Source organism: Euprymna scolopes, chromosome 22 (assembly GCF_053919585.1).
Source record: "Euprymna scolopes isolate OS-2025 chromosome 22, ASM5391958v1, whole genome shotgun sequence".
Classification (NCBI taxonomy): Eukaryota; Metazoa; Mollusca; class Cephalopoda; order Sepiida; family Sepiolidae; genus Euprymna; species Euprymna scolopes.
This window is the reverse complement of record NC_136503.1, coordinates 2,111,461-2,255,639: the sequence shown is the minus strand read 5'-3', so window position 1 is coordinate 2,255,639 and position 144,179 is coordinate 2,111,461. Positions and strand designations below refer to the sequence as shown.

At 34.1% G+C, this 144,179-nt stretch overlaps 2 protein-coding genes across 3 annotated transcripts; one reads left to right on the top strand and one right to left on the bottom strand.

Moving 5' to 3' along the window:
- Positions 1-64,907: 64,907 nt before the first annotated feature.
- LOC145243847 (DDB1- and CUL4-associated factor 13-like) lies at positions 64,908-117,209 on the bottom strand. The gene is made up of 12 exons (XM_080106876.1): positions 116,974-117,209; positions 105,158-105,357; positions 102,522-102,629; positions 98,901-98,987; positions 96,054-96,209; positions 89,241-89,318; positions 81,181-81,263; positions 77,857-77,924; positions 74,621-74,717; positions 69,979-70,114; positions 69,230-69,393; positions 64,908-65,081 (listed from the first exon to the last, which is right to left on the bottom strand). Exons 1-12 carry the CDS (start codon positions 117,119-117,121, stop codon positions 65,000-65,002), a joined length of 1,407 nt encoding a protein of 468 aa, XP_079963002.1. The 5' UTR covers positions 117,122-117,209; the 3' UTR covers positions 64,908-64,999.
- Positions 117,131-126,751, top strand: LOC145243848 (GPI alpha-1,4-mannosyltransferase I, catalytic subunit-like). 2 transcript variants are annotated; one of them, XM_080106877.1, is made up of 2 exons: positions 117,131-117,424; positions 125,128-126,751. In XM_080106877.1, exon 2 carries the CDS (start codon positions 125,408-125,410, stop codon positions 126,677-126,679), a length of 1,272 nt encoding a protein of 423 aa, XP_079963003.1. In that variant the 5' UTR covers positions 117,131-117,424; positions 125,128-125,407; the 3' UTR covers positions 126,680-126,751. The 2 variants fall into 2 exon arrangements, with proteins under 2 accessions (XP_079963003.1, XP_079963004.1); XM_080106878.1 differs by having other exon boundaries at positions 117,151-118,463.
- Positions 126,752-144,179: the final 17,428 nt, after the last annotated feature.

Below are 144,179 nucleotides of genomic sequence, written 5' to 3'. Positions count from 1 at the left end.
TAACAAATTCCTAATGAACCGCTCCCTTAAGTAAACACTTCATCAAATCTCCACACTAACATAATGTACTTGCAATAACCCTTATCCCTGAGTGGCTTCTGGGCCTTGATAAGTGGTGATCATTGTGTAAAAAAAAAAGTCTCAGCCTCCCTATAGTGGGGAGCCCAATTGCTCCCTTGGACGGTAACGTCACAAAGTAAATCCAAATAATACGAATAATTAATCCCAATCTCAAAAAATTCAGAAATGTTTTTTTTTTGCCTCTTCTTTTCTTCTCACAATCCTTTGCTGCATTTGCAAGTTTCTCAGAATTCGAAATGTTTCTTGTTATGGTTTTTCATTAAAATAACACTCAATGGACCTGAGGTCATCTCATCAGAATCAGATAAGGCCAAACTATTTGCCAAGAACTTTGCAGCTAATTCTACCCTATGCGACGAAGGCCATCAACTCCCCGTATTTCCTCCTATAACGAACAACAAGCTCTGCAACATACAAATATCTGTGCGTGATGTCGCCAAGCTTGATTCCAGTAAAGCAACTGGCCCTGACAGTATTCCAATCATTGTGCTGAAAAAGCTTCAACTAGAACTTGCCCCCATACTTACAAAACTCTTTAAGCGTTGCCTTAAAGGAAAGTGCTTCCCCAAACCCTGGAAAACCTCATCAGTATGCCCTGTATTTAAGAATTCAGGTGATAAGTCCTCTCCCTCTCAGGACAGATAAATAAGTCTCCTTTGGGCCATGAGTAAGCTGCTGGAATTCATATTAAATAAAGAAGTAGTCAACCACCTCAGCAGAAATAACCTTCTTAGTGACATGCAATATGATTTCCAGTCTGCCAGATCTACCACAGATGTGCTAACTGTTATATCTCATAGGATTAGTGAATCTCTTGAGAAAGGCTTCCTCTCCAGGGAAATTGCTCTTGACATATCAAAGGCCTTCGATAAGGTATGGCATAAGGGCCTACTTCACAAGATCTCCAGCTGTGGTGTCACTGGAAATATTTTCTCGATCATAAAATCATTTCTCACTGATAGGCTCATAAGAGTAGTGGTTGATGGCAGAAATCAGAGGCCTGCAGTATTAATGCTGGAGTCCCTCAGGGGTCCATTCTAGACCCAACTCTCTTCCTGATCAACATCAATGATCTCCCAAAACACATACTTAAATCATTCGTTGACATCTATGCTGATGACACGACAATCTATGGCAACACATTTAAGGCCGTAAATGACAAAGTTCTCTCTGATTCTCTCTCCTCTGATCTTGAGCGCGTGTTACAGTGGGGGGGGGGGCTGATTACTTTTAATGCATGTAAAACCAAGCTTCTATCTTTGCATCATCAACGCTCTGATTCCCATCTGTCATCAATTGAAATGAATGGCTCTCGTCTAGGGGACGCTCCATGTTTTGATAAGCTTCTGGGCTTGACCTTTACCCCTGATCTGAAATGGAATACGTACATCAAGTCAGTTGCCAAGGTCGCTGGAAAAATGGTAGGATCCTTCTACCGCTCCAGAAGATATCTCACCCCTGATGCAATTTTCTATCTGTATAAAAGCCAAGTACGTCCAAAGATGGAATACTGCTGCCACATCTGGGCAGGAGCTGCTAAAAACAGCCTATCCTGCCTTGACAGAGTACAAAATAGGCTTCGTGGCCTAGTGGGTGATGCCCTTTTCTCTTCCCTGCAACCTCTCTCCCAAATGAGGGACATTGCGAGCCTGTCTTTGTTTTATCGCTACTACCATGGCAGGTGCTCATCTTAACTCCAATCTCTGGTCTCCCCCGCCAATCTTTCACTATAAACACTCCCCTAGCTGAAACCACTGTCAAAAATTGTCCCCACTCCTTATCTGTGCCTAAATCAAAACGTAGATTCCATGAACAAAGCTTCTTTCTTAGAAGTGCACGCCTGTGGAACTCTGTTCCGGTTGCCTGTTTCCCACTTGACTACAACCTGGATGTCTTCAAGCCAAATGTAAATAAATTCCTGATAAACCGCCTCTTAAGTAAGACACTTTATCAAATCTCCAACACTAACGTACTGTACATACAATAACCTTTATCCCCGAGTGGCTTCCAAGCCTTGATAAGTGGTGACCACCTTGTAAAAAAAAAAGTGTCAAGTGTTGTTTATCATTTTTGTAAAAAAACTTGTTTTTTTTTTCTTCTTTTTCTCTACAATGACGAGCTTTTCCCGTTCCACAGCAGACATCCTAACTGTAATCTCTGAACATATATACCATTCACTGGACAAAGCAAAGGAGGGCAGAGCGGTAGCTCTAGATATATCTAAGGCTTTTGACAGGGTATGGCATGAAGGTCTTCTCGGGAAAATCAAATCATACGGTATCACTGAAAGAATACTTAACATAATTAAATCCTTCTTAGATAAGAGAAAAATCCAGGTTGTCCTCGACGGTCGTACATCTAAACAATATGACTATTGTTCCTAATATTCATACATGACCTCTCTGACAAAATTGTCTGTGAGATGGGTATATATGCTGATGACTCCACTCTCTATAACAGACACGACAGGAAAAAGTAACACATATCTAAAGAAATGGCAAAAACATTACAGGATGTCCTCCAATCTGTAGTGGAATTGGGACAAAAATGGATGGTCACATTCAATGCTGCCAAGAATAAACTTGTTTCCTTCAATATTTATAAGAAGCCTTCTCTGCCACCAATAGCAATGACCAAAGAGTCTTTATCTGAAAGTACTTCTTTTAAATCCCCTGGCCTAATGTTTACAGGAAATATGAGTTGGAACAAATACATTGAGAGCATTGCCAGGATCGCTGTGAAGAAGGCAGTGCCTCTCTACCGTGCTAGAAAGCTACTAACGCCCGAAAGTATCCTGTACCTCTATAAGGCCACCATTTGCCCATGTACGGAGTGTTGTTGTCATATTTGGGCTGGTGCATCTACTACTAGTCTTTCGCTCCTAGACAAGGTTCAAAGGAGAGTCGCCAATCTGATAGGTCCTGAACTGTCATCTAAGCTTCAGCCTCTGCCCCATCGACGAAATGTAGCATCCCTCTGCCTGTTCTACAAGTACTTTAACGGTGCATGCTACGACGAGCTGCAAGCACTTGTACCCCCTCGACGTAAGTATCCCCGACAAACCCGACAAACAGCAAAATCCCACCCTTTCACAGTAGAATCCCTAGATGTAAGAGAGCATTCTACTCCAGTAGTTTCTTCCCCAGAACCGCTAGACTTTAGAATCCCTTTCCGGGTTCATGCTTTCCCAACTGTACTGACATGCAGAAGTTCAAGTGTAACGTGAACCGACATCTTACTGCCCAACTCCCCACATAGTACTCCTGTAGGTTATGTCCCTGATAGTAGCCCCTACATCAAAGTGGCAAAGTACCTTGTTTGGGATGAAAAATTAATTTTTAAAAAGTGGAGATGCTGGGATAAATACATGAAAGATAAAGCGGCATTTTGTTTTCGTAGACAAGAGTAAAGCATATTTTTGGGTTTTGATGGAGAAAGTATTGAAGGGGGGAAATCGGAGGAAAGCGATTTTTGCTTTCGGAGGAGATTTAAGGGATTTAAGAGATTTTACATAAAAGATACTGTTTTATTTGGAAACAATGTTCTTTGCGGTGCTGCTAAGTACGTAAGGGCTCACAGCTGGCAGTTACCATGGCCGAATAAAAAATTCACTTCAAAATAAATAAAAAAGTAATTTTATACTTAAATTTGTATTGAATTAAATTTATTTTAATTATTATTAATTGGCGTCAGTTTCGTTGAAAAACATTTAAGCTTTATTTATTAAGGCTTTTTTTTTTTTTACTTTATTTATTAAGGCTTGGTTTTTACTTTAAGAGTTATTTCCCTTAAGCTTTGAGTCTAATGATTTCATAAATCTAACATGTCGTCTACTTTCAGAGAAATCGAATCAGGATTAAAAGTTCGAATATTCGGTGTATCGTGAATAGTATGTGACTAAATCCTCCGCCTGGAAAGATGTTTTTTAACCTGGCGACACCGGGTTTTACAGTTAATCAATTAATAGTATTAATATTATGCTGTTGACTAATGTATTAACATCCAGGAAGAAATGGATTTTTATGTGCTTAGGAATTAATTGAACGGCCGTTCTTACAGGCGTTGCTTAAAAGCGGTGGGAAAAATTTTAAATGGAGTAAAACAGGAAACCAGGAAGAAAAGGAGCTGCAACAGGTTGGAAAATAATGAAAGCATTAATCGAATAGAATAGACGTGCATGCATATATATATATATATATATATATATATATATATATATATATATATATATATATATATATATATATGAGAGAGAGAGAGGGAGAAAGAGAGAGAGGGGGGGAGAGATGATGATCATATCAGTTCGGTCAATTAAACAAATTAATTGACTAACGAAAAGGTTCAAAGTTAATGCCGTCGTCTCTTTTAAGTAAGCTTTATAGACATCCCAGTCGATGCAGTTCGCCCTTTTAATTAAAGAACGCGTTCCGCCTGGGTAGACGCCATATTTGTCGCTAGTCAAATAAGCGGGAAAACTGAAAGCAAATCGCAAATCAGCCTTTTGTTGCCGCATTGGAAAACATGACAACACACACACACACACACACACACACACACACACACACACACACACACACACACACACACACACACACACACACACACACATATGTATATATATGTATATTTATATATATATATGTGTGTGTGTGTGTATATTTATAAATAAATATAAAAAGCATTGTTAATATAAAATCGAATCTCTCGAAATCGATAACTGTTCTTCTTGATAATGAGATCGATATAATAACTAATAAAACACACAAAAACAATAAAATAATTCAAAAACAAAAACAAGTGCAAACAAACAAACACTAAAGATAGTTATGAGTACGTTTGTCCGCGGTAGCGAAAGCTCATCAACACATCAATAAATCATTCATTGTTCCTTTCTTTTTGCATCCGTGCATAAAAGACGCAGGTAAAAAATGTTATCGAAGGCGTCCTCGCATCTCGAGAAAATGCTTTGTCCGTCAGGCATTATGTTAAGTGTCAGTTTCAACCAGCATCTTCAACACAAACAAACAAGCAAACATACAAACAAACAAACACAGCATCTTAATTCATTTTATACAAATTTCTGTCTTTTTTGCTTTTATTGAAGGATAGAATATTATACCAGATGCAAAATATTCACCCGTTTTTTATTTCAAAGACTTTAGCCGAGAAAAATTTTTGGTATTCCGGTGTTTGGTCTTGTGCAATGACTCCAAAGCAGTCTCTGCAAAAATAAACTTGTATTTTTTTGTGTGTGCTGAGAACCTGTTTTAGTTTTGTTTTCCGGCCTCCGTCATACTTTCTGCTAACCAATTCGATAGAAAAAGAAAAATCATGTACGGTTTTTCTACCCCATTTTTCAACCATAAACGCTAATGATGATTTTGTTTTCGTTCTATTGTATCTTCTTATGAAGGTTGGTTTCCTCATTCGATGTTTTTTCTTAAGATTTCAGCTCTTTCCATTATTGCATGGAAAATACAAATTACGGCACTAACCCTAGGCGGGTTAAACCAACTTCCTCCAAAGGATGAAGTTCCATAAAAGTATGAAATTTACAAGTGGTTCTCCTATAACAGATCGCGTGTGGGCATGTGTGAAAATATCAGCAGGAGTTGTAATAAAGCTGTCTTGCAAGGATATTAGCAGCAGCAGTAGCCGAAAAAAGCACATATGCAAATTAGGAGGTGGGCACGCGCTTGCGTCACAAAAGGCAGCATGTACTCGGAGAAAAGCAAAGTGCATGTTGGGAAAAAGGGACGTGTAAAGTCGAAGGCGAGTAATGGCTGGCTATGGCCAGCGTGAGGTCGGGAGAAGTAAAACGCACCGGGTTAGATAGATGTGTGGGCCCCCATGTTTTCGACGATAAACTTTTAAGCTGGTGTCGAGACGACGGGGGTTTGTTGATCTCATAGCAGACGGCATGCATAGCAGATAAAATCAAGAAGCAGGTTATGTTTGGAAAATAACGGCAATAAATAACTTGTGTTAAAAGAGAAAAAAGATCCGAGTCGGATTTATTTATTTCGTTTGTTTCTTCCTTTGCGATGGTAACACACGGCGTGGGGGTCCGAGAGATGTTTGAACTAACGAACAGTTCGAACATAACAGCAACGTTACACTAGATCTTATGTATATCCTCGTTAGGGGAGATGACGACGTTGAGGTTTTGCAATTATTTCAGTGAGGTGTCGACGTCCTCCTACATACAGCACCTGGAATTCCCAAATTGGTCACCCATCTATTACTGACCAGGTTCAACGTTGCTTAACTTCAGTGATCTCGCGAGAACCGGTGTGTCAACGTGATTATGCCGTTTGATTCTAATTTTTCTTGGTCTATTTTCCAGTTTTTCAAGACTGTTCCTAGTTCTATGGGAAGTTCCATGTACTTGTTTCGGTTTTCTATTTTATATTCACCTTGTGGTTTCTTGGGACGCTAACATTTTTTTTAAAAATCCTATTTGTTTACGATTATCTCATCCGGTTTCCTTGATTGAATATTTGTGCATCTATGTCCAGAGGATTTTGTGACTTTCTCTTCCAGTACTACCTCCAGTTTGTGTCTTTATTATTGATCTGCATGTTTAATATTCAGTCATTTGCATAGTTCTCAGTTTATTCTTTTGGAGATAGTTTGCTGCATTCACTTATTCTTTGATTTACCGTTTCGTCTCTTTGTCCATATAGTCTGCATGTGCTGGTTTCTTGTGTTTTTTTTTTGTCTTATCTGTTTTAACTTTTATATAATTAGTTCTAATTGTATTGTTCTGTTCATATGTCAAGGGCGATTTCGTTTCTCTGTTAAGATTTTGTATGTTTCTATTATCACTTTTTTGTTTCTCGTTTTGCTGCTCTATTTTTTTTATTATTGTTGATGTTCTATGTGTTATGTTTGTTTATTGTTGATGTTCTATGTGTTATGTATGTTTCCTTTTCTTCACTTAATGTTAGAATTCCCACATGGTTAGTAAACAGGTGATTGGTCTGTAGTTACTGAATATTGTTCATTTCCTTGTCTTTTTGTATTAATATATTTTCTTTCATTGTCCATTCTGATATATTGTTTTGTCTTGTCTTCTTAGGTTCATGTAATCTCGAACGTTTTATTTATTTTTAACAAAAAAGCACGTTTTCTGTAACGTAACGGTTACTCTTAAACCGTGTTCCTTAGCGTCCAAACCTCTTTCGAGCCCCCACGCCGTCCGGAACCGTCGGAAAGGAACAAACAAAAAATAAATAAATAAATAAATCTAACTCGGTTTTCTTTCTTTTTTTTTTACGCACGTTGTTCGTATCCAGTCGAGTGTATGTCCCAGCCAAATGGTCACTGGATACTTCCGATACCACAAAATATTCCGATATTTTCGATTCCTGGTTCCGATTTTTTTTTTTTTTTTACACAGTGATCACCACTTATCAAGGCCCGGAAGCCACTCAGGGATAAGGGTTATTGCAAGTACATTACGTTAGTGTGGAGATTTGATGAAGTGTTTACTTAAGGGGGCGGTTCATTAGGAATTTGTTAACGTTGAACTTGAAGACATCGAAGTTGTAGTCCGGTGGGAAGCAGGCAGACGGAACAGAGTTCCACAGGCGTGCAGTTCTAAGAAAGAAGCTTTGTTCATGGAATCCGCGTTTTGATTTAAGCACATATATAGAGTGGGGGAAATTTTTCACAGTGGATTCAGCTAGACGGGTGTTTTTCGTGAAAGATTGGTGAGGGGGGACCAGAGATTGGAGTTCAGACGAGCACCTGCCATGGAAATAACGATAAAACAAGGATAGGCTCGCAACGTCTCTTCTGTGGGAGAGAGGTTGCAGGGTAGAGAAAAGGGCATCCCCCACTAAGCCACGAAGTCTATTTTGTACTCTGTCAAGGCAGGATAGGCTGTTTTTAGCAGCTCCTTTCCAGATATGGCAACAGTATTCCATCCTTGGACATACTTGGCTTTTATATAGATAGAGAATTGCACCAGTAGTGAGATATCTTCTAGAGCGGTAGAAGGATCCCACCATCTTTCCAGCGACCTTGGTAACAGACTTACCAAAACTAACACCCCCTACACACACACAAACACACATATGCACACACACAAAAAACATACACAAATACATACACACACGCATATATACATATTCTGCATTGTCCTACAGAAAAAAAGAGATAGGGAGAGAAAGACAATCAGGGGGAAAAGAAGATAAAAAAACAAATATCATTCAATGAATTATACATTTAATAAAATAACAAATACTGACCAAACGGGTCAGATGTGATCTAGTATCGTTATATGATATTACCGTTATATCATTGTTGTGGTGTGTCCAACCTATGAATAATAATAAACTTTCCATGTATTATAAACACCAGAAGAATATGTCACTTGGCATTAACACACATATTATGCATGAGCAGTCGGACTGACGTATACTCAACACACTTCATTGGTTTTATTTGTTTTTCTGTTCAAAATATTTTGTTTCCACTACAGAGTTGTGTTATTCTTACGAGGTCACAGAAATAAATAGCGCAATTTTCCAATTTTTTTAAAATTTATTTTACTGTGTTTTTATTTCACCCCCAAAAGCACAGTGCCACTATGACATGGGGGGCTACTAATTGGGACCAAATTTACAGGGATACTATATAGAGAGTTGGCCAATGATATGTTTGTTCACATTACATTTGAACTTCTACATGTCAGTACAGTTAGGAAAGCAGGGACCCGGGAAGGAATTCCAAGTCTAGCAGTTCTAGAGAAGAAACTATTCGAGTAGAAGGCTTTACATCATCCAGGGATCTCTACAGTTTATGGGTGGGATTTTGCAGCTTGTCGGGTTTGTCGGGGGTAACTACGTCGTGGTGGTGCAAAGAGCTTTGAGTTAAGTGGAGCACATTCCATTAAAATACTTGTAAAACTGACACAGTGATACTACATTTCGGCGATGAGACAGAGGTTGGAGTTTGATTGCTAGTGTGATTCGTTCTTGAACCCTGTATAGGGATGGGACACTAGTGGCTGATGCACCGGCTCAGATGTGACGACAATATTCCATGCAAACTTTTAGACTATTAGATAGAATTTCACCGTATTACGTCCAAAAAGTCCCTGGAATGTGGAATTTGATAAATGAATAATACCAATCATAGTGCTTAAATAAATTTGTCGATGAAACGAATTGCTTAATTCATTGGATGCGTACATTGATTTTTAATATGTTTCACAGCGCCGATAACTGAACTATATCACGGCATATATTGATATTGGTTCTCGCTAGATCTTCGAAGTTAAGCAACGTTGCGCCTGGTCTATACAAGATGAGTGCCCATTTGACCGGGATATAAATGAGACTGGATACCGTTTGCTAATCAAATCTTCCCTAGACACTTCTTCCTTTAGAGAAATTTGGTTAAATCCAACCCAGATCTGCACCCGGTCGGTACAAAGCATATCTATCTATCTTTCTTTTTTTTTTAATTGCAATTTCTCTCCAAACAAGGCACATTGCCACTTTGCTGTAGGGGGCTACTATCAGGGACATAACCTACAAGGCTACTATGTGGGGAGTTGGGCAGCAAGATGTCAGTTCACGTTACACTTGAACTTCTGCATGTCAGTACAGTTGGGGCAGCAGGAACTCGGATTGGAATTCCAAAGTCCAGACGTTCTGGGGAAGAAACTACTGGAGTAGAAGGCTCTCTTACATTTAAGGATCTCTACTGTGAAGGGGTGGGATTTTGCTGCTTGTCGAGTTTGTCGGGTGTACTTGCGTCGAGGGGGCACATGTGCTTGCAGTTCGTCAGAGCATTCACCATTGAAATACTTGTAGAACAGGCAGAGGGATGCTACATTTCGTTGATGGGACAGAGGCTGAAGCTAAGATGACAGTTCAGGACCTATCAAGTTTGCGACTCTCTTTTGAACCCTGTCCATGAGTCAGAGACTAGTAGCAGATACACCAGCCCAAATATGATAACAATACTCCATATATGGGCGAATGGTGACCTTATAGAGGTATAGGATGCTTTCGGGCGTTAGTAGCTTTCTAGCACGGTAGAGAGAACCTACCTTTTTCACAGCGTTTCTGGCAATGCTAATATTTCCAACTCATGTTTCCTGTGAACGTTAGGCCGAGAAGTTACAGATGTACTTTCAGATAAAGATTCTTTGGTCATTGCTATTGGTGGTAGAGAAGGTTTCTTGTAGTTATTGAAGGAAACAAGTTTAGTCTTAGCAGCATTGAATGTGACCATCCATTTTTTCCCCCATTCCACATTCGGAGGTCATCCTCTAGTGTTTTTGCAATTTCTTTAGATATGTGTTCATTTATTTTCCTGTCGTGTCAGTTATAGAGAGTGGAGTCATCAGCATATATACCCATCTAACAGACAATTTTGTCAGGGAGGTCATTTATGAATATTAGGACTAATAGAGGTCCAAGGATAGACCCTCGAAGCACTCCCGCATTTATATCATATTGTTTAGATGTACAGCCATCGAGGACAACCTGGATTTTTCTCTTATCTAAGAAGGATTTAATTATGTTAAATATTCTTCCAGTGATACCGTATGATCTGATTTTCCCGAGAAGACCTTCATGCCATACCCTGTCAAAAGCCTTAGATATATCTAGAGCTACCGCTCTACCCTCCTCTGCTTTGTCAAGTAAATGGTAATATACGTTCAGAGATTACAGTTAGGATGTCTGCCGTGAACGGGCTTGTCTAAATCTATATTGTTGATCGGTCAGAAGTTTAGCATCTGTAAGGTGATGGACTAGAGCTTGGTTAATCAAATATTTTGGCAAAAAGTGGGGAGAGGCTAATGGGGCGGTAATTTACTGGGTCAGTTCTTTCACCAGAATTCTTGAAAACTGGTACCACAGAAGCAGTTTTCTAGCAGGCAGGAAAGCAAGATTCATTAAGGCAATCTATCTATCTATCTATCTAGTCGGTCTCTTTCTCTCTCTCTCTCTCTCTCTCTCTCTCTCTCTCTCAATTTCCCTGTCTTCCATCAGCTGCCTCAGATCTTCAGGATCACAATTGGTGTCATGTACAATTTGCAATAACCCTTATCCCTGAGTGGCTTCCAGGCCTTGATAAGTCGTGACCACCGTGTAAAAAAAAATATGTACGTAGATCCAGGTCGTCCTATACTCGTGCGCCCGGTGCTGTGGAGTCCACAGTAATACATTTCTCACCACCTCTTGCTTGCTCCTCTGGCAGTGACCGTCAAATCGTAGACGTCGCTTCCTGATGGTAGTGGATATGGCAGGTAGGTTGCCATAAAGTTACTGCTTCGTGAGATGATCTTGCCAAGGTATATTTAACACTGCTCATAGCATACGGGCGTATGTGTCGTCTAGCTTTCTTTCCAATCTTTTGGTGACAATTTTACGACCATAGCCAAATGTTGAACTAGTATAAACTAATTTTCTTTAAGTGATATCTTAGCACTAAGTGAGACTTACCTACACTCCTCCATTCCCTCTAACCACTTTAACATGCCTGGATATCTCCCACTCTGCCGTAAGGACTCTGACAGACATATGCACGGACTTGGAGTTTACATTCGTAATACCCTTCCCTTGACTAGAGAAACAAACCTAGAAACAGATGATCAAGCCTTTATGTGCTTTAGACTAAACATGCAACACAATATTAGCTACTATTATTTTCTCTACCGCTCTCCCTCGACTCAGGACTGCTCCATAATAAACAAAGTATCTGACAGCATAGACACGGCACTGACCCTCGACACTAGCGCACAAATACATGTGTTTGGTGACTTTAATGTCCACCACAAAAACTGGCTTGGATTCTCTACTCACACAGATGCAGCGGGCAGCACAACTTCGCTATATCTCACTCCCTATCACAAATTGTTACGTTTCCAACCCGTTTCCCTGACCAGGAAGAACAACACGCATCACTTCTAGATCTGTTTTTGACCACAGTTCCCGATGACTGCATAACGAAGGCCCACAGCCCACTCGGGAACGCTGATCATGCAGTGATAATGGTTGAAATCGCCCTAAACTCTAGACCCAAAACTGAAGAGCCAGTGCTCAAAACAACGAGATATTATAATAAGGCTGACTGGGAAGCCATCAGGGAACTAATTAGAGATGCTCCATGGAAAAATATTTTCTCTCTTCCTGCTGAACAATGTGCAAACGAGACCACTGACTGGTTCAAAACTGCAATCGAAGCGCATGTTCCCATGCGGAAATTTTATAGTAAGCCCTACTCTCCCCAATGGTTTACGTCGACTTGTGCAACTGCCATTGCTCAAAAGCAGCATGCATACCGTAGGTTTAACCGACATAAGTCCAGTTCAAACAGACTGAAGTATATAGAAGCTAGAAATAACGTTAAGAAAGAAATAGCGACAGCTAAGAGAGAATTTACGGAAACCACTAAAAAGCGCATCGAAGCACAAAAACTAGGAACTCGAGACTTCTGGAAAATCTACAACAGTGTAGTAAATAATGGGCAATCAACAATTCCTCCACTAACCAACAATCACGAGGTTGTCTCCTCGGCAACCGACAAGGCTAACATGCTTGCCAGTCGGTTTGCCTCAAACTCCACACTGGACCCTTCCAACCACCCCCTACCTGACTTTCCTATGCGGACAGACGCCACACTAGACGATCTGAAAACCACCCCTGCTCAGGTGAATGCTATCATAAAAAACCTTGATACCTCAAAAGCATGTGGCCCCGATCTTATCCCAGCTGTGCTATTAAAAAAGTGCTCAGCCGAAGTAGCTTCAGTTCTCTCCAAACTCTACAACAAATGCCTTAATGAAGCTTGCTTTCCGGTCTGTTGGAAAACTGCTTCTGTTGTACCAGTATTCAAGAATTCTGGCGAAAGGACAGACCCATCAAATTATCGCCCCATTAGCCTCCTCCCACTTTTTGCCAAAATATTTGAGACCATAATTAACCATGCTCTAGTCCAGTCTTACAGATGCTAAACTACTGACTGACAAACAATATGGATTTAGACAAGCCCGTTCCACAGCAGACATCCTAACTGTGATCTCTGAACGTATATACCATTCACTGGACAACGCGGGGGAGGGCAGAGCGGTAGCTCTAGATATATCTAAGGCTTTTGCCAGGGTATGGCATGAGGGTCTCCTCAGTAAAATCAGATCATACGGTATCACTGGTAGAATACTTAACATAATTAAATCCTTCTTAGATAAGAGAAAAATCCAGGTTGTCCTCGACGGTCGTACATCTAAACAATATGATATAAATGCGGGGGTGCCCCAGGGTTCTATCCTTGGACCTCTATTGTTCCTGATATTCATAAATGACCTCCCCGACAACATTGCCTCTGAGATGGGTATATATGCTGAAGACACTACACTCTATGGCAGGCACGACAGGAAGACGAATGAACACATTTCTAAAGAAATTGCAGAAACACTAGAGGAAGACCTCCAATCTGTAGTGGAATGGGGACAAAAGTGGTTGGTCACGTTCAATGCTGCCAAGACTAAACTAGTTTCATTCAATAATTACAAGAAACCCTCTCTACCACCCATAGCAATGGCCAACGACTCTTTATCTGAGAGTCCATCTTTCAAACTCCTTGGCCTAACGTTCACAGGAAACATGAGTTGGAACAATTACATTGAAGGCATTGCCAGGGCCGCTGCAAGAAAGGTGGGCTCTCTTTACCTTGCTAGAAAACTACTAACACCCGAAAGTATCCTGTACCTCTATAAGGCCACCATTCGCCCATGTATGGAGTATTGCTGCCACATCTGGGCTGGTGCATCTGCTACTAGTCTCTCGCTCCTTGACAAGGTTCAAAAGAGAGTCGCAAACCTGATAGGCCCTGAACTGTCATCTAAGCTTCAGCCTCTGTCCCATCGACGAAATGTTGCATCCCTCTGCCTTTTCTACAAGTATTTTAGTGGTGAATGCTCTGACGAACTGCAATCACTTGTGCCCCCACGACGTGTGCACCCTCGACAAACCCGACAGGCTGCTAAATCCCACCCCCACACTGTAGAGATCCCTAGATATAAAAGATCTTTTTACTCCAATAGCTTCTTCCCCAGAACCGCTAGACTCTGGAATTCCATTCCAGGTCCCTGCTTCCCCAACAGTACTGACGTGCAGAAGTTCAAGTGTAACGTGAACCGACACCTTGCTGCCCAAATCCCTACATAGTACCCCAGTAGTTGTTGCCCCTGATAGTAGCCCCCTACACCAAAGTGGCAATTTGCCTTGTTTGGGGTGAAAATGTAATAAAAAAAAAAAAAATTTAGTAACTGTTTTGGTTTATTGTAATTTATGGCGTGAATACATTTTGGGTACGTCCTGTAGTTGTTTTTATATCCGACAATCATCTGTTATGTTAGAAAATATGCTTAGTCCATTTTCTTTGGTGAGTGTTTTTCGATGCGGTTTATGACGTTGAGATCAATTTTAATGGGTGTTTTTTAAGCTAACCTTTGTGTTATTATGACTAAACGATCTTTTGTGATCGCGTGCTATTAAAGTAATCGCGTGAAGAGAAAAGGGTCTTAAAACATGAAACGATTCGAACGAAGATAAAAGAACGGATTATCAAAAAGAAACGCCAAGAAAAATTGACGAAACACTAAAATATCTTTTAAAGCCATTACTTTTACTGGTTTTAAATTATCTAACCTGATATCTCATTCATATCACATCTATATTTTTCATAAACAATATGCATGTATATGTTTATGTATGACAATTATATACTGTATACTATGTATATTGTTCAGTTTATTATACATCTACCTTTAATATCTCTCTCTCTCTCTCTCTCTCTATATATATATATATATATATATATATATATATATATATATATATATAACGGTTGTATGGATTGGTTTCCTAGTCCAATAAAACTTGTGTGATTATTAAATAGTGCTCAATGCATGACAGAGCTGGAATAGTCTGTTTATTATACAAACATTATTGGCTACATATGTGCATACATGTTTCAGTGGAGTCCCGATTCAGGGACAACACTTCATCAGGCCAAAAAAGAATTGATGTTCTGTATGATTATCTTGTATATATATATATATATATATATATATATATATATATATATATATATATATATATATATATTTGTGTATATATATATATATACATATATATATTAGTATGTATATATATATATATATATATATATATAAATTCAGGCTTGAGATATTTGTATATATATATATATATATATATATATATAAATTTTCAAGTTTACAAATTGAATAATAAACTTAAAATAAGTAAATAAAATAAGTATAAGTATTAATATTAATATTTATGTGAAAATCCTAACAAAAAGCTCAATATTCAATATAGAGCATTAATATAAGGAAATCAATTGAAAATGTGCAAGTTAGAATTTACAACAATTTATTATTCAACAAGAAACATAAAATTTTGAATGTTTGAAATTTTCAAATTTTCATATTTTTTCAAAATTCAAAAATCATTTTTTAGTTGTTGTATTCATTGCCGAATAACAAGTTGTTGTAATTTCTAATTTACAGAGTTCATACTGGTTTCCTTATACATATAATCGAGATAAGACACTGGTTAGAAGTCAGATGAAATATCCTGATAGATATTACTTGAAGTAATACTTTCAGTGAGTCAGAGAGAGTCCGAGTGAGCAGTTAGTCGAAACTCCTAATAAGCGAAGTGGTCAGGAAAAGACGAGAATGTAGCTGCTTAATGGGCATCGAATTCCAAACGCCACTCTCCCAAATGGTTTACTTTTACTTGTGCAGCTGTCATTGCTCAAAAGTAGCATGCATACTGCAGATTTAACCGACATAAGTCCAGTACAAACAAAGAAAAGTTTATAGAAGCAAGAAGTAACTGTAAGAAAGAAATAGCGACAGCAAAGAGAGAATTTACTAAAACCACCCAAAAACGCATCGAAGCTCAGAAATTAGGAACATGTGATTTCATGAAAATCTATCACAGGGTAGTAAATAATGGGAATCAACAACTCCCTCCCCCAGATCAAATAATCATGAGGGTGTTTGCACGGTATCCAAGAATGCTAACATACTTGCCAATCGATTTGCCTCAAACTCCACATTGGACTCAGCAAAGCACTCCCTCCCTGACTTTCCTTTGCGGACAGAAACAACATTGGATGATCTGAAAATCTCCTCTTCTCGGGTGCAGGATATCATAAAAAGAACTTAGACACCTCAAAAGCATGTGGACATGATCTTATCCCGGCTATGTTATTAAAAAAATGCTCCGCTGAAGTTGTTCCAGTCCTCTCCAAACTATACAACAAATGTTTTAACGAATCTTGCTTTTCTGACTGCTAGAAAACTGCTTCTGAGGTTTACAAGAATTCTGACGAAAGAAGTTTACAAGAATTCTGACGAAAGAAGTTTACAAGAATTCTGACGAAAGAAGTTTACAAGAATTCTGGCGAAAGAACTAATCCATTATGGCTCCATTAGTCTTCTCCCGCTTTTCAACAAAATATTTGAGCCCATAATTAACCAAGCTCTAGTCCATCACCTTAAAGCTGCTAAACTTCTGACTGACCAACAATATGGATTTAGACAAGCCTGTTCAACAAAATGATATAAATGCGGGTGTATCTCAGGGGTCTATCCTTGGACCATTATTTTTCCTGATATTCATAAATGACCTCTCTGATAATTTTTTTTCTGAAATGGGTGTATTTGCTGATGACACTACGCTCTATAACAGCCACAAGAGCAAACAAATGAACACATATCAAAAGAAATGGCAGAAACAAAAGAGAAAGACTTCCAATCTGTGGTGGAATGTGGCAAAAATGGTCACCTTCAATGCTGCCAATAGCAAGTTTGTTTCCTTCAATAATTTCAAGAAACCTCGACCACCAATATAGCTATGACTAAAGATACATTACCTGAAAGTATTTCTTTCAAAACTCCTCGGCTTAACGTTCAAAGGGAACATGAGCTGAAACAGATACATTGAGAGCATTGCCAAGGCTGCTGCAAAGAAGGTAGGCTCTCTTTACCGTGATAGAAAACTACTTACGCCTGAAAGCATCCTGTATCTACGAGGCCACTATTCGCACATGCATGGAGTATTGTTGTCACATTAGGCTGGTGCATATGCTACTAGTCTCTTGTTCCTAGACAGGGTTCAGAAGAGAGTCGCCAACCTGATAGGTCCTACACTGTCATCAAAGCTTCAACCTCTGTCCCATAGACGAAATGTTGTATCCCTCTGCTTTTGTACAAGTATTTTAATGGTGAATGCTCCGACGAACTGCAAGCCTTTGTACCTCTTTGATGTAAATACCCCCGACAAACCCTACAAGCCACAAAATCCCACCCCTACAAAGTAGAGATCCCTAGATGTAATAAAGCCTTCTACTCTAATAGTTTCTTCCCCAGAACTACTAGACTTTGGAACTCCTGAGTTCATGCTTTTCCGACTGTACTGACATTCAGAAATTTAAATGTAATGTGAATATATATCTCGCTGTTCAACTCCCTACATAGCACCCCGACAAATTATGTCCCAGATAGTAGCCCCCTACATCAAAATGGCACTTTGCCTTGTTTGAGAAGAAAAATGGAAAAAAATCACGAGCTGGATGAATAAACGTATTTGTTATGTAAATCTTTTGCCTTTGTCTTTCAACCACAAGGTAATGTGTTTTCTCTTTACTGTCTTGTATAAAGAACTTCGCATTGAAAGCCTCCTTCCAAACGGTCGACTGTATTTCCATCTTTTATAATGCATATCCCTTCTGTTTAAAGAACTTTCATTAACACTTCCATTCACATCCATTTCTCAACTCCACTGTCATAAGAATTGCTCTCCTATTGTATTCTGATTATCGCCCGCACTGAGGATTAAACATTCAACCTACAGAAGAGTGTGACTAACAACTGAATTTACTAAGTACTTTATCCGTTGAGCCACAGGTTCTTGCCGACTTGTTAGGTTCAACAAAATATACCTGAAGAATGTTAGAATTGGCTAAAACGTTGCGAAAATAACATTTAAAATGAGAACAATAGTCTGAATAATCGAAATTATCGAAATTATCGAAATAATCGAAATAATCAAAATTATCGAAATAATCGAAATAATCGAAATTATCGAAATTATCGAAATAATCGAAATAATCGAAATAATCGAAATTATCGAAATTATCGAAATTATCGAAATAATCGAAATAATCGAAATAATCGAAATAATCGAAATTATCGAAATAATCGAAATTATCGAAATAATCGAAATAATCGAAATAATCGAAATTATCGAAATAATCGAAATAATCGAAATAATCGAAATAATCGAAATTATCGAAATTATCGAAATTATCGAAATAATCGAAATAATCGAAATAATCGAAATTATCGAAATAATCGAAATAATCGAAATAATCGAAATTATCGAAATAATCGAAATAATCGAAATAATCGAAATAATCGAAATTATCGAAATAATCGAAATAATCGAAATAATGAAATAATCGAAATAATCGAAATAATCAAAATTATCGAAATAATCGAAATAATCGAAATAATCGAAATTATCGAAATAATCGAAATAATCGAAATTATCGAAATTATCGAAATAATCGAAATAATCGAAATAATCAATCTTCAGCTCAAAAATTCAGAAATTAAAGTTAGTGTTTTTGATGAGCTCGTCTTCTTTTTTTCTTTTCTTCTTTTTTCTTTTCTTCTTTTATTTCTTTTTTCTTTTCTTCTCTTTTCTTTTCTTCTTTTTTTCTTTTTCTTTTCTTCTTTTCTTCTTTTTTCTTTTTTCCTTTTACTTTTCTTCTTTTTTGTTTTTTGTTTTTTTTCTTTTTTTCTTTTCTTCTTTTTCGTTTCTTCTTTTTTCTTTTTATTTATCTTTTCTTCTTTTTTCCTTTTTCTTTTTTCTTTTCTTCTTTTTTCCTTTTTTCCTTTTTTCTTTTTTTCTTTTTCTTTTCTTCTTTTTTCTTTTTTTCTTTTTTTCCACCTGGTCATTTGTTTGTTGTCCCTCCATCTTAGGTTTAGCTTTTTTTTTTATCGGATCTATCATCCATGCCTTTTTTTGTCGATTTTTTTTTCCTTATTATAAATGGTCCAACCATTAGAAGTTGAACAAAAGAAATCGAAAGGAGATAAAACTCTCCCAAAAGCATTACACCCACGGGTGTTTTTATATTCTTTTCTTTAAATTAAAATAAAAAAAAGAGTTTTCTGTTCAATAAAAACAAAAAGGTGAGCAAATTGATGTTTATTTCAAAACTGAAATTGTTGGAAATAAAGGAAGAGAGAAAAGAAGAAAGAAAGAAATTAAGGAAGAAAGAAATGACTAAAAGAAGAAAGGAAGAGCCACAATAAGACAGAAGGAAAAGAAAAAAAGGAAGAAAGAAAAAAGAAAGAAAGAAAAACAAGAAAGAAAGAAAAAGAAAAAAGAAACGAATGAAGGAAGAATGAAACCAACTCCTTTCATCATAATCGCTCTGATTCTCATCACGCCCAAATTGAAATAAATAGCTCTCGTCTGGGGAACCGACATGTTTTAGGACGGACCGTCACTCCTGATCTGAAATGGAACATATACATCAAAGCTGTTGCCAAAATTGCTGGAAAAATGGTTGTATTATTCTACTGCTCTAGTAAGTATATCACTGCCGATGCAAGTCTCATTTGTATAAGAGCCAGGTATGCCCTAAAATTGAGTATTGTTGCTGCATTAGGGCAGGAGCTGCTCAGCGCGCCCTATGCAGCCTTGATAGAGTTCAGAACCGGCTTCGAAACCTAGTAGGTGATCCATTAATCTCTTCATTGCAACCTCTTTTCCACATAAGAGACGTCGTCAGCCTGTCTCTGCTCTATCGACTAAACTCCAATCTATGGTCCCCCCTTTGCCGACTTCCACAAAAATACTCGACTTCTACAACTACTATATATGGTTTTCCCTACTCTCTGTCTGTGCCTAACTTTAAACACAGATTCTATAGACGAAGCTTCTTTCCAAGAACTGTCGGCTCGTGGAACACTGTTCCGCTGGCATACTTCCGGGTTGAATACAACATGGTAGTCTTCAAATCCGATGTGAACACGTTTCTGTAAAGCCGTCCCCATAAATAATCTACTCAATTTCCACCATTAGTGATTACTACACCACCACCTTATATTCGTTAACACTTATCCTCGAGTGGTGTTCGGGCCTTGATAAGTGGTGGCTTCTAAGTAAAATAAAGGAAACGAAAGACAGAAAAATACGAAGGAAGACTTTTCTTTGCGTTATTTTCTAAGAGAAAAAAAAAGGAAACCATAAGTCTTAACTGAAGTAAATTAAAGAAAATCGCAAGAAAGAAAGAAAAAAAAAAGCGGAGTTTTGGAGATAAAGATCGATAATTTATATTATTGTTCTCATCTTAGTTTCATAACATGTCAGCCGATGTAACTTCCGACCTTCTTCGGGAACATTTTTTCAAACTTGAGAATTTTTTTTATCGAACTCGAGAACCTGTACGACATTTTAAACTGGGCCCTTTATTTAATCTACATTAATCTAGATTTTTCTCGTTCGTCAGCAATTGTGAGACAACTATGGTATCTGATTTGCATTTCTATTTCATCTTATGTTTATTTTTTTATACGTTTTTTTTTGTTTCTATAATAGAAAAAAAGAAAACAGAAATAAAAAAGATTCATGCTTGATGACTTATTTATGTTTGATGACTTATTTATATTTGATGACTTATTCTTGTTTGATGACATATTTATGTTTGATGACTTATTCATGTTGGTAACTTATTTATGTTAGTGACTTATTAATGTTTGATGACTTATTTATGTTTGATGACTTATTCATGTTTGATGACTTATTTATGTTTGATGACTTATTCATGTTTGATGACTTATTCATGTTTGATGACTTATTCATGTTTGATGACTTATTCATGTTAGTGACTTATTTATGTTTGATGACTTATTTATGTTTGATGACTTATTCATGTTTGATGACTTATTCATGTTTGATGACTTATTCATGTTTGATGACTTATTCATGTTAGTGACTTATTCATGTTTGATGACTTATTTATGTTTGATGACTTATTTATGTTTGATGACTTATTCATGTTTGATGACTTATTCATGTTAGTGACTTATTTATGTTTGATAAATTATTTTTGTTTGGTGACATACTTTTATGTTTGATGACTTATTCATGTTGGTGACTTATTTATGTCTTATTTATGTTTGATGACTTATTTATGTTGATGAATTATTTATGTTTGATAAATTATTTATGACTGATGACTTATTTATGTTTGATGACTTATTCATGTTTGATGACTTATTTATGCTTGATGACGTATTCATGTTGATGACCTATTTATGTTTGATGACTTATTTATGTCGGATGACTTATTTATGTCGATGACTTATTTATGTTTAATGACTTATTTATGGCTGATGACTTATTTATGTTTGATGAATTATTCATGTTGGTGACTTATTTATGTTTGATAACTTATTTATGTTTGATAACTTATTTATGTTTGATGACTTATTTATGTGTGATGACTTATTTATGACTGCTTACTTATCTATGTTTGATGACTTATTCATGTTTGATGACTTCTTTATGTTTGATGACTTATTCATGTTTATGACCTATTTATGTTTGATGACTTATTCATGTTTGATGACTTATTCATGTTTAATGACTTATTCATGTTTGATGACTTATTTATGTTTGATGACTTATTCATGTTGATGACCTATTTATGTTTGATGACTTATTCATGTTGATGACCTATTTATGTTTGGTGACTTATTTATGTTTGATGACCTATTTATGTTTGATGACTTATTTATGTTTGATGACTTATTTATGTTTGATGACTTATTCATGTTTGATGACTTATTTATGTTTGATGACTTATTTATGTTTGGTGCAACAACTAATTTTGTTCGACATGAGAATTCAGTATCAGTAGTGTCTGTGTGGCGGCGCTTAGGTTTAAATATATTTTTCGTTGGTCTGCCACACTTATGTTTAAAATGGACTCTTTGTTGATCTGTCACGCTTAAGTTTGAAGATAGCATTTTCGTTGGTCTGTAACGCTTAAATTTAGAAATATCATTTTCCTTGGTCTGTCACACTTAAGTTCAGAAATTACATTTAAAATAATATAATCCTTGTTGTGATACGCTTAAGTTTGAACTAGAATTTTTGTTGGTCTGTGAAGCTTCAGTTTAAAATGGCGTATTCGTTAGTCTGCAACGTTTAAAATTGAATTTTTTCCTGTCGATTACCCTTCATTTTGAAATCTCAATTTCAACTTAAAACGAGCAGTTAGAATCATCTTCCTTTTTTTCGTTTTTCTTCACTTCCGGTTTCTTCGTTTAAGGAGGATTTAATCATTATTTAAGTCATTTGAATCCGATTTTTATTTGCTCACGTTAAGGGCATTTTTTTTTCATTGACATCGAATCTCAACAAGATAATATTATCACCTATAAAAGAAACAAAAAGAAAAAAATGTCGAGCGTTCTTCTCAACATTCGAATCTCCATCAGTAGTCGCCAAGAGCAACACGCGCCGTTGAAGTAGTTCGACTTTTGAAGTATTTGTGGCATTCACGAATCCACTTGAGTCGACGGACGGCAAGCTTTTCATTTGTCCCACTCAACATGAAGAAGGGGTACTCAAATTAAACTTTACTTAGATATCGTTTTGCTTCCTGCTACTAAAACTACAACTCTGTAAAAAGTTCGCCTGGAAAGGCCACAACATAATTATTTAAAAACACAACTCGGTAATTAGTAGAAACAAAATATATTGAACAAAAAACAAATAAAACAAATAAAGAGTGTTGAGTATACGTCAGTCCGGCCGCCATGAATGCAAGAGTTCATTATGATCAATAGGGTGGACACAGCACGGTAATTGTTAATCGCAGTATTTGTTATTTAATTTGGTATAAAATAATGTCTGTTTTTAACATGGGACTGTCCTATCCGTTCATACTTTGAACTGAAGTCTGTGTTAGATTTTTCCCATCCAAATTAGTTTCTTTGCGAGAGTTGTACTCTGACCAATCTAGGTTATAATGGAGTCTATGGTTTTAATATTTCGAGACGCCCTCCACTTTTTATAAGAAATATATAATTTGATTTAAAAACAAAATGTATAAATACGAAATTTTAATATTTCAAACGTCCTTCACTCTTTATCCAAAATATATAATTTAATTAAAATCCAAATGTATAAATATTAAATGTTAATATTCTAAGGCGTCCTTCACTTTTTATCAAAATATATAATCTAATTTAAAACAAAATGTAAAAATATTAAATGTTAATATTTGAAGATGTTATTCACTTTTTATCATAAATATATAATGTAATTTAGATCAAAATGTATCTATCAGACATTTTAATATTTCAAGACGTCTTCCACTCTTTATCAGTATATATAATTTGATTTTAAGCAAAATGTATTAATATTAAAATGTTGATATTTAAAATGTCTTTCAATCTTTATCAAAAATATATAATTTGATTAAAAACAAAATGTATAGATATGAAATATGCAGTTAAAATATAAGACATTTTCCATTTTGCGCAGCTTTCATTTATTGTTTTAACGTGAAAATCAGTTCTCGCGATTTTTACTGCTGAATGCCAAAGAAAACTTTTGACTTCATTTAGGTTCAGCTCGTCATGAATTATATTTACTAGCAAATATATACTCTCTCCGATCACCTATTTTGCTATTCTGTGAAAATGATATCTAACGAACATATACTACATAGAATGCACCGAGAGGACAAAAAAGAGGAGATAATGTCTGGGAGCAGACAATGCTGTTTCATCGATTTAATTATGAATCCACTTTTTATAAGAAATATATAATTTGATTTAAAAACAAAATGTATAAATACGAAATTTTAATATTTCAAACGTCCTTCACTCTTTATCCAAAATATATAATTTAATTAAAATCCAAATGTATAAATATTAAATGTTAATATTCTAAGGCGTCTTTTACTTTTTATCAAAATAAAAAAAATAGAAAATCAGTTCTCGCGATTTTTACTGCTGAATACCAAAGAAAACTTTTGACTTAATTTAGGTTCAGCTCGTCATGAATTATATTTACTAGCAAATATATACTCTCTCCTATATATATATATTATTCCTTATTGGAATTTTTTATTTTTTTTTTATTTATTTATTTTTTTTTAAATTAATATACTCTCTCCGTTCACCGATTTTGCTATTCTGTGAAAATGATATCTAACGAACATATACTACATAGAATGCACCGAGAGGACATTCGTCAGACAATATAACAAATAAAGAGAAAAAATACCTCGGACGATAATAACAAAATAGATGCTACTTTACCACCACCCTAAAAAAAGGAGGAGGTAATCCATGCGAAGATGATCACAGAACAGATATTACACTAGTTCTAAAAGAGGTGGTAATGCTTAGGATATTGTCTTATGACAACAGAACATATACTACACTTCATATATATACTTCAACAAAAAAGAGGAGATAATGTCTTGGAGCAGACAATGCTGTTTCATCGATTTAATTATGAATTTATTGTCTATCAAAATCACCTGATACACATATTTGAAAATGGTTTTATTGTTGCAGTATTTTTTTTTTTTCATTTTTCAAAGATTAGTTTTTTTAATAACGACTTTTAGATTTTTTTTTTCTTGAAATTGATAAAGTGACAAGGATCATTGTTAAATAATGGTCGGGCAAAGCCAGGAAAGGAACATGTCTGGGAATTGAAATAACAAAAGAAAAATCCCCGAGCACTTTCAGGATTAAAAGAACGGTTTCCAATAGAATTGCATCCCAGATTCTGATCGGTGACGTAGAAAGCTGTCAAATGCGGAACAAATAGACAATAGAACGAATTCATAATAAGTAAACGATTGCTTTAGAGTTAAATAAGGAGAGTCCGCCAGCCGAGACGCGTATGTACGCATTTTGTCTTCACTATCAAGCCGCCCCCCTCTCTCTCTCTCTCTTCCACACGCAATCCACTGATTGTCAAAATGAAGTACATTTTGTTTTCATACCATCATGTGATAAAATAAAAAAAAGTAACAAAAAAGGTCATTTAAAAAATATTAAGTTGTCACTTAAGTTAGTGTTTATATTTTTTATAAATATTGAATTGTATAAAAATATACTCAGAAAATATCTTTTTCAAAATATTTTTTGACTAGAAACAAAGTGAGGTATCTGTTGTGATACTACACTTTATATTTCCTCTCTTTATTCAATGATAGAGAAATCCTTCTAGACTGAGGTAAGTTTAATTTTCGCACCAATTCAGAATGCCTCTGTATTAGAAAGCCGGGTATTCTCTACTTAAAAAAAAAAAACAATACATTTGTCCAATCTGCGCCAATGGGAAGGCCAAACGTTTTTGTATTATTTTTTGTAATTAAATTCATTTTATAAATTTCTGAGATCGGCTTTAATTTTAGGGACCATGTTACTCCAAAATTGGACATTTACGAATAGAACGAATAAAAACTCAGTTTGGAAGGACTTTTCCGAAGACAGAAAAGATATTAACAAAACTAGACAAAAACTATTGTGAATACAACTATGCATTCAAAATGTGATTTAATTATATATAAATATTTGCCTCGGTCAAGAAAGATTTCTCCTTCACTGAATGAGGGCAGAGTAGATCAGCGTCGTTAATACTCAATTCTGTCATTTTGTTTTAATGAAAGGGAAAATACTACACCTCATGTGTTGTATCCGCTTATAAAACATATTAATTTTCCCACTACTATCTTCTTAAAATAAAACGTTCTTTATATTAACTATTAATTTATATTAACTATTAATTTATATTAACTATTAATTTATATGAACTATTAATTTATATTAACTATTGATTTATATTAACTATTGCTTTATATTAACTATTGATTTATATTAGCTATTGATTTATATTAACTATTGATTTATATTAAATATTGATTTATATTAAGTATTGATTTATATTAACTATTGCTTTATATTAACTATTAATTTATATTAACTATTGATTTATATTAACTATTGATTTATATTAACTATTAATTTATATTAACTATTGATTTATATTAACTATTGATTTATATTAACCATTGATTTAGTGACGACACCAGGTTTTCTTCTTAATTAAATATCTAAAAATTATCCTAAAAATCATACAAATCTCTTGTACGTACAAAAATAATATAATTTTTTTAAATGTAAAAATATTACAAAGGTTTTATTTGAATAGATTTATAAAAAAAGTCTTTTTTAAATAGCTTTATTCAAAAAATGTTTATTTATATAGTTTTATTAAAAAGTTTTATTTAAATAGTTTTATTAAAAGTTTTATTTAAATAGTTTTATTCCAAAAGTTTTATTTAAATAGTTTTATTAAAAAGTTTTATTTAAATAGTTTTATTAAAAGTTTTATTTAAATAGTTTTATTAAAAAGTTTTATTTAAATAGTTTTATCAAAAGTTTTATTTAAATAGTTTTATTCCAAAAGTTTTATTTAAATAGTTTTATCAAAAAGTTTTATTTAAATAGTTTTATTAAAAGTTTTATATTTATAAGTTTTATTTAAATAGTTTTGTTCCAAAAGTTTTATTTAAATAGTTTTATTAAAAAGTTTTATTTAAATAGTTTTATTCCAAAAGTTTAATTTAAATAGTTTTATCAAAAGTTTTATTTAAATAGTTTTATCAAAAGTTTTATTTAAATAGTTTTATTCCAAAAGTTTTATTTAAATAGTTTTATTAAAAAGTTTTATTTAAATAGTTTTATTAAAAGTTTTATATTTATAAGTTTTATTTAAATAGTTTTGTTCCAAAAGTTTTATTTAAATAGTTTTATTAAAAAGTTTTATTTAAATAGTTTTATTAAAAGTTTTATATTTATAAGTTTTATTTAAATAGTTTTGTTCCAAAAGTTTTATTTAAATAGTTTTATTAAAAAGTTTTATTTAAATAGTTTTATTCCAAAAGTTTTATTTAAATAGTTTTGTTCCAAAAGTTTTATTTAAATAGTTTTATTAAAAAGTTTTATTTAAATAGTTTTATTAAAAGTTTTATATTTATAAGTTTTATTTAAATAGTTTTATTCCAAAAGTTTTATTTAAATAGTTTTTTTCCAAAAGTTTTATTTAAATAGTTTTATTCCAAAAGTTTTTCTTTAAATCGTTTGATTTTTAAAAAATTGTAAATAAAAAAGAAAAATAACGCACTCAACATTAATCACGAAATAATTGGTTCTCTTTACCTCCAAGACGACTGCATATGTCTAACCTGCATAGAAAATAGGGGAAAAGAAAGGAAGATTTTATTCTTTTCTCCCAAGCTAAAACAATACTGTAAACTCTAAATCCAAATGAAACTTTACTGTATTTGAAAATAGTAAATAACCCTGACCCTTGAAAGCTAACAATCTCCCCCCCCCCTTTAGCTGCGACTAAAACCCTACATTATACATACGCCTTAGTAGTGGAATCCCTAACCTCCAGCTCCTAACTTTCACATACTAACCGCCAAACAGTCTTCACTAAACACCTATACATTTCTACCCCTGACATACATTAGAGTTCATTCCTATCCAGTTAGGTACTTACCAGCCAAAGTATGCGCTCGGATGCAAAGCGATCTTCATTACATAACAATTGCCTCTTCCTAGATGGTTTTGCAACAAACAATACTAAACCAAATCCGATACTCCCTGTCATGCAAAACACTCTATGACTCTTAAATGAAAACTGAAATTATCTCCCCCTCAATAGTAGAAATACTGACACAACTTCTATTTGCACCTACTGAAAACTTGCCCAAATATCTATTTACTTAATTATACATACAAAATACACCATAACTTAAAATGTACCTCCAGTTACACACTGAGTGTACTGCACCTACACCTTAACCTTTGTAAACCTAAATATACAGTGAATGGGCTAAATTTCTTAGCTCAATTCCTAATACATACTCAAGCTATAACGTTATCCTGAACCTAAATTAACATAAAGTTTAAAAAAAAAATGGAAATACCTCAGGTAAGAGTCCTAATCCGCACTAACGCTTTTCTAACAAGCCTCCCCACAAAACCGCTTCCACTGCATGCCCCTAAATCACTTTGAGGAGTGTAACTATTCATTAGATATATAACCTCTACAAACTAACCCTGTAACATTAACTAACCACGCGGGGACGCAGAAATACCTGGAGTAGGACCCAGGCGCGAAGCAAACCCTCTCAGGGCTGATGGACCCAGTAGATCTTCCCAGATCACCTGTCTAGGAGAAGGAAAACTCTGAAGCTAAACCAAAGGGGGGAGAGGCCTCTCCAGTCTTGGACGACAACCTTCCTAGAGCTGGTGACTCAAACAAATTACCGGTCTGCAAACCTAAATTGCTTAAGGAGTAGATAGGCTCTGTCTATCGCCAGCTTCCATACTCCTTCTTTGCCTATTATTCAGGCGCAGAGACACTATCACAAGTGAATCGACAGAAACACTTAGTGGTAGAACTTGTTTCTTGTCTAGGGCATTGAATGCCGTTCCCCTACTCCCGACACATCCCTCCCCTCATAACTGGACATTTGGGAGTGCTTGAGTATCACGCATGCCTGTGCAATTAGATTGGGGTGATCTTCTTCTGATGGGCTGAGGGTACCGGATTGACAGTTCCTGGCTGCTGTTTCCGACTGGTAGTACAGGTGCCCTAACTCTTTGGTAGCGCTTAGAGCGGCTGCTCCATCAACAGTTGTATAATATCGGGATGTTTGTAGTGCCATGTCGCGTATGGAAAGGGACCCTGCACTCATCCACGATGGGCTTTCCCGAAGCCACAATCCTAGTTGAAGAAAGGTCAGCAAAGGGTCTACTTGTGTTGCATGTCTGACCCCCTGCATAACCTCTTGTTCAGCTCCCCATCACCTAACTGAAACTCTTTAAAAGCATGACACTACAATAAAAAAAATAAGCTTAAACCAGGCCTAGGGACAAACAAATCCAACTTGCCTCCTCCCTTGAGGCTTTCATTCACTAACATCCGTGGGCTTAGAACTAATTTAGCTGATGTTGAAGCATTTCTCCTAACAAATATTCCGGATATCTTAGCACTAAGCGAGACTAACCTACACTCCTTCATCCCCTCTAACTACTTTAACATGCCTGGCTATCTCCCATTCTGCCGTAAGGACTCTGACAGACATATGCACGGACTTGGAGTCTACATTCATAACACCCTCCTCCTGACTAGAGAAACAAACCTAGAAACGGACGATCAAGCCTTTATGTGCTTTAGACTAAACATACAACACAACATTAGCTACTTTTATTTTCTCTACCGCTCTCCCTCGACTCAGGACTGCACCATAATAAACAAAGTCTCTGACAGCATAGACACAGCACTCTCCCTTGACACTAGCGCACAGGTGCATGTATTTGGTGACTTTCATGCTCACCACAAAAACTGGCTTGGATTCTCTACTCACACAGATGCAGCGGGCAGCACAACACATAGTTTTGCTATATCTCACTCCCTATCACAAATTGTTACGTTTCCAACCCGTTTCCCTGACCAGCAAGAACAACAAGCATCACTTCTAGATCTGTTTCTGACTACAGTTCCCGAGGATTGTACAACAAATGCTGACAGCCCACTCGGGAACGCTGACCATGCAGTGATAATGGTTGAAATCGCCCTAAATTCTAGACCCAAAACTGAAGAGCCAGTGCTCAAAACAACGAGATATTATAAAAAGGCTGACTGGGAAGCCATCAGAGATCTTATCAGAGATGCCCCATGGGGAAATATTTTTTCTCTTCCTGCTGAACACTGCGCAAATGAGACAACTGAATGGTTCAAAACAGCAATGGAAGCACATGTTCCCATGCGGAAATTTTATAGCAATCTCCACTCTCCCCATTGGTTTACTTCGACTTGCGCAACTGCCATTGCTCAAAGGCAGCATACATACCGCATATTTAACCGACATAAATCCAGTTAAAATAAACAGAAATATATAGAAGCTAGAAGTAACGTTAAGAAAGAAATAGCGACAGCTAAGAGAAAATTTACTGAAACCATTAAAAAACGCATCGAAGCACAAAAATTAGGAAATCGTGACTTCTGGAAAATCTACAACAGTAAATAATGGGCAATCAACATCCCCTCGCTAACCAACAATCACGAGGTTGTTTGCTCAGCAACCGACAAGGCTAATATGCTTGCCAGCCGGTTTGCCTCGAACTCTACACTGGACCCTACCAACCACCCCCAGCCTGACTTTCCACGCTAGACGATCTAAAAATCACCCCTGCTCAGGTACACGCTATCATAAAAAACCTTGACACTTCAAATGGATGTGGACCTGATCTCATCCCAGCTGTGCTATAAAAAAAAGTGCTCAGCTGAAGTAGCTTCAATTCTCTCCAAAATCTACAACAAATACTTTAATGAATCATGCTTTCCGGGCTGTTGGAAAACTGCTTCTGTGGTACCAGTATTCAAGAATTCTAGCGAAAGAACTGATCCATCAAATTATCGCCCCATTAGCCTGCTCCCACTTTTCGCCAAAATATTTGAGACCATAATTAAACATGCTGTAGTCCGGCACCTTACAGATGCTAAACTTCTGACTGACAAACAATATGGATTTAGACATGCCCGTTCCACAGCTGACATCCTCACTGTAATCTCTGAACGCATATACTATTCACTGGACAAAGCGGGGGAGGGCAGAGCGGTAGCTCTAGATATATCTAAGGCTTTTGACAGGGTATGGCACAAGGGTCTCCCCAGGAAAATTAAATCATACGGTATCATTGGTAGAATACTTAACATAATTAATTAGATATAATTCTTAGATAAGAGAAAAATCCAGGTTGTCCTCGACGGTCGTACATCTAAACAGTGTGATATAAATGCGGGAGTGCCTCAGGGGTCTATCCTTGGACCTCTGTTGTTCCTAATATTTATTAATGATCTCCCCGACAAAACTGCCTCTGAGATGGGTATATATGCTGATGACACTACACTCTAAACAGGCATGACAGGAAAACAAATGAACACATATCTAAAGAAATAGAAAAAACACTAGAGGATGACCTCCAATCTGTAGTGGAATGGGGACATAAATGGATGGTCACATTCAATGCTGCCAAGAATAAACTGGTTTCCTTCAATAATTACAAGAAACCTTCTCTGCCACCAATAGCAATGGCCAGTGATTCCCTGTCTGAGAGTACATCTTTGAAACTGCTTGGCCTAACGTTAACAGGAAACATGAGTTGGAACAATTATATTGAAAACATTGCCAGGGCCTCTGCGAAAAAGGTAGGCTCTCTCTACCGTGCTAGAAAACTACTGACACCTGAAAGTATCCTGTAACTCTATAAGGCCACCATTCGCCCATGTATAGAGTATTGTTGTCACATTTGGGCTGGTGCATCTGCTGCTAGTCTCTCGCTCCTAGACAAGGTTCAAAAGAGAGTCGCCAATCTGATAGGCCCTGAACTGTCATCTAAGCTTCAGCCTCTATCCCATCGACGAAACGTTGCATCCCTCTGCCTGTTCTACAAGTATTTTAATGGTGAATGCTCTGACGAACTGCAGACACTTGTGCCCCCACGACGTAGACACCCTCGACAAACCCGACAGGCAACTAAATCCCACCCCCACACAGTAGAGATCCCTAGATGTAAAAGATCTTTCTACTCCAGTAATTTCTTCCCCAGAACCGCTAGACTCTGGAATTCCATTCCAAGTTCCTGCTTCCCTAACTGTACTGACATGCATAAGTTCAAGTGCAACGTGAACCGACATCTTGCTGCCCAAATCCCAACATAGTGCCCCAGTATTGCTGCCCCTGATAGTAGCCCCTTACATCAAAGTGGCAATGCGTCTTGTTTGGGGTGAAAATGTAATAAAAAAAAACCCCAAAAAACAAATTTATCTTCCTGGCGAAAAAATGGACAACTGTTTTTTTTCTTTTGTGTGTGTGTGTGTGTGTGTGTGTGTGTGTGTGTGTGTGTGTGTGTGTGTGTGTGTTTAAAGAATGCTGTGTGCCCGTGCGAAGGTGAAGGTCAAACCTTTCTTTTCCCGCCTGCTGGATTCCTTAAACCCTAATTGATTTGTTCATCTGTCTATGCCTTTTGCAGCAGTCAGTAGCCTTTTGTACTTTGTATGATGTATTCTATAATTATTGTATTATTTACGCGTGCGTCATTATGCAACTGTCTTTTACCTCTTCTGTCTTTTACATCGAGACTGTCAGTAGTGTAAGTTAAAGTGCTTTGTGCATGGTCATTAGATTCCTAGTTTTCTTTTAGTTCATGTGCATAGGTTTTTCTCTTGCTAACTTATGAGGATTCAAAATATTCTACGAAAAAATATTTTTCCATTCATGTTTCCATTGTATTTATTTTTATTTCTATTTTTTTTAAGCTTCTCGTTTTTCTCGAATATATTTTTCCAATTTTCAATTTCATTTCTTTATATTTAATAGTGTCCACTTCAAAAGCTTCACATCTTCATAGGTTTCATAGTGGCCACGCGCCAGCATCACCTCTCGGTTGGGCAATTCTATACCTTCCGCTGCTTCAAGTTTTCGCTTATTAATCTCTAGCAACGCATGCTTTTCCATTAAAGATTGAATATTGTTTTAGGTTGTGCAAAAATTATGTCGTTTTTTGACATTCAACTTCAAAAGATCATAACTCCTTTCATATAAACCTTATTAATCGAAATAAAAACCATTAAAAAAGAAAAACAAAAACCATTAGAATCAACACATTTTTGCCAACGAGAAACAAGTTTATTTATTCCATTAGCATAGAAATCCAGAGTTCTGGAAGCAATGAAGGCCGATTTGGCATCATCTCGGCTTTTGAAGCATTATTAGCGCAGAAAGTTGTCGAGATGCTTGAAAAAGTGATAATCGGTGGGCGAGAGGTCCGGTGAATATGGCGGTTGAGGCAGTCTCGTAGCCCAATTTGTTCAGCTTCTACAGAGTCAGCTGAGCAAAATGCAAGCAAGCGTTGTCATTGAGGAGAATTGGTCCCTTCATATTGACTTATCTCTGGCACGTACGTTGGAGCTTCTGGTGCATTTCGTCAATTTGTTGCCAGTACTTTACCGCCGTAATCGTTTCGTGGCAAGAGTTGCGCAATCTCCAACCACACCTTTCCTGAGTCGGCGTTGTTAAAGACCAGTGGCAAGTAGAGGTTCAGGACGACTGGATACAATGCTGAAATAAGTGGAGAGCACATACAGCGCCTAGAATTTCCACATGGTCACCCATCTGGTACTAGCCAGGCTCAGCGTTGCTTAACTTCGATAATCTGATGAGAACTGGTGTGTCAGCATTATTATGCCTTGTATGTATGTAGATATCTCTCTCTCTCTCTCTCTATATATATATATATATATATGTGTGTGTGTGTGTGTGTGTGTGTGTGTGTGTGTGTGTGTGTGTGTATAGACTTGTATGTAATATACTGTGTTCGTGTAATTCAGTAAATTTTCATATACCAATAGGTTTTAAGCCAAAAAGAGATGTCTTAAAAAGTAAACTACAAAATTATCATATTTCATAATTGAGCATTAATATACTGTGTAAGCAAAATCAAGACTTCAAAAAAGGTGTTGATGGCAACAAAAAGTGTATTTCATTTTACGTTACAATTGTTTCTTTGCCTGGTCAACAATTTCAAACATTATATCGTTTGAAAATTTAAAAAAAACAGCATTTCTTCAGACTTTATGAATAAAAACACTCTTGACAATAGAACATTGTTTGAAGAGAAAGAAAAAGAAAGAAAAATTCCCTTTACGGAAAAAGCATTTGAGAAACATTTACCCTTGAGGTAACCTCCACGGAAAGCCCATTTAAATATTAATATCTCACCTAATTTTCGTATTCTTATTTAAGAACAAAGTCATAAGAAGTTTCCACAAAAAACCCTTAGCCAGTTAAAGAATATTTATATATCCTATTTGTTAAGTTGCTAACTTATATTTCACTATTTCTTTATTTCACATAATTAATTTTTTAAAAAAGAATTTTAAAATTTTTATTTCTATATTTATAATATGGCCATAGCAACCTTGCATTAACGTTACGGTTAATTTTAGTTTCGTATTAGTGGCAAGTAATATTTACAAATTATCGTTATTTTAGTACTTAGGTTTAAGACCATTTTAGGTTTAATGTTTAATTGAATATGAGAATAAAGAAAAAGACTGCATTATATATATAAATCCTTATACATCATTTCGAGTAAAGGATTCTAATCTATTTATCATTATTTAATGTTTTAAAATTCATTATCGTTCTAATTAAATATGTGTTCATATTGTTACTAAAAAACAATTACGAAGGCAGATAATCCAATTATGTTGTTAATTGCTAATAGTTAATTATGTTGGAAAAGAGGTCAATTTAATTTCCCATAACAGCTAAAGGGAGATAATTCAGGCCGTATGATGTTTTCGGTCTAGTGATTACTAGAAAGCGTCTATGATTTAATAATTAATTTAATCAAACAGATCCAGAACGTGCTACGATAGCTTATTTAAAAAATGAAAGATATAGATTATGTTTTTAATTTTAAAAACTGTTTTTTTTTACCGATGGGTTTAACCCACATCTGTTATTAGTCCAATAACAATCCAATATATATATATATATATATATATATATATATATATATATATATATATATATATATATATATATATATATACGAGCAAACAGTTAATAAAACATGTTAAAAAACACTTTGAAATGAATTAAAAACATATTTAATCTGAAAAGGAAACACTAGATAAGTGGATAGTCCTTAATCCGCGGAGTTTCGAAGAAATATTTTCCTTCTCATCAGAGGGTAGAAATTAGCAAAATGCGGGATCGGATTTTGCATGCAAAAGTATTTGATGAAACAACAAGTAAGTCAAAGATCTTACTTGATAACAAAATGTGAAGCAGAGGGAATATGGTGACGAAAAAGGTGATTACCCGTGAATGGATAGTCTGATGGAAGATAAATAATCCAGTGACGGTAAAATCCATATATATATATATATATATATATATATATATATATATATATATATATATATATATATATATATACTGATTCCAAGTTAAGAATATTCAAAGATAAAAAAATATGAATTTAATAGCTTTATAATCTCAATAATACACAGAACAAGCTTTTTTTATTTCTATTTAAATAAACATTTTTATATCGATACACACTCATGATAATGTTTCAGTCAATTAGTTATGGATAACTGAACAGGCGATACCAGTCCTTTCTTTTAAAAGATTAAATCCGTAATACATTTATTAGGTTCCTTAGTGATACATAACCAATTATATAGATACGTAGTAAATTTTGAAAATGCAATTAAGCTACACAGAAAATTTCGCGTTTTATCCTCGTGAGGATTCGTATGTGTCCGGTGCGGCATTTATCCGGTGCGGCATTTGTCCAGTGCGGCATTTATCAATATAAAATGATTGTGTAAAGAAGGGTTGTCTTTTATGGAATAGGCAAGGGGGAGTGCGGATCTGAAAATGTGCTGTGAAGAAGATATGGTTAAAGTTCAGTCTTTGTCAGGCCAAGAGGCAAAGGTGAGGAGGCATCGCCCCAGGAGGGCTGAACGAAGCAGTCGCTGTTGAATAGAAGAGGACGGCACACGTGCAAAGAGTCCTTCAATTTAATAAAAGGGAAACAGATCATTTTTTGAATGGGGTCGTCCGCGTAAAGAGCGAGAGGTGGTAGTTAATATTTGACATTTTATGACATCTCAATTCGCAAAAGACGAACAAAACAGGTGGGAAAGCCGAAGAATAGGGTTAGTGTTAGGGACGCAATATCAGCCCTGCACACATCCCGTCTGTTCACGAACCCTTTTGTTTAAATGTATCTATCAGTTACACTGATGATAACAATAGACGTGGAACGTCTTCGTTTTATGGTATATATATATATATATATATATATATATATATATATATATATATATATATATATATTGGTATATTTAGGCAGCATTTTTTCATTCAAGCAAATATTATTAAATACAACGGAGACTTTTTTTTCTTATAATTCTTTTTTTTAATTTTTCAATTTTTCGTATTGTCTTTTTTGTTTCAAAATCAAAAATATTAATAAAGGATCCATACATGTTGCTGTTACGAGCGCTTTCGATTCGTCCATGAATCATCATCAGGTGTTAAAAATACAGGATTGCGAAAATGAGGATTGAAAATGAAAACTAAAATATATATAGTCAGTGATGAGTTAAAATAAAAGTCGATTAAGAATAAAAGTCGATTAAAAATTCGAGTGTTAAAACCAGCAAGTTCGTAGACACCATGTACAAAGTCCGTCCAACACGGACTACGCAAGACATTTCAGAACGTTACTGCTTTTTTGAAATGCAATGTCATTTATATTAGGTTGAAGAGTTCTAATGTACGACGCTTCAAGAATCTTTAATTTTTTTTGTTTACATTATTTTCCCGTTGTATAATTTTTGTGTTGTCAACGAGGACCTTTCTAACATTGGAGGGGGGACAGCTATGTTCTTTTTTTAAATGTTTGTAAATCGCGCTTGTGTCGTTAAGGTGCATAGTTATTCGCCGGGACAACGTTGTTGTTGTATGCCCAATGTATGTATTATTTTTGGAGTTACATTCTCCAATAGAGCATTTAAATTTATACACTACATTGGTTTGTTCCAACGCTTTTATCGCCGGTGAAGAGTTGTTTTTAACCACAAGGTTTTGTGTTCGAAATTTCCTATAATAGATAATAAATTTAATTTTAAAATTACTATCAACAGGCGTCAAGTATCTTCGTATAATATTTTTTATTGCATTTTCTTCGATTCTGAAATTAGGCGTCATTTGATTTTGGTAAAATATATTAATGGGGTTTGCATTGCGGTGTTGGCTAACGTTATTATTCTGGTTATCGGAAGATTGTAGCATTTTTTTTATTTGTTCATCAACAATGTAATTGGGGAAATGATTATTGATGAGTACTTGTTTAATGTTTTTTATTTCAATTAGCAGTGCTTTTTTTGTGGAGGATATCATTTTAGCACGATTTAGTAAATTGTTTATTATGGCTAAAATGATATCCTCCACAAAAAAAGCACTGCTAATTGAAATAAAAAACATTAAACAAGTACTCATCAATAATCATTTCCCCAATTACATTGTTGATGAACAAATAAAAAAAATGCTACAATCTTCCGATAACCAGAATAATAATGTTAGCCAACACCGCAATGCAAACCCCATTAATATATTTTACCAAAATCAAATGACGCCTAATTTCAGAATCGAAGAAAATGCAATAAAAAATATTATACGAAGATACTTGACGCCTGTTGATAGTAATTTTAAAATTAAATTTATTATCTATTATAGGAAATTTCGAACACAAAACCTTGTGGTTAAAAACAACTCTTCACCGGCGATAAAAGCGTTGGAACAAACCAATGTAGTGTATAAATTTAAATGCTCTATTGGAGAATGTAACTCCAAAAATAATACATACATTGGGCATACAACAACAACGTTGTCCCGGCGAATAACTATGCACCTTAACGACACAAGCGCGATTTACAAACATTTAAAAAAAGAACATAGCTGTCCCCCCTCCAATGTTAGAAAGGTCCTCGTTGACAACACAAAAATTATACAACGGGAAAATAATGTAAACAAAAAAAATTAAAGATTCTTGAAGCGTCGTACATTAGAACTCTTCAACCTAATATAAATGACATTGCATTTCAAAAAAGTAGTAACGTTCTGAAATGTCTTGCGTAGTCCGTGTTGGACGGACTTCGTACATGGTGTCTACGAACTTGCTGGTTTTAACACTCGAATTTTTAATCGACTTTTATTCTTAATCGACTTTTATTTTAACTCATCACTGACTATATATATTTTAGTTTTCATTTTCAATCCTCATTTTCGCAATCCTGTATTTTTAACACCTGATGATGATTCATGGACGAATCGAAAGCGCTCGTAACAGCAACATGTATGGATCCTTTATTAATATTTTTGATTTTGAAACAAAAAAGACAATACGAAAAATTGAAAAATTAAAAAAAAGAATTATAAGAAAAAAAGTCTCCGTTGTATTTAATAATATTTGCTTGAATATATATATATATATATATATATATATATATATATATATATATATATATATATATATATATATATAAAGCTGAACGTCTGTGTGTGTGCCTGGTCACGAATAGGCTCCTATATGGTTGACTATTATAGAAAACTGATCACATATAATGATAGAAGATGTATCGAGACACAGGAATGGGTATGTTTGATCTGGCATAATGATGATTCATTAAAATTGTAGGGTCTGTGTACGCGCCTGGTCCACAAAGTATGGAAATAAAAAATTTAAAAATGAAAAAAAAAAAAAAGGTTTACAAGTGTTTTTGATATAGATGTACATAAGAATACTTTGATTAGTATGTTTTAACTTAAATAGGGATGGTATAATAAAATTGTGGCACCTGGCCTCCATAGAATAAAAATAGGCACAAACTTTAATAAAGACTTTTCATATCTATCTGCGTAAGTATATTTTTGTAATGATGTTTCAGTTTGAAGAAATATGGTATAATAAAATTATGGTGTGTTCGTTCTCGCCTGACCTCCATAGAATGGAAATATGTGACAAAGTTTAACAAGGTTTTTAATATAGATCCACATAATATTGTGATAAGTGTTTCAGTGTGAACAGGTATGGTATAATAAATTATGGGGTTTATTTATTTTATTTTTACTTTCATTATATTTTGCTTTGGTTTTGATACTCCCGAATTCGAAACTATCTCTTTACAACCCTTCCTTTTCATAACCTATCATACTTTCATAAATCCATTTTCTGTAGGCTGTTTTTGAACCCAGTTAACGATGGGTACTTTTGCTAGTATATATATATATATATATATATATATATATATATATATATATATATATATATATATATATACGGATTATTTGGATTCGTCGGACTCTTGTTCTCATCTTCAGTGTGAGTTTCCCAACGTTCCGGTCGATGTAACCTCCGTATCTTGTCGAACTCGGGAATGTTTCTGTCGAACTCAGAAATTTTGACGGAATTTTGAGCGGAACCCTGTATTTACTTCACGGAGGTAGCGTGCTCTTGTTCCGTCAGCCATGACTGGATAGGGTCCTAAGAAATTCGCAATTGTATTTTTGGTCCACCGTGGCATAGTGGTTAGAGTACTTGGAAAAATCAATTCTAAAAAAAAAAAGTGATATTCTCCTGAAGGGTGAAGGTTCAATCCTCGGTGTGGGTGACCGAAAAATACAATTGCGAATTACTCTGATGAATACAAATAACTAATATTCATCTTAGAAATTCAGAAACGTTATATATATATATATATATATATATATATATATATATATATATATATATATATATATATATATATATTGCTCGAACCCTCATCGCAATAAATAAAAAAATACAATAACTGGTGTCGCATGTTATTTGACCTATAAAAGTCACCGCTAGAAGTAGACGAAATTTTATACATTTGTTTACATATTATACTATACTGAAAGCTAAGAGGATTCACTTCTGTTTTACGCAAAAGTTTTGCATTACGCTAAGTAAAAGTGGGCAAATATCTATAATAATAAAATCGTATTTCTGTTTGTTTGTTTGTTTTTTGTTTGTTTGTTTGTTTGTTCACAATTTGATTAATATATACAAAAGATTTCAGAAATTAATTTTCATAGTCGAAACGGACTTTCATGAACTTTTATTCCATTCAAACACTACAGTGTTTGAATGGAATAAAAGTAGTGTTTGAATGATATGGTTAAGTGTTTGTTTAATTCATTTCGAACTGCTTTAAAGCCTCACTCATTTTGTAACCGAATTTCAGCCAATTTTTAAAGTTCATAGTTCACCTTCTCAGCAATATTTTGAAAAGATTTTTTTCAATTTTCGTTCAGTGAAACAAGTTATAATAAAATTACTGTGTTAAAATATTCTCTGAATTTGTAAGGAATGGAAAGACGTTTTTTTTTTTCTTTTTCTTGGTCACCATAGCAACCAAATCTGTTACGCTACCTCAAATCAGCTTGGAACGGCGAAGATTATGACGTTACAGTAAAAAATAGTAATAATAATAATAATAATAATAATAATAATAATAATAATAATAATAATAATAAAAGGATATTTTTAAAAAACTGTCGATAATAATTCACCGCTGCCCCGATCGGTCTTTCAGCTTTATTGTCGCTCATAATTCACAAATAACAAGTCAAACAGAGAGAAAAATTTTATTTAAAAACAAAGCCTGGAAAAATCATGGATTACGTAGAAAAATGCGAGCATGAAAAGTAATATGGTTAAGATTTAAACATGGAAAAGTAAAAGGGCTAGTTGTTAAAACTGGAAAAGAAAAAGACAAGATATTCTAGTAAAAAATATGATAATTTTATAATTTAGAATATTGCAGTATTAATTAAGAATTGATTACATAATGTTAAATTGAATTTTAAAAAAATCTTAATGTTGCAATATTTTAGGTTATGAATTTATTATATTTTTATTACCTTTCGAAGTTTAAATCTTAAGTATATTACTTTTCAGGCTCGCTCTTTTCTGTTATATATATATGTTTAAAGAAAAAATAGAAAAAAACGAATAAAATTATTAAAAAATCAACGTTTCGTCCTTGTCTCAGAGGACATCTTCAGGATAATTGAAATAAAAATGTGATAAAAGAAAAAGTCATAGATCGTGCGAAAAAAGACAGTTTTTTAAAATCCAACCCATGTCGGGAAAGGACGAATATGTGTGCCTTTCCCGACATGGGTTGGATTTAAAAAAACTGTCTTTTTTCGCACGATCTATGACTTTTTCTTTTATCACATTTTTATTTCAATTATCCTGAAGATGTCCTCTGAGACAAGGACGAAACGTTGATTTTTTAATAATTTTATTCGGTTTTTTCTATTTTTTCTTTAAACATAACGTCAACCACCGCTGGTACATTTTTTCATTCCTTATACATATATATATATATATATATATATATATATATATATATATATATATATATATATATATATATATATATATATATATACACTATTTTTTCAAAAAAATCTACATTGAAGAAGTAAGCTCATTTGCACATTACATTAGAGAACATCTAATTTAATATTTAGGTGTATGCTATTTACCATTTATAGCAATAAAATTATTTAAGAATATTATTTAAAATTGATTTAATTTATTTTTTAATTTATTTTGAATTATTATTAGTCAACATCAATAAATAGAAGTAGAGTTATTTCCCTTTTAAAGTATGAGAGCTAACTAGCCCAATTTAAATAATAATAAATAGATAGTTTCATCGGTTAATTATATTTTTATAGAACAGCTTTAACCTGCAATATAATTCTTAGACATCAGTAAAAAAAAAAAAAATTAATTAAAAAAAAACTATCGGGCGGACCTTTTATTATCAATAACAGACTTAACTTTGATATTAGCAGGAAAAATACGTTATTAAATGACACTTTACGTGGAGATCGCTTTTAAATTTATAACATTCTATCAACTTTTTCTTTTACGCCACAAAAAGAACATAATAGAGGCGGGTGCTGATTGGCCAAAAAATGGTGTATCAATTTAACGTTATTATTTAAAAGTAATCCGTCACGTTAAAAGTCATTAAATAAACTTTTTAATTTTTTTCCTGCTCGTATGAAAGTTAAGTCTGGCGTCGACGATAATCTGCAGAAAAAAAAGGAAACGTGAAAAGGAATTAATTTTTACGCGGGGTTGGGGGGGGGGGAGGGCTCGTTCATGTCCGCTAACTATTGAAACCAAATACGAAAATATCAATAAACAAATGTGAACGGTTAATTACGTACAACATTTACAATTGACGACCAAAGAGTTTGTTTATAATTTCAATTCTTTTCAGATATGATTGCAATGGTTATACACACACACACACACACACGCACACACACATACATTCACACACACGCATGCACACACACACATACACACACGCATGCACACACACACACACGCACACTTACTTGCACACAAGCACACACATTCACATGCTACTGTGAAACCTGACATAGTTATATGAAATAAGTCAGAGAGAGTTGCAACCTTGTTTGAAGTGTCCCTAATGACGGAGGTCTGAACAGAGCTGAAAGGGAGAAACAGACCAAATATCAAGGTCTCATGTATGATATGAAAAGAAACTGGAATCTTAAGGAGATATCAATCATAGCAGTTATTATAGGTGCTACAGGGCTTATGAAGAAGAACCTGAAGTCCTACCTAACTAATATTCCTGGTGAACCAAGTGCAAAAGAGGTCCAGACAATTGCACTTAAGGGAACAACGAGGATACTAAAAAGAGCTCTCGGTTGGTATTAATAAAAAGCAGGGCAATGTTGGCAGCTGGTTTGGCTGCCCTATGCCCTCCGTTACAATCTTCAAAGGAGGGGAAAAAAGGTGAAAAAGGATGCACACGTCAACCCTGCAACTTTATAACTAGAAAAAAAAAAATGCCAACATGCAGAGAAACTCATCCAGCATTGGACAGTCAATAAAATACTAAAAATTGTTACAATAAAATTTTAATTTGAAGCGAGTTGTGTGTGAAGAGGAAATAGGTTTATCGGGAGAACAAATGTATTAAAAAAATGTGTTTATTAGAAAGACAATAAAGCATATATATATATTTTTTTACAAGGTAGTCACCACTTATCAAGGCCCGGAAGCCATTCAGGGATAAGGGTTATTGTAAGTACAGTGCGTTAGTGTGGATATTTAAAGTGTCTACTTAAGGAGGCGGTTCATCAGGAATTTGTTTACGTTGGACTAGAAGACATGCAAGTTGTAGTCAGGAGGGAAGCAGGCAAACGGAACAGAGTTCCACATGCGTGCAGTTCTGAGAAATAAGCTTTGTTCATGGAATCTACGTTTTGATTTAGGCATAGATAAAGAGTGGGGAAAGTTTTTGACAGTGGATTCAGCTAGACGGGTGTTTTTTGTAAAAGATTGGCGAGGAGGGGCAGAGATTGGAGTTCAGACGAGCACCTGCCATGGAAATAACGATAAAACAAAGATAGGCTTGCAACGTCTCTTCTGTGGGAGAGCGGTTGCAGGGAAGAGAAAAGGGCATCCCTCACTAAGCCACGAAGTCTATTTTGTACTCTGTCAAGGCAGGATAGGCTGTTTTTACCAGCTCCTGCCCAGATATGGCAGCAGTATTCCATCCTTTGAACGTACTTGGCTTTTATATATATTTTATTGCAGCGATTGAGAAGGACCCCCGAAAGACACAATCAAGTAAGGGGTCATGACCTGGTGGCCTTTCCAAAAAGAGCCATCGTCGCTTCAACGAGCGATGTATGGTGAGTTATAAAATAAGATTTCAAAGAAAACACCAGGTTTCCTCTTGAAAACGAAGTGCCCTAAACTATCTCTCTTGAAGCTTTAAAATCATCTAGAAAAAATGTGGGTGATTTTGCGAACGTCTTCAAGTCCCAGCAATAAAAAAGAATAATAATAATAAATTAACAAAAAAACGTGCTCTTAAGAATTAAGTGGTTTGTAAAAATAGAAGCCAGAGTCGCTAGCGTCATTTATACTGTTCCAATTGAAGCTATGCGCGTTTCTGCTTCACGCATTCTCTTTCGGCCCTTTCTTTTCTTTTTTACTGCTAATTACCAATGCATTGTGAGCAAGTAATTAAATCGCTATCAATCTGCCTTAGGCATTGCATTAAACAAGATGCCCCCTTGCCTCAAGTCATCTTTTTTCTCCCCCCCCCAGTAGATGTCAACAATCCTGCCCCTTTATAGTTGGAATACACATCCTACCCCTCTTCTCACCTAAGGTAGGAGTCAACTGTCTGACAGACAATTAAATCAATCCGTTTTAGATACAAACGAGGGTCCCTATTCATTAATAGTACTTTTTTTTCTTTTTTAAGCTTCGAAGTGAATAGGGTTGAGGTTAGTATATATATATATACATACAGACTAGTCATCCATATAGAGCACTGTGTCACAGCTCATGAGTGCGGCTAGACAGGCAACTACCTCAAGCCAGGATTGAAATCCGATCGCCTGTACGACAGTACAGGCTCCTAACCATTACGCTAATCGGCGGCTAATGTGCGAGTCGTGAATTAAAGAAGTTTTCATATATTTTGTATATATATAAAACTCCGTCCCCATGTTAAGAACGTTATTATTTTAGCATGGTAACATAAGTGCACTGCATAAATTCAAAAAACAAAAGGAATTTCTCATACGTACGAAAAAAAAATAGTTCCTGTTATTGTTAATGACATAAGAAAAAAACACAAAAACAAGCTAAATTTACACGTTAATAAACTTTTTTTTATACAGAAATTTATGAATAAATGAACTTTAACAATAAAAAAATATGACGTACCTTTAGTAAGCAAATATATTTCTTTTTAACGAACTACACAAACGAGAGGAAACTGTATGAAATTAATTTTAAAAGTATTCTCTGTTGACAAAAATTATGTAAATACGGGACTGTTAGTTAGAGGCCTCCGTACATTTTTCTTTTTTAAAAAAGGCACAAAATAAAGTCGACATTACTTCAATAAAAACGATCAAATCAAAATGAATTTTTTGAGGTTGATTCTGAATTTCCGATTTTAACATTGCCAATAATCATATATTCTATCATATGAATATATGGTTTTTAATATTGGGAATTGTAATAAAATAAATTCGATGCTTAAACTTCATATCGCGGCTATTGGAATTTAATATCATTTAAATCCTTTTAGAATTAATTATTTTTTTAGAACTCTGGTTATTGTTGAAATTCAAATAATTACATTATCGAGAAAAATATTATCGAGAAAAGGTGTTGATTTTTTAACGTAATAATATTGATTTTATGTCCATTTTTTATTTACAATTTTTATATATATACTAGCAAAAGTACCCGTCGTTGACTGGGTTAAAAAAACAGCCTACATAAAATAGATTCTGATTATGAAAGTATGATAGGTTATGAAAAAGAAGGGTTGTAATGAGATAGCTTCGCATTTGGGGGTTATCAAAACCAAAACAAAATATGATGAAAGTAAAAATAAAATAGATAAACTCCATAATTTATTATACCATATCTGAACACACTGAAACACTTATCACAATATTCTGTGGATCTATATTAAAAACCCTTGTTAAACTTTGTGACATATTTCCATTCTATGGAGGTCAGGCGCGAACGAACACCCCATAATTTTATTATACCATATTTCTTCAAACTGAAACATAATTATCAAAGTATATTTACGCAGATAGATATGAAAAGTCTTTATTAAAGTTTGTGCCTATTTCCATTCTATGGAGGCCAGGCGCGAGCGCAGACCCCACAATTTTATTATACCATCCCTATTTAAGTTAAAACATACTTATAAAAGTATTTTTATGTACATCTATATCAAAAACACTTGTAAACGTTTTTTTTTTAATTTTTTAATTTTTTATTTCCATACTTTATGGACGAGGCGCGTACGCAGACCCCACAATTTTAATGAACCACTGTTCTGCCAGATCAAACATTCCCATTCCTGTGTCTCGATACATCTTCTATCATTATATGTGATCAGTTTTCTATAATAGTCAACCATATAGGAGCCTATTCGTGTCCAGACACACATACAGACGTTCAGCTTTATATTATATATATATATATACTAGCATTTCAGCCCGGCGTTGCCCGGGTGTTCGGATGTGTATGGTGAGCAAAAAAAAAGTGGTAGTAGGAAGGCAAGCTCGAACCCATACCGCAAAGGAGGAAAAGAACGGGGTAAAGCCTAACGTTAACAACCACCGCCAAACCGGGAGCGACATTTTTTTTTAAATTAAGGCTGGACAATCTAAAGGAGAGGATAACTTTAAACAATATCGGCGAAAAAAATGACGCCCTGTAGAAAAGTGCCTAGTTGAAGGGGAAGATATTAATGTTTTTAGCCAATTTTTCGATATTTGTCGTATGAAAGGTCGAACTTTAAAACGGTACTGATCTTAGTAAATTCGTCGCCTCTATTAAAAGTTTAAGGCAGACATGCAAAATGCATACATACATACATACATACATACATACATACATACATACATACATACATTTATATATTGGTAACTAAAAATTTTCGAACAAAACTGATGAGAAAGCTTGTCCTATCTCTGAATACCCTTTATGCAAAATTTCAAATGTTTAGACCAGAAATTGTCTGAGTAATTTGGTATAGACCGCAGACGTAAATTTTTTAAAATTTGACCCCTATTATGACCCCTTAAAATTTATAGTTTCGGGCTCAAATCACATTATTAAGTTAGATCCAGGTTCAAGGAACCTATATCTAAAATTTCAAGTGTCTAGACCCAAAATTGTCGGAGGAGTTTGGTAGAGTTCTTAAAGGTCAAATCGTTGAAATTTGACCCCTTAACAGCCAAATTTCTGGCTGACACCCGTCACATAGATTTTCCCAAATCTCAGTACCCGGTATTTCAAATTTCGAGTCTATAGACTAAAAATTGACAGAGTTATTGCGTAGGGAAATGTACACAGACAGACAGACAGACAGACAGACACGTTCACTTTTATAGATATAATATATAATAATATAATATATAATAATATATATATATATATATAAAACTGAACATCTGTGTGTGTGTGTGTGTGTGTGTGTGTGTGTGTGTGTGTGTGTGTGTGTGTGTGTGTGTGTGTGTGTGTGTGTGTGTCTGGTCACAAATAGGCTGCTATATGGTTGACTCTATTTTCATTAACTGCATATTTTTCAACTATTGGTTATTTTGATTTTAGCGATTTCTCATGTGGTTTCAACAGGACAGACTCACCTGCCCCACAATCCTCGATACAATCAATTTACTGAGAAAAACATTTGATGAACGAATAATTTTACTAATTCCACCTGTCAACTGGCCATTTGTCTTATGCGATTTACTAATGTATACCCATTAACCCTTATCCTCGAGTGGCCCCGGTCCTTGATAAGTTGTGATTCCTGTGGAAAAAACAAACAAACAAGTAAAACCATTAGATTATTTTCTTAGGGGATATGTAAAGTCCATGTAAACCAAACACAACAAACCACTAGGAAGACAACATTCGATGCGTTATTAATAGGGCTATTACAAGAGAATATTTTTTTATTTTGACTCTCAGGTATATATCAGTTATATGTTTTTAGATAGAGTGATGTGGTTCTCGATTAATTAACTGTGTCGAACTGTTTCGGATATATACTCGAGAGTCAAAACAATGAAAAGAATATTCTATTATCATAGCCCTACTTATAAATGAAATACAGCCGAATTTAATGCGTAGAGTTGTGAAAATTAGAGATTTTGCCGTATATATGCAAGCTGTGGGGGCCATATACCGTACTGAAATGACAGTAGCCCTAGGCATGGTGAACCGACTTCCTCCAAATGAGGAAGTTTCATGAGCGTATGAACTTCACAAGCAGTTTCAAGTTGCGTGTACGAACTCGGTAAGGGGAGATGACGACGTTAAGTTTTTTTAGCTCTTGCAGGGAAGTGTCGACGTCCTCCTATATACAGCGCCGGGAATTCTCAAATGATTACTGACCAGGCTCAGTGTTGCTTAACTTCGGTGATCTAACAAAAACCGATGTGCCAACATGATTATATAGTGTAAACGTAATTATATAGTGTCAACGTGATTATATAGTGTCAACGGGATTATGTAGTGTCAACGTGATTATGTAGTGTCAACGTGATTATGTAGTGTCAACGTGATTATGTAGTGTCAACGTGATTATGTAGTGTCAACATGATTATGTAGTGTCAACGTGATTATGTTGTGTCAACATGATTATGTAGTGTCAACGTGATTATGTAGTGTCAACATGATTATGTAGTGTCAACGTGATTATGTTGTGTCAACATGATTATGTAGTCTCAACGTGATTATGTTGTGTCAACATGATTATGTAGTCTCAACGTGATTATGTAGTGTCAACATGATTATGTGGTGTCAACGTGATTATATAGTGTCAACATGATTATGTAGTGTCAACATGGTTATATAGTGTCAACGTGATTATGTAGTATCAACTTTGTTATGTAGTATTAACGTGATTATGGAATGTCAACGTGATTATGTAGTGTCACTGTGATTATGTAGTGTCAACGTGATTATGTAGTGTCAACGTGATTATGTAGTATCAATTTGATTCTGTAGTGTCAACGTGATTATGTAATATCAACGTGATTATATAATGTCGACATGATTAACATGATTATGACCTACGTGGGCATATCCCCGAAGTTGTAATCAATTAAAAATACCAAAAATTAATCTTTGAAATAAAGCAAATATTTGTATGATAGAAAAAGCATATTCATTAGGTACCTCCAACGCCCGCCACAGTTTTAAACCCCCCACTCTGTATGTAACACGATGTAACTGTAATTTAATTTAATATTATCATCTTAACTTTTTTACCATTTAAATTAAGAAGCTTAAAATAAACTGCTAATATTTAAAAAAAAAATGTTAAAGCATACGAAAATAATGAAAATGCGAGACAAAAATCGTGTTTACATTATCGACGCTTTAAAACAACGTTCCGATGTAGTGATGTTTTTGAAACCGTAGACATATGCATGTTTTACAAATCTTGCAAAATCTAATAATTGTTGTATTTTCCTGAAAATTTCGATATTTATTCATTATTAAATAAACTTACATAAAAAGTAGGCTTCGTTAAATATATTGTAGAAAATATTTTTAGGTGTTATACCCCCACCCCATTCCATGTTACGAAAATTAAACAAAACAAATGTAAGTTGATAAAAATTTCAACATTTTTTAAAGCTGAAAAGATCAAATAATTGAAATATATATATACATATATAATGTATATATATATGTATATATATATGTGTGTATATATATATATAATTCCATTATTTTTTCACTTAGCTTAAAGTTGTAAATAAAATTGGACATAAAATCAATATTATTATGTTAAAAAAATAAACAATTTTCCTTGATAATAGTTTTCTCGGTTACAACAACAAAAAAAAACAGAATTCTAAAAAATAATTATTTTTAAAAAGCTTCAAATGATATTAAATTTAAATATTACGCGATATGAAGTTCAAACAGATTTTTTTATATAACAGGTTTCCAATAATTAAAAATATATTCATATAATAGAATATATGACTCTTGAGATAATAAAAATTGCAAAAGCAAAATCAACTAAAAAATTCGCTTGGATTTGATTATTTAAAATCACAGAAGGTGATAATCAAATTTTGCGCCTTTTTTCCAAAAAGTACGGAGGCCTGTAAGCAGCAGAATCTTTAGATACATGTATCAACAGAACAGGTTAAATTAATTTTATCGTCTGTATAGTTCACTATTAAAAATCTATTTGTTTTACAAAAGGTAAGCCTTATATTGTTTTTCATCCAGTTTTTTATTGTACATTTTATTTATTCATAAATTTCTGCATAAATGCTTTTCCATAGAAATTGATCCTTACTATAGTAAACCCACGAAATGATGACGTCACTTGTTAATGTGTACAATGATGACGTCACTTGTTAATGTGTACAATGATGACGTTCTACAATATATATATATATATATATATATATATATATATATATATATATATATATACTAGCATTTCAGCCCGGTGTTGCCTGGATGCTTGGAGGTGTATTTTGAGCAAAGTGGTAGTAGGAAGGCAGGATCGAACCCGTACTTCAAAGGAAGAAAAGAACGGGGAAAAAACCTAACGTCTTTGCTGTTACGACCAACGCCAAACCGGAAGTGACGTAGGTTTTTATTAAGGCTGGACAATCGAAAGGTGAGGATGACTTTCAAAAATATCGGCGAAAAAGTGCCCCCCCCGTAGAAAAGTGACCAGTTGAAGGTGAAGAAATTAATGTTTTTAGCCAAGTTTTCGATATTTGTCGTCTGAAGGGTCGAACTTATAAACGATACTGATCGCCTCTGTCGTACATACATACATTTATATATTGATAACTCAAATTTTCGATCCAAACCGATTAAAAAGCTTGCCCTATCTCTGAATACACTTTATGTAAAATTGCAAATGTTTAAACCAGAAATTGTCTGAGTAATTTGATAGAAACCGCAGAGGTCAATTTTTTAAAACTTTGACCGCTATTATGATGCCTTAAAATTTATTGTTTTGGGCTCCAATCAAGTTACTAAGTTAGATCCATGTCCTAGGAACGTATATCCAAAATTTCAAGTGTTTCGACCAAAAATTGTCGGAGGAGTTTAGTAGAGTTCTCAAAGGTCAAATCGTTGAACTTTGACCCCTTAACAGCCAAATTTCTGATCGAAAACGGATTACAAAGATTTTCCCAAATCTCAATACACTGTATATCGAATTTCGAGTCTGTAGACTGAAAATTGACAGAGTTATTGCGTAGGGAAATGTACACAGACAGACACAGACAGACAGACACTTTCACTTATATTCTGTGTAGCTTAATTGCCATATATATTTTTATAGATCACTACCTAGCTCTACCTATGTATTGAGCACTGTTGAAGTAAATACTTGAAGTTTACGCATAAATACTTTCGTATATTAATTTTATGTGATTAAATGAAGTAGTTATATATATATATATATATAAGTAATGTGATTTATAATTTAAAATTTAAAAATCAAATTTTAATTAAATTTTAAAATTCATCATTCAATAAGATAAAAAGCTATAGCAAACACCTAAATGACTACTTTAACCACAGTTCTTGATTTCAAAAAAAGAAAAATTAAAAGATTCATCTGCCTTACTTTTAATGCTAGGTTTATTTATGGTGTCTGTTAAATTCAATAAAAACCCTCCAAAATTTGCTGATGAGGAGACCTTGCTTACCAAAAAATTATATATATTTATTCTACATAACTTGATGTATACCACAATAAAAAGCATTGTTTTCCGAAACGATCGTACGGATAATTGATTTTGTTGTTGTTCCTTCTTATGAAACGGATTTTTAATTTAATTAAAATTTGATTTTTAAATTTTAAATTATAAATCACATTACTTAATATTGAATTAGCTCTAGGACATTTAACTATCGAGCTTATTATATATCTAAATTACAACGAGCACTTTCTATTTCCTGTATTTTAATTAAACTAGTAATTTCACTGTTACATTAAAATACACTCAACTCTTTAGACTATTGTTCTAATCTCCTTTATATATATATATATATATATATATATATATATATATATATATATATATATAAGGAACAAACTATGTTATGTGCTCGTCAACGTTTTGTTATTAGAAAAGTCTTGCAATAAAGACGCAACGTTGATGAACACATAACTTGGTTTGATCCTTTTTTTATCTCTCTTTCTCGTCGGAATACTATTTCTATTATTTTCAGCATTATATATATATATATATATATATATATATATATATATATATATATATATGGATGTGTGTGTGTGTGTATAATGCTGAAAATAATAGAAATAGTATATATATATATATATATATATATATATATATATATATATATATATATATATATATATATGAAGAAGAAGAAGAAGAAGAAGAAGAAGTTTTTTATTTGGAAGGGTGATGTACCATTAAGAGTTACGTCCCCACCACCCTGTTAACTTTATTCTCTAACCCCAACCCCAAATCGAAAAATAGAAAAAAAAAGCACCACAAGAGCAGGTGAGAAATCAACTGCATACAGCCATCTCCTCCTCGTGTTGTTGCCACCCAGGATATCATGCTTTCAGGCTGCTGACCCCCAACGACCTTCCATCCGCCTTCTCTTCTTCATATTGCCAAATCGTAAGGCTTTTGTCTGGTAGAAGGAAGTAGAGGAACAGAGAGGGGGTGTTCGACGTTGGTACCCTAGGTATAAGGAGGGTAGAATTGATGGGTAAGGATAACCGATGGGAAGTTCTCATAAATATCAACATTTGAGCGATAAAGACGCTGACGGCACACCCTCCTACCCCATCTATTGTATCCCAATAAAACGGTCACAATAACGCGATGGATTACTATTTAAAAGTTGACGGATGTGGGTATTGTCCTTCGATGGCTGTCAGCGAGCAGGGACGACGCCTCTCGTGTGTATACATGCGCCCATATGAAGGTACCTATTACTGCGGGCGGTTAATACATCATATAATATTTAGACATATATCTACTAGCAAAATGTGCGTATCAGGACTGAAACACATACATTGAAGACATTGCAAAGGCTGCTGCAAAGAAGGTGACGGCTACTCACACCTGAGAGTATCATGTACCTCTACAAGGCAACCATTCGCCCATGCTTGGGGTATTGTTGCCACCTCTGTGTTGTTGGGGGTGAACGTGAACAAAAAAAAGGCCGCATACTCTGCTAGTTAATAATAAAATGAATTCAAACAGAAGAGGGTTGAGCCAATTTCATGTGACATAGGAAGACTCAAATCAAGATGGGAGAGAACTTGAATGCTTTAGACCCTTTCCTCGAGTGTCTAAGGTCCTTCTGTACAGGGGTTTGTGAGAACAACCTGGCATGAGGATACTTTTTCCATAGAAGTAAACCCTGACCAAATATTCAGAATCACATCGCATTCACTGCCCAAATAAGATCTCCTCATTATGGCGAACTCATATTAGCTCTTACGTAGAATGGTGCACCTTATCCAAGTGATGTTACCTCAAGTAATAGCACGAAGCTGGATATTCCACCAGACTAGATGAATTCTTTCCCTGGAATCCTGTAAGACTAAGAGACCAAAACGAAAGATATACTGCCAGATATGAAAATAGTTCATCGGAGAAAGGAAAATTATGTTCTCAATTTCTTTACTAATTCAGTGTTTGAGAGATAAAGAACGTTTATATAATATTCGAATATCTATGTATCTCATATAAAGTTCAAGTGTTTGCCCCAGGTACGGGGGCCCCTTGATTTCTGAGAACTTTGACTGAAGTAAAATAAAACAAAAAAGGGATTTCTATGCCTCTGAATCATTAGCGTAGAAATCTTATTTTAATTTTGATTCTAGAAAAATAGCAGCACTTATCTGAACACAATAATATTTTGTTTCATTTTTGAAGACTTTCACTCGATACAGGGGGAGACCATTCAAGAAGTTTTCGAAAAATTATAAAGTTTCGCATAACTTTTTGTTAAAAACAAAACAAAGGCAATAATACAACTAAAAAGCTGAACATTTATTCAATAAAAATATTTTTTTTTGGGGGGGGGGGTTATAAAATAATTAGAATTTCAAAATGAATTACAAGTATTGTTCATATATTTGTCTTTCTAAAATCAATTACAGTGGTCATTATATGGTCATTATATGAGAATGAATGACTTTTTTTCTAACTTTTTAATGAACAATCTCTAAGAAAATAAAATTTTGAAACAGTCATTATTGGAAAATTTTCAGAACTTCCTGGATTGTCTTCCCTTGTTCCAGCTGAAAGTTTTTAAAAATAAAAACAAAAACGTCTTTAAAAACTATAACGCGCACATGCCTAAATGTCTAAAATGTCGGGATTTAGTTTAAGAAGAAATTGAAAATCAGAGAATCTTGCTTAACGGGTATCTAGTAATCCTAACCCTAAACCTGACCCTAACTTTCATGCTAATCAGATTCAAATTTTCAGATTTGTACGCATTTTATGCTAAACAAGCCGTACCCAGCCACGCGTCGCCGTGGCTCAGTTTGTTTAAACAGACCCCCCGCCTTCCCCCCCAAAAAAAAGACAAAATTTAAGATTTTTATAAGAAGGAATTCGTGTGGCAAACTGTTTCCCTTTTTTTTTTTCATTATAAAAAATATCCTTAGAGAGAGAGAGAGTTGGGAAGAATATATATATATATATATATATATATATATATATATATATATATATATATATAGCCAGTAGAGTTTAGTTTCCTAGAAGTACATCAAATGAAACAACATGTGCCTACCAAAATAGTGCTCAATGAGTGAACAGAACAGAGCAGGTATATTAATTTTATTTATACAAACATTAATGGCTACATATGTGCATACATGTTTCTGTAATCACCCACGTTGGGAGATTACGTCTTCAGGCCAAGAATTACCGTCGATTGATTGTTGCTATTTCTTCTGATCTCTCTCTCTATAATATATATATATATATATATATATATATATATATATATATATATATATATATATATATATATCTTTTGCAATTTACATCCCGTTTCTCCATGAGTTTCGCCTAGCGAACATTAAAAGCGATCAGATGATACCGACCGTATGAAAGTCATAAAATAAAACGACCATGAAAACAACCTACCCTCAACAATTAATAACATTTACTAGTTTTTTTCCCCGACAAAAACCGTCGGCATATAACGAGTGAACGGACGTCATTACAAAAACGTCAAAAAAAAAAAAAAAAAAAAAAAAAACCTAATAAATTCATAACTTTTACTATTTTTGATTATTTACTTTTCTTTTCCTGCTATTTTTGTAATGTTTTTAGGTATTTTTGTTTTTGTTATTTAGTATTTTTTTAATAGGTCCACCTCCTCAAGTTTCTTTAAATTCACGACTTTTATAGTTTTCCGAGTGCGTTGATTATGAAAATCTCGATTAGATTTTGCGGAAACAATTAACTTTCTACATAACAAGGCCGATAGCCATTAGTCGTGTGCTCTCGTGTAATGAATGAATGCGTGAATGTAGGATTGACATGAAATTCTTAAAGATAAACTAAAATGACCGAAAAATGGGCTGAAATGACTTAAATAAATAAAAAGTAAATGACTTAGAATGACTTTAATGAATTTAAGGATGAATTGAATGACCTTAAGAATGACTTGAATGCTTAAAAAATAACTGGACTCCTTCGAAAACAACTTGAATGATCTGGAGAATGACTTGAATGGTTTTGAGACTGATTGGTTGTAAAGTGGGTGATCATTTTACATTAAATTAATACAGAAAAATGATCCTCCACTTTATATCATAAAAATTATTTCATTTAGGGAATTTGAAACGTTATTTTCGTATTCAAGAACCCCGAAAACCAATAAATAGTGGCATAAAAACATAAAACGAAATAAACAGTACATGTGTTACGGACCGACCGACTGACCGACCGACTGAGTGACTTATAGAGTTGCTTGCACATGACTAAAAAATCTATTCTCCATCGGTTGGTCCGTCGGTCTGTAACACATTTACTTATTAGTTACAAACAAGTGCAGCATCGGTTAAGAACAGATACTACACTTTGATGTATTTATTTGCTTCCCCACGAAAGCAAATTAGGCACAAGGCCGTTTTTAATGTGGGGTAAAAACCAGCTCCCCTAAAAGTAGGCAAAAAGGGGGCACTCTGGTTACCAAAAATAATAATCGTCCCAGTATAGAGGGTTTCCCCTCCATTGACTGGTACAAACCATCCCAAGTGCAGCATCTGCAGAACAGATACTACACTTTGATCTTAGCCACGTGGCCAAAGAAAAGTTACATTTTGGACAAGTTTCAGAAAAGTCTAACGGATAGGTAAAAATTTATGGGGCAAAAAGAGTCATTATTTGCAATTTTGGTACATTTTTTTACCCCTTATGAGCCCTTTGGAATGTTGAATACTAGTGACAATGGACAAACTATGCAGTTTTACACCGTAACACATGTATATTTGAATTCAGCACCATGGGAGAGCACTATATAGATATACATATCAAGTGTTTTATTGAGAAATATGAAAAAAGGGCATTTTTAGCCCTAAAAGTCCCCGGGGGATGCAAAGCAGAATTTTGCTTGGGTCACCCATACTGAATTTATATATATTTACATTCAGCAACAGGAGAAACCCCTATATAGACATATATATCAAGTTTTTGTTGAGAAATATGAAAAATGCGCTAGAGGAAAAGGCGTTTTCAGCACAAAAAATCCCTGGGAATGCAAACCAGACTTTTGCCAGGGTCACCCATACTGAATTTATATTAAGAACAATGCTCTCCACATTTTGGGCAAGTTTCAGAAAAATCTAACGGATGGATCAAATGTTACAGGACAAAAAGTGTCATTTTTGACCCCTTTTGACCCCTGCGGGCAAAACAGGATTTTTCGCAAAAAAAAAAAAAAAAAAAAAATTTTTACTATCCACATTTATATATTCAAATATAATTTGTGACAAAATTTCAGGAAAAACTAATGGACGGTTATTCGTCAATCATCCGGACTAACGGACAGATGGACCCATTAAAAACATAGGTCCCTCTCTGATAAATCGGGGGACAAAAATGTTACTCCATACCCCTTGCTTAAAAAAAATAAATAAAATGTAAATGTGTTACAGACCGACCGATGGAGTGACTTGCATGCGACTAAAAATGCCTTAGCATGGAAGGGTTTCCCCCTTTCATTGCCAAGGAAAAGTTACAAACATAAGTACAGCAATCAATTTATTTTGTGTATTATAGGTCCAGCATGTTTTGTCGATATAATCTAAGAAAAAGAATGCAGCAATGTAGTCAGTGGGGGAAAATACATATTATTGCGACACCATATTTCAATGATAGGTTAGCATTTGTTTATTGATGTGAATTCCTTTAATCCTAAATATAAGAATGGTAAGAGCTCAGCCAATCACAATGTATGGAATCAAGAAAAGGAGACTTTAATGTTTGTGAATTGAAAAATAGAAAGAGTATGCTATGTGTATGTATGTAAAAAAACAATTAATGGTGGTACAAGCACAATATCATAGGAAAATATAGAATTTGACCCAGTTTCAACTTGTAGCGGTGGGAGCACTAAATATTGAGAGAGAAAAATAGGAACTTTTTTCTCTTTAGATGTGGCGATTGTGATGGTGTTGCTCATCGGATGTAATGTAGCATTTTATTATCACGAGTGAATGTGGCAGAAATGGTGGTCGTAAGCTACATAAGATAGTAGATGTATTGAAATTGAAGGTGGCATCTGTTGTTGCAAACCTAGATTACTTTGGTCCAGAGAGGAATTTCTGCAATCAAAATATTATATATGGAGATGAAAATCCTTTAAAATTGTAACATTGCAGTTGCAAACAAACAAAAAAAAGAAATAAATAAAAATCTAGTCAGCATTTTTTTCTTTTTTAACAAATGTTTTTATTGCCATTACTTCCCTGTCTCAATATTTCTCCTTCCTCTGACCACATGCTGGCCACAGCAGGCCCATTCTCGTCCTCGACTTTACACGTCCATTTTCTTCGACAGGCACTTTGTTTCTCCCGACCACATGGTGCATTTTTTCTCCTTTTTCCCTTTTTCTTCTCGCGCACACTTCCTAATTTGCATATGCATTTTTTCGGACGCTGTTTCTGCTGTTAATCTTTTTATCCTTCGCTGCTGCTGCTATTTTCCCACATAATCATATTCACTATGTTAAGAAATAACAACCCTTAAATGAAAATCCTTTAAAATTGTTGGATTATGCTGGATAACATTGGGTGGCCTTGCTGATAGTCGATTTGGAACATCAACTATTATTATTAAAAAAGTAAAATATTAGATAATGAAAATTATTATTGTTTTGTAACTGTTATGTAGAAAAAGGTATGGAGAGAAAATGTTATTGAAACAAAGGAATGTTTAGTAAAATATTTTGGTTAACTTAGAAACAATAACAAGGGAAGAATGTGGTGGACATAAGCAGAGTGGGTTTTTAAAACCTAGGAATAAAACCAATAAATGTGGTTAGAAAACGTGATTGAAAGTCACATGTTGTCGAATGACATAAGCACAAAGGAATACTTACATATATACAAGAGAGTTAGGAGTTAGAAGGAGACAGAGTTAGAGAGAGAGGGCAAGACGGATGAAGAGTGTTTGAGACAGGGTCTGTAATGGCCCTCTTTGGGAGTGAAGCAGAAACTAAAACAAGTTTGCAATCTTTCAACCCTTTAAAATGACAATGGATCATCAGACTTAAAGCATCCCTCATTCTAGTCCTCATTTGGAGAGTCAAAGCTTCACAGTGTCAAGTAAGAACTCTGAATTTCTGTTCATCAAGCCATTGCTTTATAGGCTTCTACAAGTTCACACTGGATTACTGCATTCACGTAGGTGTTACTTTGTGAGGTTTTAAAATATTTCCATTGGTTATTTTTTCAAATTACCATAAAAACCCTACAGGCATGAATGCTGGCAAAAAATTGTAATAAATTAAAAGTTGATGTGTGAGACCAAATGAATAAACATCAAAGGTTTTGATAGGATTTGACACAACGGTTCGCTTCCCAAGTTATAGAATATCGTGGAATATCTTCTCAAACACCAAATTCTGTTTTCCAAACTTTCACAAGAAACACCCGTCTAGCTGAAAACACTATCAATAATTCTCTCCACTCTTTATCTGTGCCTAAACCTAAACATAGATTCCATAATCAAAGCTTCTTTCTTAGAACTGCACGCCTGTGGAATTGTCTTCCGTTTTCCTGCTTTCCAGCTGTCTATAATATGGCTGTCTTCAAGTCCAACGTAAATAAGTTTCTGATGAGCCGTTCCACTTAAGTTAACAAATTTACCGAACTTCCATTACTAGCGATTACTATATTGTCCTTTTCACTACTGTACACTCTTTAACTCTTATCCTTGAGTGGCCTATCGGCCTTGATAAGTGGTGGCGTCTATGGAAAAAAAAAAAAGCAGAAGTCTAAAACAGGGTTTCCCAAACTTCAGGACACCATGAAGCCCCTGAGCAGGGCAAAGATTTTTCATGTAGCACTAACAAGATAATTTCTAAAATAAATATGAAAAAAAACTTAAAATTTTAACACTAATAATGTTTACAACCATTTTTTGTTTTTGATTAAGCAAAAGTATTTTTTTGTTACTTTATATTTCTTTATCATGAACCTCTTTACATCTCATGATATTTCTTTCCTGTAAAAAAGATCAATAATTAAATGTCGGCAGCCATTTAATTTTCCTATAGAAAGTATTTGCTCCTTTTTAAGAAAGGGCTTCCAGAGCCTCTCAGCTTCACTTACGGAGCCCTAGGGTTCCATAGAGCTCACTTTGTGAAACTCTGGTCTAAAACACCGAGTATCAAAGTCGGTGTCTTCGATTCATTGTGAGCCGAACCATTTTCATAGTCTTTATCTCCCAGAATCATTCTTTGACATTTGTGTAGATTACACAACATCTATGGCAGCACTTTGAAGAGCATGGATGACCAAGGTCTTGCTGATTTTTTTCTCTGTCGATTTGTAGCACGTCAAGCAATTGGGAAGAAACATGGTTCGCTATATTCAATACAATTATGAAGAGAGTTCCAAACGTAATGCCTCCTATTTTTTATTTCACTCGAATCAAAGTGAATTAAAAATTGCATTGTTATGATGGTGAACTTATCCATTCATAACCTTTCTGTTGTAGATATTGACGGTGTATGACTCTAAGAAAGCAACCCCTATCGTGTGCCAGAAGCAGAGATGCATCATTGAATACATGGCAAAAGTGTATTGAGAATGTTATAGAAAAATTAATTCTGGAGCAGGAAAGGCCGTTCGTTTTTATTTTATTAATAGAAATCGCTCCAGACAAAACATGATCCTACTTGATGTAAGGAGTTTAAAAATACTCCTTTAATGTAAAAAAATTTGTCAAAGGTAAGTGTTAGATAGAATAAACCCAGGAAACAGCAATTCTTCCCTCTTTGTCAGAAACATGGGCAGTGGAATGTGAGGACTAAATAAATTTAAAATTTAAATTTGAAATGATAAAATAAAAAAATTGAGAGTTATGCGGTTGCTGAAAGTAAACCCAAGGTATACTTTCGAATGAAATTGTAATGTAGGGTCGAGTTAGTAACCTTTGAGACCCGAACCAGAAGTAAATGTCTGACCATATTTACTGAATTTCTTGTACACTGGTACGACAGAGGTCATCTTCCAGCTATTAAGGAAGCAAGATTCAGCAAGGCATTTATTGTAGAGCTTGGAAAGTATGGGGGCTAGCTCGGCTGAACTTGATTAGTAATGCAGGGGTGAGATCAGGCTCACACGCCTTTCAGGTGTCTAAGTCTTTTATGATATTGCGGATAATGAAAAGGGTTGATTTTTACATTATCTAATGTGGCTTCAGTCCGCATAGGAAAATTTGGGAGGGAGTCGTTTGTTGGCTCTAAGGTAGAGTTGGAGGTGAATCACCAAGCAAGCACTTCTGGTTGTTTCTATATTTACTGATGCTACAATGCTCTATAATATGCATGAGGGAAGAACAGATGTAGATAAGTCTAAGACAATGGCAGAATTGTTAGAAAATGACCTCCAGACGATAGTGGAATGGGGCCACAAATGGATCGCAACATTTAATGCTTTTAAAACTAAGCTGCTCTCCTTTAACAATTACAAGAAGCCTCTCCAACCGCCGATATCCATGACAAATAGCCCCCTACCTGAGAATTCTACCTTCAAACTCCTCGGTCTAACATTTGCAGGCAATATGAACAGGAACAAATGCATAAAAGACATTGCAAAGGCTGCTGCAAAGAAGGTAGGTTCCTTCTATCGAGCTAGAAGACTACTCACGCCTGAGAGTATCCTGTACCTTTACACGGCCACCATTCACCCATGCATGGAGTATTGTTGCCACATCTGGTCTCTCCCTCTTTGATAAAGTCCCAAAAAAGAGTTGTCAATCTAATCGGTCCCGTTTTATCAACTAAGCTCCAACCCCTGTCCCATTGCCGCAATGTTGCATCACTATGCCTGTTTTACAAATATTTTAATGGAATGTGTTCTGATGCAAGAGAGCTATGCGCTCAGTCCATTAAATCCAAAGCTGTTGAACAGCAGCTTGGCTCCCACCAGTTTTGGCAAATAGCAAACAAGATCCTGAATAGAAGCGTGCGTTCTATGCCAACTATCATCAATGGACATGAGGTCATCTCATCAGCATCAAACAAGGCCAAACTATTTGCCAAGAACTTTGCAGCTAATTCTACCCTACACAACGAAGGCCATCAACTCCCCGTATTTCCTCCTACAACACACAACACGTTATGCAACATACAAATATCTGTGTGTGAGGTCGCCAAACTAATCAAGAACCTTGATTCCAGTAAAGCAACTGGTCCTGACAGCATTCCAATTATAGTGCTGAAAAAGCTTCAACCAGGACTTGCCCCCATACTTACAAAACTGTTTAAGCGCTGCCTTAAGGAGAAGTGCTTTCCAACACCCTGGAAAACCTCATCAGTATACCCTGTATTTAAGAATTTAGGTGATAAGTCGTCTCCCTCTCAGTACAAACCAATGTCTCCTGTGTGTCATGAGTAAGTTGCTGGAATCCATATTAAATAGAGAAGTAGTCAACCACCTCAGCAGAAATAACCTTCTTAGTGACACACAATATGGTTTCCGTTCTGCTAGATCTACAGCAGATGAGCTTACAGTTATATCTCATAGGATTAGTTTAATGTCAGTGTGGGAACTGTACACAATTATTCGCGAGGAACTGAAGATGTAAAGATTTGTGCAAAGTTTGTGCCAAGGGCGCTTCATCCTTTTCACAGACCATTTGACCAAAATGGGCATCAAGACAGTTCCTCTCCCTCCCTGTAGACTAGACCTTGCTCTGTGACTTTTGGTTATTCTCTAAACTTGAGGAAAATCTTAGAAACTGTCGGTATGAGACAATTGAGATGAAAGAGACTGTAATGAGGGTCATCGACTCAAAAAAGAGGACAACTTTCATGGGACCTTCCAGAAGTTGTTGGAACGGTACAAGTACATTGCAGCTGGAGAAGATTACTTTGAAGGGACTAAAGTTTCATGTGTGTTTATTATTATGAAAATTGCTCATATGAAAAATCTGGAAACATGACTTGGGTGCATCAGCTTGAATGGAAATTGAAACCAAAACTTATGAAGAATTCTTGGTAAAATTATTTATTCCAAGAAATGGAAAGTCATAACAAACGACCATCACGACGAAAAAAGATGTAAGCGTGAGACAAAAAAGTACCAAAAACGCTATTGTGTTAATATAGAGATTAATATTGTATTAATATATAGATTAGTATCGTATTAATATATAGATTAATATCGTATTAATATATAGATTAGTATCGTATTAATATATAGATTAGTATCGTATTAATATATAGATTAGTATCGTATTAATATATAGATTAATATCGTATTAATATATAGATTAATATCGTATTAATATATAGATTAGTATCGTATTAATATATAGATTAGTATCGTATTAATATATAGATTAGTATCGTATTAATATATAGATTAGTATCGTATTAATATATAGATTAATATCGTATTAATATATAGATTAGTATCGTATTAATATATAGATTAATATTGTATTAATATATAGATTAATATTGTATTAATATATAGATTTATATTGTATTAATATATAAATATTGTATTAATATATAGATTAATATTGTATTAATATATAGATTAGTATCATATTAATATATAGATTAATATTGTATTAGTATCTAGATTAATATTGTATCAGTATATAGATTAATATTGCATTAGTATATAGATTAATATTGCATTAGTATATAGATTAATATTGTATTAATATATAGATTAATATCGTATTAGTATATAGATTAATATTGTATTAATATAAAGATTAATATCGTATTAATATATACATGTCAAAATTAGTAGAAATTTCTTTAAAAAATACATAAAAGATGATGTATTAGATCTGTAGGAAATATTTTTTTACAAAAAACATTTTTTATGAATTCACCATTTTCTAATGTCGATAATCTGCAAGCGATGTCTAGATTCATTTGGACATACCCTAAAAATATAATTGCCAACCAAGTGCTCCGATGAATCCCTGATGAAAAGAGGAGAGAAAGCTCAAAAATGAAAACAGTTAAAAGTTCATAAATTTGCTCTGTTTATGCAGAATGGTCGAAAAGTCTTGTTACCAAATAAATACTGCAACAATGCAAAACACACGTCAGGATTCAGTTTACTTTAAAAACACGAGCCAGGGTTTCTTTTTTTCTTTCGGTCCCAAAGTCACCAGAGTCGAAACTATTAAGATAGCTTTATTCCATGCAGTTCCAGAAGCCCTACTCTCTCAAGCATTGCCGTCTCTCTTTTAGATGCGTTTAATTTATTGCTAATCATCTGAGGCATCCCTACCAGGCAATGCCAAGGGGGTTGTTGATGCAAGAAAGATTTGATTGCAATAAGAAGAAACTGGAGAGACGTTGTGGATCTGATTTCAAATCGAAAACAATACTTGAACTGTTTCATGTGTCGCAAAACACAGCAATTTCTAAGATTCTAAGAAATGGCAAAAGTTAAATCAAAACAAGGGAGACAATAAGTTGCATTGAACACAATAAACAAGGGAGACAATCAATACTTTGTTAAGCAGAATAGGAAAATAAAACTGAATTCAATAAATTTTATTTTTCTACTTATTTTTTGTAATTTTTCAAATTTTTACTAATTCTGGCAGTACATGTAATTACAAGATAATGTTTTTTCTTAAAGTGCATTTTTTATATCCAATTAGAGCGTGTAACAAAAAAAATGTTGGTTTCATATTGCAAACCAAAAAATAAAGAAAAATCTGTATGATATACATACCCGTGATGGAATAAAAAAATATTGTATTCCAAAAATCAGGTAAATTGATAGAGTAATTTTATTTTTATAAAGAAAATAATTTTGAAATGACTAGCAGGGGTGCCTGGCGTTGCTCGGGTGTTTGGAGGTGTATGCTGTGCAAAAAAACAAAATGGTTAATTTTTTAAAACTTTGACCCCTATTATGACCCCTTAAAATTTATTGTTTCGGGCTCAAATCACTTTATTAAGTTAGATCCATGTTCAAGGAACCTATATCTAAAATTTCAAGTGTCTAGACCCAAAATTGTCGGAGGAGTTTGGTAGAGTTCTTAAAGGTCAAATCGTTGAAATTTGACCCCTTAACAGCCAAATTTCTGGCTGACACCCGTCACATCGATTTTCCCAAATCTCAGTACCCGGTATTTCAAATTTCGAGTCTATAGACTAAAAATTGATAGAGTTATTGCGTAGGGAAATGTATACAGACAGACAGACAGACAGACAGGTTCACTTTTATAGATATATAGATTACTGCCAATTTTGACATTACAACAAAAATCTCAAGTTTGAATTACATTGAGTTATCTCCCTTGGTTTTTGACTGCCTTCAAAATATAAAATTTAATTTTTTATTTTAAAATGGAACTACTCAATCAATTTGCATGTTTATGAGATATATTTTCTTTCCATCACAGGTGCATTATATAGATTTTTCTTTATTTTTGGTTTGGTATGGAATTCTGTAGTTTTGAATTTTTTAAATGAGGATTGATTATTCATATTATTTGGATTCTTCGGACAACTATTCTTATATTGATTGTTATTTGCATAACGATCTTCTCCAACAAGACACACCTGAAGAAAATCAGAGATTACATCAAATGAAACTCAAAATAAGAACAGCAGTTGAAATATCTAAATAAAACAAAGAACTGAAATGTTTTGTGAAAGGAGTACGAACTGAAGTCAATTTTAAATAAAAAAGTTTTATTTATATTTTATTTATATTTTCCTTCTCTCTGACCGTTTCCATAAATTCTGCGTCAGAATACTCAATTTGTTTTATTCTTGTACGTTCAAGACAGATTTGTCCCGGATACCAACCGATTCTTCAGGTTTTGAATGAATACGTCGGTTCTTTTCCCTAAAAAAAGAAAAAAAATGAGATAAATAAAATAATGTTTACACAATCATTTTTATAGAACAACAAGCCAAGCACGCTGGGCCCCCCTCCATGAGTGAAAAATTTACGTTCACCATGACTAATGTTTATGCAAAATTTCCAAAAAAATCCAATGCATGGTTATTGAGAAAAGTGCGAACGGACGAATGAGAGTGAATCACTAACCCGAATACCTCCTTTGTCGGGGAATTAATAATAAATTTGAGCTTACTTATTAATGTTATAAAGATCTATCCAAAAAGATACTGAGCACATAAGTAAAAAGTCTTAATTAGCTTCTAATACAAAATCTGTATCGGAACGACCAAGTTAATCATAATGTGAACATCAAACAAATAATTTATCTTACGTTATAACGGACGTAATAACACAAGAAACTTATCTTAAAACATTTGCCATGTCTAGCTCCACTGAAGATTTCTGATATAGTAAAACAGCTTGTAACATTTGTGTCCCCTTGATTTACATACCTCTGACAGCAAAATTCCACCCCTTTACTGTTGAGGTCCTATTTAAAAATGAAAACCGTCTAATCTCATAGTTTCTACCCTCAAACTACTAGAGTTTGGAATTCCTTCCATTTCCTGCTTCTTTGACTGTATTAATATGCAGTAGGGTTTAAATATAATGTGAACAAACATTTTGCTGCTCAACTCCAAACATAGTCCCCTGTAAACATGATCCCGAATAATAATCCATTACGTTGCAAACGGCAATATGCCTTGTTCGGGGCGAATAGGAAAGGAATATGGCTGTGTGACAACGAACAGAATTTTAAACAATTTTTGTCTTTCGTTGTTTGTTACTTCGTAGATGGTATTTCAGACGAGCTGCACATCTGTGTGGCCTGGAGAACACTGGTGTCAGACAAACATCATCCTGCCACAAACAAACTTTTGAGATTCAAGTTCGACTTCAAGAAAGTATGGATAAGCTGAACATGCACCATGACTAATGTTTGCGCAAAATTTCAAAAAAATCCAACGCATGGTTATTGAGAAAAATGCAAACAAATGATTTGGGGGCAATTTTACTCCTATAACGGCCCCTAGAGAACAATGAGAGTTATCCTAAAAAATCCGTTCAGACAAAAATTTACTTTCACCATGACTAATGTTTCTCCAAAATTCTTTTAAAATTCAAGATGTAGTTATTGAGAAAAGTGCGAATGAACAAACAGAAGTTAATTACTAGGTCCAATCCGTCCTTTGTCGTGCTGACATGTGTTGAACAGCTTTAAGAAATTGATTTTAACAGATCTCTGGCTTTATTCATCCGTTTTACTTTCAAATCCATTGTTATTGTTTTCTCCCGTGTTTCAAACTGAACATCCAACAACAATTGTTCTGCATCTACTAACTCATCCATTCTTTCAATGTGGCCATACCATCTAAGTCTCCTGTTCTGCACACATCTCCTCCATACTGTCCTGATTTAATCCTCCTCTGAAGTCATCAGATCTAGGCCTATCTTTAAGACGCAGATTACACATCTATGATACCATTCTTTTATTAGTTCTCTCCATGCCACGCATATCCTCAACCCTCACTTGATAGGTTTCACTTTCATGCATAACCCTTCATGCATAGATTTTTCCCCCGTCATCAACAACGATAATACTTATGATTAGTGAAAGCAAAAATTCCCCGAACCCATTCAATCTTTTCTCACAACTTCCCCTCAGCTATGTTCCGTTCTATCTCCCCTGGATTCCTCCGACCACTCCATCGTATCAGTTAAAATAAAAATGAAATACAATAAGTCTTCAGATGTACCTTTCCACCGTACTGTATATCGATATTCTATGACTGACTGGGATAGCTTCCGTACATTCATATCTGATCTACCTCTGCATTCCATGTTTAAAAAGGATGTGTCCTCTATAGTATCAGACCTGACTGAATGGTAAATTGTAGGTATAGACAGATCCATACCATCCAAAAAATTCCAACAAAAACCTAACAGCCAGCCATGGTTCTCCCTAGAATGTGCTGCTGCCATTGCGCACAGAAATCACTTTTTCCATAGCTACCAACGTAATAGATGACTGAGACTAAAGCTGCTTTGGGGACTACCAGCAACCACTGTAAAAGAGTAATAAAAAATGCAAGATAGCTATATGCTCAGTTCATTAAATCCAAAGTAGCTGAGCAGCGGCTTGGTTCCCACCAGTTTTGGCAAATAACAAATAGGATCCTGAACAGAAGTGTGCGTTCTATCCCAACCATCATCAATGGACTTGAGGTCATCTCATCAGCATCAGACAAGGCCAAACTATTTGCCAAGAACTTTGCAGCTAATTCTACCCTACACAACGAAGGCCATCAACTCCCCGTATTTCCTCCTACAACACACAACACGTTATGCAACATACAAATATCTGTGTGTGAGGTCGCTAAACTAATCAAGAACCTTGATTTCAGTAAAGCAACTAGCCCAGACAGCATTCCAATTATAGTGTTGAAAAAGCTTCGACCAGAACTTGCTCCCATACTTACAAAACTGTTTAAGTGTTGCCTTAAGAGGAAGTGCTTTCCAACATGCTAGAAAACCTCGTCAGTATGCCCTGTATTTAAGAATTCAGGTGATAAGTCATCTTCCTCTCAGTACAGACCAATAAGTCTCTTGTGTGTCATGAGTAAGTTGCTGGAATCCATATTAAATGAAGTAGTCAACCACCTCAGCAGAAATAACCTTCTTAGTGACACGCAATATGGTTTCCGTTCTGCTAGATCTACAACTGATGTGTTAACAGTTATATCCCATAGGATTAATGAATCTCTCGACAAAGGCTTCCTTTCTGGACAATTGCTCTTGACATATCAAAGTCCTTCAATAAGGTATGGCATAAAGGCCTACTTCACAAGATTTCCAGCTACGGTATAACTGGAAATGTTTTCTCGATCATTAAATCATTTCTCTCTGATAGGCTCATAAGAGTAGTGGTTGATGAGCAAAAATCAAAGGCCCACAGTATTAATGCTGGAGTCCCTAAGGGATCCATCCTGGGCCCAACTCTCTTCCTGATCTACATCAATGATCTCCCAAAACACATACTTAAATCATTTGTTGACATCTATGCTGATGACACGACCATCTATGACAACACATCTAAGACCATAAATGATAAAGTTCTCTCTAATTCTCTCTCCTCTGATCTTGAGCACATGCTACAGTAGGGGAAGAGGTGGCTGGTTACTCTTAATGCATCTAAAACCAAACTCCTATCTTTACATCATCAACGCTCTGATCCCCATCTGGCATCAATTGAAATGGATGACTCTCGTCTTGGGGAGGCTTCATGTTTTGACAAGCTCCTGAGTTTGATCTTTACTCCTGATCTGAAATGGAACACGTATATCAAGTCTGTTGCCCGGGCCGCTTGGAAAATGGTGGGATCCTTCTACCGCTCCAGAAGATATCTCACTACTGATGCAATTCTTTATCTGTATAAAAGCCAAGTATGTCAGAAGATGGAGTACTGCTGCCACATCAGGGCTGGAGCTTCTAAAATAATCCTATCCTGCCTTGACAAAGTACAAAATAGACTTTGTGGCTTAGTGGGGGATGCTTTTTTCTCTACCCTGCAACCTCTCTCCCACAGAAGAGACGTTGTGAGCCTGTCTTTTTTTATTATTATTTCCATGGCAAGTGCTCGTCCGAGCTCCAATCTCTGCCCCCCCCCCCAATCTTTCACGATACACACCCGTCTATCTAAAACCACTGTCAGTAATTTCCTCCACTCTTTATCTGTGCCTAAATCAAAACGCAGATTCCATGAACATAGCTTTTTTCTGAGAAGTGCACGCCTGTGGAATTCTCTTCCGTTTGCCTGTTTCTCACCTGACTACAACTTGGATGTCTTCAAGTCCAACATAAATAAATTCCTGATTAATCGCCGCCTTAAGTAAGACACTTTATCAAATCTCCAATACCAACTATTACTATGATATTATCCCATTGATTATTGTACACACAATAACCCTTATCCCCGAGTGGCTTCCGGGCCTTGATAAGTGGTGATCCCCCATGTAAAAAAAAAAAATCCATGAATATATAAAAATTTTTTTTAAATCTCAATATAAAGGAACAAAAATAATAAAACTTACTTTCTGAGTTGTGCATCTTTCATCGTCCTCTGTTCAATACGAGCCTTGTAGACGGCCTTTGGTAAATGCCTGTGCCTGGCAATACGTTTCAATTCAGGATGGTGACCAAATCTTTCTTTCAATTTTTCATTGTAATTAAATGCAGCTTTTTCTCGAGGTCGTAACTAGAAAAAAAAAAAGTTTTAAACAAATTTTTCACATTTTTTTATGTTTGAGTTTTTCTTCTAATAAGTTGCTCTACCAAGCTTCTTTCTTAGAACTACACATCTGTGGAACTCTGTTCCATTTGTCTGCTTTCCAGCTGATTACAATATGGTCGTCTTCACGTCCAATGTAAACAAGTTCTTGAGCCATCCCTTCAGTAATCCAATTCATCAAATTTCCACTAATGATTACTACGATATTGTCCCATCGACTATTGTACACTCATTAACCCTTATCGTTGAGTGGCTTCTGGGCCTTGATAAGTGGTGAGTCCTTTATAAGAAAAAAAAAAAAAAGGCATGTGAAAATCACATCTACCGTTCTTTCTGACCCATAGCTGGAGGGAGGAATAAGTTCATACTTTTCTCCAAAAATAATTTGTGAAAAATGAGACTCAAAAAGATTTGGAACATGATTTGCAGAATTTGTGATAACAATTGAAAAAAAAAAAAACATCACATCACTACTACTCAGATAGACTAGACTCTCAAGCCGTGCTAGAGCAACAAGTCTCACAAATAAAACACAAAGTTATAAATGCTTACGGGTCCCAGTTTTTCTGATGCGTTTGCCTTCCATACACGTATGTTCATTTCGTCAGATGCAGACAATATGTATTTGTTGTCAAGCGACCACTGCACGTGTTGCACCCGCTGCATTCGTTTTGTGTGATAAATTTCTCTGAAAAAGTAAACAAACCATGTTACAGAGAAAATGAAAAATAACAAAGACAAAAAAAAAATCAACCAAAGTCAATTATTTCAAGGTTATGAGAAAAACGTTTTCTGAACAAAAGATGAAGGTCTGCAAACCGAGCTTTAAAAATAAAAAAAAAAATTTTGGTTCTCGTCTAGAATGCTCCTATAGCAGCAGCAGCGACCCTGCTGTTTAAACAGCATCGGTGACTACGGCTTTCCAAATTGTGGAGCCATGATAATCTCGGAAAGGCAAATAAAAACGGTAGTTTCCCATTGTTTTCTGTCTTGATTCGAGGGTGCATCTCTCCCAGTGAGTTAAGTGCCTCCAGATACCAACCTGGAAATTTCTGCAACTCAGCGTGGTACATACAGTGCCTAGCCTTCTCAAATGGTCACCCATCTGGTACTGGCCAGGCTCATTGTTGCTTAACTTTGGTGATCTGGTGAGAACTGGTGTGTCAACGTGATTGTGCCGTAAATCACACAACAAAAAGAAAAAAATTGTATGATGCACTCACGATGAAACGAAAATATTGTATCGCAAAAATTACGTAATTTGATAAAGTGGTTTTATTTTTATAAAGAAAATTATTTTTACGTGATTCATAGTAATTTGTAGGCATTATAACAAAGTTTGAATTATTGAGTTATCTCCCTTCGTTTTTTCCATTTTTTTTTTTTTTTTTCAAAATAGCAGGTAACACAACCGTTCTTCGGTTCTTCACAAAACTTGATTTTCTTATTCAAAAACAAAACTACTTGAGCAATTTACATGATTTTTGGAATATGATATTTTTGTTTTGTCACAGCTATGTAGATCATACAGATTTTTTAATTTTTACTTTTTAATAATGGAGGCATTTTGAACAATAACCACAATTTTTTTTTAAAAATATACAAGAAGCAGATAACTTTATTATTTAAGTTAGCAAAAAAAAAAAAAAAAAATGACTTTGCGTATTTAAAGTCCATTTTTGCACACATTTGGATATTTTAGTAGTTACTCATCATATCATAAGAATCTGAAGATTCTATTTTTTTTTTTATTACATTTTCACCCCAAACAAGGCACATTGCCACTTTGGTGTAGGGGGCTACTATCAGGGACATAAGCTACAGGAGTACTATGTAAGGAGTTGTGCAGCAAGATGTCTGTTCACATTACACTTGAACTTTTGCATGTCAGTACAGTTGGGGAAGCAGGGACCTGGAAGGGAGTTCCAAAGTCTAGCTGTTCTGGGGTAGAAACTACTGGAGCAGAAAACTCTCTTACATCTAGGGATCTCTACTGTGAAGGGGTGGGATTTAGCTGCTTGTCGGGGGTATTTACATCGAGGAGGTACAAATGCTTGTAGTTCGTCAGAGCATTCACCATTAAAATACTTGTAGAACAGGCAGAGGGATGCAACATTTCGTTGATGGGACAGAGGCTGAAGCTTAGATGACAGTTCAGGACTTATCAGGTTGGCGACTATTGTTGGCAGTGGTTTTCCAGACATTTTTCTAGTCAGAATTATTCCTAAAAAAAAACATTAAGGACTATGTAAAGGTTGCCAACATCTTAAATGATTTTTGTGGAATGAACTAGATTTGAACTTGGAACATCCATGTCGTCAGTCTGTGCCGTTAACCACTAGACAATCTTAAAAGCCATTACTTATTTCCAATGAAATGGGTTTTGGTATTTCTCCCAAAGAGTTTTTTATTCCCGCCACGATAAAGGTTCTGTTTTCAGTTGAGTTTGTTTATCACTATGATTGTGTACAGCGAAGCATCGACATCACTTGACCAATTGTCACCAAACTCCATCCATTTTTAATTCTTGCAATCAGTTACTATTGTCAACCACGAGAAGAGTCTGGTACGTGTACACAGTGTGATGACAAGAAAATATTCTTTTTGTTGTTTTGACTCTCGAGTGTATATCCGTTAATATCTTATATGTTTTTAGATAGAGTGATGTGGTTCTCGATTGATTAACTGTGTCGGATATATACTCGAGAGCCAAAACTATGATAAGAATATTCTCTTGCCATAGTCCTAGTGATGATGTATGGAAGTGAAATCTGGTCAGTAAAAGTTGAGGATGTTCACATTTGCGTTAAAGAAAAGTTTAGAGATAGGTCTTTCTCTTATTGTGTCAAGTGTCCTAAAGGAAAAATAGCTTTGAGAGGGAGCTAAGTTTGCATAGTTTAGGGGTTCAGAGCTAAGGATTTTGCTTACCTACCTTAAATTAAAAGTTAAAAAAAAACATTGTAATAACCAAAAATAAAAATAAATTTGCATAGTTTAGGGGTTCAGAGCTAACGTAACATTGCCGTTATAAAGAAAATAAATAAAATCCGAGTTGGCATTTTTTTTCTTTTTAACAAAAGCATTTATTAGCGTTACTCGCTGACACTTGTTCATTTTACATGGCAAGCATTTCCCATTCCTTCGACCACATGCTGGGCCCAGCCGACCCATTTTCATCTTTGACTTTACACGTCGATTCTCTTTGACGTCCATTCTGCTTCTTCCGCAAACATGTGTTGTATTTTTATTTTTACTTTTTATTGCACACACTTCCTAATTTGCATATGCATGTTTTTTTGGCTACTACTACAACTACTGCTACTACTACTGCTACTAATCTCTTTGTAAACCAGCCATTCTTCGCTGCTGCTGCTATTTTCCCATGCGCTCATATACACTGTTACGCTAAGGAATTTGCTTACTTTAAATAAAAACGGTTTTTAAAAGACATGTCAAAAATTTTGTAATAATTAATTCTAGAAGTGTAAGCACTGTTTAGTTTCAGAACAGTTTCCGATAGTTGCTCTACACAAGTCCTGGAGGTGACTGGTAGACAATTCTCGAGTTGGAATCCATAGAGCAAAAGATACTTCCCATGTTGGCACGAAAAAAACACATGCGAAGTTGCCACAGAAAGGTTTAATATTTATGGAGCAATTCTGGTTTCTGATTGGTTGGTAGCAGAATGTGAATTAATTCGATTTGTCAGTTCCTAGCAGCATCGTTTATAAATAGGATCTCCTGATTGTGCGGAATCATACTCCATTATGAAATATTGCAAAACCAATAACAAAAATAAGTTTACTAAACCTTTCATTCTTTTTCATTCATTATATATGCCATTTTCCTGGCTAATTTCGTAGATGTCTGCACACATGATACATTGATGGCATTTCGGAGTTTAGCAAAGAAAGAGGATAATAAGGAGGAGAGAGAGATTCAGAATCTTAACCGATTTTTTTTCTGATTATCCTATAAAAACATTTCCTATAATATCCTATAAAAACATTTCCTATAATATCCTATAAAAACATTTCCTATAATATCCTATAAAAACATTTCCTATAATATCCTATAAAAACATATTTATTTTTAAAAAATATTTTAGCATTACCAAAAATATTTTGCCATTACAAAAAATATTTTAAAATTATGAAATAAAAAATATGTTTTAATGGAAAAACTTTCACAGTGCAATTGTAAATAAAAATCCTTTTTAAGCCATCAAAGCAACTGGTCCTGGTAATATTTCAGTCATAATACTAAAAAAATTGCAACCAGAATTAGTACTCATTCTTGTAAAACTGTTCAATTGATGTCTAAAGGAGAAATGCTTCCAAACCACTTGGAAAATCTCATTAATTTGTCTAATATTTAAAAATAGTAGATACTGGTCTTCTGCATCTCAATACAGACCCATTGGTCTTCTTCTGTGTGTCATGAGTTTGTTTGAATCTGCATTAAATAGATAAAATTGTCAACCACCTCAGCAAAAACACTTTTTTTTTTTTACACAGTGATCACCACTTATCAAGGCCTGGAAGCCACTCAGGGATAAGGGTTATTGCAAGTACATTACGTTAGTGTGGAGATTTGATGAAGTGTTTAATTAAGGGGGCGGTTCATTAGGAATTTGTTAACATTGGACTTGAAGACATCCAAGTTGTAGTCCGGAGGGAAGCAGGCAGATGGAACAGAGTTCCACAGGCATGCAGTTCTAAGAAAGAAGCTTTGTTCATGGAATCCGCGTTTTGATTTAGGCACAGATATAGAGTGGGGGAAATTTTTCACAGTGGATTCAGCTAGACGGGTGTTTTTCGTGAAAGATTGGTGAGGGGGGACCAGAGATTGGAGTTCAGACGAGCACCTGCCATGGAAATAACGATAAAACAAGGAAAGGCTCGCAACGTCTCTTCTGTTTTTCAAGTTTTTGTCGAGCTACCCCTTAAATATTTTTTACCTGATTTCAACCACTAATGATCACTAAGCTGTTGTTTCCATAATCACCATACACTCTTTAACCCTTATCCTCGAGTGGCCCTCAGGCCTTAACAAGTGACGACTCGTTTGTAAAAGAAAAAAATAAATAAAAGGAAGTGTAAGGCAATGGAGATGAATGATAACCTGGATGCGAACAAAGTTGTTGACGTTGCGAAAAGTTTTGTTAGGGAGGAAAGAAAAAAATGTCAAATACCTGCTGTGTCCCGAGTGACAAGGAAAGATGCGTACACACTTGTCCCACCCGGCGGAGACAAATTCACGGCCAGTCGGGGAATAATCTACGTCAATTACTGAAAAGAAAGGACAAAAGCTGACAAAATCTGGAAGTACATTTGATTCTTAAGACTTTATAAAGGGGGGGGGTAAACAGAAAATAAAACGTCGTACAAGGAACAGGATGTGCAATATTAATAAATTCAGTTTCGGAATTTTTTCGAACGTGAACGATTTATCAATTTCTTAAAAAAAGAGAAAATTTGAGCAATATGAGTAGGCACCAAAAAAGCTGAAATTGATTTGAATTCAAAACGTTATCGTTTTTTTTCACATGTGTAAACTAGCAGGGCGACCCGACGTTGCCCAGGATTGAATGATGATTAACGAATGTTTCACAATTCCATATTTTTATTGTCATTGAAATCAGTTAAATTACCCATTTTTTCGATCAAATCGATTGATTGCCTGCTCTAACTAGGACCCATCACAATGCACTGGGAGGAGGCTCCTTTCAGAGACTTAGTCCACAATACATTGTAGTCTACATTGCACTGTAGAGAAATTAATATAGATTTTATGAAATTTTTTATATAATGGCTTGAATTAAAGTTTTAAATGCAGAAGTCAAGTATCATGGTTCAACTGTGCTTTAAACAAACATGCGCCACTGTCATATCAAAGAACCTACTGTTGATTTTATATGTTGGGCCTTTCAGCTTGTGTAGTAATAAAACTTTCTAAATGCACTTAAAATAAAAGTTCTTCAAATGCACTTGTGATATTAGGCTGTGTAAAGTGTTAACTTTGGTCAAAATCGTTTGTTCCTTCTTTCATCGGATTATTTCGATTATCGATTATCAAGACTTATCGAAAACATTCTGATACAAAACCTATCTAAGAACACTGCCAGACACATGAAGTACCTTTGTATGAAAGTTCATAAAAATCGTTTCAGCCGTTTTCGAGTACATAGGGAACTCACACACACACATAAATACAAAGTGTCTTTTATATATAAGTAGACTAGCTGGGTGACCCGACGTTGGCCCGGATTGAATAATGATCAACAAGTGTTTCGCACTAATATTTTTATTGTCATCGAAATCGGTGAAATTGTCCATTTTTTAATCAAACTCATTGATTGCCTGCTCTAGTTGCGAACCCATCTTGATGCACCGGAAGGAAGCGTCACATGTCTCTCGCAGTAACGAAGTTCACAAAACATTGTAGTCTACATTGCACCGTAGAGAATCTACTGTTGATTTTATAAAATTATCTGTAAATGATGGCTTCACTTAAAGTTTAAAAATGATAAAGTCAAATATTATGGTTTAATTGTGCTCTAAACAGAAACGTTCATTTCAAATGCACTGCTGTCATTTCAAAGGACCTACTGTTGATTTTATATGCATGGCCTTACTGCTTGTGCAGTGATAATGGCTTGAATTTAAGTTTAAAGAATGGGTGTGGTCTATCAAGATAAATACAAATTGAAATTACCGGTTCGTATTTTCTGGTAAGTTTATAAAAATAGAAGTGAGAAAAAGACGTGATTGTACGAATACTCATGTAAACAAATGGATGTTCTGTTATAAAAATTTTTTATAAAATGTTATAATATAAAATATTATAAAATGTTATAATATAAAATATTATAAAATGTTATAATATAAAATATTATAAAATGTTATAATATAAAATATTATGTTATAAAAAATTTTTATAAAATGTTATAATATAAAATATTATGTTATAAAAAATTTTTATAAAATGTTATAATATAAAATATTATGTTATAAAAAATTTTTATAAAATGTTATAATATAAAATATTATGTTATAAAAAATTTTTATAAAATGTTATAATATAAAATATTATGTTATAAAAATTTTTTATAAAATGTTATAATATAAAATATTATGTTATAAAAATTTTTTATAAAATGTTATAATATAAAATATTATGTTATAAAAATTTTTTATAAAATGTTATAATATAAAATATTATGTTATAAAAATTTTTTATAAAATGTTATAATATAAAATATTATGTTATAAAAATTTTTTATAAAATGTTATAATATAAAATATTATGTTATAAAAAATTTTTATAAAATGTTATAATATAAAATATTATGTTATAAAAATTTTTTATAAAATGTTATAATATAAAATATTATAAAATAAAATGTTATAATATAAAATGTTATAATATAAAATGTTATAATATAAAATATTATAAAATGTTATAAAAAAAATTAAAAAATGTTATAAAAAAATTAAAAAATGTTATAAAAAAATTAAAAAATGTTATAAAAAAATTAAAAAATGTTATAAAAAAATTAAAAAATGTTATAAAAAAATTAAAAAATGTTATAAAAAAATTAAAAAATGTTATAAAAAAATTAAAAAATGTTATAAAAAAATTAAAAAATGTTATAAAAAAATTAAAAAATGTTATAAAAAAATTAAAAAATGTTATAAAAAAATTAAAAAATGTTATAAAAAAATTAAAAAATGTTATAAAAAAATTAAAAAATGTTATAAAAAAATTAAAAAATGTTATAAAAAAATTAAAAAATGTTATAAAAATGTTATTAATGTTATAATATAAAATGTTATAAAATAAAATTAAAAAATGTTATCAAATAAAAAATTTAAAAAAATGTTATAATATAAAATATTATAAAATGTTATAAAAAAAATTAAAAAATGTTATAAAAAAATTAAAAAATGTTATAAAAATGTTATTAATGTTATAATATAAAATGTTATAAAATAAAATTAAAAAATGTTATCAAATAAAAAATTTAAAAAAATGTTATAATATAAAATATTATAAAATGTTATAAAAAAAATTAAAAAATGTTATAAAAAAATTAAAAAATGTTATAAAAAAATTAAAAAATGTTATAAAAAAATTAAAAAATGTTATAAAAAAATTAAAAAATGTTATAAAAATGTTATTAATGTTATAATATAAAATGTTATAAAATGTTATAATATAAAATTAAAAAATGTTATCAAATAAAAAATTAAAAAAAATGTTATAATATAAAATATTATAAAAACATTTAAAAAATGTTATAAAATATTATAAAATAAAAAATTATAATGAAAAATGTTTTAAAATAAAAAATACCAAAAAGAAAAACTCTCGCCTGACAATGCATTTCATGTTGAAAGCAATAAACATAAAAAAATAACATCTTACCTGCATCCACATGATCAGCATGAATATTTACCGGTTTTCTTAAATTACGCATATCAAATGTGTAGAGACTGTAAAAATGGGAAAATATACGTCAAGAAAACAAGTAAAATATTTGTTTATTTTCCTAATATTACGTTGTGATTTGGCTTTCAAGCGCACTCGATACATATTTTATTTTATTCAAATTAAATCAACGTTTCTATAATAGGTCTCCCACCCTTGACGTTAATCGCGCGTTGCCAACACATAGTTCTAACATTGCAAAATACAACCGCTGAGATACTACACGTGGCTCTTTACAAACAGACTTTTCTTTCTCAAACTTTACAATATGGAGAGAAAGAAGAAAAGAAAAAAAAGAAAGAAAACATACTCCGAAATATATTTATGTTATAAATTTCAAACAAGTAAAATATTTGCTGATTTTCCTAATATTACGTTGTGATTTGGTTTTCAAACGCACTTGATGTTTATTTTAAATTAGCAAAATATAATTTTTTTTAATAAATAATTACCTTATGACAGTATTTTCATTTAAAAAATCTTACAAATAAAAATTTTCATTAAAAATCGTTTTAATTTGTGAGTTAAGCAGCATATACAAATGCAGATTAAAAAAAAAAAATAAACAACTACGTTTCGTGAAATCCGTTTGTGTTTTTTTATTTTATTTTCTCATAACATGGTATCACTAAAAAATCAAAATGTGCAGAGTTTTTCAAATGTTCCAATCTAGTGTCACCAGAGTGCAAGGAAGGAAAAAGAAAACACACAAATGATTTGATGCCTGATGATATATCAACAAAACTGAATTGTTTATAATCCCTATATATATAAAATAAACCCATTCTTTCCCCTCTGACTTTGACCTTAATAGGATTAAAAATAAAGACATTTCATGCAAATATAATATGCACAAACTGCAGCACAATATTTCAGGTGTGTTATAGGCATATTGCCTATCCACTTCCTCGATAATCGTAGATTCCTATATTCGGTCAAGATCAATGGAAGTTGTAAAATCTTTTCTCTCTAATAAATTCATCCTTTGCCCGCCACCACTTAACACCGTTGCGGAATCGTCCATAAGAGACAGTTACGAAGGAACACTGGTTTGGGTTTTCTTTACTTCGTAGTTGCTGAAAAAAAACTGGAAGGGTTATTTATGCCATTTTTTTTTTCGCTTTATTTCGTTTTGTAGTTGATTAAAAAACTAGAATGGACTGGGTGAAACGCACTATGAAGTTAACTGAATCGAAGGGTTATTTATGCCATTTTTTTTGTTTCATTTCGTTTTGTAGATAATTAAAAAAAAAAATTTTTTTTTTTTCGCTGTGTTTTTTTGGTTTTCCGAACACATTCATGATTTTTTCCCTAATTTATGCTTTCTGTTTTTCGATTTCTTTTTTATAGAAGTTTTACGTTTGTTCGCTGTTTTTTTTTGGGAGGGGGGCCGACTTTTTTTAACAGAATTTTAACATTGTTTTTATTTTTAGTTTATATTCCCCCCCTTACAAACACACCTCCAAAAAACTGAGCAACACCAGGTACCCCCGCTAGTTTTTAAATAAATAAATGTCTCCTCTTTAAAAAAGTCTGCGTTCAATTTGCTTCTTAACTCACAAATTTTCAATTAAATTCACACAAAAAAATATTATTTCAGACAAATAGGATAGTAACAATCAGATCAAGTTTAATAAGTAAAGGACAAGTTATCTCCCTTTGCATTCACTGACTTGACTGAGTAAATTATAAGTTGTCTGCCTATACAATCAATAAACAGCTATTAATCACGACTTTTGTTGAATTTGGGAGACATTTTTTTTAAATATATTTACAAAAACTGGAATTTTGATAATTTAGGAGACATTTTTGCTGTTAAATTATTTTCCTAATCACGTTAAACTTTAAACTTCTGTAATCGTGTTTATCTGGAGCTTTGTCTTTATCTTCATACTAAAATCCTTTTTTAGAACATCCGTTTATGACCTTATTTGTCAAATCCAATCATCTCAACGCTTGGTTAAATTTGCAGCCGTCCATTAATGTTTCTGCTACAATGTTTGACAGTCTTGCAATCCTGCCCTTCTTCAGCATACATTGACATATCATCTCTTTCACAATTCTTAACAAAATCGTCCACTTTTACAATTCTTCACAAAATCGTCTCTTTCACAATTCTTCACAAAATCGTCTCTTTCACAATTCTTCACAAAATCATCTCTTTCACAATTCTTCACAAAATCATCTCTTTCACAATTCTTCACAAAATCATCTCTTTCACAATTCTTAACAAAATCATAATTTTTCTCAATTCTTAACAAAATCATAATTTTTCACAATTCTTAACAAAATCATAATTTTTCTCAATTCTTAACAAAATCATAATTTTTCTCAATTCTATTTTCTGTCATTTTATCCTATTCCTTTATTCTCATATCATATCATATCTAAATCTCATTAAGCCATTTTTTTTTATTTGCATTTTGTATAATTTTGGCCCTTCTCTTCTGATGAGAAGCATTTAGCTTCAAAATGCCATGTCCTAAAGAGGTTTTTTCTTAATTTTCCACTTAACTTTTCCTTATTGTTCTGATGATATAATAAAGTTATATAAAAGTTATATTTCGTTTAATATTGTTTCTTGCTCCCCTTGATAGTGTTGAGCTTTTATCTTGATAAGTTTTAATAACATAATTATACATAAGATATCTGTGCAGTTTTTTAAAAGGATAGAAGAGGGCATTTTTCAATCATTCCAGTGTAAAATCCAGTTTTCCTGACTGGATTCATGCAAACATTAATTTCAACTTTTAGTTTATTCTGAGCAAAAACTAATGGATATATTTAGCTATTTAACTATATACAAATCCACTGTTGAATAAACCTGATCTGTCAATTTTCTACATCCATTATATATATAGCCATGTAATATTTTAGGAAAACTAATGAACAAAATTTCAAAAAAAAAAAAAAAAAAAGAAAAGAATCAAAAGAATAACAGAATAACAAAATAACAGAATAGATATTGGAGATAAAAAAAACATTTGTCATAATCATTAATTTCTTTTGCATCCCATGAAACCAGTGCACTGAATTTCGCTCTTCATAATAACTCGTTAAATCTTGATCAGAACAAAGTCCAGCTATCTTGATGTAGCATGATCAACCAGTTTTGTTTCAGCCATCCTCACGACCCTTTTCTGGAATTTTGTTTTTGCATAGTACATGTCTGACATTTCTCAGCAATCGAAACAAGTCAAACTAGAATTTTCGGTTTTTCATAATGGTGAAAGAAAAAAAAAAGCAAACATTAAAACTCACTTGTAATCTTCATTGGCCACCGTGAAGATGAAAGGTTCCATTGGATTCCATGCGAGGGCATTCGACTTGAGTTTTAGTAAAACCTAAAATATATTTTGGCCAATCCAGTTACATATCAAATATGATTTAGAAATGTAAACAAAAAGTAAACAAAAAGACGATATTAATAAAATTTTGTATCTTATTAAAAAAAAAATTACAAAATTAAAATCATCAAAATACATTTTGTTTTCTTCACAAACAAGCCAGCCATTTTATTCTTTTGTTATTAAAAAAGAAATATTTCATGACCAAAGGAATTCAAAAATGTAAATTTGTCAAAGAAAATTCTTAGCAAATCTGGATGAATTTTAAAAGATTAAAAGTTTTCAAAAAAGTTGTTTAAGTTCAATAATTTTTTAAATCGATTAAAGCAACATAACCATAATCAATTTAGTTATTGATTTATTAAAATTTAACTGAGAAATCCTATTAAAAATAATTTGTTAAATAAACAAAATAAAATGGTATACACAACTAGTAATTAGAATTGTGCAGTAAAGCAATGCCAGATTGAAAAAAAAAAAAAAAATGGATGAATCACAGCTTGAAGTGGTTTAATTTTGAATCTTTCTTATCCGTTGATAACTCAAATGGTAGGGAATGCAGCTAGAAAACTAAATGAGAGAATACGGCTCGAGTGCTAAATGTTTTGGTTTAGCTGATGGCACCTAAGTCATTTTTGTTTTTAACTTTTGAAATCAGTACTACATTATACATACATACATACATACATACATATATATATATTTTGTTTTCAAGTAAGATCTTTGACTTATTTGTTGTTTCATCAAATACTTCTGCATGCAAAATCCGATCCCGCATTTTGCTAATTCCTACCTTCTGATGAGAAGGAAAGTATTTCTTCGAAACTCCGCGATTAAGGACTATCCATTTTTCTAGTGTTTCCTTTTCAGATTAAATATGTTTTTAACTCATTTCAAAGTGTTTTTTAACATATTTCATTAACTGTTTGCTCATATATATATATATATATATATATATATATATATATATATATATATATATATTTTTAAAGTGATGGTTGTGTAGTTCCAACGAGAGAAAAAATGTATATTTAAAAGAGTGTAGCCATCAACAATTGTGGGTTTTTTTTAAAGGTTTTCATCATATTTTTATTTTAAAATATTTTTATAACGCGTTTCGAGCTTAGGGTGTGCTCTCTTCAGATATTTTCGTAAAAAGTTTTTCTTTAAAATGGGAGTTTGTAGAATTACCTCCGCTGATATTAAATATGTTTTTCAGAGTGATGCGTGTGTTCAGACATTCTGTCTCCAACTGTAAGTGTTCACAGTGTCCGGTCAAAGTTATTTTCAAAGAGTGTTTTTTAGTCCATATGATGAAGGTTTTTATGGTTTTTTTAGGGTTCTTTTTAAAGACTTTCTTTCCCCATGTATAGCATACACTCACACACAATCACATACGCATACATATACATTCATGTACATATGCACACGCACACGTACGCAGGCACACACACATACACACACGTACATACATAGAAATATATGTAGGAGCATACATATATACATATATACATACCCACCTACACACTCACACACATCCACCGCTAACAATTATTTATTTATTTTTTTTTTTTCCAACCAAAACACGCATGTATATATGCGCTTAATCATTCAGACATACGTACATGCACCCACACACACACAAGTAAGATGGAGAATAGGTAGAAGATATATATATACACACACATACACACATATATGTACACACATATATGTATGTGCACATACACTCACAAACATCCACATACTATGTAGGCACATACACACACACATGCACACACACAGACATATGCAGGGGCTCACACATACGCGTATATCCATATCCACACGAACACATTTACCCACTCATACATGTGCATACATATGTGTATATATATATATATATATATATATATATATATATACACACACACATACATACGGATGTGTATACACTCATCCACCCATATATATATATATGGGCACATGCACTCACAATCACACACACACACATACATATTCATACATCCCACCTTATGTATATATTGGTTGAAATTTCCTTTCCAATCCAAGCACATATGCATACATGGATTCGGTCACCCAAACATAAGTGCACGTATACATACAAACAAGATGTAGCATAGATAACAGATGATATATACATATACACACACGCATACACAATCATATGTGCACACCCACACACACACACATATACACACGCACACACATATACATACGTTTAATTTCTAGTTGTTTGTTTAGTTAAGAGAAATGGTACTGTACTGGGTATGGGCGCGCGCACCCGCGAAAGTGTGTGTGTGCCTTATTGTGCTTTTTTGTTGTTTCGTGTGTGAGAGTGCACACTTACCCAAGCAGTGTATTTTGTGTTTTGCCTATTTATGTGTATAATTATGGAGAGATGTTTAAGGCGGGGTTAAACTTTGCTATGAAATTTTTTTCTTGTGTTAGCAAGTAGAAGTAGTTGTCAGTTTGGAAGATGGGCATTATCTCGAATCTGCCTCCACTGCATGTGTGTATATGTTGTGATACATGTAGGTGTCTATTTTCTGCGATTTTGATGTTGGATCGGTGTAGGGCTACTCTATTACTAAGGTTTTTTGTAGCGCCTATGTAGGATTTATCGCATGCTGGACATTTTATTACATAGATCACGTTTTTTGAGGTGCAATCTAGGTTTTTTTTAATTTTGAATGTTTGTATGGGGTTCGTAAATGTGTATGTGTTTCCCTCTAATATTATGTTGCAGACTCCACATCGTTGTTTGTTGCATTTTGTGACTCCTTTTGTTGCGTCTTGATTGAGTTTGGATGAGGTAAGAATGCGTTTTAGGTTTTTGGGTTGGCGTTTGCTTTTTATTATTTTTGTTGTTTTAAGGAAGTTGTTTAGTTTGCTGTTTTGGTTAAGTAGGACGAGGTTTTTCGTTATCTCTGTGAAAAGCTCTGGGTTGTTTGTGTTGTGTGTGGAGACGTATGTTAGGATTTGTTCTTTGTTTCGTTCTTTAGGGCTTCTCAAATCTTCTACTGATATATTTGTCGCAAGTTGGATCCCTTTGTCTATAAGTTGTGATGGGTATTTTCTTTTTCTTAAATTTATTCGTAGTTCCTTGAGTCGGATTTTTCAAAGGTTATTGTCCGTGATTATGGTGCAGATTCTACGTGCTAGGGTGTAGGGAATTGATTTTATGCAGCTTTTAGGGTGGTGACTTTTAAAGTGTAGGTATTGTTGGGTGTCTGTAGGTTTGCGGTAAATGTCTGTGATAATGTTATTGTCTTTAATCTTTATCAGTATGTCTAGGAAAGGTAATTCTGTAGAGCTTTGTTCTATGGTGAATTTAATTTTTGGGTGTAGGTTCTGGAGTATGGTGTGTAAGTCTGTGATGTCCCCCCATGTGGGTTTCCATAGGATGAAGCAGTCATCTAAGTACCTTTTCCATGATTCTACAAACAGTATTTTAGTGCTGTGGCCAAATTTTTGTTCTATTTTTTATATAGGGTTTCTTCTAGGTAGGCTAATGTAAGGGTTGCGTAAGTCGGTGCCATTTTCGTTCCCATTGCTGTACCTAGTGTTTGGATGTAGTTGGTATTGTTGAATTCAGAGGAATTATTATTTAGAATTATGTCTATACTATCGATAATGAATTGCTTTGTGAATCTGGGATGTAGTGTTCGTGCGTGTCTGTTGATCCAAAATAGTATTGCTTCTTTTCCTAATTCATGGGGTATATTACTATATAAACTGCTAACGTCAAATGTAACTAATAGTGTCCCGTTTTCTACTGTATGTGGTAAGGTAGTAAGAAAATGGATGTCGTCCCTTATGTAGCTCTTAACTTGATCTGTGAAAGGTTGTAATAAGATGTCTATTAAGTTGCTAAGTCTGCTTGTCGGACAGGCTGGTCCTGCTACAATGGGTCTAAATGTAAGGTCACTAGGGTTTGGAGCGCTAATATATTCTGAGTTTTGTGTATCGATGGCAAGTTTTATTGTGCCAGATTTGTGTGAGCCCCTGCATATGTCTGTGTGTGTGCATGTGTGTGTGTATGTGCCTACATAGTATGTGGATGTTTGTGAGTGTATGTGCACATACATATATGTGTGTACATATATGTGTGTATGTGCGTGTATATATATCTTCTACCTATTCTCCATCTTACTTGTGTGTGTGTGGGTGCGTGTACGTATGTCTGAATGATTAAGCGCATATATACATGCGTGTTTTGGTTGGAAAAAAAAAAAAAAGAAAGTATATATATATATATATATATAAAAAAAAAAATAAAAATAATTGTTAGCGGTGGATGTGTGTGAGTGTGTAGGTGGGTATGTATATATGTATATATGTATGCTCCTACATATATTTCTATGTATGTACGTGTGTGTATGTGTGTGTGCCTGTGTGCGTGTGCATGTGTACATGTACATGAATGTATATGTATGCGTATGTGATTGTGTGTGAGTGTATGCTATACATGGGGAAAGAAAGTCTTTAAAAAGAACCCTAAAAAAACCATAAAAACCTTCACCATATGGACTAAAAAACACTCTTTGAAAATAACTTTGACCGGACACTGTGAACACTTACAGTTGGAGACAGAATGTCTGAACACACGCATCACTCTGAAAAACATATTTAATATCAGCGGAGGTAATTCTACAAACTCCCATTTTAAAGAAAAACTTTTTACGAAAATATCTGAAGAGAGCACACCCTAAGCTCGAAACGCGTTATAAAAATATTTTAAAATAAAAATATGATGAAAACCTTTAAAAAAATCCCACAATTGTTGATGGCTACACTCTTTTAAATATATATATATATATATATATATATATATATATATATATACATACATATATACATATAGCGCTTTAGAAATAATACATGAAAATTGTTGGTATAAAACAGAAATACAAACACAAATTAAATTATCACAAGAAAAAAAACGAATGGGAATTTGTGTAAAATAATATATATATACAATTATATAAAATGTATGTACAAATAAGATGGGGGAGGGGAGTATGAGAACGATTAAAATATATCCCCGAGCAAGTCCAATGATTTAATAAATTCCTTCAGCTGACAGAAAGAGAGAGGGTTTACATGGTATAATCGAGACTGACTCTAAAATCTTTAAATGATTTTGAGAGTCAGCTCAGTGTATAATTCTAAAACAGTCCATTTTATATGCATAAACACAAGCTGGATTTTTGATTAGGTGTTGGCCAATGGAAGATTCTAAGGTAGAAGAAGGACGAGACTGATGTGGCTTGTCCAGTCTAATTTTTGTTGGGGTACGCTGGTTAATGCATGTCTGCAAAATTTAAGGAAGTTTGACCCTTATAGCCAGCAGCACACTGGCAATTAAATTCATAAACAACATTGTTTTGTGTGATGCAAGTCAAACTATCCTTCATGACCAGGGGGAATGTAGATTTTGCATCAAAAACCAAACGTAACACAACAGACAGGAAACAATTTGGTACAGATTTAATAATCCATCTACCCAAACACTGACCAGCATCTCCAATCCAAGGAAGTTTTACATAAACAGGAGTTTTCTAAGCCTGTTGTCATAATAAATAATATTTTATTGAGTTATCGATTATATATTTTTAGTGAATTTTCAAGAAATTTAGTGAACTCGATTGTGACATTACAATTATATTCATTTTTATTACAATCTTTTAGTTTTTAAAAAAAAGTTCAGCTTATTAAAATTTGAAATTTCATCACAATATTTTTTAAAATGTACCATCGTATATATTATTTATGTATCAAATAAAGTGTTATATGAAGTTTATTATTATTAGTTGTTTTTTCTTTAACTTTTTTTTATTGTTGAAACTAACCGAGAGCTCTTTTTAGTATCCTAGTTTTTAGTTTAATTTATGATATAGTTGTCTTTTAAATTGTTTCTTAAAGGTATGTGAATTTCATTTTCGTCCTGAGGACATATGTCAGGAGACATCATCATTTTATGAAAAGACTGGCAACATAATTATTGTTAGACTAAAAATATATTTTCAGAACGGTACTATTCCTCAAATTCTACCAAACTGTCACTGCTATTTATCATCAGTGATCATTTTAAGAGAGTCACCTCCACCTAACTCAAAGAAATATGTCTGGAAAATTCTGTCCTTAAACATGCATTAACTGAAAGTGTTACTGCTGAATTAGAATACACATAACAGAAGACATTCATTAACATTGAGGATTTTGAAGGGAAATTAAAGTTTATTGATAAAAAACTGAAGGGAAATTAAAATTTATTGAATAAAAAGTGAAGGGAAATTAAAATTTATTGAATAAAAAGTGAAGGGAAATTAAAATTTATTGAATAAAAAGTGAAGGGAAATTAAAATTTATTGAATAAAAAGTGAAGGGAAATTAAAATTTATTGAATAAAAAGTGAAGGGAAATTAAAATTTATTGAATAAAAAGTGAAGGGAAATTAAAATTTATTGAATAAAAAGTGAAGGGAAATTAAAAATTATTGAAAAAAAAAAGTGAAGGGAAATTAAAGTTTATTGATAAAAATTACTGTAGTGTTATTTGGCAACAAGATATGATTATTATATGTTATATCAACAAATGTCCATGTCCAAAAATCAAACACTCCCCATAATCGAATCTGAATTATTTATTGCTGGTTTTGATTTTAAAAAATATTGCTGATTTTGAAGTTGATTGTTTAATAATTGTTTATTACCTAAATTCATATTTAAATGTTTTGCAACATTTGATTGCCTTCTGCTTAAAACATACATAAGTTTAGTTTTACTACAAATCAAATCATATTCCTTTCTTTTTAATTGTAGTTCATAAGTAAATAATAAACATTTTAATCTTTAAAATCCATGAAACAACAAAATCTTTAATTACACATAAACACAAAACTTATTTTGAATTTGTTTTTTAAGGAGTTTCAGTACAAATCATTGTGTTCTTTATTTTTCTCTTTTTTTCATAGCAATTCTTGAGTTTTCTAATGCTTTTTGTATAAATTTGAGATTCATTGACCGTTCAACAGATCTTGCTTGCTAGGATCTCAATAAGGACGTCATTTTTCAGCTCATGGACCTTAATGACATTATGAAGGTTAGGATTCAACTCAAAATTTTAAAAGAGCCACCAGAATTCCTTTTTTTATTCTTGATTAATTAATCATGAAGGCTAAAAGACATTTGAGGATAAAAGTTAATACTTTGGATTATTGGCATTATTCAAACTACTCCTCTTGGATGTTATTCTTATGAATCTGGTCGATGTCACCTCCAACCTTCTTCAGGTGCATCTTGTCTAACTCAGAAATCTGTACGGAGTTTTAAAAAAAAAGCTTTCATTCAATCCACGGTGTTAGTTAGATTTCGTTCGGTCAGCCATGACGGAGTAAAATTAATTCGTAATTGTATTTTTAGTATCGCCCCGCACTGAGAATTGAACCTTCAACTTCCAATGACTATCACTTACAACTGATTATTACTTATATTAGTGAGGTTACAGTTCCTTCCAGAGAAATTATCAATCCTCATCCATAAAAATTCTAAAACATAAGTCGATGAGGATACGAATAGATTAACAATTTTATAATGATGAATTTTATGCGTATGAATTGAAATTGACAAAACCGAAACAAATTCGGAATAATTTACGAAAAGTATTTACATTGAATTTAAAAACAAGTGTTATAGCATGCATGCAAGCAATCATGTGGTAATGTGTTCCATTAGTAAGAAAATGAGACAAAAACTGTTTATGCAAATTCTATTCATCCTTTTTAATCCTTTCATAATATTCTTCATAATCATAATATAATAATCCAACTAACAATCAATCCAGCATGTTAACATTTATCCCCAAGATGCTTTTGGCCTTTGTAAGTGGTGATTGATTACATTAAGAACAAAAACATTAAAAATTACAAAAAAAAAAAAAACTTTTAGAAGATTATGAAGAACGACTTACTTTTCGTAGCGGCGCTGTTCCTCTCATGTCGTAAAGCATTATGCTACGATCACAGGCAGTCGCACCTAAAAGATGGTGCTAAGAAACAAAATCCATTAAAAATCATTAGACCGTAGAAAATTTCAAATAATATGTTCAGTTTAAGGTTAAAGTAGTTTACTTGAAGCATTGTTTAATGTGTATAGAAGACGAAATTTAAGTTTATGGAAGGCAAAAGAATGCAAATGCGTGACGAATAGATTCAGATTGACGCAACTTAAGATAAAATGGTGGAATTAGTTATGCAGTTTCACTCTTGTTGATCCAATGCATGTGTGTACATACATACATACATAGGCCCTTAACGTCGAGGACGACGATTGGCAAGGCGCTTCAGTCTTCTACAGTTCAGGAAGTCTGTGTATTGCTGGCAGGATCTTTTGGCACCAGATCTTATAGCAGCTTGCCACTTTACTCGGTTGCCGGCAGAGGTTTCCCAAGTGTTGTGAGGGATGCCGAAGACCTGGAGGTCACGTTTCAGGACATCCTTGTAGCGGAGGCGTGGCCTGCCAGCACAGCAAGGGGCATCAGCTATCTCTCCAAAGAGAAGTGCTTTTGGTAGCCGGCTGTCGTCCATGCGGCAGGTGTGGCCAGCCCAACGTAAGCGACGGATGCGCAGCACTGTGTACATGTCAGTACTCTTGGTCGTGGAGAGGATAGCTGTGTTTGGTACATGATCCTTCCATGTGAATCCAAGAATTGTGCGCAGGCATCGGAAGTGGAAGGCGTTCAGACGGTGTTCGTGTCGGCGGTAGGTGCACCAAGTCTCACTGCCATACAGGAGAGTGCTGAGGATGCAGGCCTCGTAAACCCTGATCTTTAGGTGTAGCGAGAGGGACTTGTTCTTCCAGACTCTCTCACTAAGCCTGCCGAAAGTTGTTGATGCCTTTCCAATGCGGGAGTCCAGTTCACAATCAAGACTGTTGGTGTTATCAACTGTAGAACCCAAGTAAGTGAACTTGGTGACGTTTGACAGTACATGATTGTTTACGGTTATTATGGGTGAAAGCCCAGCAGGCTGGGCAAAGACCACCGTCTTGCCTAGGCTGATTTTGAGACCAAACTCCTCGCAGGCAGAAGCAAAGGAGGAGCACATTGCCTGAAGCTCAACCTCCGAGTTGGCGATGAAGGCAGCATCATCAGCGTACAGGAGTTCACGGATCTGTACGCGGTTAACCATAGTTTTTGAGCGTAGCCTGGCCAGGTTGAATAGGCCTCCAGTGTGTGTGTATGCATAACAAAATATATATATATATATATATATATATATATATATATATATATATATACACACGTTTTTTATATATACATTATTTCACATGTAGGATGCCATGCATGTTTGAAAGTTGAACACACACCTGATGACGGGAAGACATCTCGAAATATAGCATCATGGACACACCATCTGACGCAAGTAAAAACATCCTACATGTAAAATATTGCATAAAAAAATGTGTGTGTGTGTGTGTGTATATATATATATATATATATATGTTTTATTATTTATTTTAGGGTAAACAGTTACCTTTGGTCACTACAAACAGCCATCTGTTTCAGTCACTGAGACTTCATCAGGCCAGGCGACTCTAAACCATTTGACGCTATAGCTTTTTCTTTTTTGCTATAGTTGAATGGTTCAGGGTCGCCTGACAAAGTCTCAGTGACTGAAACAGATGGCTGTTTGTAGCGACCAAATGTAACTGTTTACCCTCGAATAAATAACAATTTTTTGCTCTTGTTATCGAGCACTATCTAACAACCTCGTATTCATTAGTCCCTACTTTTGAACATCTCAAGCCTGAATTTTGATATATATATATATATATATATATATATATATTATGCAATATGTATGGTTCTACACACATGAAATGGATCAACAAAAGTGAAACTGCATAACTGGTTTCACCATTATATCTTAAGTTGCGGCAATTTAAGTTTATTCATCACATTTTTGTATTGTAACGTCACAAATGGACAAACAAATCCGGGTCAGCGTTTTTTTTTCTAGTATAACACTAGTCGTTTATCCCCGTTTTTCTTTCTTGCCGTCGACATCAGCTTAAAGAGTCTCTCAATGCGACTGCGGTGCCACACGTCCATTTTACGTGACACGCATTTTTCTGTTCTACTACACACCGGTCATAGCCATTTCTCAGCTTCGACTTTACACGTCCATCTTTTTAAATCTTCCCCTGACCACATGGTGTCCTTTTTTTTTTTTTTTTTTCTTGCTGCACCAGCTAGTTCCTAATTTACATATGTGCTTTTTTCGGCTGCTGCTAATAACCTTGTAAGACAGCTATCTTACTGCTCCTACTGATATTTTCACACACGCTATGCGTTCTGTTACATTGTTCTGCCTTGTATAAACTTAAATTTTTTCTTCAATGTCAAATATATTCATGCACGAAACGAATCCAAAGTACAAAATTATCTCTGCTTTTTTTTTATATCAGGGTAACCAATGACAACTGAAATTGAAAGGAATTTCCCGTGTGTATATGTAAGGAGAAGGAAGCGCAAAAACTCAAACAATTAATGATGCGTAATAAACTGAATGATAAACTGTGCTCCGTCAACATACGACCAAGCTTCTTTTGTTTAACAATTATCTTCTTAACCAATAATTACCACGACAAATAATTGCCACGACAAATAATTGCCACGACAAATAATTGCCACGACAAATAATACGCTTCTTGAAAACTCTTCAAACTCCTCAGCTTAACATTCATAGGCAACATGAATTGGAATAAAGACATTGCCAAATCTGCTGCAAAGAAGGTGGATTCTCTCTACCATGCTAGAAAATTACCCATACCAGAGAATATCTTATATTTTTATAATTCATGCATGCATGTAGTATTGTTGTTACATCTGGGCTGGTACATCAACCACTAGTCTCTCCCTTTTAAACAAAATCCAAAAAATGTGTCCAATCTTCGTCAGCTAGGCTTCAACGCCTGTCTCATCACCGCAATGATGCATCCCTGCATTTGTTTTACAAGTATTTTAATGGAATGTGCACTGACGAACTCGTTGCACTTGTGCCCCCTCGATGTATATATCCCTGACCCTAACCTGCCTTCACTTTTGAGGTCCCTAAATGCTAGAAAGCTTTCTATTCTAATAGTTTCTTCCCAAGAACAGCAAGATTTTGGAACTTCTGCCTGCTACTTGCTGCTCTGACTGTACTGATATGCAGAAGTTTAAACGTTACATAAACCAACATCTTGTAATCCTTTCTACGCATGGTCCCAATTAGTAGCCACTTACGTCCAAGTGGTGATATGCCTTGTTTGGGGTGAAAGTGAGTAAAAAAAAAAAAAAAAAAAAAAATCTAATAGGTCTCGCACTATCGATCAAGTTCTAACTCCTGTCCCATCGCCGCAATTTTTTTTTTTTTACAAGGTGGTCACCACTTATCAAGGCCCGGAAGCCACTCAGGGATAAGGGTTATTGCATGTACAGTACATTAGTGTGGAGATTTAATAAAGTGTCTACTTAAGGGGGCGGTTCATCAGGAATTTCTTTACGTTGGACTTGAAGACATCCAGGTCGTAGTCAGGTGGGAAGCAGGCAGACGGAAGAGTTCCACAGGCATGCAGTTCTAAGAAATTAGCTTTGTTCATGGAATCCACGTTTTGATTTAGGCACAGATAAAGAGTGGGGAAAATTTTAGACAGTGATTTCAGCTAGACGGGTGTTTCTCGTAAAAGATTGGCAAGGGGGACCAGAGATTGGAGTTCAGACGAGCACCTGCCATGGAAATAACGATAAAACAAATATAGGCTCACAACGTCTCTTCTGTGGGAGAGAGGTTGCAAGGTAGAGAAAAGGGCATCCCCCACTAAGCCACAAAGTCTATTTTGTACTCTGTCAATGCAGGATAAGCTGTTTTTAGCAGCTCCTGCCCAGATGTGGCAGCAGTATTCCATCCTTGGACGTACTTGGCTTTTATATAGATAGAGAATTGCATCAGTAGTGAGATATCTTCTGGAGCGGTAGAAGGATCCCACCATCTTTCCAGTGACCTTGGCAACAGACTTGATGTACGTGTTCCATTTCAGATCAGGAGTAAAGGTCAAACCCAGAAGCTTGTCAAAACATGGGGCTTTTCCTAGATGAGAGCCATCCATTTCAATTCATGCCAGATGGGGATCAGAGCGTTGATGATGTAAAGATAGGAGTTTGGTTTTAGATGCATTAAAAGGTAACCAGCCACGTCTTCCCCCACTGAACCACTCGTTCGAGATCAGAGGAGAGAGCATCAGAGAGAACTTTGTCATTTACGGCCTTTGATGTGTTGCCATAGATGGATGTGTCATCAGCATAGATGTCAATGAATGATTTAAGTATGTGTTTAGGGAGATCATTGATGTAGATCAGGAAGAGAGTTGGGCCCAGGATGGACCCCGGAAGGATTCCAGCATTAATACTGCAGGCCTCTGATTTTTGTCCATCGACCATTACTCTTATGAGCCTATCAGAGAGAAATGATTTAATGATAGAGAAAATATTTCCAGTTATACCGTAGCTGGAAATCTTGTGAAGTAGGCCTTTATGCTATACTTTGTCGAAGGCCTTTGATATGCCAAGAGCAATTGCCCTAGAAAGGAAGCCTTTGTCAAGAGATTCACTAATTCTATGAGATATAACTGTTAGCACATCTGCGGTAGATCTTGCAGAACGGGCACCATTATTGCATGTCACTAAGAAGGTTATTTCTGCTGAAGTGGTTGACTATTTCTCAATTTAATATGGATTCCAGTAACTTACTCATGACACACAGGAGACTTATTGGTCTGTACTGAGAGGGAGATGACTTATCACCTCAATTCTTAAATACAGGGCATACTGATGAGGTTTTCCAGGGTGTTGGAAAGAACTTCTTAAGGCAATGCTTAAACAGTTTCGTAAGTATGGGAGCAAGTTCTGGTTGAAGCTTTTTTAACACTATAATTGGGATGCCGTCAGGGCCAGTTGCTTTACTGGAATCAAGGTTCTTGATTAGCTTGGCGACCTCATGCACAGATATTTGTATGTTACCTAGCGTGTTCTGTGTTATAGGAGGAAATATGGGGAGTTGATGACCTTCGTCGCATAGGGTAGAATTAGCTGCAAAGTTCTTGGCAAATAGTTTGGCCTTGTCTGATGCTGACGAGATGACCTCTGGTCCATTGATAATGGTTGGGATAGAATGCACACTTCTGTTCAGGATCCTATTTGTTATTTGCCAAAACTGGTGGGAACCAAGCCACTGCTCAGCTTCTTTGGATTTAACGAACTGAGCATATAGCTCTCGTGCATTTGTTACCACTGTAAAAGAGTGATAAAAAAATGCTCAGTCCGTTAAATCCAATGTTGCATTCATGTATCTATTTAACAAGTAATTTAATAAAATATGCTCTGATAAACTCACAGCACTCGTGCCTCCGCAATGTGTTTTTTTTTTTACATAGGAGTCACCACTTATCAATGCCCGGAGGCCACTCGAGGATAAAGGTTAATGAGTGTACAGTAGTCAAGGGGAACATGTCGTAGTTATTAGTAATGGAAATTTTGTAAATTGGATTACTTAAGGGGACAAGAATTTGTTTATGTTGGACTTGAAGACGACTAAATTGTAGAAAGCAGGCAAAGGGAAGAAAGTTCTTAAAAAGAAGTTTTGTTCATGGAATACACATTTAGATTTAGGCACAGATAAAGAGTGGGGGAAATTATTGATAGTGGTTTCAGTTAGACGAGTGTATTTTTTTGTGAAAGTTTGGCAAAGGTGAACCACTGATTGGAGCTCAGATGAGCATTCGCCATGAAAATAACAATAAAGCAGAGACATGCTCGCAACATCTCTTCTGTGAAAAAGATGTTGCAGGGAAGAGAAAAGGGCATCCCCCACTAAGCCACAAAGTCTATTTTGAACAAGATAAGCTGCTTCTAGCAGTTCCTGGCCAGATGTGGCAACAGTATTTCATCCTTGGACATAGCTGACTCTTATACAGGTGGAGAATTGCATCAGCAATGAGATATTTACTCGAGTGGTAGAATGATCCCACCATTTTTCCAGCGACCTTGGCAATAGATTTGATGTACGTGTTTCATTTCAGATCAGGAATAAAGGTCAAACCCAGAAGCTTGTCAAAACATGGAGCTTCCCCAAGATAAGAGCCATTCATTTCAATTGATGCCAGATGGGGATCAGAGTGTTGATGATGTAAAGATAGAAGCTTAGTTTTAGATGCATTAAAAGTAACCAGCCACTTCTTTCCCTATTGTACCACGTGTTCAAAGTACTCTCATGTAACCTTACAAGCAGCAAAATCCCACCCCTTAACTATTGCGGTTGCTAGATGTCGCAAGGCCTTCTACTCTAGTTTCTTCCCATAGATTCCTAGACTTTGGAATTCCTTGCCTGTTTCTTGCTTCTTTGACTGTATTAACATGCAGAAGTTTAAATGTAACAGGAACAGCATTTTTCAGCTCAACTCCCCACATTATTTGCTTATTATTCCTATTAGTAGCGCTCATGTCCAAGTGACAACATGCTTTGTTTGAGGTAAAAGAAAAAAAAAGAAAAAAAAAAACAGTTAAAATAATTTGAAAAATGTCAAACGACTGAAATATCAATCTTGATAACAAGTCAAAATTAAGAGGAAAATATCAAGTATGCAGGTGGTGGTGGTGGTGGGGGGGGGCACCCCGGAAGTCATTCCTTGATTGTGGAATCACAAAATTTTAAATATTGAAAAAGAAACCAAAACAAACACTTACTTCGACAGGGTTGAATTTGACTGATTGGATACTATCCACACCCCAAGTGAATGTTCGAATAGGCTCTGCTCTCATTGCATCCCAAATATCCACTTGTTCTCCGCAAGTGGCCAGAAGATCGTCCTGCCAATGATGATCCATAGAATGGAACAAAGTCTGAAAAAAAAAATAAATAAATAAAAAATACTATTAAATTTAGATATTTTATTGCAAACTTGAAAAAAGTGTAGCATAGTTCCAAGAGAGGACATTCACAACAGAAACATTTTTGTTTTGGAATTTCAATAAAAATATTTTTGTTTTGGAATTTCAATAAAAATATTTAGATTTTGGAATTTCAATAAAAAAATTTAGATTTTGGAATTTCCTCTGCAAATGAGAAACGAAAGTATTACAACCATAGATACTTTTTTTCAAGTGCTGAACTAAGAAGCATGTCCAATCTATGAACTTGTTGAATCAGATTCTATTAATGTTTTGATATCGTTTTTTTTATTTTTTTGTTTTGTTGGATAAAAAGAGGCCAAAAATGTATGAGTACCCAATAGATTCATTATCAGATTCACAATAAGGATTTGAAGGATTTTGATAATGTAATAAAATGCAGAATCTGGCCCCTATCATAGTAACCCCTTAAGCTTCAGTAGCAACATATATTATTTATAGTGAAGTAAAAGAAAATAAAAACTTTGTTTAAAAAAAAATCTTTAATGTTTTAATCTTTAAACAGAATACTGTGTGATGCAATCCTAACGCGGGTGTTGCAAATATATTCCAGCACATAAACGCTGATAGTTCAGCCCTCGACTTCAGAAAAGTTTTGGTGGCTGTGAAAAAAAACTCGTTCACAAAAATCACTACGAATAACACTGCCATTTTTTATTGGGATTTTATCGCATTAAACCAAGTACAGAAAGTAAAGAAAACCAAGAAATACTTTCATTTCATTTCATTGTCAGCAAGAGTAAAAAATATAACATGATCTGTACCCACCTGGCACTTACAGAAGTTAAAAGACAAGATCAAAATGATCAATAATTGCCCAAATGTGCTCCAACGACCTTAATGAACTTGTACTCCTTTAACAAAAATATCCCCGACCCACCCACAGCAAAATCCTACCCCGTTCACCGTAGATTTTCTACTCTGATAACTTTGGATTGTTTGCCTTTGAAATTCACTGCCTATTCTCCCGACCATACAACATAGTGAAATTTGAATGCGTACTTGTTTAATTTTATCAAGACATAAAAAATGCAAATATTGAAGAAAAAATTATATTGTACATACTGGTTATGGAATAAAGTTCTCAAAAAAAAAAAAAAATTCACTTTATTTGATCAAATGTTTTTTTTGTTTTTTTTTTTACAGAGGAAAATCAAATTTTAATCGATCATATCCTGTCATCTTGACTATTTCGCCGATGAGGAGGAGGAGGGGGCGTCAAGGGGAATAACTCCATCGCCGTTTAAAGTTTTTCAAAATTTGACGAGATTATTTTGAAACATGGGCAGAAAAATATCTAGATAAATATTTTAGTTTTTTCACTTATTCTATAAAGTTTCTGTCTTTTTTTTTAATCCCTTTTTTGTTTTGTCCTTTGTTAATCCTTTTTATTTTTAAAGGCAACCCCCCCTCCTCTTCCGCGAAATAAGCAATATAGTTGCAATATGATCGATCGCATTAAAAATTTTCCTCTGTAAAAAAAAAAAAAACTTAAGCGAAATTGTTTTGTAAGATCTTGATTGCATAACATGCACATTTTTTTTTTTCAATATTTGCATTTTTTTAATGTACCTTTAAACAAGTACCTTTAAATGTAATGTCAACAAACACCTTGCTGCTCAACTCCCTATACAAGCTTCTCCCTATAAATGTAGCCCCTTACATATTAATGACAATACACCTTGTAAACTAAAGTTAAAAGAAAAATCATTGGTTCTTGTCCATAACTCACTGATATTTAAAAAAAAAAAGAAAGAAAAATCTGTATGATATACGTATCCATGACGAGACAAAAATATCACATCACATTCCAAAAATCATGTAATTTGATCGAATAGTTTTATTTTTAAATAAGAAAATCAAATTTTATGAGTAACCAAGCCGTGGCTGTCTTGCCTGCCATTAAAAAAAGTTCTCAAAAGACAAAGGGAGGTAATTCAAATTTGTGAGATTTTTGTTGTAATGCCTATGAATTCCCATTAATCGCTTATAAAAATAAAATTACTTGATTAATTTGTGATTTTTTTGTTTCGTCACAGGTATATACAGCGTACAGTTTTTTTTTATTTTTTAATATCGAGAGAATTCTGAAGAAAACATTTAATTGAGAATAAGCATCGTTTTGTTGATGAAACCCTTTAAAATCAAAAATGCAATCGTTTCTCATTAAAGTTTTTATATTTCCCAAGCAATTTTTAAAAAAACGCTCGGCAACAATCTGTGCATGTAAAGAATTATTCTTAAAAATCTTTTAGATTTTGGATTAAGAAAGCGGCAGAGGGAAATAGACATCATGGCAGGGAAAATCCACTTCAACACATTATGCCGATTGTGGTCGGATGCTGGCATGATGAAGATTATGCAACACTGCCTTGTCTACCCTTTGCTACCCAACTGGTCGAGCTTGAAAGAATACAACAATAATACAAGGGAATGCATAAAAAATAGAAAATTGTCTTATGACAATTATTAACGATTGTATAACTACAGTATAACTATTATATAACGATTGTATAACTACAGTATAACTATTATATAACGATTGCATAACTACAGTATAACGATTGCATGCTAACAAACAGAAATGAGAAGTGGTGGGATGAAAAGAAATTCATGACAAACCTTTCCAAGGATTGTATTAACTGCTTCTTCATCAACTTTTCCATCAGAATTTAAATTCCATTGTTTAATTGTTTTGTCCATTCCACACTGAAAAAAAAAACAAAAAAAACAATAAAATATAAAACAAAAAGAATATAACATTTTTATATGGCAGGTCACTTTGTGCCACAAGTTATTCTATATGTGACTGCTGAGGAGGGTGGCTAGACTTCCAGTAAGATTACAGGCAACCTTCAAAAAGATGGATGAACTTCTTGTTGGTCAATAAGAATCCAGCATATATAGAACAGGTTTGGGTCTAAAGATGCGTTAAAAACCATCAAGATACGTGCCCTTCAACCTTTTGTTAGGCATCTAGAAGGGAAACTGACATAACACCTGCGGCATCGTGGGATATAATGATGTTGTCAACTTGCCTTTTATTTGTTTTGTTTAGGGAAGGATAGGAGCCACTGAGTGGAACTAGCTTTGTCCAAACTTTTACTCGCTTAAAAAAGCTTCATGTATTTTTTTTCAAAACTGTTTGATATTGACAAAATGCATGAAGCTTATTTTTTTATGCGAGTAGAAGTTTTAGATAGCCACCCTCCTCAGCAGTAACATGTAGACTAACTTGTGTCATACTGTATGACACAACAGTGGCACAACATGAACAATGCAACCATTATCACCACATGTGTTTCTAATTAAGCAATATTTCAAGTTCTCTCCCTTGGCAGATCGAACACTTTCTGATGTTTATGGTGCTTATTTAGAAGCAGACCAATTTAAAAAAATATATAAATTGGAGAAAAATAACTTTGATTTACATACAAGTCATGGAACAAAAAAAAAAAAAATCACAAATCAAGTAAATTTTTTATATAGAAAATCATTTTTTTTAACACTTGAGTGATTTTAATAGAAAATTATAGCCATTAAAAGTCTGATCTTAATTTCAATAGTTCAAATTGAGTTGTCTTCTTATTTATAAAATATTTATTTCCCTTACTCATAAAATTTTATTTTTTTCTGTTTTTTAACTGGAAGTGGAAGCATATAGATACCTTACGAGTTCACGTTTAACTCTCGTTTTGTGAATGACCCAAAATCCAAATAATATTTTTTTTAAAGTCTGTTTAGTGTTTTAGATGCTAAATCCCCCGCCCCCCCCCAAAAAACAAGAGAAAAGGAGAACGGAAAAAAGAAAGAGGAAGAAGACGGAAAAGGGAAGAAAAAAAAAAGGAAAAAGGGAGAAAAAGTAAAAAAGGGGAAAAAAAGGAGAGAAAGAGAAATTTTATCTATTTAAAATCTTTCTGTTATTTATAGTTTATATATATTTTGGTCTGTTTTTTGCGTCTTCTATGAAAATGTATTTTTTTCTACAATCTCAAAATCTAAATAAATCAGTCAAAGGGAGGTAATCTAGTAGGGTTTTGAAACTTTTGACAATAATTATTTTCTTTATATTTGTCTTTATTTTTATTCCTCTTATTATATATACCATATACCGCACCTTTCAGTATTCTGAAGAAGCCTATCATATATAAATTTATTTATAAATTTTTATTATACCCCCCCTATTTATTGGGTGGGGCGATTTTATTAAATTTAAAATCTAATTTCAATTAATTTTTTTTAAATACTTTTAATATTAAATCCAAAATTAATTTAAATTAAAACCTTTAAAATTTATCTCAATATCAATTTAAATTTAATTATATAGAAACACTAAACCGACTTTAAAAAATTTTTTTTAATAATATTGTTTGGATTTTGAATCATTCACAAAATCAGAGTTAAATGTGAACTCGTAAGGTATCTATATGTTTCTACTTCCTGTTATAAAACAGGAGTATTGGATGGAGAGAGCTTAATATGGGTATCTAAAATGGTCCTTAATTATCGGGTTTCTTTCTGTAAATAAAACATAAATAATACATTCTTATTTTTGGATCTTTCCTTATAATAGAGCACTCTGCTGGAATCCTTTTTTTTCCAAAAAATACAACTAATTAAGGAATTCTGCCTTTTGGATCATTTTGGCCCATTTGGAACTTACCTGTTGGATTGGAAATTTTTAATTCGACCGTGTTTGGATTTTAACATTCTTGGATTTCTTACCCTTCATCGGACTATCCATTCATGTGAAATCTTTTTATCATTTTTTTTCTTTTACCTCCTATTCCCCTTACCTCACCCTTTTTTTAACCAAGTAAGATCTGTAACTTACTTGTAGTTTCATTAAATACTTTTACATGCAAAATCCGATCCCGCATTTTGCTAATTCCTGTCCTCTGATGAGAAGGAGAGAATTTTTTCGAAACTCCGCGGATTAAGGTCTATCCACTTATCTCGTGCTTCCTTTTCAAAATTAAATATGTTTTTAACTCTTTTTCAAGATGTCTTTTAACATGTTTTATTAATCATTTGTTCATATTATAAGCTCTATTTCCTTTTCGGTTTTATTGAGCTTTTACATCTGGTTGAGATTACTTTACTTGTAAATATTAACTCTTTAATATTTATAATATATTTTAAGTTTACCATTTTGATTACCTTGGTAAACTTATTGCAATTTTTATTTATATATATATGTTGAAAATATATATATATATATATATATATATATATATATATATATATATATATAAGTTTATTGGTTAAAATTAAATTCAGTAAATCAAAATATAAACACATATATTTGAGTTAAGAATTTGTTTGAAACAAGGAATATATGGAGAAATTATATTTATTTCTCATATATATATATATATATATATATATATATATATATACACATATACACAGGGTGACCCCCCAAAAACGGGCCTAACTCTAATTAGGCCCGTTTCTTAGTGTTTTGTCCAAATGAAATGAAACTTTGGTCATAACTAGTTAATTATATTCAAAACATCACATCACATCACATCAAAACACTAGGGTCTTTGGCCTTTTTTCTGTTCTAGATGGCCTCCAATTAGCTTTCGTTTTTTTTGGGTCAGCCTATATATATATATATATATATATATATATATACTAGAATACCCGTCTCAGGACGGGTAAAATGTATTCAAAAGAAAGAAAATTCCTGCAAAATTTTTAAGTTATCTTATGAAGATTATAATCAACACATAATGCTACTAGACTCCTAATTCTGATTTTAATAAAAATTCATGACATGATTTTGATTCTAATAAATGTCTAAGATTTAAAGTTTAAGTCGTGGAATGAAGAAATTGAAATTCAATCAATTTTGCTATCTAATGAATATGGATCAAATTTAATGCAAATCTGAAATATTTGAATTTTCAAATGGAACATTATGTCCATATTATGACATGCTAAAATCATTTTAAAAGATTCCAATTAAATTGAAACTTGGAGGTTTATTAATTGACGTCTGATATCCATTGTTAACGTTTCATTAAAAATCGAAGGTATCTTTGGATGAAACTAAATGTAGCCCATAATACCCACCTTTATATCTTGCAGTTGTGTTCCAAAATCTGTAATGATTGGTTAATCAGCTTAGGAGTTGATCGTGTATATAAGCATATGTCAGATCATATAAAGACGAGCAAATAGAGCAATATGAATAATGAAAAAGTAAAAATATGAAGGGAGCATTCGTAAACTTACAGTGAAGAATTGTTGTCCGCTGGGATGAACACACAAACCATTTACGATACCCGTATGTGCTTGAATGTTTGTGATGCAATGCCTGTTAATGAGGTTCCAGACTCGCACCTGAAAAAGAATAAAGAAACATTTTTGTTTGTTGACTTTGCAGAACATGATTGAGTTTTGTAAAGGAAAAAAAAACAAAAACAACATCAATGCAAATGCACCAAAGTGCATTTTAGGTCGAGAAGCCAATATCTTCAGACAGCCTGATTTGGTAGTATCAGGGAATGATTGATGGAATGGACCAAGTTTGAATGCTTGTTGGGACAATTCATGACATTGACCTATTGACAGTAGATTTGAAGGCGATCATATTGTAATCTGCAGGGAAGCAGTTCTGTGGTAATGTATTTTTACTACAAAATTTTTAGGAAGAAACTATTCATGGAGATTTTTCCTGCCACTAGGTATAAGGCTGAAGCAAGGAAATTTTTTATTGTTGTGATTCGAAAGACATGTTCTTGCTATGAATGTCTTACAGAGATTGGAGCTGAGTTAAGCATTTTCCACAGAAATAATGATAAAATAGTGACAGAAAAGGGCTGCAAGTGGTGCAAGGAAAGGTCTGACTTTTCTTGTAAGTAAGAAAAGCATTAGATAAGTAAACATGAGATCGAGATTCGAACCTCGTAAGCAAGGTTCGGAAATAGGGTCAGAAATGGAATTTTCGCATTGTTCAGTTTTCACATAAAATAGTTTAGATATGTTTTTTGAAAAGGAATTTAATTATTCAATTCTTTTTATGAAAACTGAATTAAAATAAGGTCAGTTAGAAGAACGAACAATAGAAAATTAAAAACATATTGAAAAATAAGTCAAGTCGAAAATAGGTTGGAAGAATTCTTTGTCTGCAGAAATGGGTTGGACATGTGCGAACCGTGCATGTTTAGGCCACGTGGGTCAAGCACGTTCTTGGACATGTGCATGACGTCATAGCAGAAAATGAATTCTCAATATAGTTTGCTCGTTTGAGGAGATTAGACAGAGTTGGACAGACGGGAGACAGAGCTGACATTGGTCAGAAGAGGGTCTCCCTTTGGAAGCGAAGGGTTAGACAGTTTTAATCATGTAGTCATCTTTAAATTCCTGGAACCAATCATAATTGCAAGCGATCGAATGTAATAAAAGAACACAACATATTTTGTAACTGTGTCTTCGCGTTGTGTCATTCTTCAACAATTAAAGGTAATGTGAAACATCCTTTATATGAACATTGTGTCCACACCATCTAAGTAATGTGTCCCCCTCTCTATCATAAGTAATGACTGTCCCCCTCTTCTCTGTGTTAAAGAACTGATCACCACCTCTCTCTCCTCCCTAAAAAATATGTAATAAGAGTCCACAGACTGTTAAATGTATAAATGTCTCACTCCTCCCTCTTCTCCCCCTCATCAATATACATGTCCACCGTCTCTAGTAAATATGGATGTCCCCATCCTATCTTTTTAAAATACCCCAAACACAACACAAGAAACAGAATAGATCATTCTCAATTTCGAAGTGAATATATGATTTATAACATTTTTATTTTAAAAAGATTTTTAAAAGATTGCTTCATTTCTCAAAATTCTGTGAACTGGAATTTTTTTTGTTTGTTTTACAAAACAAAAATTTTTTTTTTAAATTCAACTAAAAAAAGTGACCTATGATTAAAAAAGTGGCCTATGATCGAAAAAAGTGACCTATTATTAAAAAAAGCGACCTATTATTAAAAAAGCGACCTATGATTAAAAAAAGCGACCTATGATTAAAAAAAGCGACCTATGATTAAAAAAAGCGACCTACGATTGAAAAAAGTGACCTATTATTAAAAAAAAGGTTATAAGTTGATAATCAAATGTTCAACACTAACAACTGAAATTTCAAAAAGATCCGATTCGTCAACTGAATCCACAGATTTAATTAAAATTTCAGAAAAATATTTTGTCATTGTTTTTGTTTTATTTTACTTCAGTCAAAGTTCTCAGAAATCAAGGGCCCCACACCCTGAGGCTAACACTTGAACTCTTGAGATACGTAGATATTCGAACATAATTTCATTCTCCCCAAATTAACTATTTTTATATGTTGTGGTATGTCTTTTGTTTTGGTCTTTTGGTCTGACTGGATTCCAGGACAAGAATTTATCTAGTCTGGTGGAGTATCCAGCTTCGTGCTATTACTTGAGGTAATATCACTTGGAGAAGGTGCACCATTCCTCGTAAAAGCTAATGTAAGTTAGCCATAGTGAGGAGATCTTATTTGGGCAGCGAATACGATGTGATTTTGAATATTTGGTCAGGGTTTACTTCAAGGGAAAAGTATCCTCATGCCAGGTTGTTCTGACAAACCCCTGCACAGAGAGGCCTTAGACACTTGAGGATAGGGTCTAGTAGGCATTCAAGTTAAGCTTTCAAATGTGCTGCACAAAATTTTTGAGCCCCCAATATATATCTCAAAATTCAAATTTTTGAGAATACGACGTCATTTTGATTATAGATAAACAATATCTTCTTTATACTATCATTGTTATAATAATATCACATTTAAATAGGTGGGTACATCAACTAGCAGTACAATAAACATAAATAATAAAGTATGTGTCACTTTACCTCTCCGTCATAACTTCCAGACAGCAACGTAGATATAGATGTTGGATGTTTTCTCATACAGCTGATGACATCTTTGTGGCCATTCAGATCCCCAATAAATGGCTTGGCAAATACACGTTCTAGCTTGGTAGCATTCAAAGCCCGGACGTATTCTCTGGGTGCTTCAAATGGATGTAAACTAGGATCAAAATTCCGAGGTGCTGAAATGTATAAATATAAATCCACATATATATATATATATATATATATAATAAAACATACAGTGTAGAACGATAAATTTGTTGTCCTAAAGAAAACAACACTACAGCTTTCTTTTAAAACTTTTATTGAAAAAAAATCAATTCAGGTAACTTGATTATTTAGTAGAACTGACACCTATTCAGTATAGCTAACTTCAGCTTTAATCACTACCTCAATACGGGTTCGAAACAGAGAGCATGCCTTTGGTGTTGTGGGAGGTCATGTTGGTGATGTTCTTGATGTATGACCAAATGAAGTAGTCCAGTAGGTTCAGGTCGGGGAGGAGGGGAGCCAGTGAGAGAAGAGTACAAAGTCGTAGCACTTCTTCTGAAGCCCGGGTCTCTTTGGACTTGTGGGCCGGTGCTGAGTTCTGCTGCCACCCCCAGGATCTGCCAGTGGCAACTTGATTTCATCAGGGGATCACCCACTCTTCAGTACATCCAAATACACTTTCATGTTAACTTTCAAGCCAATTTTGAAGATGTGAGGTGGCATGATGTGGCCCTCACTTGAAACCACACCAAAGACCATAACTATCATTCATCCTATGCATCAAGTTGTGCCCTCAAGTGTTGAGCCATCCAGATTTGCATTTTGAGGGTGCTGGCAATGGTCCTGTTGTCATAACTTGGATTGGTAGAGAGCAGGAGTTGCACAGCAGTGCATCTCCAATCTCGCTCGTTGAACATTGTGTCACTTTCAAACATGATATAAGGCTCCTATCGCTCGAAATTTGTACACAACTGGCCAACTAGTAGATGGTCTGCAACAAAAAAAAAAAAAAATCGGTTTTCATCAAACGGAAATGGAATCATGCCAGCTTTTCTAGGGTGACAATTTTATCATTCCGCTCTGTACTACCTCCCCTTATATGTATATACTTTTTTCTGAATCACCATCCTGGACTTATTGGTAATACATGGGTTAATAAATGGAAATATGTCCTTCATTAACTTTAGCAACCCTCAAATGGGGTGATAATACGAAGGCAAAACAAAAAAAAAAAGGAAAACATACGAGTTTTGGAAAAAAAAAAAACATAAAAAGGAAACAAGTCGAGCATGCAGAGTCTCCTTTACGAGTGAATAAGTCTGGAAAGAGAATTTCGAGAGTGACCAAGATATAAAAGAGGACTGCTATGTTAAGGAAGGTGAATGGTGTGAAGGTGAAACATACCTTGTGCGATGCACGTTATGCAAAGAAACAGTTTGGTGCGCATTGGTGCGCATTGCCATGATACGCTGAAGGCTGCAAGAAACATTTATGTTATGACTGTGATGAATCAACAAAAGAACAACTTGCCACACGCAGGTGAAATTCTTGGACTAAATGTTGTTTGTCATTGAAGGAAATGATGACTGACATTTTGACCATGTCGATCATGATGAAGATGTATATTAGGAATGTTGACTGCAGTGAGCCAAGTTATGTCTGTGATTGACATGAAAAATTGGAATTGAAAGGTTCTGATTAAAACTAAGTGGGTCAACCAAAGTTATCCCAGAAAATCTGTTCTGGCAAAAATTTACTTTCACCATGACTAATGTTTATACAAAATCTCTAAAAATCCAAGGCGTGATTATTGAGAAAAGTATGAACAAATAAATGGATGAACGATTTGGGGGCTATTTTACTCCTATAATCCTAGCATTACAAGTTGATTTTTTCTTTTTAGATAATTGTTATGTTTTCAAATTGCATGAAAAGAGCTATGTAAAAGATGCTTAAAACCGTTTAAATTATACAAATACCATCAGTAGTTCAAAAGTTATGAGAATTTTAAGCGCCAAAATTTATGCTTTTTCCGTGGACATTTTCCTTTAGAAAAAGTGGGCTAAATTACGAATCACAATATTTCAAGAAATTCGGTAATTTCGCCACCATTTATTTTTCAAGCTATTCTCATGAAACTTGGCACTCTTATGTAAAATTGTGTGCTCTTTCTGATTACGCAGTCAAATCTGATGTATCTCTTTACCATAAGCCATGAATTATAAATTCAGATGTACAAATTTCAATTTTTTTTAAACTGGCGCATGGTATCATACAGTGAGTGTCTATTCATGAACAAAACTAAGTATTATAGTGGTATTTAAATATAGCTTTATTGAGAGCAGGCATTTTCCTGCCTCCTCACCAAAGGAGAGCTTAATCTGGGGTATAGCCATTAAATGCCTAAAGAGTATTCGTGGCCGGTATTTATTACTCCCCTCAAAGAAAAAAAAATTGAGTAGATATGAATTAATCTCAGAAATAAATCAAAGAAAAATTTTCATATCGATTTTGGATTTCTGTAAAAGATAGAAATTCCCATAGTCGACCAGAATTTATGCATTTTGGGACCAATCCAATTTTCAATTTTGTAAATTCTCTCTATCTGGCCCAAAATATACCCCTATTTTCTGAGATGATGCAACCATAAATCGTACTCTACATGAATCCTTGATGTAAATTGCACAGTACCAGGATACCAGGAATCCTGATAAGCAACAAGTATATATTCACCAGTTGATGGTAATTTTTGTCATTTCTATTCTGTTGTTTTACTGAAAATTCAATTATGTAAACAAAGAAATAAAACAGTAATTTTTTACCTTGTTTCCACCTTAACATTTAAAATGACTATCTTTAAAGGTTTTCCGGTATGCTGAAAACGAATATCGCATTAAATTTTCTGCAAATAAGTAGCTTTCTAGATATTAAGCAATGTCATTTCTTATGTTATTGCTGATGGGCATTTTGGTACGCATGAGCGAGCAAACCTAACCTTGAGAAACTATGCACAAACACACGTACCAAAATGGCCACCAGCAATAACATAAGAAATGACATTGCTTAATATCTAGAAAGCTACTTATTTGCAGAAAATTTAATGCGATATTCGTTTTCAGCATACCGGAAAACCTTTAAAGATAGTCATTTTAAAGAAAAATGTTAAGGTGGAAACAAGGTAAAAATTTACAAAATGCATCACAATGAAATTCTTTATTTCGTTTTGAAAGCAGAAAAAAAGTTTTCTATTTTTAAGACAATACAAACTCGTTAATACGCTGACAGCGATGGTTAGCACATAGCTAACCATCGCTGTCATCGTTTCCCTTTAAGCAATTTGAATTTCTATAAAAGATAACATTTTAAAGAAATTTCTGCACAATTCATAATTATCAAATATTTACATATACATAAAAATAATTCTGAAACTATTATCTATATGAAAATGGATAATATATACCGATTTATCTTTCAATTTTGAAATATTCTTTGTCAATTTTGCTCGGTCGTAACTTTGCTTCCTGTGGTTGTAAAAATAAAAATCAAATACCAGTAGAGATGGACTTCTTTGTTTATATAGCCTGTAAAATTTCGGCCATATCCAATTAAATTTGACCCCACACATATTTATCCCAAACGTAACGTATGAAATGTAAACATTGAAAAAACTGTTTCCCTTTTGTTGTATTTTTTACGTTTTTTTTTTCATTTTTAACTTGGACATGATGTTGGGAGAGTTGTCGCATCAGGGTCTTCGGAGGAAACAATCCTGCTCAGAAGGAGGGTTTTCTTGTCACAGTCCCAGACTAAATTGGAAACCCTCCTTCCAATAATTAAGAAATACATACTGCCAAGGATTATGACAGTCTCCAATTGCTGGAAAGTGTAATATAAAGTAGGATCTGAAGGGTACGAACATTTTACAGGTAACCACAGCCTTAATTTTGTGGACCATATGACTAGGGCTACTACAAATCATGTGGAGAGGATGTGGAAGGAGGCGAAACACCAAAATAAAACGGAACAGTTATTTGAGTGAATTTATGTGGAAACAAAAATGTGAAAAGAATGCTTTTGTCTATCAGATGTTCTACCTAAATATTTTAGTCTTTTTCACTTATTTTACAGAGTTTTTTAATCCCTTTTTCATTTCGTCCTCTGTTAATCTTTTTTTCGTTTAAAATCATCCCCCCCCTCCTCGTCTGCGAAATAGGGAAGATGGCTGGGATATGATTGATTTCATTAAAATTTTATTTTTCTTTGTAAAAAAAAAAAAAAAAAAAAAAAACTACTTGATCAAATTAAGTGAATTTTTTTTTCATGAAAACTTATAACGGATATGTACAATATAATTTTTTTCAAATTTCCGTTTTTTTAAATGTCTTGATTAAACTAAAAAAAATACCAATCTGGTAGTTTCCGTCATCCGCCGAGCATTGCCAAAAAACGGGATTTAAAGTGCACAAGAACCCACATTTCAAACATGTTGTGTTTAAGAATATAATAATAATACTAAATAGATTTTAACTTGAAATTAATTAACATTTGATCATATTAACAAAAAACTGTTACTTTTGCGAAGAAGTCGAGATACTTTCAGAAAAAGTTAGGGTAATCACCTTCCTGCGGTTTCTGACGGATATGCTTGAGACTAAGAAGTGAATGCTATGGATTATTTTTATTTGTAATCGATGTCACGTTTCAATTGTCTGCCATAAAAGAGGCACATGTTTTGGGCGTCATCATTTTTCCTTTCGCAATTTCGCTCTCTTCTTTGTTCAAGGCATTATTTATTTGTTTAGTTTTTTTACTTGTCTACATTTGCCTATTAAGATCCTTTCAGATTTCCTATGATTATTTTTCCGGTGATAATTACCTGGCCTTGCCAAACAAATGTGAAAAAAGGAACGCATGTTTCTGTGACGTCAAACTTGTGTTAACTATACAAACTATGGAAAAACAGAAATGACTTAATGATTTTTTAAAACCTTTGGTTATCTTCTTCAAACTTTTTTTTTTTTTACATGGTGGTCACCACTTATCAAGGCCCCGAAGCCACTCAGGGATAAGGGTTATTGCAAGTACAGTACGTTAGTGAGGAGATTTAATGAAGTGTTGACTTAAGAGGGCGGTTCATTAGGAATTTGTTAACGTTGGACTTAAAAACATCCAAGTTGTAGTCAGGTGGGAAGCAGGCAGACGGAACAGAGTTCCACAGGCGTGCAGTTCTGTAATTAATAATTAATCTATGTTATAATTTTGTTAGGTTTTAAGATTTACACAGTTTAACGATTAATAATATTATAAACATTTGTATATTAAATATCAAATACAGTTTTGTACGAGGGTTCAATTGGTTAACTATCGGCTTCCATAATTTTGTTCGGTAAAAAGAAACAAATATAAGAGCCGTCTATAAATGTTTAATATTTGTACAATAATATTTTCGAATTGGTTTTAATTTGGCGATAAAATAGCTGACAAGAGTCATGTTTATATTAAAACTTAATATTTAAAAAAAATGTAAACACAATTAATTAAAACCTATGTTGTAACGGACATTTTGGAATAATAGATATTAATGGTTTTAATCTTTTTAAAAATTAATTAATTTTTAGGAAGTTTCTTTTTCTTGGCAATTCAACTGATTTGTGAGAAATTCCATTTACATTCGTCATCTCTTTTTGTTTAGGCTGCCCACACAGTTTAGTGGTCGGCTGTCATTGGTTAATTTTGAATTAACCAGATGATTTGCTTAGTGCGCTTTTTTTGTATCATGCTTTTATTTTTCAGGAACTCGGCAAGGGACGGACTCCAAACGAGCAGCTCCCACACGTACAGGGAGCTACATCAATTCCTTCATGTCGTATCACCAAACTGTTGGTGAACAAAAGATCACATCTCTACAAGCAGAGACAATTTTATATTGCTGAAATTATCCGAATTATAGGATTTTATTCATGAACATTTCTTCATGGTTATATTTACCAAATATTGGATCTTATCTCAATTCAACTAGAGTCTGAAGAGACTCGCATTATGCCTAATTATAAGCGCCAACATTCCCGCTGAGTCCACCATGAACATTCATGGATCCTTTTGAGGAGCAAAGAACTAACACTCCAAAAATAGGAGTTAATACTACTGGCTGCATGCGTATGGAGGCAAAACTGGCCACGGTTTTACAAATGAACTTACCATAACCAATAAACTTTCATTGCTGTTACTTTTGAATAAATTTTGAGTTTGAAAAGGTATGGCTTTTGTATTTGTGGATTCTTTTGCCTCTGCAGGGAGTAAAATTTGGGATGTGAGAAATAATTTCTTACAGATTCTAGTATATATTAATTAGAAAAAAGGTACTAGTGCACTTATTGATCCGTGCTGAAATAATAACGTTATTATTTAAAAAGCCATTCTTAACATGGGGAGGGGAGGGTGTTTTGTACCTATTCTGTACTTTAACCTTACAATTGAATAAAAAAACACATCATAAAACTTTAATTAAACTTGGAAATATGATTTAAAAAATAGCGCAGATCAGTAAGTGCATTAGCACCAGAAAAAACGCTATTTAAAAACAACATAATATTAAATTTATATCAATTTTTTAATTGCAACTTCAAGGTAAGTTTTTGTTCAATATTTCGTGTATTTCAATTTTTTAAAAAGTAAATATTTTTCACTTATTTGAACTCTTATGTTTCATAATAAATAGAAATTTCGATAGATTTAAATATATTTTGTTAAACTTTCGAAAAAATAAATGGAGGGGGGCACGCACTTAAAAAAAAAATATTTCCCCTTTTATATTTTACAGAAACTGCATTTTATATGTAATTTCATTCTAAAATGGATAAGTATCGAAAATTTCACTAAAATCTGACGATTAGTTGATTTTTACTAGATTTATTAAACACGGGTATTTTTTCACGTTTGAAATGCTTACTACATGGGAACGTTATTTTAAAGCGTCGATTATGTAAACACGATTTTCATCTCGCAATTTCATTATTTTCATACGATGAAAAGAAATTTGTTTTAATTATTACTAGTTTATTTTGCCCTTCTTCTTTTAAATAGTACAAAAATTATATTGATGATATTAATTTATAATAAAGTTGCATCGTTTTACATATGGGGTGGGGTAATTCTGTGGTGAATTTTGGACGTGCTGATGGTACAGGAATTTATTATACGATCTCGTAACATCAGCAATCTCTTGCAAGAAAATTAAGGTAAGGTATTTCTCTTCTTTTTTCCTCGTCTGTCAGTTGCCGTTGTCGGGTGAAATTATTTCCTTTTTTTTTGGTGCTAGTGCACTTACTGATCCGCGCTATTTTTTTTCAAGTTTAAAGTTTTACGATATCTGTTTTTATTCAATTGTTAGGTGAAAGTACAGAATAGGTACATAACTAGCAGTGTCAGGAACCGATTTTAAGAATGCGTGAAAAAAAATTGAATAATTCGACCTCCTATTTTTATAAGCTTATAACTATTTGAAAAATGTAGTTCAAACCTTAATTTGTTTTTCAATTAAAGGAGAAAAGACCAAAATTTAAAAAAAATAACAGGTTTAATAGCAAATTGTGCAATATTTGTTTTTTTAAATCGGTTTTCTTTAAAAAAGATTTGAAGAAAATCAATGAAATTTTTCTTCCTTCGGGTATATATAAAAAAAATCGATATAAATTCCAAAAAATCACTTACCTATAAAAAAACAATTCAATGTGTAGTTCCATTCTTCATTGTTAAGAATTTATCTTTTAAATTCCATTTATTTTTTAAATAAAAGAATTTTTTAAACGACTATTTGAAAAACGCGTGATCATGGAAGCATTTTTCGAAAAAACGGAAGTAATCTTTCTTCTTGTTTTGGACTACAGATGAACAAAAGGACATAAAAACCACATGTTCACGTTAGGCGTGTAGCCTTGTATCTGGAGAAATATGTGTTCCCATAGTTTAAAAATAGTAAAATTTTACTCATAAGATTATTCCTTAAAAGAAGAAAAAAAAAACATTCCAGGATTTTTTTTTCTTTTCTCAAAGAAATACATAAATTTTTGATTTATTATATTTTCAGTCTCTTTTGTCGAGTGAATTTTTTTTTTTTTTTTAAAAGAAAATATTGGATGAAATAGAAAAACATTGTTGTTATCATCCATTACTTACTGGACAATATAAGCAGAAAATAGGCTTCCAATTAAAAAAAATCAACGTGGTTTAAAAAAAAAAAAAAAAGGTTTACAGGTAAATTTCCAAAAAACACTTTTTTTTTTGTTTTAATTTACAATATATTATTTATTAATCTTTTATCTTCAATTTGTGATATATAAAACTTTGGTACATTAATTATTCAAATTTTAATAGATATTTCAAAATGGGAGGTGAATTTAAAAAAAAAACGTTTGTACCCTGAAAATAGAGTAAAAATTTAACCAATAGAACAATTTTGATAGATTTTTAAAGTTTAAAAATTGGAAAAAATTAACTTGTACAATTCAATTGATTTCATTACGTAAAAAAAAAAAAAAAAAAAAAAAAAAAAATGGCTGCATGAAGGCAACCCACTTTTAAAAGAGAAATTACGAGTTTTTTTAATATTTTATTCGCAGTTTCGTGTTAGGGGTGTCAAAAATTCCCCCCAATTCTGATACACTTACTACATAACCATATTAAGAATGACTTTCTAAATAATAACTTTATTATTTCAGCACGGATCAATAAGTGCAGGAATACCCTTTTTTTCTTGCTAAGGTCAGCCCCACCCTCTCATGCCGATACTTCCATTGGAAGTCGGCATAATACAGAATCACCCATATTCTACCTGTTATCATCATGATGGATTATAGAATCCAGTCACCAATCGGATAGTATTTTTCGAATACCCCGAGAACGATTTCTAACTGTTAACAAAATGTAAAAATCGGTGCTCATGCCGAGAAACTGCTGTGCTATTTTTTGTTTTTTTGTGTTTTCACGTTAAATTCAAATTTGCCGATATCGTTTGTGGTACTCATGCACTTATTGATCCGTGCTGAAATAACGTTATTTAAAAAGTTATTCTTAACATGGGGAGAGGAGGGTGTTTTGTACCTATTCTGTACTTTAACCTGACAATTGAATAATAAAAAAAAAAAACATAAAACTTTGGTACTAGTGCAGAGAGTGATCCGGACGTAAATAATAACGTTATTATTTAAAAAGCCATTCTTAACATGGGAAGAGGAGGGTGTTTTGTACCTAATCTAGACTTTAACCTTACAGTTGAATAAAAAGACATATCATAAAACTTTAATTAAACTTGAAAATACGATGTAAAAAATAGCTTGGATCACTCTCTGCACTAGCACCAAAACTTTAATTAAATTTGGAAATACGATTTAAAAAATAGCGCGGATCAGTAAGTGCATTAATAGGTGTGTCAGAAATTTCGTGAAAAATAGTGAGTAATTCCACCTTGTCTTTCCAAGCTTATAACTCCTCAAAAAATGTAATACAAACCCTAATTCTTTTTTTCAATTAAAGGAGCAAGGACCAAGGTTTCATTAAAAAACAAAAAAACAAACAACGTGGGTTTTTTTTTTTTAAAACTTCGGACTTTACAGGTAAATTTCTAAAAAACACTACTTTTTTTTTTTGTAATTTGAATATATTATTCTATGACGAGATCCCTGGCGACACCAGATGATCTTGCTTTTCAAATAGAGGATGGGAGAGGATGAGGCATCGGAGGGGACATACTGACACTTGGTCAAGGAAAAACAGATGTTTATGAGAGAAGAAATAGGAATATTTCGATGGGAAATAAATAAATAAATAAATATGATAATGAGATTCTCGAGTTGGCAGAAAAAGCAATACAGGGTCGCCAGCCCAAAATGTTTGACGAGTCACTCATGGAGATAAATAGTTGTCGCTTATCACATCAGGGCAGGGGTGGGGTTTTTAAGAGAAAGACAAACGAGAATTTGTTCCAATATCATGGCTGTTAAAGATCTGTTAACAACGAAGAGGTTGTTTTTAAAACCCTGTTGAGTGACATGGTCGACCTGGAGGTGACTAATAGCTCCTAATGACATGATAAGTTACACCTCAGTGCAACGAGGGTTAAAAATTGGTATAGATAAAAGCCGAGAGAAGGAGTAGAAATTAGGGAAACAGAGAGAGAGCGGAAATTCAAAAGAGGAAAAAGGAAAAGGGAGTACAAATTAATACGATAAAAGAAGAGAGGAAAGGGAAGAAAGAAAGAATAACTCCAAAAAGGTGGAAGGGGGAACGACTAATTTGATAAAACCAAGACACTTGGCTAATTGGTGTCTTTTTTCGCTGATCCCTTTCCGTGGACTGACGGTAGATGAAGAACGGAGAACTTGGTAAAGGAAAGAAAACTGCCAGTCCCCTAAGTTGCATGACTAAGCCAGTGTGTAACTATTATTTGTAAAGTCAAAGACAATAATCAATTCTATGTTAAGAAAAACCAATTAAGTTTTGACTTTCTTTTCTTTGATTGGAACGCCGTTGTGAATGCAATATATTTCTCCGATATCCCAGGTGACGGTTGGAAGCTGATTTGAAAGCAGAACCGGAGAGAGACCGATGACAACCCGAAGACGAATTCGACCACTAGACGAAACCACGGGTAACGCCACATGTATCGGCTACAGGTGCATTTCAATCACGAGCCTATGCACCTGGGCTGAGCTCTGCACTGGAAGGGTTATAATTCATTGACCTTTTCTCTTCAATTTGTGATATATAAAACTTTGGTGAGTAAATTAATTATTTACTTTTTAATAGACATTTCAAAATGGGAGGCGTGAATTATTCGACCCCCTGTCTTTCCAAGCTTATAACTACTCAAAAAATGTAATTCAAGCCCCAATTTTTTTTTTCAATTAAAGGAGCAAGAACCAAGGTTTCATTAAAAAAAAAAAAGAAAGAAAAAACAAACAACGTGGTTTAAAAAAAGGTTTTAAACTTCGAATTTTACAGGTAAATTTCTAAAAAAAACACTACTTTTTTTTGTTTTAAATTTGAATATATTATTTATTGACCTTTTCTCTTCAGTTTGTGATATATAAAACTTTGGTGAGTAAATTAATTATTTACTTTTTAATAGACACTTGAAAATGGGGGGGGCGTGAATTAAAAAAAAAAAAACGTTTGTCTAAAATATTATATTCGGTTTATTGGAAAGAGCATAAAATTTCACACTGACCCTGAAAATATCGTAAAAATAAAATCGATAGAAAAATTGATAGATTTTTAAAGTTTAAAAATTGAAAAATATTGAGTTCGTAAAATTCATTAGTTTTTTTGTTTTTTTTTTAAATATTTCTATTACTTTTAAAACAACTTTAATAGTTTATTTTGGAAGTATAATCCATAAAGAAAATAAATAACCCACTTTTAAAAGAGAAATTACGAGTTTTTTATATTTTATTCGCAGTTTCGTGTTAGGGGTGTCAAAAATTCATACAAAAATTATACCTAGTGCATTATCATTAACACCTCGTTTGTTTATTAAATTGTTAGGTGAAAGTACAGAATAGTTACAAAACACAAACATCTCCCCTATGTTAAGAATGGATTTCTAAATAACATTATTCCAGCACGGTACTTTCTCTGCGTAAGCACCAGAAAAATCAACCGATTTGAGACGAGACTGGTATTACAAGATTTGGAATCGCAAAAACAATTTCCGCAAGCCATTATCAACCCAATTGAAATATTATGTGTATCAAAGACATATCGTATCGAAATTTCTGACAGAAAACAAAATGTCGATTTCTTTTTACCTTTATGAATATCCTTTTTTGTCTCTCGTACATAATCGTCTGGATTTCGTGACAGTAATTTTATCTTCATGTTGATATATTTTTTTTTCGTGATTTGACTCCACGTGAAAAGTGGAAAACTTTTACCGGTTTGGAAACGGTGTAACATGGAAATAAATCTACTTCCGGAATCTTAGCGATTTATTCCTCTGCATTTTTTTAGCAATCATTTTTCTTTTTCTTCCAATAGAAATACCACATTTGATTAGCAGATTGGGTGTGCTTCCTATTTACAATGTTTCCCCACGGGACAGAGTTAGACACCAGGATCGTTTTTTAACGTGGAGAAAAGGAACAAAAATAAAAATTGTCTCAGTCGTGAAGGATTTCTCCTCCACTGACAGAGAACAAGAAATTGAAGCGCAGCATATGAAGAACATATACTACACGTTGATCTTGTCCCGAAGGCCAAGTATGTGCTTATTTCAAATTACATGCACACACATATATAGTTGTTTTTAAATCCTCGAAAAACAGTGTTTCTGTTTCTGTTTCATAGTAAACAACTGTCCTTTAAATTAATACTAGAACTATTGTGAATTCGAGAGAGCAAGTTGATATATACAGGTGATTAAATGACTTACTGACTAAATAGTTTCCCAACGAATGATAAAAAATATAAAAATTAAATAAGTTCTTTTTACATGATTTTAAAGGTTAAAAAACTTCCGACTCTTCAAGGAACGAAGATATATTCCAAAACTTACGTAAATTGGTCAAGTATATTTTTTTAACTAAGAAAATAAAATTTTACGATTTTTGGCGATTTTAATACTCAACTGAATCCAGTATAAATCTGATTTTAATATAGATACTTCGAATTGAGTTGTCTCCCTCTTTCTTTATTTCATCATGGACGATAAAGCTCTGCGTATTCGCTTAGTTGTAAAATCTGATTTTCTTAGTTAAAAACAAAACAAAAACTATTTGATCAACGTACGTGATTTTTGGAATATGACATATTTGTTTAGTGACAAGTACGTACAAAGATTTTTTTGCACTTTAGTTTGTTATTTAAAAGAAAAAAATTTTCTTTTCAAAAAAGTGTAATACTAAATAAGCACTGATTTGTATGCTATTAACGATATTAAACCAATTTTTATATTCGATATTTTTTAGCTGTATGTGGCGAAAAACCGAAAAGACAAATTTGCAGTATAAAACTGCATTTCACGCTTCCTAATATTTTGGAGGCATGTTTTACAAGAGGCAAGAAAACAAAGAAGTGAAAAATATCCAAATATACAACAAATAAATGCAAAAGCAAGATAAGTTTTTTTTTGTTTGTTTTTGAGTGGAATTGAAAAGTCAGCGTCAAAGAGATAGAGACCGCTAGCCTACAAAATAAATAAATAAATGCCTGAGCATCCTCGTCAATTCTGGAACTTCTTTGAATAGGGGACAACCTCTGATAAGACACCGATCGATTTCAAATCATGCCTTTTTTTCTGGTGCGTTTTTAAACTCGTTGTTTTGCTTTCTTTTTACACGAATCTATTCATTTTTTTTTTTCATGAACATCAACTGAAATAACTATTGTTTTTATTATTTTATTTATTTATTTAGGGGATCGGTTTTCAGATTAAGATTGAGGTTGTTTCCCTGTTTAAGCGCCGGGGGGGGGGAGAAACGAAAAAAAAAAGGCCGCTTTTTTTCCGAACATCCACTAAAATTATATTAAAACTACAATATTAACTAATGATTCGAAATTCTACAATCCGACAATTTAGGGTTTAATCGACAATACCCCCCGCTCCTTTGACTTTAATATAATGAAAACAAAAACAATCGTTTCGGTAATGCTACGCGCGTCCAAATAATTTTCGGTATTTGTGATTTTTTTTTTTTAACAACAATACTTACTTAATTGTCGAAAATAGTAATATTTTAAAAAAATTATGAGAATTCATCGAGTAGAAAATTATTTATAGTTAAAAGTAATTTTGGTACTGGTCGCGGTAAGAGTTCCCTGCCGAACACCCTCCAAAAACAACGATGTCTCCCGTTTCTCGCGCAGCTGTTGAAACCATTCTTAACACGGGGAGGGTGTTTGTACCTATTCTCTACTTTAACCTTACAATTGAATAAAAAAAACATTAAACTTTAAGCTTAGAAATACGATTTAAAATATAGCGCGGATCATAAGTGCACTAGCACCCATTTTCTTATTAATAAATGTTTAGTAATTATTTTTCTTTTAATATTCATAAACAGTAAAAACGTCGTCATTTAAAAAGAAAATGCTATTTAAAAAAGAAAATAACATTGATTAAACGTAAGTAAATTTATTATTCTATCATCATTTTGTGGTAAGTAAATTTCAAGAACCGCCGACAAGTTTTGTGGTAAGTAAATTTCAAGAACCGCCGATAAGTTTCATAAAAGAAAAAGTCGATAAAAGTGACACAAACAGTAAAACAGTAAAAAAAAAAAAAAGATATTATTAATAAATGTGTAGTAATGTTTTATTTCAATATTCATAAACATAATGTTTTATTTCAATATTCATAAACATTAACGTTGTCATTTAAAAAGAGTAAAAAAAAAAGTTTTAAAAAGTCGATAAAAGTGATTAAAAGTGAGATATTATTAATAAATGTGTAGTACTGTCTTTAAACAGTACAACAATGTCGATAAAAAGTGTTGTTACTATGGCAACTAAAACATGTCCTTTGCGGCCGCGCGAGAAACGAGAGACATCGTTGTTTTTGGAGGGTGTTCGGCAGGGAACTCTTACCGCGACCAGTACCGTAATTTTTACGGAAAATTGGGGGAAATGGCATTTTTCATAGATGTGAACACCTTGAAGACTGCGAATACAGGGGACACATCAGCACCAAACGAAGTAGTCTTATGAAAAAAAAAATTTTAAGGCGAATTTCAATTTTTTCCAATCCCAAGAATGACTTTCTAAAGTCTCGCAAATTTGAATTATTTGAAGTTATCCCTCGCCCCCCCCCCCACCTTTTTTTCAGGCTGTTTTTTCACAAAGACTCGGCTATTGGGTCAAAAAAGACCCTGCACCAAAATTTACGCAAATTTATCAGTATTTTTTTACGAGAGTACCCATTACCCTAACCTCTGCATGTTAAGAATGGCTTTTGGAATAAACACCCCTAACCTCGAAAGCTGTTTTTAACATGGGGTGGTTGGGGGTGTTTTACTATGCTGAGTACTCTCATAAAAAATGTCAATTTATCTAGTATTTTTGTTTAAAATTTCATCGGTGGAAGCTGTCGGCCAGCATTTTTGGGATTATTAACGTCCAATGTTTGAGTTATGCCCCTTGTCATTAACCAGAAAAGCAAAACTGGCTACATGATAACATGTACTTGCCACACTGTTGTATTGCTGAGGTATTTGTGTTAAATGTTGCTTGCGAAGGAATTCTCAAAAATAGTGAAATATTTACATAGAAAATGAGGACCAAATTTGATGCCATTTTGAGAATGTCACAAATATTTTTTTTATTGACGTTTCACTCCAAACAAGGCACAAGGCCACCTAGTTGTGAGGGGCTACTACTTAGGATAAGATCTGCAGGGATACTATTTATGGAGTTAGGCAGCAAGATGTTTGTTCACATTACACTTGAATTTCTGCATGTCAGTACAGTCAGAGAAGCAGGAACCCAGGAGGGAATTCCAAAGTGCAGCAGCGTGAGGGGAAAAAGCAATATTGAATAGAAGGCTTTACAGCATCTAGGGATCTCTATTGTGTAGGGGTGGGATTTTGTTGCTTGTTAGGTTTCTCGAGAGTATTGTCGTCGAGGGGGTACTAGTGCTCGTAGTTTGTCAGAGCACTTGCGATTGAAATACTTGTAAAACAGGCACAAGTATGCCACGTTTCGGTGATTGGACAGAGGTTGGAGTTGATAGCTCAGGACCTATTAGGTTGGCGACTCTTTTTTGAAAGCTGTCTAGGAGTGAGAGAGTAGTGGCAGATGCATCAGCTCATATGTCGCAACAATGCACCATGCATGTGGTGCAAGATACTCTCAGATGTGTGTAGCCTTTTAGCACGGTAGAGAGAAGCCACCTTCCTTGCAGCAGCCTTGGCAATTTCCATAATGTATTTGTTTTAATTCATGTTGTCTTTGAATGTTAACCCTAGGAGCTTGAGAGAAGTACTTTCAGGCAGTGTATCATTAGCAATGGCAATTAGTGGTTGAAAAGGTTTCTTGTAATTATGAAAGGAAAGAAGCTATTCTGGATGAAAACTTCACTGACATCCAATCAGTCATAAACAAAATGCAATCTAACGCATCAATGAAGATTAACGCCAGTAAGACTAAGCTTCTGACTGCTGGTTTTTTTTCAACTGAAAACCGTTTTTTTTTTTTTACAAAGAAATCACGACTTATCAAGGTCCAGAGGCCACTCGAGGATAAGGGTTAAAGAGTGTACAGTAGTCAAAGAGACAATATCATAGTAATCGTTAGAATTGTAAATTTGGTAAATTGGATTACTTAAGGGGAACGGTTCATCAAGAATTTGTTTATGTTAGACTTGAAGACGACCATATTGTAGTCAGCTGGAAAGCAGACAAATGGAACAGAGTTCCACAGCTGTGCAGTTCTAAGAAAAAAACTTTGTTCATAAAATCTACATTTTGGTTTAGGCATAGATAAGCTGAAACCACCGTCAATAATTTTCCCCACTCCCTATCTGTGCCTAAATCAAAACATAGATACCATGAACAAAGCATCTTTCTTAGAACTGCACGCCTGTAGAACTCTGTTCCGCTTGCCTGTTTCCCTCCCGACTTCAACCTGGATGTCTTCAAGTCCAACACAAACAAATTCCTGATGAACCGCCCCCCCTAAGTAATGACACCTTACCAATTCTCCAATACTATTGCTACACTGTCCCTTTGATTACTGTACACACAATAACCCTTATCCCTGAGTGGCCATTGGGCCTTGATAAGTGGTGAACTCCATGTAAAAATAAAAATAAAGAGTGGGGGAAATTATTGATAGTGGTTTCAGCTAGCCGAGTGTTTCTTGTGAATGTTTGGCAAAGAGGACCATAGATTGGAGCTCAGGCGAGCACTTGCCATGAAAATAATGATAAAGCAGAGACAGGCTCACAACGTCTCTTCTGTGAGAGAGAGGTTGCAGGGAAGAGAAAAGGACATCCCCCACTAGGCTACAAAGTCTATTCTGAACTCTGTCAAGGCAGGATAAGTCCTTTCTAGCAGCTCCTGCCCAGATGTGATAATAATACTCCATCCTTGGACGTACCTGGCTCTTATATAGATAGAGAATTGCATCAGCAGATATCGATTTATTTGATCAATAGAAGGATCCCACTATTTTTCCAGCAACAGATTTGATGTACGTGTCCCATTTCAGATCAGGAGTAAAGGTTAAGCCCAGAAGCTTGTCAAAATATGGAGCCTCTCCGAGATGAGAGCCATTCATTTCAATTGATGCCAGACAGGGATCAGAACGTTGATGATGTAAAGATAGCTTGGTTTTAGATGCATTAAAAATAACCAGCCACTTTTTCCCCATTGTAACACATGCTCAAGATTAGAGGAGAGAGAATCAGGGAGAACTTGGTCATTTATGGCCTTTGATGTGTTGCCATAGATGGCAGCATAAATGTCTATGAATGATGTAAGAAAGTGATTTGGAAAATCAGTAATGTAGATCGGGAAGAGAATTGGACCCAGGATGGAGCCCCGAGCATTAATACTATGAGCTTCTGATTTCTGCCCATCAACCACTACTCTTATGAACCTATCAGAAATGATTTAATAATTGAAAAGACATTTCAAGCTATACCATAGCTGGAGATCTTGTGAAGTAGACCTAAACATGGAAACCCTCGAAAGGGGTCAATCGATTTAAATACTTTAGCTCCATCACCATGGCAACAGGCTTGACAAAGGCTACCTTTCTAGGGCAATTGCTCTCGACATATCAAAGGCCTTTGACAAGGTATGGCATAAAGGCCTACTTCACAAGATTTCCAGCTACGGTATAACTGGAAATGTTTTCTCAATCATTAAATCATTTCTCTCTAATAGGCTCATAAGAGTAGTGGTCGATGGACAAAAATCAGAGGCCTGCAGTATTAATGCTGGAGTCCCTCAGGGGTCCATCCTGGGCCCAACTCTCTTCTTGATCTACATCAATGATCTCCCTAAACACATACTTAAATCATTCGTTGACATCTATGCTGATGACACGACCATCTATGGCAACACATCAAAGGCTGTAAATGACAAAGTTCTCTCTGATTCTCTCTCCTCTGATCTCGAGCATGTAGTTCAGTGGGGGAAGACGTGGCTGGTTACCTTTAATGCATCTAAAACCAAGCTCCTATCTTTACATCATCAACGCTCTGATCCCCATCTGGCATCAATTATAATGGATGGCTCTTGCCTAGGAGAAGCTCAATGTTTTGACAAGCTTCTGGGTTTGACCTTTACTCCTGATATGAAATGGAACATGTACATCAAGTCTGTTGCCAAGGTCGCTGGAAAGATAGTAGGTTCCTTCTACCGCTCCAGAAGATATCTCACTACTGATGCAATTCTCTATCTATATAAAAGCCAAGTACATCCAAGGATGGAATACTGCTGCCATATCTGGGCAGGAGCTGCTAAAAACAGCCTATCCTGCCTTGACAGAGTACAAAATAGACTTCGTGGCTTAGTGGGGGATGCCCTTTTCTCTTCCCTGCAACCTCTCTCCCACAGAAGAGACGTTGCGAGCCTGTCTTTGTTTTACCGTTATTTCCATAGCAAGTGCTCGTCTGAGCTCCAATCTTTGGTCCCCTCTCGCCAATCTTTTACGAAAAACACCTGTCTAGCTGAAGCCACTGTCAAAAATTTCCCCCACTCTTTATCTCTGCCTAAATCAAAACGTAGATTCCATGAACACAGCTTCTTTCTTAGAACAGCACACCAGTGGAACTCTGTTTCATCTGCCTGCTTCCCACCAGTCTACAACTTCGATGTCTTCAAATCCAACGTAAACAAATTCCTGATGAACCGCCTCCTTAAGTAGACACTTTATGAAATCTCAACACTTACGTGCAACATACTGTACATGCAATAACCCTTATCCCTGAGTGGCTTCCAGGCCTTGATAAGTGGTGACCTCCTTGTAAAAAAAAAATGGTCAAGGAGGAGACGATATCCACAACTGCATCAGCACTGCTTGTCTTGCCTTCTGTCAACTGCGATCTTGACTCTAGTCTCGGAAAGAGATAAGGCTCAACACAAACATCAGGATCTACCAGGCTTCGGTCCACACTATTCTGCTTTATGGCTGCGAAATCTGGCCTGTGTGTGCAAGTGACCTTCGCAAGCTGGAGGTGTTCGACCATCATTGCCTATGTTGCATCCTACGTGTCCACTGGCAACAATTAATCTCTAACAACATAGTTTGGGCACGCTGCAAGATACAATCCCTCCAACAATCCCTCCTTGCCAGACGCCTTTGTTGGTTCAGCCATGCACTTCGTTAAAACCCAGGTGATCTCATTTGTGAACCTATTAACCCAGCACCACCACGAAGCTGGAAGAAGCGCTGGCTCAGGACGGTGAAACCTGATGCTGAAATAATGCTTGGCCCCGCCTCTACGGGCTCCGCTGATGGAACTGCGAATGGTTTATGCTCATAACAGAAACAGCCTCAGACCGCTGTGCCTGGTCAGCCTTTATACGGGATGCAGTGAACTTGTTGGATGGAGCTGAACGCCGTAAAAAGTACAAGTAAGAAATAAGGTTAGTCTTGGCAGCATTGAACGTTACGAACCAGTTACGGCCCTATTCCACTAGATTAGAGGTCTTCCTCTAGAGTTTTAACAATTTCTTTAGATATGTTTTCATTTGTTTTACTCTCGTGTCTGTTATAGAGCATGGTGTGATCAGCAAATATACCCATCTCAGAGACTATTTTATCAGGGAGGTCATGTATAAATATCAGGAATAATAAAGGTCCAAGGATTGACCCTTGCGGCACAGCTGCATTTAAATCTTGTTTTGATGTATGACGACCATCGAGGACAACCTGGATTCTGATGTAACTTTCTCAATATGAATTAAATTTACATTTTTTTTCACTCAATGTCTTATGTTTGTTTTTTCTGATTTCAGTTCTCTGACAAGTACAGACAAGAAGAAATCAAGCAATGCAGTGAAACTTGAACTTTTCCTTCAACAAGCTTCAATCAGATTTTTCATCAATAGCTTTCACCAATCTCCAACAAATTTTGACCAGATTTACTTCCTCCTCCTCCCCCAACAAATTTCAATCAGATTCTAAAATCACCTGAATCAGAATCTTGATCTACCACCCTCCACTCTCCATCTATCTTCGACCAGGTTCTTCTTTCAACTATCTTTGATCAGACTCTTCAAAAAACTGACAAGAAAGATGAAGAAACATCTGTTGTCAATACGTCGATTTATTTTGCGGACTGGCAAAAAAATGCTCCACCTCTCTCTCTGGTGGCATCTTGCTGCTGGCGGGTTGCTCCGAATATTATTAGCAGCTTATGGCATTTGGCAAGACGCCAACTTTGAAGTTAGTTACACGGACATTGATTATCATGTCTTCACAGATGCGGCTGAATTTGTCTCACTCGGGATGTCGCCGTATGAAAGGCATACTTATCGCTACACGCCTCTTCTTTCTTGGATTCTCTTGCCAAACATCTGCTTATCGATGCATTTTGGGAAAGTGTTGTTCATAGCTTTTGATCTCCTTACAGCGGCCATGATCTACGAATTGTTGCAGATTAACGGTCATCAGATGCAGACCTCGATACTTTGCTGTATGCTCTGGTTGTACAACCCCCTGCCCGTTGCCGTATCGAGCCGGGGCAATGCCGAGTCAATCATGACCTTCCTGGTTCTCATAATTTTACGAATGTTTGCTAAAAGAAAAATAAAGACAGCAGCTGTCCTTTATGGATTGTCAGTGCACGCGAAGATCTACCCGATAATTTATGCGCTGTCAATCTACTTATATCTTGAACTTGAAAGTTTTTCGAAGGCTTCTACTTGGTACGAAAAACTAAAGACTCTTTTCCGACCAAACAAGGATCAAATCACTTTTGTTGGTATATCCATAGCCACTTTTGGCATACTGACGGGATTCTTTTTTATGATTTATGGTTGGACATTTCTTGAAGAAACTTATCTTTATCACGTGAGCCGAAAAGATACCCGACACAACTTCTCTGTCTTTTTCTACATGCTGTATCTGTGTGCCGAGAAAGCGTACATATCATGGATTAATTTATCCTTGTTCTTTCCGCAAGCAATTCTTGTTTTAGGTGTGTCTTTGGTTTATTTTTACAACCTGTCCTTTTGTTGGTTTTTATCTACCGTTATATTTGTTACGTTTAACAAAGTCTTAACGTCGCAGTATTTTTTGTGGTACCTCAGCATATTGCCAGTAGTCTTACCGAATCTTCGTTTGTCCCTATCAAAAGGTGTTTTTCTTCTTGCTCTGTGGTTTTGTGGACAGGCTATTTGGCTTCTACCGGCTTATTACTTAGAGTTTGAAGGAAAGAACACGTTCATATATATTTGGTTGGCAGGATTAGTCTTTTTTTTCATCCAAGTTTATATACTTCGTGTTTTCATAAACTGCTACAATCACACATCGGACCGAAAAAATGCATTAAAGAAATCAAAATAAAAAAAGAAGAAAGAAACATTTTTTAGATGAGGATTGATTATTCGTATTAAAGTCTTTGAATTACTGTTCTCATCTTAAGTGTTATTTTCGCATTTTAGTCGATGTAGCATCCGACCATCAGGAATATATTGTCAAACTCATTCTTTCAAACTTGGCGATCTGCAGGGAATTTAAAACAAAACCGTTTATTTAATCCACAGGGTAGCTTGCTCTCATTCTGTCAGCCATAACATAATAGAAGTCCTAAATAAATCACATGGACTCGTGATGCAGTTGATAGAATACTTGGTGAAATCCAGTTGTAAAATTTACATTTCTAGAGATGGTCGGTTCAATCTTCAGTGCGGACAACTCAAAAATACAATTACAGATTACTTAGGACTTCAGCCCAGTCATGGTTCACGGACAAGAGCATACTACCTTTGAGGATTAAATGAAGAATTCTGTTTGAAATTTTGTGCAGAGTCAAGAGTTTGATAGCAAGATTCTAAAATTCTACAAGATACACCTGAAGCAAATCAAAGGTTAGATCGCAATGTGAAATAACACACAAGTAGTCAGAAAAATTCAAATCAGATGAGTAACACTGCATCAAATCTTTATAAATTTGAGAAATTCAATTTAATTTGTCAAAAACTTCAAACAATCTTCAATTGCAATGTAAAGGGAGAGGTTGGTAAAAATTCACACAGAAGACAACGCGGTAGCCGAGCACGTATCCAAATTCATTTTGAATTGTTGTCTCGTTAGTGCATTTATTACATCATGTATTTTGATTAAAAAAGCTGCCTTTCTCCAATTTAATCAAATTCAGTGATTTAATAGTTTCGCCTAGTGTCTGCGTAGACCTTTTTCTAGTTTTCTAATGAACCTAGCAAAAGTTTCTTATAGTTTACAAAAAAAAAATTGGGTGAAAAAAAAAACAAGTTTACAACAAATAACTTATACCAAATGCAAAAACATTTAATTGTTTATCAAACTGCATAAGTTTTCAGTTTTGTAACATTTTCTTAAACATTTATCATTTGAGGATTTTTCTTGTAGCCTTGAACACTTATAAAAACAATTGACAACTACATTATTCCAAAAGCTTTGATACACCCCAGCTAATTGTGAAATAAAGCTAAGTGGCTGGCTATAGTTTAGAGCGACCCAAAGGCTCCCTTTTCACTAGCTGTTACACAAAGATGTAAGAGAGGACGCCATTTGATTCCCAGGATTACTCCAGTAGTATAATTTTTGAATTATAATCTCTTTACATCAAGTGGCTTCATACCTTGTCTGGGGCGATTTTCATGAAAAAAAAAGAAAAAAAAAACTGCTAGTCCTTAAACATGTTGCAGCTCCTTCTCACCAAAGATTTGGTTGCAGGGAGAGCCTGTAAACAGATAATTCTTGTGTGCAGTACAATAAACGTTAATACTTGAAAGGGTCTGCCATGTTTGTAATAAACCTTCTAATAAAATAATACTTACCTGAAAGGAAAGAGATATTGTTTTATTAGTAGGATCTGTGTAGGAGTCGAATACATTCTTCAAAAATGAAAGATGCCAGAATGTATATACATTTTTTTGTTTAAATTAGAGGCATAATAATCATCCAAACCTAAGTGTAGTCTAACCCAATGAAGGTCATATAAAAATTAGGGGGATGAGGGGGGGGGGGGTGATAGAAAATACAATTGATGTTAATATATTAATCGATGCAGGGATTTTAACACTTTTCTATCCTCAAGGTTTGTGGAACTCTTTAGTATCAAAGTCTATTTTCTACATGATGCAAATTAGGAGGAGCACTCTTGGAGTGAGGCGACCTCTTTTCTTGCCTGGTTAGAGTCGGGATAAATAAAGCATCCTGTCGAACCGTAGCAACCATGTATTTTCTTACAGTTTCTACCGATAAGGTTAATAAGGCGGATATAGAAACCTCTACATGTGAGGAGATATGCCTTATATAATGTCTCGACAGCGCACCAAACCAATCTCCAAATTTGGTGGGGAATGTCCTTTTCCCTACATCCTCTTTCTCTACTTTATCGTTATTTTCATGGTAGATATTTGACTGGGCTTCAGTTTATGATTCCTCCTGTTAAATATTCGTAATAGAGACTCGTCTAGCTACAACCATTGTAAATAATTTTCCTTTCTTTTTGTACTTAAAACTAAATAGAACTTCCAGGAACAAAGTTTCTTTCCATGAACTATCCGTTTGTGGAAAACATTACCAATGGGCTGCTTCCTGGCTCACTAAAACATGGTTGTTTTCCAGTCCAATGTAAACAAGTTTGTGTTGAGGCGTCCTCTTAAATAATCAAATTCTGTATAGTTTTCACCATCATTATTAATCCTCACCGTGTAGTCACATCGTTCATCTAACTAATTCACCTTTATCCTCGAGTGGCCTTTGGGCCTTGATAAGTGGTGAATTTAAAAAATTCTAGTCAATAAAGTTGTCTTCCCTTGTTTCATTTTGCCCCTGCCATCTCGATCTCTATTTCTCTATTTCTATCTATCTATCTATCTATCTATCTACTATTATATAAAAATCACTTTGTGTGTGTGAGTTCCTTCCTCATAGGTTTCGAAACAGCTGAGCCTATCTTTTTCAAATTTCACACAAAGCTAATTTATATGTCTGGCAGTGTTCTTAGATATGTTTTGTACAGATATTCATCCGATAATTACAAAAATCGAAAAAATCCGATCTTAAAAATAGCTTTTCTCTCTTATAGATAAAAAGAATAATTTTTACAGGGGAATATTTTACATTACATCGGCAAAGGGAGATAATAAAATTTCAGAAAATCATTTCTTTTTAAAAAAATAGATTTATTATAATCTGGAGATATAACCTACTAGTAGAACATTCGACTACAGATTGAATGATCCTCCTGTTCAATTCCGGGCATACCTCACCATTTTATTGTAATTTTTTCTTATTAATTAGTTCAATTTACGGTAAAAGAAGAGATACCATTTAAAATAATTTCTTTGCATATTTTAAAACTAAACATTAATCAGAAGTGACTTTTCCAGGGCATTCATTGTCAAACCATTATTATTTTTTTTTTTGTGAATTTGTCCACCAGGCAAAGTATTCCTTGTAATATATAATATTCAATAGAAGGTTGATTCTATAATAATACATGCGTAATCTGTATGAATTAAAATATCATGTTTAAGCGTATTGTATGACAGGGCAACGTTGGGTGACCAGCTAGTTTTCAATAAAGCAACGGGTGGTTTAAAGTAAAGGTCGGAAATTGCTGAAACGCTAAGCACTTGAACCCTTATACAAAAAAAAAAATCATAAATTATTTGCTATCATTAGTTTATTATAACAAGAATTCTAAATACAGGTTGGAATGAAAAGTGTCGCCCTAAAGAAAACAATATTACTATTTTAAAACTTTTATTGGGGGATCACCACATTGAACAAAAAGAAATTCTATAAAGAATTTAAAAAAATCATATAAAGAAAAAAATCATAAAAATAAAAAAAAATCATAAAAACATGAAAAACTATTTTTGTTACCAGAAAAAATAAATACTTGTAAAACTGACCTTATAATGAATGTTTTTTTTCTAATTTTAATTTTTAAAAAATTTTGTAACAATTGGGAAATAATTATTCAAGAATAGTTTCAGTTTTCAATTAATTGTTCATTGAATTTTGTCGTAGTGACAGAAATGATATTTTTTCATTGAAAAATATGCCGGCATTTTTTGTGGAAAATAGAAAAAATAACAAAACTTTCCTTTGGTACCTACTGAAATAATCGGACAATTCCAACAGTGATGTACTTGCAATAACCCTTATCCCTGAGTGGCTTCCGGGCCTTGATAAGTGGTGATCACTGTGTAAAAAAAAAAACAAAAAAAAACAGTCGTTATACTGCATAAATACTAATCGGTGTTACATCCTATCTACCGATTCTGATAATCTACGTGTGTTCGTGTTTTTCATCTTTCATAAATACACATTGAATGTTAATATAACAATTTTTGAATTAAAGCAATATTGGATTTTTTTCCAAAACATTTTTTGAAGTGAAGTCTCATTTAAACAAAATATAGTTTTAATTTTTGTAAAAACATTTTGTGAAAAGTCTGTGTAAGAAAATATAATTTTAATAAAACATTTTTTGAATTAAAGCAATATAGGTTAGTTGGTTGGTTGTTTGTTTTTGTTTTACGGCATATCAACCCTTTTCAGGTCATTTAATGCCGAATCCAGTGATTTTGAAGAAAAAGTTTTTAATGGAATGTATTTGTTTTTTTTTTTTTTTCAAGTCGGTTTTTATTTAACCCATTGTTGGGATCCTAACAGGTACTGCCACTCTGGGTCAGAGTGGACCTGGGAGTAATGGCAATTAAGGGGTGGCTCCACACTCTGCAAAGCCTGCAAGCTGGGCCTCACCATCAGATATAGTTTAAGGTCAAATCCAGGACCAAGCAATAAAGGATTTTTTTTTTAAGTAAATGCTCAAAGCAAAGTTCTCTTAGATACATTCTCCAATCGGCAATGGTAATCCTTTAATCCTGTAATCCTTAGAAATAGAAATAGAATTACAAAAATATAAAGATAAATATTATATTAAAATAAGAACCTAGAAATAAAAAAGCTCAATATCAATAGATAGAGCAATGAAAGAAACAAGAAAAATTGATGATGAAAATAAATATTGAAAGAATTCAACCTCTCTGTCTCTCGTCTCTTTACCAATTCAACCTTTCTGTCTCTAGTCTCTTTACCAACATACCGTTGGATGAGACTATATGTATATGTACCGACACGCTCTATGGTGGTCGCCTTACTGCTCCACGGTTTTCTGAAGAGATTCTTATTGAACTCGTTTTAATGTGTACAAAATTTGTGGAGTTTAGTTTTTGTGATATCATGTATTGTCAAGTCGATAGGGTTTCAATGGGGAGTCCATTGGCCCCAACTTTAGCGGATATTTTTGTCGGATACTATGAATCCGTTCTGTTTAACTCGACAACAAAAGCCACTACATATTTCAGATATGTTGACGACACTTTTATCCATCGCAAAGTGAAGCGTCAACATTTTTTAATAGGTTGAATTCTTTGCATGGGGCTCTAAAGTTCACTATGGAAAGTGAGGACGACAATTCGCTTCCCTTCTTGGATGTTCTTGTCGAACGTTCAAGGGGGGGGGGCTTTCTCACTACAATTTATAGAAAGCCGACATTTACTGGCCTATATGTCAACTGGTCTTTTGTACCCGAATTCACGTAAGGTCGGCTTAATTAATACTTTGGTACATAGAGCCCTCATGATTTGTTCACCTAACAGATTAGATGCCGAACTCGATAAGATCAGGGAAATATTCATCAATAATGATTATCCTGTTGACCTTATTGATGACTGTATTTTCATAAAGGTTGCGGATTTTAAATCCCCTAAAAAGTTTGGAACTTTAAAATGCCTGGTTTATTTAAAATTACTGTGGATTGGGGATAAGAATAATAGACTTTCCAAACAGATTCGCAGAAGTATTTACAACTGCTTCTATTCTGTGTCCTTGCATTTGGTATACACTATGAGACCTGCTTTTCCTTCTTTTCGCAAGGATAGTTTGCCTTACATCCAAAATAGCAATATTCTATATCAATTCAAATGCCAGTGCGATGCTAGTTATGTTGGGCGAACATCCTTGCATCTTTTGATTCCTATAAAAACATGTTCCATCTGAAATCAGACAAGGGAGGATGGAATCTGGTAGTCTCCCTCCTTCTGCAGCCTTGGACTCTGCTATTGGCCAGCATTTGGTTGACAATCCGTGCTGTGGCGATAGATATAAAATAGAATGGTTCGAGGTGCTACATAGAGCGGACTCCAGAAACCATTTAAAGATTTTGGAATCTGTCTCTATCGCGGTGCGTAAACCTTCTTTGTGCTGGGGAACTTTGAATCTTTTCTCCCACCTTGTTTGTTTTTTCTTTTCTCCCCTCGGTGTGCCAATATTTTAATCGTTTTTAAACGACAATAAATTTAATTTTAGTTTGCCCTCGTACTTTAGGCACATTCAGTAGTTCCCCATTAGAACTCTTTAAACTTTTGAGATAATATTATTTTGTTACGCTATCGATTTTCCTGCTGACGAGATGATAGCCGAAAGTGCTCTAGAGAAACTTCTGCGTATTTTATTTAAAGCTTTATACAAACATTTATTTATATATATATTTTAATTTATTTAATAATGGTATACATCCATTAGGAGTGTTGGGTAAGTGGGAACTCTTTATACCATATTTATTTATATTTATTATATATATATATATATGTATATGCTTATATCAATATATATCAGGTTGACAAGAAAGATCTTGGAGTTTTTAACTTTTAAATTCAGATCAACATATCTCGACTCAAATAAAAATCAAATAAAATCCATCAGAATAGAACACACCTTTGCCAAAATACAAAACAAGTGCATTTATGCAGGTAACATAAAAATCTTGCGTTCTGGTGGCGATGAAGTCACTAAAGGCATTTTGATATCGCTTAGGTTTTTGAAGCATTTCTCACGCAGAAAGTTGTCGAGATGCTTAAAAAAGTGAGAGGCCTGAAGAGTATGGCGGATAAGGAGAAGTTTTGTAACCCAATTTGTTCTGCGGGATTGGTTTAGCAACGTTCGGTTGGGCATTGCCGTGGAAGAGAATTGGGCCTTTTCTGTTGACTAATGCTGAGTGTTGTCGAAGTTTCTTGTCCAGTTCATCCATTTGTTAACAGTAGTTTTCTGCCATAATGATTTCACATTGCAAAAACTATAATGAATGACACCAGATGCAGATAACCAAAGAGTCAGCATCATCTTTTAGTGCAACTCTGGCTTCAGAAAGTGCCGTGGAGCTTTATCGCTACCTGGTTGTCATTCAATTTGTAAGGCACACATTTAAGTTTTTTTTGTTTTTTCTAATGATGACATTTAAGTTTTTGTCCTTATGATGACGATTCCCAATAGTATTGCTTTTAGTTGTCCGTCAATTTGTGAGCAACCGCTTTTTAAAGTTTTTAGTGATGACACTTCCCAATGACATTTCTTTTGGTTATCGTTGCATTTGTGAGGCAAACATTTATTAGTTCTTTTTGTTTTTCTAATAATGACACTTCCCAATTGCATTTCTTTTGGTGTTGTTAATTTGTGAAGTACACATGTATGCATGTATTAAGTTATTTTTATCTTTCTAATCTATTTCACATTGTTTGAAATCCTTGTATATATTACGTCTAATTCTGAACCAAGTTCTGTGTGTGTGTGTGTGTGTTGGATTCGATTAACACTCTTAATATATCGTTGTTATCCTAGGCCAACCACTATCTTCAAAACTTTCGTCGCCATGTTAATTTCTTAAACAACTATTGTGCTGCTCGTGTAGTAGTGGCTCCTGGGCAAAACACTTCGTTCATATCCTGAGCTTTTTCAGCAGTTGTTCAGCCTAGCTTTTATTGAAATAATTAAATTTTGCGAATTTGCTTTTTTTCCATCTTGTACTCAACGTTCTGAAAAGAAGACATAACTGTTTTAAAACAACTGTAATTTAAACGATGACACCCTTTGAAATGATATATAAAGTAAAGGTGTTATAGTGAAAACTTATTTGAAAATAATCATTTGAAACCAAATTAAAGTATTCCGCAAGAACTTTCTTGTAAGCCTAATCGATGATTTTAAGCTTTAATCGAGATAGTTTTGATAATCATCATAACCTGATATATGTATATATACACAGCACAATCATGTTGACACACCGGTTCTCGCCAGATCACCAAAGTTAAGCAACGTTGAATCTGGCCAGTACCAGATGGGTGGCCATTTGGGAAGACTAGGCATTGTATGTACTGCACCGAGTCATAGATATTTCCATGTCGGTATCTGGGAGTGCATTAGTTCACTGGGAGAGATGCATCCTCAGTCTTTGTTAAAACATGCATCTCGGAGAAGGAAACTCTCATGTAAAAACCTGCAGTCGACTGTATACTCGGTCCTGTTGCAGTCGTCTGCATCGACAAAGGTTAGCAGTAATAAGAAAAAGTGTTCTTGGTTCTACACAAAGCCTTCACCACTATAAACAAATCATCTGTGTGGTATTTCCGAGCAACTTGGTTGTGGCAGAAGCTCATACGTCGAAATTGATGGGAGATTCTATCATCCTATTTATATATATATATATATATATATATATATATATATATATATATATATAGTGGAAATGGTAGTTAATAAAAACTGAAGAAAGTGCTCAATACCGTTGTAGAGCAGATATGCGTTTTATTTTTTATTACCGTATCTTTCTGTTAAGTTACATTATTGTTTCAGCTACTTGGCCGTTTTTTTTTGGCTGTCTGTAGCTTCCTCAGACTTTTACAGAAATGTTCGCTCTCTCATCCCAAAATAGCAAACATTTCTGTAAAAGTCTGAGGAAGCTACAGACGCCCAAAAAAAACGGCCAAGTAGCTGAAACAATAATGTAACTTAACAGAAAGATACGGTAATAAAAAATAAAACGTATATATATATATATATATATATATATATATATATATATATATATATATATACATACACATTTACACACATACACAACCACACACACATATATATATATACACATTTACACACACACACACATATATATATATACATACACACACACACACACACACACACACATATATATATATATATACATACACATTTACACACACACACACAACCACACACACACACACACATATATATATATATATATATATATATATATATATATATATATATATAATACAAACTTTTGAAACAAAAAGAAACCTTGTTCTTTTGCAAAATAATAAATAATAGGTCGATGACGATTTTCATTCAATCACCGCGTCATTTAACTTTTTAGTTTTCATTGCATTTATAATGAGTTAAATTGTCAAATCAGTAAGGGCGTCTCAGGCGATTAGCAATGAACTAACCTCAAAGAAAGACAGCAAAGCCTGGGAGGGTAAACGTCCTACAGCTGCACAGAACCAGCATCGCACTGCAATCAACAGGGATCAGGTCATTAATGCTCTAATCTCTTGATTTTGAGGCCCAGGATAAAAATCCCTAAAGATAGGAATTTTTGCTTGCTTGTTTGTTTGTTTGTTTGTTTGTAACGTCGTGTCCCAAAGGATTTTGGACTGCTACTACGACTTCTTCTTCTTCTTCTTCTTCTTCTTCTTCTTCTTCTTCTTCTTCTTCTTCTTCTTCTTCTTCTTCTTAATAATAATAATTATTAATATTATTATTATTATTCTGATTTCGTTTACGAACGTCTCTCTAGAAAGGGATGGGATTCATTTTCAGAGGATTTCCCTTAATCCCGGCTTCAAACTAGGAGCTTCAAAGATCAAGGGTTTTCCTAAGGATGTTGGTGGTACCTATAATTGCAGAGGTTTGAAGGCCGCCTAAAACATCGGGGATTTGTAGTAGTAGTAGTATTAGTAGTAGTAGTAGATGATGATGATGATGATAATATTATTATTAGTAGTAGTATTAATACGACGACGACAATTTAAAAATATATTTAAAAAATACAATGAATATATCCCTTTAAGAAAAATGAAAAGAGATTCAAGGGAAATAACTCAGATATTAACAGTTATTTCCCTTAGTAAAGGTTTCGTGTCAAACCGTATGTAGTTACATGAAATTTTGGCCTTTTGGTCAAGATCAAAGTGTAGTATCTGTTCTTCAGATGCTGCACTTCATTTTCTTGTTCTCTTTCGGCGGAGGAGAAATTCTTTACGACTGAGACAATTTTTATTTTTGTACCTTTTCTCCACGTTAAAAAACGACCCTGGTGTCCTGTGGGGAGGCATAGTAAATAGGTACATGAAATTAAATGTTTGATTTTTACATCGATATTCTTCTGCAATACTACTACTGCTGCTGCTACTACTACTACTACTACTACTACTACTAATAATAATAATAATAATAATAATAAGTAGTGGGACCTGTGGAAATTCCACAAGGGACTCATTCATATGTAATATATTGACGTTGGCATTCTATGGATGCTCAGCGTAAATGGAGACGCTCTGATATTATTGCAGCTCTTTTGTTAATGTTCTATCGATTTTTATATCGATTATAAAGTTGCGATTTCAAAAATAAGAAAGATATATCCATATGACTTGGGTGCATCAGCTTGAATCGAAACTGAAACCAAAACTTATGAAGAATTCTTTGTAAAATTATTTATTACAAAAAAAAGAAGTCCATAACAATTAAACGACAGTCACTCGGATGTAAACGTGAAACACAAAATAAATAACACACGTGCTATCCTATTGATAACAAAAAATTTAGCATTAGCAACAATACCGAAAAATTAAAAAAAAAAAGAATGAGAGAGATTCGAGTCAAAAGGATGGCTAAGAAGATATAACGAATAACAACAGCTGAAATCAATAATTTTTTGTGTGTGTATTGCTATTCATATTAAAAACCCTTTCTTTCTATTTATTTAAAAAGAAAATACAACTTTGTTATATATGGGTCGTGGAATTACATTCATCTGCAAAAAATCTAGCTAATTTACATATTCTTTTAAACATTCATTTTGATTAATTTCATATTAGTTTTTTCAGTTTTTTTTATGGGATGATCATCTTAAGTTAACTATTACGTGTAATTATATTCATGCAGATATTCAACGTGATTTATAATTGCGTAATATTTGCGTAAAAAGCTTATAGTAAACACAACCTCTTTCTATATATATTTATGTATGCGTATATATATTTGTTTAAAAAATTTTGCCTACCAAACTTCTCTGTCAGTTTTTGGCCTACAGACATGAAACTTAATATATAGGGTAGTTGAACCTGAAACTTGATATTTGTGCTTCATCCAGGGAAAACCTGTGCAAAAATGTGAAAATTAAAAAAATGGAATTTGTCAGATGAAGGCCAAACGACAGCATTACGAATATACATGTGTAACGTAATAGCTATTGGTTCATGTTTTAAATTTTAGCTTTGCAGCAAAGATGTCTTCATAGCTCAGGCATTAACGTTAAATGAAAAAGTAAATCATAAGCTAAACGTTTTGGTTTCGATTCTTAGTGGTGCTGCGCGAGTCATTTCTTTCTTTTTTTTTTACTTTTAAAATCATTACCCTATATTGGGTCCAATATAATCTATAATATACATCTCACTAGTCTGTTTTAATGTATGAATGTATGTATGTTTGTTTGCCTGAAACTTTCGACAGAGGCGTCGGATTTTCATGAGATTGGTAACGTTTTGAAGATCGACCATTCGGATGATAAATATAAAAAAATTGGCTAAAATCATTAATTCCTTCACCCTCAACTGGTCATTTTTCTACAGGAATGGATCGCTTTTTTTCGCCGATATTTTCGAAAGTCGTCTCCTCTTTTCGATTGACTAGCCTTAATTTAAACATTCGTCACTTCCGGTTTGACGATGGGTGCAACAGCAAAGATGTCACGTTTTTTTTTTTCATGTTCTTTTCCTCCTTTGCGGTATGGGTTCGAGCCTGCATGCCTACTACCACATGTTTTTGCTCAACATACACCTTCAAATACCCGGGCAATACCAGGCACCCAGTTTAGTATAATAATAAATATGAAATCTACATTAATGAAAAAATCATTTTTAAGCGTATTTGAAGTTTACGCCTCGGCAATGCTAGGTGGTCTGCTAGTATTAAAGAAAACTCTTGAATGAGGAGACTTATACACATGAGCCATAGACGCAAGCCGGACATACAGAAACTGCTACGGATGTAATACGTAAAGAAGCACCACATGGAATCAAGAAAACAGAAACTGTAGAATTGTAAGTTGCTACCCCCCTCCCTGCTTTGCCTCTCCCCAATAAATTTTTAGTGTCACCGAAAACTGGTGATATACCAAATTAGTGAGGAGATGCAAGGAAAATGGAAAGATCGAGAAGAAAAAGTACTAACCAGACCTCCACTGGATGCGTGTAAAGAGGACTGAGAATTTAGGGAAGCTTAGTGCCACCAAAATTCTAGGAAGACTAATGATCGCTACTAATGAAAAATCAATAGTAAACGGCTATTGCGATAACACAAACTAATTTGCAAAGGTTATCAAAAGAGATGGTGAGTCCAGGGGACACCAGTTTATTTTCAAAGAGAATTCTTTCATGATGACCTGTGTGAAAACTAGTGAATAAGAATAATAATGAAATTAACAGGAAATCATACACTGAGGATGGTTTATAACGAGTAAAATCTTTGGAGAGATGAATAATGCGTACAGAAATAAGAGGTGCCTTCAATAAGTTGACAGACTTTTTTGTATGGACACTTTTTTTGATAGCACACACACAAGAAACTCTAGTTCCTTTTCAAGTGATCTCCTTTGGCTGCAATGCACTTGTTTTATTGTTCCAACAACTTTTGGAAGTCCTCATGGAAATCCTCTTGTGTGAATATGTCAATGACCCTCGTTCATCTCCTTGATTGTCTCCTAACGATAGCCTCTAACGTTTTCCTTGAGCTTAGGGAATAAGTAAATGTCACAGGGAGCAAGGTCTGGACTATAGGGAGGATGTGGATTTATCTTAATGACCATCTTGGTCAAATAGTCTGTGACAAGGATGGAATTGTGAACTGGTGAATTTGTGCAAATCTTCAGTTCCTCACAAACAATTATGTACAGTTCCCACACTGACATCAAACTGTGCAATTCTTGTCTCAATAGACACACGACAGTCTTTATCCATGAAATTCTTTATTTGGCCAATAAACTCTGGTGTTCTGACTTACTTACCCCTCTCGTATCCCTCACAAACTCCCTGCCTACCTTGAATCTCTTATGCCACTAAAAAACTGATGCTCGATTCATGCAAGATGGTCCAAAAGCAGTCTGAAGCAATCCATTCATGCCAAAACAGAATTTTATTGCATATCGTTCTTCAAAAGTGTCTTTACGTTCAGATTGCATTTTTGAAATTCACCAGCTGTAACAATTAGGCTTTAGTAGTGTGTATTCCAATTCGTGCTGTTCATTTTGACTTGAAACCATAAAAATTGGTCAATCATCTCATTATATGTATAGCAATAACATATTTCATTTTCAAGAATCTATGATAATGTTAAATGCCAGTACAAAATAAGTTTGGAAACTTATTTAAGGCACCTCGTATGCCGGAAGTTGAAATGCAAAATGTTCATTCCAACTTGCAACATATATTTTTATTACATTTACGTATGCGTAAAACTATTCAGAGCTAAAAATGGTTTAATTTTAAAACTTTTTTTTATCTATGTGTCGATATCTCAAATGAACGCAGCTCGCAGCTTGAGTGCAAAATGTTTTTGGTTTCGATTCTCGTTGATGGCACCCAAATCATTAAAAAGAACAAACTTTTGAAATTGCTACTATATATTGGGTACAATATAATAATCAAAGGAATATTGGCTCTGTAATAGTAAATACAAAATCTGCATGAATTAAAATATATTTAAGCGTATTTTACAACCGAGCAAGATGCCCCGGCCCACCACTAATAAAATAATATAAAGTAATGCGCCGATGTAAGGGAAATAACTCTCATTGACTAATGTATCTTTTTTTCTTTTTTAGAAACGAATTTAATATGAATTTAGAAGAATTATACGTTTTTATTAAAATGTTGGGTACTTGTACAGTTTAGTTAAGACATTAAAAAATGAAAATATTGAAAAAAGGTTATATTTCACGTATCAGTTATGAAACGAAGTTATCAACAACAAAAAATTCACTTAATTTCATCAGGTAGTTTTTTTTTTTTTTTTTTTTTTTTTTTTTTTTTACAGCGAAAAAACAATTTGTTATGATACCGAGCAAAAGGTTCGATTTTTAGGAAGTAAAGCTAGTATTAAAGATGGGGAGGGAGTGCCGGCACTTTACATGGAGTTATCTCCCCGTGGCGTGTTGTTCAGCTTCAGCAAATTTCACAATGGCTGACTTCAACGCGCTCTCATAAAAACGTGTTGCTGTAAAAAAAAAAAAAAAAAAAAAAAACTACTACTCGATCAAATTAAATGAAATTTTTTTCGGAGATCTTCAGTCCACAACGGATACGTACAATATAACCTTTTTTCTCGATATTTTCATTTGTTAATGTCTTAACTAAACTGCACAAGTGCCAAATGTTGAAAATGCGACGATAATGTCTTACTTTAGATGAAGTTTCATAAAAAACTGCGTCGACAATCTTTTTTAAGGTTGCAAAGTTTATAACAATAAGGAAAACAGTTTCATCGCAAAAACTTCAACAAATGTTGCAGTTAAAAATTTTTTTTAATAAAACTGCGATTTCTTTTTACTTTTTTTACTTTTCATACCAAAATTATTAATCCTAATTACGAAAATTGTTAAGGTCTTTAATTACTGGCGAAAAAAATGCATGTTAGAAACAGTTCATTGTTAATGAATAATTAAACAGAAGTGGGTTATTTTTGCTGTGGATGGGGTTTCTGATTTGATTTTTCCAAATCATGTAATTGACAGTACAATATATCCGAGCGAATTTGAATCCTTCTTTGTCATTCACAGAGGCATCCATTAAACAAATTTGCCTTCGAATCAAAATTTGAATTTGATTTTGTATGTTTTTGTTTGGTGTTAAACAGTAACTAGAAAAACGTGACCCGTTGAGTCACTGATTGAACTCGTGTAAGTACGAATCAAGACCCCCCCCCCCAAAAAAATAAAAGAAATTGCCTCTTTCTATTCTGTCTTTATATCCATTAAATAATGATAATAAAAAAACTGATACACCGGTTCTCGCCAGATCACCGAAGTTAAGCAACGTTGAGCCTGGCCAGTACCAGATGGGTGACCATTTAGGAAGGCTAGGCGCTATATGTACCTTCTGGGAAGGTTGGGCGTGGGGCCAGCACCCTCACCCTGTGAAAAGAACTCAGTCGCTACAAAAGCATCTATAAAGTTGTAGATGGCCTATGCCTCTTAGGGGCTCAAGACTATGGATGGAAATAGTATTAATAACTGTGACGATATTTCATATTGTTTATAATAGGCTCCTATTTTCTTACCTAAAAAGAGAAACTTGATGAAATAAGAACAGGGCTTTTCAAATAATACACTATGAGAGATGGTGAGTGGAATAGATAGAAACTTAGTAAAAGATGGCAGAGTTGGCAAGAAAATCGCAAACTACGGCTAATTATAACAATTAATAAGGATTTTTGTTCAATCCAAATATTAGGGCAGTGATATTGGATCAATGGTGACAGTGTATCAATGGTTTCCGAAACGGACTAACAATCTGAACGTGTCACGTTCAAATCATCTAGTCCCTCCCATAAGTAGCCGATATTTTTCAAGAAATAATTCTTAATAGAAAGATATCAGGGAAACGAATGTCAACAAAATCATCACGAATGATGATAAACAAACAAAAAAAAACCAACATGGCGGATATTTTTGAAAATGGCCGCCATGATTATCAGTACATCAGAATTGGTTCATAATAGGTTTCAATATCACTCCAATATAGTTTGCCATATATTTTTTTCTCTTCCTTTTATCTATATTATCAGCTATATCAGTCCATGCACATGTGGCCCGCGAGCTGTATGCGGCCCACAGTGTTTTCTGGTATATCAAATCTATACATCCCTAAAAGTGAGAATGTGTGTGAGGACAATCCTCAACCTATAATCTCAACAAATTTTTTATCCACAGAATTGAAATTTGGTATATAGGATAATCAAACACGTGGAAAACTTTTTAATTGATGAAACAAATTGCAACAATTGTCATGAATGATGATAAATAAATAAATTCCCACGTCTGAGTTTTTTGTTTTCATGTTGAAGAGTTTTACTGTGAACAAGGAGAAACAATCACAAAATTTCTTGAAGTTTTGCGACACATTTTGAAGAAACAAATTAAAGTAACGCATTTTAGAGAAACAAATTAATAGTTTCTTGTCAGCCAAGAAAATAAAAACTCGCAACGTAAGTTCGTTTGTTAGAAAAATATAAAATGATTATTTTATTTCTTGTCCTGTGGATGGAGAAAGGAGCAGGAGATAGCAGATTCAGCAATGGATCAGTTTGTGGCTGCTGTTGTTTTTTCTTTTTTTTGACTGGTTCTTTTCTACTTTGCCTGTGTTTTAACTCCGACAGATGTGGGCTCAATCACTTGATCTATTCACCACCAGCGACGTCAGTTTTGACAGCTTCATCTCATCACTTGGTGCTTTTTAGCTTCAGACCATCCTGCATGCGTGCACAGTCTCAACATGTGACAGTAACCCAGAAAAAATAATTACCGAAACATTTCATTGCATTTTATTATTTAAAAGTAAAAGATTACACACCATCCAACATCATATATTATATGTTTTAATAAAAATCAATTGTAATTTTTAAAAGTAAGTTTTCATTTGAATTACCTCCCTTAGAAAATATAGACCATAAAATTTTAAGAAAATTCATTCTTTATTTATTAAATCATTTTAATTACTATTGATATCAACGAAACTGTTGCATATATATAGGAAAATAGACAATAAATTTACAAATGCTGAACACTAGACATTAATTTATTATATACTACTTAAAACAGTTATGCAAATTATGCATACAAATAGATGTGGTTGGATTTTTGTTCAACTATTTCAAAAGATTATGTGGTAGTATTTATTTAAGTAACTGTAGATTACGTTTATGCAATAAATACTAGGGAAGTTTTGGAACAATGGTTACGGGAGCACTTTAAATCAAGTGCATTCAATACCTTCTCCCATTAACCGTTACAAGTGATGTCAGGGAGACCAATATAAAGTTTATGTTGGGAGTGAATACATCAGCAGTGCACACACCCATTCCTGTCCCCAAATATTGGAAAAAGTGAAGGCAGATTTAGATGAGAATGTTGCATTGGCAATCATTGAACCAGTATCAGTACTTGTTATAGCCTATAGTCTGATGTTCTTTTTTTTTTTTTTTTTTTTTTTTTTTTTACACAGTGATCACCACTTATCAAGGCCCGGAAGCCACTCAGGGATAAGGGTTATTGTAAGTACATTACGTTAGTGAGGAGTTTTGCTGAAATGTTTACTTAAGGGGGCGGTTCATTAGGAATTTGTTAACATTGGACTTGAAGACATCCAAGTTGTAGTCCGGAGTGAAGCAGGCAGACGGAACAGAGTTCCACAGGCATGCAGTTCTAAGAAAGAAGCTTTGTTCATGGAATCTGCGTTTTGATTTAGGCACAGATATAGAGTGGGGGAAATTTGTCACAGTGGATTCAGCTAGACGGGTGTTTTTCGTGAAAGATTGGCGAGGGGGGGGACCAGAGATTGGAGTTCAGACGAGCATCTGCCATGGAAATAACGATAAAACAAGGACAGGCTCGCAACGTCTCTTCTGTGGGAGAGAGGTTGCAGGGTAGAGAAAAGGGCATCCCCCACTAAGCCACGAAGTCTATTTT

Excerpts from the sequence above, each read along its gene's own strand:
- LOC145243847 (XM_080106876.1), bottom strand. The coding sequence starts at position 117,121 with ATGTTACACCGTTTCCAAACCGGTAAAAGTTTTCCACTTTTCACGTGG. Across the intron at positions 98,988-102,521 it reads GCGGACAACAATTCTTCACT|TGTGGAATGGACAAAACAAT; the intron begins GTAAGTTTACGA and ends TTTTTTTTTCAG. Across the intron at positions 70,115-74,620 it reads TGTCACTCGGGACACAGCAG|AGAAATTTATCACACAAAAC; the intron begins GTATTTGACATT and ends TTACTTTTTCAG.
- LOC145243848 (XM_080106877.1), top strand. The coding sequence starts at position 125,408 with ATGAAGAAACATCTGTTGTCAATACGTCGATTTATTTTGCGGACTGGC.